At 44.5% G+C, this 129,672-nt stretch overlaps 4 protein-coding genes across 5 annotated transcripts; 3 read left to right on the forward strand and 1 right to left on the reverse strand.

Annotated features, from left to right (window-relative positions):
* Positions 1-20,035: 20,035 nt before the first annotated feature.
* Positions 20,036-50,249, reverse strand: TTC9 (tetratricopeptide repeat domain 9). Its single transcript, XM_074148532.1, has 3 exons — positions 49,814-50,249; positions 26,909-27,091; positions 20,036-21,190 (listed from the first exon to the last, which is right to left on the reverse strand). Exons 1-3 carry the CDS (start codon positions 50,175-50,177, stop codon positions 21,111-21,113), a joined length of 627 nt encoding a protein of 208 aa, XP_074004633.1. The 5' UTR covers positions 50,178-50,249; the 3' UTR covers positions 20,036-21,110.
* Positions 50,250-69,396: 19,147 nt separating this feature from the next.
* Positions 69,397-82,128, forward strand: MED6 (mediator complex subunit 6). 2 transcript variants are annotated; one of them, XM_074148535.1, is made up of 8 exons: positions 69,397-69,443; positions 73,834-73,993; positions 75,021-75,112; positions 77,704-77,786; positions 78,492-78,600; positions 79,046-79,161; positions 79,916-79,943; positions 80,539-82,128. In XM_074148535.1, exons 1-8 carry the CDS (start codon positions 69,422-69,424, stop codon positions 80,667-80,669), a joined length of 741 nt encoding a protein of 246 aa, XP_074004636.1. In that variant the 5' UTR covers positions 69,397-69,421; the 3' UTR covers positions 80,670-82,128. The 2 variants fall into 2 exon arrangements, with proteins under 2 accessions (XP_074004636.1, XP_074004634.1); XM_074148533.1 differs by having other exon boundaries at positions 69,405-69,443; positions 77,704-77,790; positions 78,475-78,600; positions 80,539-81,472.
* Positions 82,129-85,921: 3,793 nt separating this feature from the next.
* On the forward strand, positions 85,922-88,114 carry LOC141465454 (disintegrin and metalloproteinase domain-containing protein 20-like). The gene has a single exon (XM_074148863.1). The coding sequence runs from the start codon at positions 85,922-85,924 to the stop codon at positions 88,112-88,114; it is 2,193 nt and encodes a 730-aa protein (XP_074004964.1).
* A 4,310-nt stretch (positions 88,115-92,424) lies between these two features.
* SYNJ2BP (synaptojanin 2 binding protein) lies at positions 92,425-101,050 on the forward strand. The gene is made up of 4 exons (XM_074148662.1): positions 92,425-92,816; positions 96,836-96,972; positions 98,467-98,562; positions 99,588-101,050. The coding sequence occupies exons 1-4, from the start codon at positions 92,585-92,587 to the stop codon at positions 99,726-99,728; spliced, it is 606 nt and encodes a 201-aa protein (XP_074004763.1). The 5' UTR covers positions 92,425-92,584; the 3' UTR covers positions 99,729-101,050.
* The last annotated feature ends 28,622 nt before the right edge of the window (positions 101,051-129,672 follow it).

Here is a 129,672-nt window from a genome sequence, read left to right on the forward strand (position 1 = left end):
ATAACACATCTCAGAACCAAGAACTTGCTTTCCCCAGGTTCAAGGCGAGCGCCAGGTAAGAGCAGATGGCAGAAGGGAGTTGCGTTCCTCCGTGGAAGGGAACTGCACACACACACACACAGAGACACATCTAGGTGAGGACGGTGTCTCTGACTCGGGCCGTGCAGCACGTTGCCCTTCCTGGCCTTGGGTGCGGGATCTGGGGGAGGCAAAGCCACGCCACGTGCTGAAGGATGAGAGAGAACTGGCCTGTGCTGCAGGCAGGGAGGCTGAGAGACAGCAGCCAAGCGACTCTGACAAGCAAGGAGAGGAAACCATGGCAGCGTGCTGCCGCGACCTCCTTTCCAGCCGTGTGGCCCGAGGATCAGGGACACTTGGCAGCTCCACGGAGTAACTGTGGGGCAGGCATTCCTACCTGCTTATTTCCTTTCCTTATAGTATGTGATGGGGAAAATGATCATCACTTTTCTATCTTTCCTGTGAGAATTGCTTTCTTAACATCCACTACAGATGTCTCTGGCTGCAATTTAAATGAGTGCACATTCTGTAATGACTGAAAAGGAGGAAAAACTTCTACAAAGAAAAATTTGAAGATGGAGGGTGGGAGAAGGCAATGGGTAGAATCACCATTTTGGGGATGAAAGTGGTGTGATTAGGGGGCATAGGAAGTACAGACTGACTTTTTTGTGTGTGCACTTAGCACCTTAAATCCAGGGTCTTTGCAAACACTGTTTAATATTCCAAACAAGCTTCTTCCATGGGTCATTCTACAGTTCAGAAACTGAGGCAAAAAGAGGTTAAAAAATCTTTCCCAGGATGTAAGCTCTAAGCAGGACTGAAAGTAGAACCTGGGAGTCCTGCTTCTTAATTCCCTTTTCTGGCCACAGCTCTCTCCTTTGATTTTCTACAAGTGTTTTTTGCTTGAGGTATACATTAGCTTCCTCTCTTGCACAACAGCATTTGGTTGTTAGCACGGATAATGATATTAAAACAAAATCACTGGATATCTCTAGAGGTCCACAGGGAAGCACAGGGTCCTCCAGTAAGAGCAGCACTACCAGGAAAGTGATGAATGCTATAGCTAGGTACTGACTAATGCAGCATGAGAACCAGCCTTTTAATGGCCCATTAAGAAGAAAAATGACATACAGAAGTTGAGGCTATTTTTGATTTTCGATAATTGTTTCCTAAGAAAATGTTGCGTTCTACCCAGAGGATCAGTCAAATGTTTTGTTGTGAGTTTCCTGGGCTTTGGCTAATAAAAGGGAAGTTGCTGACTGGTGCGCGAGTACAGAATGATAAAGCATTTCTCTGGGTCAAAGCTTAAAATATCCAGGGAGTTTCAGCATCCCTCAGTGGTGCTGTACGTTACACGTAGTGTCTCTAAACCGGAGTGCTGAGCCCACATAACCCGAGCCGTGGGTTCCTTGTGCACACCACCAGAGATGATCTCTATGCTGTGTTGGGGGTGGCAGGGTCTCCTTGCCCTTTGGAGAAGTGCATTGGGCTTCCTGAGCCCACCAGACCCCAGAGATCCAGCCAGGTGCTGCTAATCTGTGGCAGCTGGGGTTTATCTGCCACACAATCTGGTGGGCAGGGTGAGCAACCCATCCTTAGCACCGGTGAGTCCTGAGGGGACCCACATTGTTTTGGGATCAGAGTACATGGCATCTTTCCTTCTTCTAGTTTCCACTGCACGTGCTAGTACTTTTTAGTCCTTGTTCTCACACACTCTGGTCAGGTAAAAATAACTGAAACTTAATGCCAGATGCCCTTCTTCCCATTTTGCCCTTTATTTTCCTCGCATTTCAGGGGAACGATCCTCAGCACACAGGAGGTGCCTCTGGAAAAGTCGGTATCGGTACCTCTGCGTGAGCAGAGACAGGAAGGAGAGGCTGGGAGGTTGCCATAAAGTGTATCGGGAAAGGATATAAATGGGTCTGAAGCTTTGCTGGGGAAGAACCATCATTTTTCCTTTTAGTGCCCTTCAGGAGCCTTTCATCCTCTTCCTACTACAGTCTGGCCATTTGCCTGATGTTAGTGACTTGGGAAGACTAGACAAGTCTGGGCTTAAAGTGTCTTTTTTGAGGCAGGTACCAGTCCTTCCGTTCATGTACTGGTACTTCCTACAGTAGCATGTTCCACACTTCGGTGCCGATATCCCGGGGTCAGTGCTCAGAACCTCTTCTGAATAAGCAATACTTTAGATAAATTAGGTAGAACTAATGACATTGGATATACTGGGAGGTAGAGAGCTATCTGCTGGGCATCTCAAATGCCCATTGCAAATATAGGCTGGGCACATATTTTAATTAAGAGCATCTTCCTTCCTCAGGTTTTCATGCAGCTGCAATCAGACCTGCATAAAAGACAAAGCTGGGTAACACCAGTGTTTGAGGGGAGAGGAAAAGTATGCAGATATGACATCTAAGAGCTGCAGAAAAGATAAGAAATCAATAACATGAGGTTTAGTGAAACAAACATAGCATGGCTGAATGTTTTCACTCCATACGATATTTACTGCTTGTAGTGATTTGTCCCAGGTACAGGCCATGATCTGGAGTTATTCGCAGACATTTGAGGACGCAGTTTCTATGAAAGATGCCATCCTAAATAAAGCTGTATTGATTCAAAGGAAAGGCACAAGCTTTATAGACGTGAAAGGAGCAGGGAAACGCTGGTTGAGAGGCAGAACCCCAGAAAAGGATCTGAGGCTGGAAATAGAGTTGCCTCTGGATTGACATCGGATGCTAATACAAAAGCAAAACTGGCAAAATACCATTTGGTGGAGAAAGAAGCAGGGCTCTCCTCACAACCTGGGGAAGAAAAGTCCTGCTGGGTTCTACAGCTCAATGCCACTTAGGGCCCAGCATAGCAGCTGAAGGAGGTGAATGATACAGGGCAGAGGGACTTAAGTGGCAAGCTGTAATTGTAAGTTAACATGTCCTCTACTGAAGGGCAAATGAGTGAGGGGACAGGAGCCCAGAGAACAAAAGGCTTTTGCCTTTGTGCATGGTACATCCTGGAACTGCCTTTACCCTGCGAGCTGGTCTTTGATGCTCTTCTACCCATTGGAGATGGGCTTCACTTTGTGAAGTACCAGGTGTTCCTAATAGCTACTCTGTGCTGATTTCTAGGTCTTGATCATGTTTAATACCCCTCTGATTGGAGTTATGGGGTGAATAAATCCTTCTTCCCAGTCTTTTTGCCATTCTAGCTCCAGCTGGGGACAAGGAGAGGAAAACAATTTCTGACCTCCCCTAACAGGTAGATGGTTGGCGTGCTAGATAACATCCTCTCCTATAGATAAGAAAGGGAGAGGCAAGTCAAAGTGCTGGCAGAACTTTACAGTAAAAGAAAGGAGAGAATTACCTCACCTTGAATGGCAAGGGGAGGAAGAGATCCCCTATTTCCTGGGCATGTCTTTCTCTCCCTGTGCCCTTGCCCTCTCTTACCTATGTGCCTTCCACAAAGACAGATGATATTCTGTGCATCGCTCCGATAAACAACCTTGGGCCCTACCAAACAACAACAAAATGCAAAAGGTTTGGCACTCCAGCCTAGGGGTAGACCTGAGGGCAGAGTGAGAATAGCTGAGCTGGTGAAAAGCGGCTGAGGAGAGACATGCGTCTCTGAGATGAAGAGCAGGGGCCAGGAGAGAGATGAGCGACCTGCTGGTGTTTTTGGGTTCTCTAGGACAAAACAAAAATTGATGAACTTAATCTACACAAGGGGAAGTCTGATGTAGAACTAAAATCAGCTTAAGTGAGGGAGGAAATAGCCAAGGGAAGTCTGGAAGAGCTGTGCACTATACTTCAGGGGCCAGGATTCAACAATCTCCTTTTGCAGATGAGATAAGGTTGAGGGAAATATAAAACACCTCTAAAGTGCGTATGTGCCTGTGCCTTCACGTCCTTTCCCACATGTGCACCCGAGCATGTGTGTGTTGGGTGGGCATCGGCACTCAGCTCAGAACAGCACCTCTGTGATTTATAGTTTCCAAGAGGGAGGTATAGCTGGTGTCACAGCAGCTGCTAGAGAACAACCTAGAACAACTGTGGCACGCTTCTTAGCATCATGAAATTGTGAATTAAAACCAAACCAAAATTCTCTCCTCGCTCCTAATGATACTAGCACTCCTAGTAACACTTGCTTATTATAGAATACAATTCTAAAAAAGGCAGTTTTACTTTTGCTGATTTTTCTACACTTCCAGAGAACATCTGTTTACAGGCTGCAAGACTTGATTAAATGTGAAGACCAATGAAAAAATAGAAATAAAGCATTTAGCAGTTTTCTGGATCATGCTGCAGCAGTTTGCTTTCATACAATGGCGAGTCCTCCTACAGCTAAAAAGGTGCAGTGCAGAGATGATAGAAGCTAAGATGAACTCACCACGTCTCCCCCACTCCTGCTAAGTCAGCAGGGTTCAGACTGAACTCTGGAAGTCAAAAATGCCATCTGTTTCTGTGATTGATTGTGGATATAATACAGAGCATGAAATCTGGGGAGGGAGTTACAAACCCAATAGAAAACCCAAGGTACCCCTGTAAGAAATATTCTGACAGTGGCAGCAGAGCTTGGAGACTTTTGCCTTGGGAAGGGAAGGGCACTGGCACTGTAGGCAAAACGTGCAAGGGGACCAAAACATTTCTGCATGGACGAGGGGTGCTCTGAGAAGGGAGTTGTCAGGCTTTCTGCCCTCGAGGCTGTGGGCTGCAGCATTTCGGTAAGCACAGCCAAACTACGATCAAACATATTCTTTTTATTGCAACAGATGATGACAAGACGGTTTTTCAGCAGACATTCAATTATTGTATGAAATAGATGGTTGAGCATAAGGCGAAAGTTCTCTTTTTAGATAAAGCTGCTCTTCACTTGAGACTCCTGTAATTAGAAAATGTATTTGTAGCTGCTGGATACTCCTGCCTCTGCAAGCTTTTTGGATCTACATCAGAATTTCAAAGGTACAGGCTTCTTAAAATATCTCTGAGATCACTGGACTCGAGTGTCAGACTGAAGTATGTAGCATACCGCAGTGTAGGTAAATAATAAATAGCACCTTTCCAACGCTGTCACTTTCTTAATAGGAACAGTAAAAAAAAAATGGTGTTCCTTTTCTGCTAAATTTGTCATCCGTCAGTGGCTGCTGGGTGAAATCCAGTAGTTATACAAGGAGTGAGAATTTACACTGCCCCCATCCCTTCCTCCTTGCACTCTGCCTCCCCAGCGGCCATAGGCAGCCTGCCTGCTTGCCCTGGGAGCAGCCACCAGCCTGGGGGGACGTCTCTCAAAGGCCAGAGCTCTACACCCACTGCTGCTCTCTGCCACTTTGGCACAGGCTGCGGGCTTGACAGCTGCTTTCAGGCTTCTTTTAAAATTTGGCAGTAGCTCTTCCTGCCACGCTGAAGTTATCTTTGATTTGGAGAGTGATGTTCCTGTGCTTTGAAGGCCATGTTGAGATTGCCTGTCTGCACTGATCCCAGCAGATACCCTGCTCAGCTGCTAACCCACCTCTGCCCCAGAAGAAGGCTCCTTACTGTTAGAAAATGAAAGGATTAATCCCTTCTTGGCCACTTGGTTTTGTGCACATGAAGGACGTGGACCCGTAGGAGCAGGTCCAGAGGAGGGTCATGAAGATGATCAGAGGGCTGGAGCACCCCTCCCATGAAGACAGGCTGAGAGAATTGGGGTTGTTCAGCCTGGAGAAGAGAAGGCTCCAGGGAGACCTTGTAGCAGCCTTCCAGTATCTGAAGGGGGCCTACGGGAAATCTGGAGAGGGGCTTTTTACAAGGATATGTAGTAATAGGACAAGGGGTAATGGCTTCAAACTGGAAGAGGGTAGATTTAGATTAGATATCAGGAAGAACATTTTCACTATGAAGCTGGTGAGGCACTGGAACAGGTTGCCCAGGGAAGTTGTGGATGCCCCATCCCTGAAAGTGTTCAAGGCCAGGCTTTGAGCAACCTGGTCTAGTGGGAGGTGTCCCTGCCCATGGCAGGGTGTTGAAACTAGATGATCTTCAAGGTCCTTTCCAACCCAAACCATTCTATAATTCCTTTCCTTACATGTGTGTTTGGGAGACAGGGGATGTCCAAAACCTCCAGGACCCAAATAACGTTCCATTTTCTTCTCTGCAAACCTGCCAAGGCAATGGCAAACCCACAACTAAGTGCAAGCGGGGATCAGGATGAAGCAGTACAATGGCAGTGCCGATCAAGGTACATCAATATTGATCCAAAAAAGCAAACCATCTGCAAGCTTCCTGTATTAAATAGTGAGGTGTTTTAAGTAAAAGTCTCCAAAAAGAAGTACCTGAAAGAAAACTAATGAGAAATCTTTCCAGTGATGGGAAATGCAGAGGTTCTTGAATTCCCTCTATTTTTTGTGGGATTCAGTGGTAGAAATTGGTGTAGAGTTTGTATGAAATTGGATTAGCTGTTTAATGTATCTCCCGCAAGCCAAATCAGTAGTTATCCTGCAAGTATATGTGTGTGTGTGTGTACCTACCCCGGAATATACGGAGAATTTCTGAGACGTTAACAAAAAAATTCTCACTCCAAAGTTACTGTTTATGTTCAACCTGAAGTATTTTGCTCACTGCTGGTAGAGCCAACTCATGTTGAGCAGCCAGCTCTCCAGCCTCTGTACCGTGTCAGCACGGCTTCAGTACTGCCATGGTACAAAACCATCCGTCTCGTCTGCAGCCACCCTGAAAGAGAGATCGGGGAGTTATGGCATCAAGTGTCAAGGGAATGAAACTATCTCAGTGTTTCCTGAGGGGGCATTACAGGCAGCGGTGTGATAAACCAGGTCTCTCTTGTCTCAAAGGTGACTGTAAAAACGGCATCAGAGGGTTTCTGGTTTACTCCTTCCCAGTGTCACCTCCCAGTCAGGCGTGTTCAGCCTGCACGCAAGCAATGCTTCATATCTCACTCGCAGGAAAGCACCTCAGAAGGTGAAAACTTGTTCAATCTGTCTCTGACTGTTACCAGCAATCCAATTTCTACTGTTAATGCTTAGGTGGCCAGACTACGGAGCTAAATCAGGGTGTTGAAAAGCTAAGAGCCGGTTTGCTGCGTTGTTGAGTCTACCTCTGTTTATTGCTGCTGTGTTGATTCCTCCAGGCAGAATCTCATGGAGAGTTGTTTGGATCCTTTCCTGTTTAAATACATATAAGGGTAAGAACAAATGAATGGTTTTTCATCCTGCAGAGCAAACCTGTGCCTGCTGAAGGGCCTTTTCTTTCTCTGCGATCTAATCCTTTCCTCTGGCAAAGTAAATAATGAGACACTTCTACAGATCTGATTAAGCTCAGCGTCCCTTTTTTAAATGACAGAAGATCAATACTATTACTGAATCCATTAAACAGTTCTTCACACTTCAGTTGCACTCTCTCTATGAGAAAGAACAGAAGGGTATTTTGGCTGTTAGAAAGAAAATGCATGATAAAGCCTCTTCTCATGTTCCACTTTCTCTTCCTGGCTCCAAGCCACTCCTATCTTCCAGGCTCCCCATCCCTTGAATCTGGCTCACGGGCCAGAATTAGCCAGAGACCTGGGATGCGGGAGGGACTCTTGTCTTTCAGCCTCTTAAGCTGGGCTTGAATCCGTCAGTAGTATCTGGAAGTTCTGGTTTTTCTTTAACTCTGATGACAAGTGAGCTGAAGTAGGTCTAAGTTTCTGGTTTAATTTTTGGTTTATTACCTGTTTTCTTGCTGGTACAACTGAAAACTTCCACAGTTCCTGGACGAGAATCAGGGCACCGCAGCTCTGTGCACGGAGACGAGAACAGAGTTTTGCAGCAGTTTTTGAGGTCTCATATCCATTTTCAAGCCAGTGATTGACCATGTGTGAGAAAAGGATATAACCTCAGGGACAGGAACATGTTTTCTTCCCAAGCCAGAGCAGAAGGAGGTTTTCTGTGTGATTTGAGGAAGAACAGAGACTTGGCTCTAGAGCTCCCACTCTGCAGGCTGGGCTTTGCGCATGCTGGTATCTTTTTTCAAACAGCTCTCTGAGGTAGGGAGTCTCCTTGGTGTGTTAAAAAATGGCCACAGAAAGCTTTGGTGTCCACAACATGGCACCTTTGCTGGGAATGAGCAGCTCTCCCCATTCCTCCTGTCAAGAAAAACAGTGTTGCTGTGACAGGTCAGCACCAGTTCCTGCTTCTTTGCTCTTAGCAGAAAGGTCAAGTACCAAAAACGCTGGGGACATTGAACTCCCTTTCTACGCCAGAGGTGGTCCCTCCAAACCAGGTAGTCCTTCGATATCCAAAAGGTTGAAGGCAAAGTGCTAGAATAATTCAGAAAAAAGAAGCAGGCAACCCGACACGCTCATCTGTGGCCTGAGGTCACCGCTGGTCACCCTGCGTGCTCCATCTGCATCCCGCTCCCCGTAACCACGCTGCAATTATGTCTCGTTGTACAGCATTTTGGTTCAACAACTCGCTGGCTGTTTTTCGCATCGAATGAATTATTCAGCAGCAGACTGCGTTCTTGTTTCTAACAACAGCAGAAACAATACTTTGCGCTCATAAAATCCCTTCAAAAGCATGCTGGAAATATCGTTTGCCGAATTCTTCCCTACCCAGCAATGGAAGATGGGGCGAGTTCAACGCAGTGAGAAATGAGGCTCAGCACAGCTCTCTGACATGGGCCGAGTAAAAAGAGAGCTGCAGAACTCAGAGAGAAGTCCAGCTTCTACTGCTCTACGCAACTTTTCTTCCCCTTTGAGCTACTTTTCAGCAATGTAGCCATGTGCCAGATCCTCAGCTTCTTTAATCAGCATTATTTCCTTCAGTGCCTGGGGCAGATGCCAACATTTGTCTGGATCCAGCCCACATTTTCAGGCTAAATTCCCATGGATTTCCCATGGATACTTAGCATTTTTTTATATGTCTTTAGCTCACTGCTGCCATCAAGAGTGGTGAGTGTTTGGTTTATTTCCTCTCTGGGCAGAAGCAGAACCCCACCAAGTTGGGTTACAGGGACAGGCTGAGTTTGTACGTGCAACACACCATTCGATGAATGTTGGTGCTGCATGTTTGTGCCTGGCCACTTCACCTGCAGTTCAAAGGTACACTTGGAACCCATGCTTGCCTGAAGATCTTACATAGCAGCATACATAACAGGCTTTATACCATCACTGATAGTCTTGAAGAGTGAGGTACCTACCTACTCTGCAAGCAATGATCTGGTCTCAGCAATTAACAGCTTTTAACATAAAACCTAGGCATGGAGTTTGCAATGGGTAGGGAGTTCTAGCAGCATCCTACAGCCTGGTTTGATTTAACAAGCAGCTACAGATTTGTCTCTACTCTTGCCACAAGTCTCCCATAGAGTATCAGATCCAATTCAAAGCTGGCTTTGCCCTGGAATTAGATGTTCAGTGATGTTAGATCACTTACAACACTTCAGTGCCTTCAGAAATTTTATACTACTTATGACTTGTGTGGGACACATTTCTTCAGTGTTCATTAAAGAAAGAAACACCGGAATGCATGCATTCAAATCCCATGACCTACCAAACCAAGTCCTCTGTTGCACATGCTTTCTCCTGTTGGGAAAGAGCAAACAGCAAGCAAACGTCTTTCTGGATGACACTGAGATACTCACTGCCTGTGAGTACAGGATAAAATGCTATGAAGAAGAGTATCCCAAGAATAATCTTCACTGGAATCTGGACATAGAGTAACAATTTCCTTTTTGTTTTGTTTTGTTTTGTTTTTTTTTCATTTCAGTTGACCATCTTCTGTTTTTCTGTTCATGGTCAGGTGCATGAGCTGCGAAAAAACCAAGACACACAGGAGAGCTGGGGATTCAAACCTATGGGTTGCATTGCCCATGTCCTCTGCTTAGCAAGTTTTGAAGGAAACATCTTATCTTCTGTCTGACTGGGGGATGCTGGGGAAAAAAACTCCGGGGTGTGGTGAACAACACACTAGCTATTGATATTTGTGCCATTGTTCTTGAATGCTTCCATTTTGCTCAGGCATTCTTAATCCTACTTGTTTTGGATGACCTGAATGTGCCTGACTGCAATCTGAAAGAGCAGAAGGAATTGCTTTGCCAGGTGAAAGAAAAGTGTGACTGATGCTCCCAACAGACTGTGACTCTCAACTGTCAGGTAGTGTTTTTCTTAGCTGCTAAAGCACTGCAGAGCTTGTGCAGCTGTAGAACTTGTTAGCAATACTACGAAAGTGGAACAGGTATATCGATTTCCCCCCACCCAAAAGCTGGTACTTTATGCCGACTCTGACTTTTGCTCTGTCTTAAAATTTGACCACATGTATCCTTTAAAAGGAAGAGTGATGCAGATCTGTTCTTTCTGTGGAAAAAAAATGGTGATTTCTGATTTCCTGGAATCTAATAGTTTCTCAATCAAATAGGATGTAGCTCAGTAAGGAGTGTTGGCTGCACAGATACAAAAGGATCTGATGGCAGCATGGCAGAAGAAAAACTGGATGAGTCAAAGCAGTCTGGGGCGAGACTTGAACGTGAGTCAACAATGTCTTGCTAGTGCAAAGAATATGTCAGTATGCCTATCATATATAGGACTTCTCAAATAATGCTTCTACTCTAGCTTGTGGTGCAAGGCCACACCTGGAAAACTGTCCTGCTTTCAGCACTGCATTCCAATAAGGATGTAAAACCACCTGGAATAAATCCAGAGCAGGGTGAGCAGAACAAGCAAGGAGCCAGAAAACTTGCTGAGTTGCAGAAATGTTGGTGGAAGCTGAAAGATTAAAGTCCTAGAGAAGAGCCTTTCACAAAGATCAGGAATTGCTGCAAAGCAAGAGAATAATTTTTTGGTCATATTTACTGTAGATGAAACAAGGAGTAACTGATTTAAATCACTGCAAAGGAGACTGAATTTAAGCATTAGTAAGAAATCTCTTAGTTTTCCATCTATGAAGGCAGTGGTATTTTGTCATAGGAGACTTTTAAGAACAGGTTAGATAAACTTCTCTCTCGAGCAGTTTAACTCAATCTGACCTAATTGCCTTAAGGCAACGGGGTGATGTAGATGCTCTCTTGAGGATCTTTTCCAGTCCTATTTTCAGAGTTGGTACTTCCTCGGATTCATGGTGGGAGATGACATGACATGACTTGGTTTGCTCATCGTGAACAGAGCAGTAAAGTTCCTTCAGGGAATCTGTGTCATTATACTGGTGATGAGTGAAAAGGAGAGATCCCATCTTTTATTAGGCAGCCATCTTTCACCGGTTACCTGAGTCCATCTGACATTGAATCACAGAGATATAAACATTTGGGATCCCTAGAGCTCCATATCAGTCTCTAGACTAATAACAGGCGGAGTGGAAAATGGCTAAACTAGAACACTGAAAATACGGGAGATGTCTCTCAACAACAGCATGTGTCCTAGAAGAAGATGCATTGCTTGAGAAGCAAAGTGGAGCCCTTTTTATAATGGGTACCTGTACCAATGATGCTGTACCCGTACCAATTTTTCTGTTTATTTGAATTCTGACTGTGTGTGCTACAAATTACAGGATTTTCCTAACTGACAGTTTTGTATTCCCAGCCACTGATCTGAGACTCAAGCTGAGCTGTTACCTGTAATCTGCAGGTTCAGACCCTATTCCTGTGTACAGCTTTTCATCTTTTTCTCTCACATGGAAATAAGTTTCCAGAAGTCAGTCAAGTCTCCCAGACTGACAGCCTTAAGTCTGCTGAACAGCAAGTTGAGCTTGCCAGGTTGAGGTGAAAACTTAAGTTTGTGACAGGTCAGTTTGGTGATGTTCAAGGCATGCTTTTCTCTTGCTCAGCCCTTCCATTTTGGTGGGTCACTGACTAGATAACTGTTTCTGTGTGCTTATATGAAGGCCTAGGCTTGTGTGAGACATCAGCAGGCAGCATTGCCTGCCGCAAACATTAAGAAGTGATGACCCCCTCTGAATCACAAGAGCTTAAAAAAACTCCTGGATTTTTATAGTTTGTCCGTTTCTAGTCCTTACTACTCAGGTTTTAAAAAGCTTTTAGAAACAGAGACCTACCTCTACCTCAGGATGACAGTGCAGTCCCAGCACCGAAGACTGGGAGAGTCAAAAACCGTGTGAGTTGTTAGCAATGGGGATATGCCACTTGGAGGTCAGCCCTGGCTTTGTGAGCCACCCTGCAGCTTGCAGAGCTGATGTGAGAGCCTGGCCTCTGGACCACAAATGGGTCACACGTCTGTTCTGTCTGTCTGATGCCGAGACCTGGCTTTTTGTGAGCATCCTGTCTCAGCCCCCGTATCTCGCTCAGCCAGAGGCCATCTGAAGGACCCCATGAAAGGGCTTACATCTTGGCCTGCTAAGCTTATTTCAGGGAATGGGCTTATGTGCTCTTCCTGAGACAATGCTCAGAGCTTGCCAACAGGCAGCAAAGCCTCAGAGATAACCTACTGAATTCAGCAAGCTGTTGGTTGGATCAAATTCAGCCCCAGCAAGATGCAGGAGACCAGCTCTGAGTGAAGGAATATGCCATTTGCATGTGGCCGTTTTTCTGACCAGAAGTTTGTAGGAGGTAATATGAAACAGCTGGGTTTTATCTGATGCCAAAAGATTTGCTGTAACCCAGTTATTGCTGCTGTGTGAAGCGGAGAAAGTTTGCAGAGTCTGTAGCTCTATCGCCAGCTCTTTCCAGGGAGCTGATACCACAGTCCATCCAGCCTGCTTTCCCCTGAGGCTCTTCCAGGCCATACTAAGCTGCTTCCTTTGGGCTGCCATCACAAAATGAGAATAACACTGGCAGCCAGACTGGCTGCAAACCATCCGTTGTTGGTTAAGAAAGTGAAAATCCTTGTGTTCCCAACTGTAAATCCCCCAGCTGTCTTTGCTAAGCAAAATCAGAGAAACGCTTAGTCCATCTGTTTCATTCTGTGTAATCTGAATATGTATGGTTTTTTTTCCTAGTGGCCATTAAAATACATTTTAATTGTAGTATCACATGCACAGCAACAGTTTCTGTCTAGAACAAGACTTAAAGATGCTGTTGCAGAAGAGGAACAAGGTGGGACTGCATCTGACTTTGAATCACTGCTGAAGCATTGATTGACATGATGACATGATTGATAAAGCTCTACATTGACAGCAAAAATCCTCCCCCTCCCCCCAGACTGGAACAGTAGCCTGCTTTATGGACAACTTTAGCAGAAGGGCTGGAATCTGAAGTGATCAAGAAAATCAAACTCCCTTATCAGCTTGGGAAAAAAGCTCTCATTTGCTTTGTTTCAGGTCTCAAAAAACCTCTGTCCTCAAAACACATAATGAAGGTGGGTTACCACTTCTAGATAATGCAGGTCTCAAAATGATGACCCGATGTGTGTTGTCCCTGTCCCCCTCACCCTGATGCTGCTGTCATGTGTAGAAAAATACATTAAGACAAGGCAGTTGATCTGTCTCTTGGCTCACCATATGGAAAGCAATACAAAGGCAAAAGAAAGGGATCGGCAGTTAAAGGTCCAGCAGACAGCCACTGTCTGAGGTTTCCTCCTTGTGTCCTCAAGGAATATATCAGTCTAACTCTTCCTCTCTCCACCTCCAGGGTCTGAGCTATGGTTGGGTCTGGTTGCCCAGATGCCCAAGTCCTACTTGTGTCACAGATGGGAATACTTGCTACCAGCTCCATCTTTTAATTTTTCTACCATATCCCATTTCTCTATTTCCTCTTTCTCTTGTGTTTCACTCCTTTTTGTGCCTCCCATTCCAAAAACCACTTCTCTGCCCTGGAGTCAGAGCTCCTGCCAGGCCCTTCAGACTTTCAGCTATGAATATCTGCGTCTCTTTCTCTTCTGTGCCTTTTCCCACCAAAACTCTCCTTTGAGATACTCCCATTCTCCTTTCTCACCCAAACACGATCCCAGGCTGTGAACTGGATCTGCTTTGATTGATTTGTCATGAGACTTTTCACTCAGGCTGGTTTTCACAGTCAACGACGGTCTCATTTCCCTTTGGATATCTTCTCGCTCCTCTCCCTCTACATGGAGTGTGTGTAACTCATAAAAACAGTAATCGGGAATCAAACGTTTGCCCTCCTCTCATTTCAAATGAGTCGAATAGTCAGTAAAAAGGTGTCAGGACTGGTTGAGCTAGAGCTGTGGGATGGACTGGACAGCAGGACAAGGTCTGATCTAGCTCTGCCTTGTACGTTTCTACCCTCAGGGCTGCACCCCACATGCACCCACACGCACGCTCACACATGCATAGACCAAGGAATGCCTCTGTAAATGCTGGAAGCCAAGTCACTGATTGAGATAATTTAATATTAAATCTAACTTCTATTACTAGTAACCATGTCTTTTTCCTTTCAAAGTGTTTTTTTTTCTTTTTTTTTTTTTTTTTCTTGGCAGAGTTCTTTACATAAAGCTTTTCTGTCATCTTCAGTGCTCATATTTTGCATTTTGGATGTCAGTATTTCACAGTAGTTAACACCAAACCTTTACAGTACTGAGGTAAGTTGAGGTCTAATACAGAAAATGTACAGTTTCATATGAATCACAGTTTTGATTTGTAGCTCTGACAATAGACAAGAGAACATATGCTCATATGGTTCTGTTAGCTCAGCTCTGGGGAGAAAATAGTATAACGAAGAGAGTACACTGGTGATTCACCCTTTCTCTGGGCTCATCTCCCATCGCCTCTGTAGGCTGTGGTGGGCAACAGGGAGTTCTCGTGAGTGCTGCATATAACAGGAGTCTGGGCACGTGTAATCATAGAATCACAGAACCGCCTAGGTTGGAAGGGACCTTTCACATCATCTAGTCCAATCATCAACCTAACATAATCACTGCAGATCTGGTGACACCACTTGTGTAGTGAGGATCCGTGTTGGCCCCAAAGCCCGAGCCAAATTCCTCTTCTTATTCCTTAATGCCTTTGCCAGTTCCACCTGGCTACATTACAGGCTATTTCCTCACCAGCGATGGGGAGTTGCCAGAGGCAGCTACGAGCTGGCACTGGTTCACGCTCCCCGGCAGGCAAATCGGAGTGAGGGAGAGCCCTCTGGAAGGAAACAAAAGTTGTGGAAGTTAGTTGTTGCAGAGTCGCTGCTATTTATAAAACTTGGCTGGCGATAAAGGAAGGAGAAAGGCTATGGGTAGGGCCTGCGAAGTCAGCCTCGCTTGTAGAGCAGCTTCATTCACCACTGCCGGGGTTGAATAGTGCCGTACACGGGGCTCAGCTACAGCTAGAGCATTTCTCCCCACCAAACACAAATAGTAATTTTGCTACTTAAATAAAAAAAATCCATCTGCTTGTTTGGCCTGCCTGCCTGCACTACAGGCCAGCCGCAGCAGGCAAGGAGCAGACCTGGAGCTTGTCCGAAGCAGGGAGCGGGGAAGGCAGGAGGTGCCGGGGTGGGGAGATGCTGGGTGCTGGCTGCTGAGCCCGGCAGAGGCATCCCCGGCACTCGCAGCTCATTGCAAAGTGGGGGAGGGAAGTTCAGGAACCACAGCCTCCTGCTCCCAGTTTGTGGTGGATGCGCCGGATTGCCAAATGGGTCCTCATATTAGCAAGTGAAAAAGATTTGGAGGCTGTTCAGTGAATTTGCTCCTGTACTGTTGTGCTAGGAAGATGGGGGGGGAAGGTGTATTTTGTGTTTCTTTCCATCCTGCATCATTTCCTCTCCTCCCCCTCACCCTCTTATCTGTCCATGTAACACAGCAGATGCTTTCCATAGGATAAGGAGTGAGCATGAAACTAGGGTAACAAGGTGATTTCCTGGGCACTAACACAGTCTATTTATTTCGTGACTCCCTACTACTGGAAGCAGTTGCTGCAGGCACAGCTCTCCCAGCTGAACAGAGTTTGAGCCATCCCCTTGCTGTGACAGAGGGACCATCTGTCTCTGGGAAGCAGAAAAGATGTTTTTTTCCCTCCCTACATCTGTGGGACCACTTACACCCCCTTCCACCTCATGGGGTGCTAAAGTTGTGTATTGCCACAGGTTTCCTCTAATCTTCACTATCAAGTATTTATGAATTTACCGTCCTTAAATTGTAGCTGTGAGAGGAGCTGGGAGAGTGTCTTGGCTTTTCATCACCCTGACAGAGGCAGCATCAAGGCTGTTGTTGGTGTGGTAGTTTAGCCTGCAGCATTTAGTAACCAAGGAACTCCTAAGAAGATCAACTCAGAACAATCTCTGGAAACCATCTCATGCCAGCTGCAGTGATACAAAGTCCTACTAATTGCTTATGCTAACCCACGGCTAGTATTAAGGAACCTGATAATTTACTGCACGGTCCCAAGCGTCCCATCTGGGTGGCACATTGGCCCACCACTGTTCCTCCTTATTTAAGTAACCCCTGCTCAAGCCTCTAAACTACTGTGCAGAGCAAGGAGTTTCACAGTAGAAACCTGGGAGGAGCATCAGTGTGCTTCAGGGTGAAAAAGGAATAGGTGAATAAACAAGGAGAGGAAGGAAGGGAAGGGAAGGGAAGGGAAGGGAAGGGAAGGGAAGGGAAGGGAAGGGAAGGGAAGGGAAGGGAAAGAGGAAGGGAGGGAGGGAGTTAGGGGAGTAGTTGTCAGCAGGTCCTGTGTGAATTTGGTTTGATTTCCCCTTTGCCCAGTGCATACCCTCCCCCTTCCCCTCTCCCCTTGGAAAAAGAGAAAGGATATCATCAAGGGATTGATCATAAAGCAAACAATGCAGACAAAGCCACTAGAGACCTCACGTGAAGCATCACAAGGACATAGCTGCTCCTGGGCCTGTCGGGCTGTAGTTTGGGGAGAACATTTACACAGGTGAAACTTGCAGAGAAATTCTGGGAAAGCAAAACGGAGATGCACGGCTGAAGGAGTTGCTCTGCACTCAAGATACCCCTCTTCATCTACGGGCTCCTGGTTTAACTAGCAAGCAAGAATAGTCAGACCTTTGCTTTCCTGTCAGTTCTGGAAACTAGTCACAGCCTCTTCTTAATTTAAACAAAGACTTCTCCACCCTGACCAGGCCACTTTTACCAACTGCAATGGTTAACACATATTTGGAAAAATTCTGCAGCCAGCATGTGTTTGTCTCCTCACACTTTCAAAAATGATTGTGCTGGAGGAAAGAAGCCTCCCCCTCTTTTTCTCCCTCCAGCTGGAAAATCACCTCTAATCTTACTGCCCTTTTTCCTGCTGTGTATCCTGCCAATTAAAACTGGGTCTTGTTATGAACTGCAAATAATGTGGCTAAGCCTTTGGCAAGGTTTTTTTCTAGTTCAATTCTCATTCTGCCCGCGAACCTGGGGATGGCTTGTATTTTGTATCCTATGATCAGATCATCCCTTTCTCATTTCAGCCTCAGTTCTTGCTTGCTGTCAGCGTTCCTACTGCTCTGCCTGGCGTCTGCCGTGCCATTTCTTTCCTGCTGTTTTCACATGTGATGGGCAAATGGGCTCACTTCCCATTGCACTGGAGACATTTTGGCCCTGCTGAGTACCTGGAGGGGCCTGTGTTTATTCCCCGATGTACCGCATGTTGAGGACATACGCATATACCACCTGGCTGAGCCAAAGCCTTGTTTGCTTGTTTTGGCTTCCAGGATGTGTATTCTCACGTTGCAATTTGACTGCTCCACAGAAAAATACCATCAATTTGTAGCAGACATGATCACCTCCAACTGTGTCCTCCTCTGTCTCTCCAACTCCCTACAGCAATGGCTGGGTAACTTGGGTGGGATTTGGTGGCTTCTGCCCACACCTCTGGCTGTTAAGGACCACTCACCGGAAAAGGTGTGTAACTCTAACTAACTTCTGGAGGATTTTGTTGTATATATGGACCTCTTTCTTGGGGGCTTGATAATAGGTTCTCCCCTTTACAGCCAATCCTTATTTCATCTTCTGTTTCCTGTTAAGGCAGTTCTTGGACAAAACCACAAGTTTCTCACTTAGGTATTCTTAAATTCAGCAGTGGCCAGGAGATAAACTCGCCCATGGTCTCTTAGGGCCTTGCTCCTCTAGAGCTGAAGAGCCCCTTGACGTGTTGGAAGTCAAATATGCCTTCTCTTTCTTTCTGCAGAAGACAAAGGCCTTTAGGAAATTTGAAGGGCTCTTCCCTTTTCCCTTGAGACATGCGGTAGAAGTGGTGATGTGCCTCCATATCTTTCTAATTAGACTGCAAGCTCTACTGAGATGTTTGATACTGCAAGGCAGAGCTGGATGCTATGGGGAGAGTGCAGTCCACAGGAGCTCTGCTGATGTTGGTGGCACTGCTGCTCTCTCTCCTTGACATGTGGAGGGCCCCCATCTGGAGTTTTGTCCATGTTTCATTCAATCTCTGTGTCACTGTGGAAACATACAGTTGCTACGTAGCTGGCAAATCAGCTCGTAACTCTGTTTTCTCTTTGGTGACTTCCTTCTTCCAGCTCCTGGTGTGCTTGCACTGCTTGTAGGTACCCTGAGTGTCAAGCTATGTAAGGACAACCATTTTTGGCAGAAAGCAGTTTTTCGTGTAGCACCTGGAGGCTCTCTGAGATCTTTTTCATATGCATATTCACAAACTTCCCATTTCTCCCCCCTCCATACACTTTGCAGTGTTCCTGGAGGGAAAGAGGCTGAGAACTGTATTTTGGAGTCTACTGTGCCCTTTTTATACTAATGTATACATGGGACTGATGCAGTGACAGGATGTCAGTGAAGCCAATGAGAAGGGCTAAAATTGTTTCCAGACAAAGTGACAGTCCATGGATCTACATCTCCAGTGACTGGAAAATGCCCTTTCTCTTTCATTAAGGTCATGAGTAACAAGCCTGCCTCTGCTTGCCTGAGTTTTCCTGGGGCAGAGGCTATTTGTGTAGGTGATGTCTTCTCCTGCATGGCCTGCAGGATGAATCCTCATTTCACTCCTAGTGAAGCGACACGCGCAGCTGTGGGATGAACTGTCATGAGCAATCTGAAGTAGTGGGGAGTCACCTCTATTTGAACTTGCTGCATGCTGTGATGTATTTTAGGATATGGAGGACTGCATACGCTTGACAACTGGAATCTTACTAGCTCTGTGTTTTATACAGTAGCAGGTACACCTTACATGCACCCAAGCACACCTCTGCCTAACCTTTTTTTTCTGGTCTAGTTAACAATTACCTACAGAATTCCCCTCATTTGTCCTCTTTGTCTTTCACTCAATTGTTGTCCCAGCAGCAGCTGTAGCCTCATTTATTGCTTAGACACGCGTAGGGGTGGGCAGAGGTGCTCGCTATTTCTGGCACAGATGTATGAACCATGGGCCAACTGAAGAAGGTGACTCTGCTGCCTCCAGGATGCAGCCCTTTCCTTCACAGTAGATGCACATGGCTTTTGGGAATTCTGGGAAGCAGCTGCTTTCTACCACTCACCTGAGGAACATTAACTTCTGGTGCCATCACCGGTAATACAAGTTTCACACAACTGATGTAGGTCTATCTTATCTCAAAGACTTATATGCCACTTTGAGATGGTCTCCTCACCACCCGCCAATGTGGGCTGGATGTGTCCCTGAACTGAAGAATATTACTTCATTTCTTTCAGAAACAATGATAGAGGTTTGTCTTTCCTCTTGATATTTCTCTATCAACTCTTTCAGATTTTGGCTAGACAAAAATGTGGTGAGATACCACAGCTGGAATGTGGAATGCCACAGCCAACTGTCTGCAGACACCACACCCGCTGGGACCAAAGCACGCAGCACTCGGCTGAACTTTGTCTGTTCAGCTCTCCGTGTTTCAGCTGAGGGCCGAGTGAAGTATCTCAGAGGACGCTCACTTCACACTGACCACCATGGGACGAGACCACTCATGTACATCCTGCAACCAGGAGCAGGTCCCTGTGGGCCACTGATGGGGCAGTAACACTGGAAACGTGTTTGAGGCACTCACTGATCCTATTACTGGCAGTTTCAGAAAAGGACAGTTGAGCTAAGGAGCCTGAGCTCTTAGAAGCGATCAGACTGCAGGAGGAGGTCTGAACAGGCCCTATGGGCTGTTGAAAGAGGCTCCAAAGCTGTTAGTCCTGCCCTGTTTGTCAGCACCATGTTCTCCTAAAAAAGAAAAAACAGGACACAGGAAGCACCAACACAAGGTGGGAGAATCAAGACCTCAATCCAATGTACTAATAATACTCAGCACTGTACATCACTGTACTGTTACTTACAAACATTAACTAACACATCCTCACAACACCCCTGCGAGGTAGGGAAGTATTATTGTCCCCAGTGTACAGGTGGGGAAACCGAGGCACAGAGGGGCTAAGTGACTTGCCCAAGATCGCACAGCAAGACATTGGCAGAGCCAAGATAAGAATGGAGATATCCCTTGTTCCCCACCCCATGCTGCCCCCCACTAGACAATGTTGCCTGTCTGAACACGGGGAACCCAAGAGCTCCCTTTGAAAAGCAATGCCTGGACTTGTTGCCTATTAATAATCTTTATTTGCCTTTAATGAATTATTTCACAGTTTTTCCCTCACACTGTACACCATGCTTTCACAGTCCATTCAGCGCTCTGTGGTAGACCACAGCCTTCTCCTCCGGCACCAGGACAGCTCTGTGGGGGTTTGTAGGGTGCTCTGTGCTTTCATTAAGAGGATGTTTAGAAACAGTTTTCACTGGCATTAGACCGGGAGCATGTGAGCTCTCACTGGAGACTGATAACACACTGGAGAAGCAGGCAGAGGGAACTGATGGTAAAAGGCATTTGCTGTCCCCTGTGAAATGACCAGTGGCTCTCTTGGTTTCTTGGCTTTTCCAAGCTCCAGTGATCACTCATAGCAGAAACTGTTTGTCTCCAACTTGCCTGGTCAGCAATTCGTTGTTCTGGGGGTTGCTTCCCGAAAGGTAATAGGCAGTCAGCTCAGGACCAGAAAGGTCCCCCAGCATTGCCTACTCCAGGTGTGTGACTCTGTCTTGGAACAAGGCTGGCTGTAGCCATTGTGCTCTCCTGCCACGGGGAAGGGGTATGACCATGGTTGGCAAGCAGCCATATCCAGCGTCTAAGTCTCTTTTTTTTTTTCAAAACTGGGGTTCAATGAAGAGCAAGGGAGAGTGGATGGATGAGATGAGGATGAGGCAGAGCAAACAGGAAAATCCACCAAATGAGCTTCTAGGAAGGAAATGTTCCCCCTTGGGCACTTCAGCTGAGGCGGCTTCATTTTCACAAGGCTTCTTTCTCTCTCTGGGAACATCTGCTGAGCTTCATCTCTGTCAGCTGGATATATCGTATGACATTGGTATCTGCAGGAAAAGCACACACATACACGTATGGTGGTTACAACGCCCTGTAGAAGACACACTGCACCTTCATCCTTGGTGCATCACCTGGGGAGCAACATGGCTCCAGCGCTGCCTGCAGGAACACCATCAGCTGGAAGGGGCTCTGAGCCCAAACCCTGCAGCTTTGATTTTGGCGAACCTAGTCTGGTTTGTGCTTGCCATCCCTGTTGCTCACAATCTTGCCTCAGCTAGTTTTTACCTTCTCTCTGATTACTCTTGGTCAGCACAGTTGAATCCACACAGCTGAAACTATCCAGGTCATCCTTGCCCACTCCTGTGGAATGTCACCTCCACTGGCTTCCCTTCTCTCATTGCTTGCATGCAAGCCCCTAAAGGCATTGTGCCGTTGTGCATACAGTTATACTCTGCCTTTTCGCCCTCCTATTCCTTTTACAGTCTATTTCACTCTTCTCACATTTTTCCATGATGAGTTTAATAGGGAACAGCATCCTTCACATTCCCTTTGTACCCTTGCTTTCCTTAAATTTCATATTTGGAAGCCCTTCCACCATAACACTCTATCTGTATTTTGTCGTATGCCGTATGCTGCATACTGCCTTGTCTATCCCGTCTAACAAAGCTCCTAGGGGCAGAGAACCACTGATTCATCCCTGTAGAGAGCTCTGAGATCCCAGCACTGTGCCCTTTCTTTTTTCCTTCCAGTATTTTTAGTGCATCAGCAGAGCACACAACATGAGTTTTGTTTTACCTCCTGGCCTCAGCAGTGAGGTAACCTGTTCACCCTGAAGCACAGGTTGATCTAAACAAGTATGTGTCTCCAGACAGACCCCATGGTTCTGCAGTCATGGTCAATCCATTCTCAAATCATGTTGCTTTACTATCACGAGGGTGACTTCCCATGCACATGGCACCCACATATTGGCAAAGCCATCTGGTATCAGAAGCAAGTGAGCAAAAGAAATAGCCACTTTCACTTACGTATTGATTGAAAAATGGTTCTTTGCTCACAGCCTTACTCAGACAGCCAACCAGGGCCAGCTTAGTCCATTTATGATATTAGATCCTCAGAAACCAATCCGAAGTGCACTGCAGTCCACAGTCAGAGGGCAATCTCATCTCCTTATCCAAACAGCAATGTGCCCCACATCAGCTAGGGAAATGAGAAGTGATGAACAAATTACTGGTAACACATCCAGCACTAACAAGTGCAGGTATTGCAGCCACCAAAGCAGTTATTGGTGCAAAGTTTCCTTTAAACATGAGAAGGGCACATCTCTGTTGTGCCCTCAGCCAGAGCTGAAACAGTGGGAGATGGGTCAGTTTCCCTTCACACAGAGCTCTCCACAAACGTGCCATGGGGTTGCAGCGGGCTGTGGCAATGCTGTTGTGACTTCTCAAGCTGTCTCGGGTGAGGCGGGTCTCCCTACTCAGTCTTCTGCAGGTTCAACTGCATCATCCTAGTCAGTCCACAGGGTGGGATTCAGTGATTAATTTACTTGCCCCATTTGTGACATCCTTAATGAGCCAAGAAGTTTTGCTGTTGCTTGTGTTAGACAAGGTGCACCAGCACCCTGGGCTGTTCATGCATTAGCACTTCATACCAGCCCAGCGAATTTTAGCGCAGCTTTTTTAAAAACAGAATTGGTTGTAGTTGCGCAGCCTCTTGGAGCGAAGAAATTCAGTTGAGGAGGCAGGCTTCAATTTTAGGCCTAAAATAAAATCAGTGCACGTAGCAGGCAGATGGCTAACTCACTCCTAGCAGTGCAAAGGCAGGGCTCATAGCCCGGCCAGAGCCCTGCTGTGCCGCTTGTGCCCCACTGCCATCTCTCTGCTCTGTGCCCTTCTTGGCTCTGATGGGCTACCGTCGGGGCACACGTCCCCGCTGCGGAGGTTCACACCTTGAACGCCACGATAAGTGATAAGCGATAACTGCGTAGGTATGTTGGGAAATCACACCTGCCTGGGCCTGCAGGGACTCGACGCCTGGTCGGGGGGGTGGAGGTGGGTTCAGTGCATAATTGGGGAATGAAAGGTTGCCAACTCCCTCTGGCTCACGGGTAAGGCAGCTCACGGCACAGCTTCACTCACCTGGGAGATTTCCACATGCCTGGGAAGCCGAGGGCAAAATAAGGTGTAGCCTGATAGAGGGCGGGAGATACTCCCATTGCGACCTAGTTATAAATCTCCTGGGCAGGTTTTGGCATGTTCTGCTTCCTTTTTGAGGGCCACTATTTTGCCAAAGAGAAATAATGAGAGCAGCACTCTGTTTATAGAAGAAGTAGAGCCTTGTCTTTGTCAGGTCTTTTCCATCAAATGGTATTGCACCATACTAGCCCTGCCTGCAGAAGTATTTCAAAGCTAAATGTAAATGTTAACGAAGAGTCTCATCTGTCAGTGAGGAAGAAGTGATCCCCTTCTGCTGATGTGGGAATAACAGGTGAGGACAACTCAGGTGAGGGGTCAGACCCATACAAAGAGACGCTGGCAAAGCTGCAATGGGAACAGGTCTCCTGGCTCTTAGGACCATGCCTGTGTCCTTGTGCAGAGTGACCTCCTGCCATTGTAAAGGTCATTTCTGCTTCTCCCTGTAGCTTCAGAGACCAGTTGCTTATCTGCTGTGTAGAAATCGGGACCTGGGTTTTGGTCCCAGGACTTCTGAATTGCAGGTGTTCAGGAAGGCAGCTCCTGAGTTCAGCTGTGAGCCTGCTCCACACCACATGAGGAAATCTGGCTTGTTTGTGCAGTCTGCGTGATGTCCAAGTGTGAGCTTTCAGCGCGGGGCCAGCAGAGACTAACTGCAGGTGTTTGATATCACCAGGTCAGCTGATGGTCTGATGATCTCAGTCCCAGTCAGTAGGTACCTCCACCATGCGGCAAAGAGCTGAACAAGGCTTGAAGGTAAGGTCTATGGGTGGCTGCCCAAGCTGCACCAGCCCTGGACACAGAATTCATGGAGGGCAGCTTTGCACAACAGCGGCTTCCCTCTCCCTTAGTAAGGAGGGTTATACAATTATCTTGTGTTATTTCCATCTGCTTTTGTGAGTTTTGTTTGGAGGTAGCATAAGAAATTAGGCCAAACCCAACCTTCACCCTTGACAGGCAGTAAATAGCCATAAGGGATTTGCTGTTCTGACAGCCTTTTAGAACAGTAAACCCCTTTGCTAGCTAATTCCTCTTTACCATTTAAAATCTCCCCCACCAAAGAGAATAACTGCTAGTGATTTGTGCCAAAACCATTCCTAATTAGAAAAAAAAAAGAACACACAGAACATGACTGTAATAATAACCAAGTGCTTTTACCAGTGAGCCTGGTGAAACCTCAGATAAAGGAAAACAATCACATTTTGTAGATGAAGACACTGAAAGTGGAGACACTAACTTATTCCAGGACACATAATAATTCCTGATAGTGTTACCTGATTCCTACTGCTGTGTTTTAACCACCATATGCTTTGTTACTGTATGTATTCACTTCTTTCCCCCTGAATACCCTTCAAGTTTTCCATACTCATAAATAAAACAGTGGAACAACAGCCTTGAATGGTCTAACAATAACCGGGAAGAGTCTCTGATGCAGAGCTGAAGGCCAGAACTGGGTTTTGTATACATTAATGGCCTTTGGGGACAGCTTCTGGTATGTTTTTGCAGCAAGCTGTGGTATTTGAAGCTGTTGCTGTTGAATAAATTATTATTTATTTCAAGAAGCAATGAGGAATACCAAATAGTATCAAGGGGGGGTGGGGCACACAGAAATACATATTTTAAAAATGGAAGCAAAGAGGTTCAGCTACAAGGACTCTTTTGCATTTGAGCCTAGTCAGAACCTCAAGGTTAGGATAACTCCTTATTTTCCACTGACTATTTTTGCTCTTGCATAGGCTTCTCCATTTCCTGGTTCTGGCAAGGGCTGAAAGCAGAAGGGCACACTGTAAACTAAAATAGGCTAAACTGAGTTTTTAAGCACATTTTCTCAGGGAGTGTGGGGTGCACAGCTGTGCTGTCAGACTGCCCGGAGCCCACGGCCAAGAGCGGCAGATGGGAGCAGGCACCATTATGGGAGGCGGAAGAGGAAGGAGAAGCCAGCACACTCCTAAGCACACCCTCCCTGGTGTTCCTCCAGGGCACAGCCACCGCAGGAGCCCCCCAGGGCCAGCGCCTGTAGGACACCAAGTAGAGCCACCTCAGCTTCCTTTGCCTTGTCTAGGTCAATGAACTAGAGCTCCACCGTGCTCTGCCAGGGCCCAGGCTCCTCTTTTACACCCACTTCTCTCTCTTCCTTCTCAGGTTCAGGTGGAAGAGCTGTTCTGTGAGGTTTTCTTTGCGCAATTGCTTCTGTTCTGCTTTTTCGTGACCCTTTAGTCTTTCTTTGAGTATTACAAAATTCCTTTCTTTTAACAGAAACGGTTTTTGTCCCGGTTTGGGGTGTCGCAGAGCCCACCCTCTGCCCAGGGAGAGGCTCCTGCTCACACTTGTTGCCATGGTAACCGGGGTCAGCTGACTGTTGTTTACCCCGTGGAGGGGTCAGGTGACCCAAACTGACCAATGGGGTGTCGCATCCCATCTGCCATGCTCAGGATAACAGCTGAGGGAGCAAAGGGGGCAGGTTGGCTCCGCTTCAATGGCGGCTTCTTCAAGGGCTCTCTCTCTTTGACGACTGATGCCCAAGGAGGACTCTCTCAGTGCTGGAATGTACGTTCCTGAAGGTAAATCTGGAATCCAGTTCCCGTCTGTTGTTGAGGCCAGTCTGGAACTCTCCCAGTGCCTGCTAGTGACATCTCCCTGGGAGCTTGATACACTTTTGTATAGATTTTTATATATATAACACCTATTTAATTATTTCATTTTTTATTGTATTATTAATGTTTCATTAAATGTAGTTTAGTTTTTTTCTAAACTCATGGATCTCTTTATTTCTCTTCTTCTTCTCCTTATAGCAAGAGGTGGGGGAGAGCATCTGTCATCTTCTCAGTGGCCAACCTGGCCCAAACCATGACAGACTTAAACAATAGTGTGGTTTTATCTCTTGATTAGGTGGTTCTTTGAAAAATAAAAGCACCATCTCTGCATTGTGGCCTTCTACCTGCCTTCTGAGGTTGGGTAGGTCGGCATAAAGGTGGTTGCTCTGGTGAGGCTAAGTTGTTTGAATATGTAACTTCTTTGCTGTCCCAAAATGAATTGTTGGGTTTTGACACGTGCGTGACAGATACTTGGCTGATTTCATGGCAAAAGTTGAAGCATATTTTGTGAGTAAATGTCTGTTGCTTTGGTCAAACTTAAATACTAACCCTTTACTGGGATGGTGGAAAGCATAGCTATTGGGGATCACATATAGTGCCCTGACTTTGCTAAGGAGGAAAAAACTTGTTCTCAGAGTCAGAAAATGTAATGGTTGGGATACACTCTTCCCATTCCTGCTTTCTTCTTCAAAAATAAACTATGGAGGGAAAGAGAGGTGGGATCCCCTCCACACAGATGGCATTCTAGCAATACCGTCATCTTCCAGGTTGTGCTGGAGCCTTGGCAGTGGTTAATCTTTGGGCACTGCAACCTTGCTGCACTAGAAGAGTGTGCTTGAAGAGGAATACAGCTAAGGATAGAGTGAGTCATGCTCATCCCTGTGGAAAATAAGGCAATCAAGTCAGGGACAGACTAAGCCTCCTGAAAAGAAATGCAGTAGTGCTTGATGCAAAGTCATGTCCCTACTTCCCCCCCCCATACCTGTTGGCTGGCGGGATCTTGCCTCTTTCAGGTAGTAGAGGGCCTTGTTGAAGTCACCCAGGTGGTAAAACGCAACTCCTGATCGATAGAGTGCCTTGAAGTTCTCGCCCTCTTTCTGAAGCACTTTGAGGCAGTACTCCTTGACTCGCTCATAATTCACCAGCTCGGCCTGGAGCAGGCAGGCTGCAGGGGATGGGGATGGGATGGAGAGAGACAGATACAGGAGAACATTAGTGTCGTATTTCTCCCTGCTCCTGCAATCTGCATGGGGGAAGAGAGCAGCTTAGGTGAGGGAAATGACTCAGACCCATGATTCAGAGAGGGTGCAGTCACACAGATTGTTTGCCAACCCCGATTGTTCGCAATTTAAATACCAACGCTTCTATTTTTGGCATTGCAAAGTGAAGGGATTGTGTTTGCTCCAGGGGGCTGGGGGGAAATAGCGAGAATGTAAACATCCCCCCGCAGAGTGGGAACGCCGTACAGTCTCATGGCAGCAACTGGCTTCATTTGTAGTAAAATACAAAAAAACTGCTCAGACTGAGGGCTGGAGCTCAGGAAAATACGAAAAGGCAGTCAAACAAATAGTCATCTAACAAGGTAAAAAGGGACTACATTGGATCAAATTTTGTATTTGGCTTAATCCAAGGCTGTTAAATTTACAAATAATATGTAGTTGCCTTTTATCCAGGAGGTCTTGTATGGAATTTTGCTATAGGAGGCAACAAGGGGATGTGGTGCTAGCAAACCAGAGACACCTGGAGCTGCGGTACAGGGAACAAATGGGCTAAGCTGTGTGCTGTCTGCAAAGTGTTGTAACACAAGGTCATCCCAAGAGGTCGGTTCTGCTGACTTCCTAAAGGAAAATGGTAAATACAGTGAAGAAACAGCATGCTGAGGACCCTGTGTGCTGAGATACAATTGTTGCACAAATGTCAAGGAGCTGAAGAAAAATCCCATTGTGAGTTTCTCACAACTAGGAGTGAAATAAAGAGGAAAGAGGGAGATCCTTGAGCCACGCTTTACAGCCCTCTTTGTGGCTTACTGTAGTGCTTACTCTGATGGGCTAAACTTCATTAGGTGTGCTAGGCATTAAGAAAGGTTTGAGGAATGCTGGCAAGTGCAGTACATGGTGCAGTCGCAGTCTTTGGGGAAATGAAGGAGGTTATGCTGTCCACAAGGCCATCTGGTGCTGCAACCCAAGGCAACTTTGGGAATGACATGATTTATGGAAGGGGGAAGGAGGGCAGGATGCTGCTGCAAGGATCAGTTCAGAAGCTGGCAATGTCAAATGCCAGGGCATGGAGAGAAATTTCCCATGGCAGGTGGTGTTACGCAGTGTGTCTCTGGCAAGGAGGAGGCTCACTGCTCCTGGAAATCCAAGTTGTCACAGTTCAGGTGTCACCAATGAGCAGCCAGACTTCATTTTTTGCATGGTAACTGCAGCCTGCAGCTGAGAGGATATGGTGCTGTGTCAGGAGTACGATACAGTTTTTGATACCTTTCCCCTGCACCCCTAAAGTAAGCCCTGTGCCCTCTCTGTAGCTCACTTGACATTTCATGAGCAGGAGGTTGGCTAAATGACCACCAGAGATTCCTTCCAACCTAAATTAGTCTGAGTCTATGATCAGTTAACATGGACAGAACACAATCGTAACCCAAGTGCATGTTTCAAGCTCCAATAGCTAACTGGAAACAATCATAAACAGGCTTTTACTGCTAGAGCATTGCTGGTACAGATGTGTTGAGCAAGGACTGCAGAACTAGCCCCACTGTTGGTATGTTTGGTTGAGTGATGCAGAAATTACTAATGAGAGCTTTGTCCCATTTGCTTTAACGATGAACTCTCAATATATTTTAACAGCTCCAGTCGTTTAAGTGCGCAGGTATTTCAAAGGTATCTGGTCGCTCGCTATTTGATTGCCGGTTTCCAAAAGCTTAGCAGTATTTTCTTATCTAGAATTTGTCCGTTCCTATTTGTCAAACATAGATTTTTCTCACTCGGTTTCAAATGGAGCTTGAAATGACTGCGCTTTGTTTTCCTTTATTTTTCAAAGCTATTAAAAAGATGGCTGTATAAATTTACTGTTGGCTTCACAGCCCTGGAAACAGGATTGCTTTGTTTATCTGCTGACCAGTAGCTTGTACAGCAGTGGCAGTAGCTTTCTGCATGCTCCCAATCTGATCCAGCCTTTCATGTTCTGTGAAACTGCCTTTCGGAGCCACTAGCGGGGGGGTTCAGTCTCTCTGTTCATTTACTACTTGGTATTTCCAGTTAGGGTTATAGAAAGGACTTCTGTGAAAAAATGACAGGCAGTCTATTCATGTATATTAACTCAGTAATTCCATATTGGATGTGCTTCGTGGATTGGTTTGAAAGAAAAGAAAAAGTATCCCATATCCTGCTAATTCATAAACCCAAGTGGGCTTCCAGATATCCAGCTGGGTTCTTTCTGTGACTCACTCTCAGTAAAGCTTCTGCAGGGCATCCCCACTAGCCGTGCGCACGGCAGAGAGAAGCCAGTACCACATGGCTAGCAGAAGAGATGCCTGTTTATCTGAACAAAGTGAGCAGATGGATGTGCAGGAAACAGTTCTGCTGGAAGAGCTGGCCATTTGGAGAGCCTGCGTTGGAAGCGGCTGATGGAGATGAACCTGGAGGGAGTATCTCCCTTATAAATATTTAGAGGTGCGTGCTTTCTGTTCTTGGTGGACTGAAATGATCTTAATGGACTGTGATTCAATGCAAATATTGAGGCTGTTAGTAATTCAGCTTTCAGAAATGGAAGGGACGTGGAATCCTTGTACTTCCTACCTAATTCAGTCAGGGGAGAATTGTTCTGAAAACGTGTTGCTTTCCTAAACAGACATATGCATCTCTGGCTGGGAGTGTTTGTTTACCACATCTAACACCTCATCACCTTCCCTCTCAGTTCATAATAGGCCCCCAGTGAATCCTTCTGAGGAACAAAGCTCAAAGAGCCCAAATCAAGAGGTTCATCCAGCTCCTCCTCGTGCTTTCTTGAAACTGAGTGAACTTCATCCTGCACAGCACCATCTCTAGTAGCTCTTTGGCAATTAGAAGCCCTTTACTTGCAGATGCAAGCCTAGAGTCACCCATTCCCTGCAGATCTCACTGTCATTGCAATACAGCATCCAGTGGCTACATCTCTCCAGCTCAGAAGGTAGGGGAGCCCCACTTCCCCGTAGCCTGTGACAGTTATCCATCATACTTGGTTATCATTCTCAATTTGATTTATTGTGTCAGCTTAAGCAATAAGTAACTCCTAATTTTTAAAACCTTATACGTCACATGGTGATGAAGAGTTCCCATATGCTATAAAATAAGCCTGGGTGGAACTACTGGGTGAAGTGTGCTATGGGGAGGGGGAAAAGCTTAGTGCTATTAGCTCCAACAAAGGGACCCTTCCCATCATGCTTCCCAACTGACTGTTGATGTTCAACCAAGGAAATAAGTTTGGCTGTTTTTCCTCCTAAGAGGAGTGTTAAGCCTAGCTTTCTAAGTTTTAATTTGTGGACTCAATCTATGCCATCCAGCTCCATGAGTTACACCAATCTGAGAGGTGCAGTACAGATCTGGTACCAGTAGATAACTGTACTGTTAGAGCTAATTTGCGTGGCCCTGTTCAGCACAGGGTGAGGCAAAAAAAAAAAAAAAGATTAAAGCACCTGTAGAGCCAAAATACATCTATACCTTTAACCTTTACCAGCAGCTGTGGTTAGCAATGGTGGGAAGTTGTAACTAAAATCCTGGCAGTTGAGGGTTTTGGGTTCTACGTTTTTGCACCCTGAATTAATTTTGAATTCCGGAGTATCTTTCAGGAAGATATCTAGGCTTGACAGGTGCCAGTGAGAAAGGATTCATGAGAGCCCTTTTCTCCCACAGGTTAATTACTTTCATTGTTTAAGAAACATTCCTACATTTCTATACTGATATTTGTTTAACTGCAATTACTAGCCACTGGTGCAATTACTAGCCACACCTTTTCCACCCTGAAAAGCTTGTGTTTGTTGCATTGGTACTCTGAGACTCTGATCAAGTCACTCCATCCTCTCTGCATAAAGTGCCTGGAGTCTCTTACTTAAAAAAAAAACAACCGATATTTTCCAGCTTTCATCACTGTATATAGCTGTTCTGAGCCCTCAAAATGAAGTTCAACTGGAACTGCTGTCAGCGTGTTAACAGAGAAACCTCTTCTGTGTGCGTAACTCTGCAGGTTATGCAAATAGCTCGATTTGGCCCACACTTTTGGCTTCTAATTTTGGCTGAGCTGAGAATTAAGTCTGGAAGTTGGATGTACAGGTTTTAACATGGAGAGTTTGAACAACAATATTGAGAGCCTTGCGTACCTGGCAATTTTCACCAGAGGGTAAATCTGCATGCCAGAACAGTGCTCCAGACACAGTTTATACCAGTGGCTAAATTCCCGCTGTAGGCAAGGCTCAAGGCCTATCCGTGTTACAGAACACTTAAGAGAGTGAGCCAAATTACTGTGCAAACAACGTTAGCATAACCCTGCCCTGTGGCATGTTCCTTGAGCTCGGCACGTTCTGTTAGTCGTAACAGGAATTCCATTTGCTGTTGTTCTGGGAGATGAAAATGCCCTCACCCTACAGGAATACCTTGGGTTGCAAGTTCATATTTCACAAATGCCTGTCTTGTTTGCAGTTTGCTGTCATTCAGGTAACCTGGTAGCACTGCCTATTTTTAAGGTTGCCTTGTGCCTTCCACTGTAGGAGAGTGATCTGCTTATACCTTTGAGTTGAGTCTTTTAAGTTTTTGGACTAAAATATTCCATGACAAAGTCTGCCTTTGATATATGGTTTTGGAAAGTGTCAGCCAAGACTGTTCAGGTACTTCGGGAAAACAGGCTAGGGAAATGTATCTTATTTTTCTCTTTTTAAAGATCCCAGGTGACTGTCTCTTTGGATTTGTCTCATGCCCTCTCATCGTTTCGTCTCATTGTGGCTTTGCAAACTGAAATCTGGCAGATATAATTTGTGTCAAGCAGGTGCCTTCTGTTATCCCCAGGGTAATCTATAGCTGGCCAACTGATAACCTTCTGAAAAATAAAACCACTATAGTACTGCATATAATAATCAGTAGAGATGCCTTAAAATTTGGTACCCAAATCTGTTGAACATTTGGTCCACCCTGGGCACCATCCAATCTTGGAAAAAGCAGGGATTTGTAAACTTAGCAAGAAAATTCTCTTACTGGCTCACTGGTCACAGGAAGAAAGAAGAGCAGAAAGTGGAAACCAAGTTGTCTTGGTTATGACAGGAAGACAGATGTTTGCAGGGGAGGAGACCGGGACTGAAACACACATGGGGACAGATGTTGGTGTGGTGGAAGGGGTGTATGAGTAAGGAGTTGTGGTCTACTGAGGAAGCGAAGTCTGGGGGAAGAAGTGGAATTAAGTTTGGGACAAGGTGCTAAGGTTGTAGAGACACAGTGCAGCTAGTCTGAGGACCAGGAGGAGCACTTGCAGCACTGAAATCCAAGCAGAGGAAACTAGTCTTCCTAGGTATGTACTAGAGCAGCTCCTCAAGCAGATCACTTAACCGCAACCACATTCCTGCTCTGAATCATCTTTTCCTCTGCTGAGTATACTCACCAAGGGATACTAACCTGCTGTGGTTAAAGCTAGCCCTTGCAATAGTCCCTGGAGACTGGAGCAGGTGGCCTCTTCAAGAGCTAGTAGTAAGTCATGTGGTTGAACCATTCTCGTACACCCAAGCTAAAGGGTCTGAAACCAAATGACCTTTGCTTTCCACCCCTTAGACTGAAAATCTAGGGGATATTAGATTTGCCTTCCAAAAATGTACTAGTGCATTTAGCTCACTTTCACTGAGGAATTTACTGCAAGGTGGGCAAGGCTAATGAGACTGTTCTGGACAACCAGTGGTTTAAAGAAACCACCAGCCTGTATTGATTTGTTTGGTTTTAGAGCAGAGAGAAGTAACTTAAACCGTTACTGGTTAAACCTGAAGTGGATATTCCCTCTTTACTGTATTTATTCTTGATTCTACCACTAGAGTTTAACAGCCTATGCAGATTATTACTCCTTATTAGTAACTGCTAGGTACTCCAACCACTACAAACTTCATGCGTATTTCACAAACTGATGGTGTCATTCCCAGAAATAACCACAATTAAACTCTGCAAAATACTTTGCTTTCTGATATGATCTTGCCTTAAGTATACTGGGGTGCATTGAAAAAAGGGTGGCCAGCAGGTTAAGGGAGGTCATCCTCCCCCTCTGCTCTGCCCTGGGGAGGCCACATCTGGGGTACTGTGTCCAGTTCTGGACTTCCCAGTTCAGGAAGGACAGGGAACTGCTGGAGAGGGTACAGCAGAGGGCTACAAAGATGATCAAGGGAAAGGAGTACCCCTCTTATGAGGAAAGGCTGGCAGACCTGGGTCTGTTTAGGCTGGAGGAGAGAAGGCTGAGAGGGGATCTCACCAATGCTCATAAATTTCTAAAGAGCGAGTGTCAAAAGGATGGGGCCAAGACTCTTTTCAGTGGTGCCTGGTGGCAGGATATGGGGCAATGGGCACAAACTGGACACAAGAAGTTATATCTGAACAGGAGGAAAAACTTCTTTAAAGGTGCCAGAGCACTGGAACAGGCTGCCCAGAGAGGTTGTGGAGTCTCCTTCTCTGGAGATACTCAAAACCCGCTTGGACATGATCCTGTGCTCTGGGGGGAGGATTAGATTAGATGATATCTAGAGGTCCCTTCCAACTCCTACTGTTCTGTGATAGCAGCCAGCAGCTCACTTAAAATCTGCTTAAATCACAGGAAGATGGTGCATATTCTTGCTCTGGTTATATTTTGGAAAACACATCAGTGATGTTTTGATATATATAAAGGTCTTGATCAAATATCTAAATAGTTATATCATTGTACGGGATTTGTTCTCACATATTGTTAAGACTCGAAATAATAGGGCAGACTAGGAGAGTCATACTTCTGTTATTTCAGAAGGCTTGGCATCCTTCATGGTGATGTTTTTCCTCAAACAAGAGAAAACATGATAGTGATCAGTTCTGGTTTAAGTGTTTGGGAAGAAAATATATTGGGATATAACAAAACAAAAAAAAAAAAGGAAAAAGTGTTTGTCTTGGAATAGACAGTGATCTTCTAACCACGCCACTAATGGATGTATTGCTAATCTCTGCGTGCTACAGTCTGTGTAAATGGTGTTTACAGCAAGCACATGGAACTTATGTTGTCCTCTGCAGGAATTAAAGGGGATACTGTTACTACATGACATGGAAAATTTCAGCCTTATGTTAGTTATTTAAATTGTAATTAACATCAAAAATGAATCAGGTAAAATCTTTCATAAGATGATGCTGAAAATGTAAAGGGTTGTCTTAAAAGTCACCTTGAACCACTGTAATTTTAACATACTGCATAAAAACCTCTGGACTACTGGAATGCTTTTACCCAAATTTCTCTGAAGTTGAAGTTATCCTGAGTGTGCAGACTGCACAGGTTTCATGTGGATGGCACAGCCCAGTTTTTAACCTATGTTAAACCTCAGATTAAATTTTCAATCTGGATTCGTACTAAAAGGAGCCATATAACATGCAGGAATGTAAGAAGCCTACACCAAGGGAACAGAGCAGAGGTGGTAAAGCATCCATATCTGCACTGAGCTCCATGCGTGCTGTGCCCTTCAAGAATGCAACCTGCATTCCTCAAAAGAAGAGTGTAAAGCATTTTTTTTTTTCCCAGAGAAATGCCGCATGCAGTTTCACTACAAAGCTGAGACACTAATTAGGATCTGCAGTTTCCAAACAATCTCTTCCATGAAATATTTTCTCTTTCTCTATAGTCCAAGCTTGCAAACAAAGAGGATTTTCTGGCTTCTCACCAATAAAAAGCTAATTATAGGCAGCTTGATAATGTCTGGCAATAATCTGATCAGCTGACTCCTAGTTCCCGGACAACCTTAATGGGATGAAAAGGGAATATCAGAATGACAGTGTAACTTTCCAGCCAGTGGCTCTCATTTATTCCCCTCCAGGTACCAAAAAGGCCTAAATATGCCCGTATGTTTCTGCTTGCAGGGAAATGTGTGGAAAATTAAAATCCAAACTGTATGACAGGTTGTCTCTCTCTGTAGGGAGGGATTAATGCTAAATGAGGTGTGGATCCACAAATGTTTGGAGAGCCCAAAGACAGCCACCTCTTCCAAGCTGCCTTCCCCTTCTTCCCACCCTGCCTTCTTGGCCATGCCTTCCTCCCAGTACATACAGCATGGTCTCCCTCAGTTCTCTGCTACTCGTGCATCCTTCATACTTCTTCCAGAAGAAAGACCCTGACTTCACAGTTCCAATTAGCTTTTCTAGGAGAGAGAGACAGTAGTAGTGACTGAAGTATGCTGATGCTTCCACCATCATGCATGTTGAGGCATCTAGCCATTCTCAAAGGAGCTGCTGAGCCTGTGTGTCGGTCTTTGGATGGCTGGCAGCCTACCCTAGGACTCTGCTGTTGCCATCCCTTGGAGAGCACATGGCTGATAACAAGGAGATAAGTAATGGCTAATGTGAGTTGTCAGACCAAATCAGTTTAACTTCAGTCTTGATAGGGTGATCAATCTTGAAAACAGGAGAAACAGTGGATGTTACATATCTTGGCTTGTACACTAGTCAAATGACATTCTAAGGACATTTTCTTAAGCAATTTGAAGGAGAACAGTCTAAATGAATAGACTTAACTCTGGTTAACAAAGAGAAAGACAACACTAAGTAGGGTTCTGCACTGATCTGTCCTAGGCCCCATTGTATTTGGTATTGTTAATAAAGACCTAAATGGCAGACTGCCCCATCAATTTGCAGATAACACCAAGATATGAGGACTGGCATATGTTGGAAAACAGGGGTAGAATTCCAAAGGATCCCCACAAACAGGTGGTGTCTTGGTAAAAACAGGATGCAATTCGACAGGGGCAAGCCAAAGGTCTTACAATTAAGGAGGAAAAACACCCCACTGTGTAAGTATAGCAGGGGAACATTTGGTTGCAGAGCAATTCTGATGAAAAAGATGCGGGGAGTGAAGTGGATCACCAGCTAAAGTCAACAAGGCTATACTGTTAATTAAGAAAAATGCCCACTAGCACGTATGAAAAGAAGCAGTTTGCAAGACAAGAGAGTACTGTGTCTTATTTTGGATGCCAATCTTGAAAGAAAATGTGGATGTAATCCACAGGAGGACCCTGACAATAACAAGTGATCTAGAAAAGACAGAATATAAGCCCTCACAAAGACCATGAGAGAAGACAGGCTAACAGTGTTCATATCTGTACAAAGAAAAAAAGCCACCCCACTTATAATGCAAAGAAGGGTATAATCAGGATACAATCTGCTCTTCTTGTACTCGGGAAGTAAGAAGAGGGCTTACATTTCAGCTAGGAAGAGCTTTGTAGCACTGAAGAGAGTCAAGCGTTGAAAGAGACTGCTTGGGGAAATGGTGAAGGATCCTAGCTTTGGAAGAGTTTAAGAACAGCTTAAGCACGTGTTACCCGGAATATGTCTTATCCTTGTACCATGCATGGGTATGGATAGAAGACTCTTGAATTGCTGTTCAGCTGTGCAGTCCCATTATTGATTGTCCTGTTAACAGAGTACAAATGGTCCTCAGTTCTCCTTGATGGCTGCCATTTAGTGCTAATTCCTATCAGAAGGTCCTGTTGGAGGATGCCAGAGCAACATCCTAGCCAGACACATGAGTATGGAAACATTTAAGAGCAGGCATGAATGATTTCTGCCTTTGTTTATGTTCCCGTATTTCAGAGTTCTCTAATTTTCAAGAGCATAGTTCTTTAGAAGTGTTCATTATTTCTAAATGATTCTTAAGCTACTTTAAGGCAAGTTTGTGGATATTTATGCTTCTTTTTTGTCACAAATCCAGTGAAATAATACTGCAGTTTTCTTTCAAAGGGCCAAAGCTTTGAAAAGCAAGGAATTTCAGCAAACTTTCGTCTGTTCCTTATAGTTTCTGTTTTGAAAGAATATTTTTACTTACCGGTTCCTGTAGTTACTGGTCCTTCAAATCAAAACCAGAGGCTTATTGAAAATTCTTAGCTTTGGTAATATTAAAGAAGTAATTAAAACCTAGGTGCCAAGCAAACAAGAATTGTTTTCTGAAGCCAAAATCTGCCCCCAGCTGTGTACCAACAAGTCTTTATTCTACCAAAATAAAGAGCTTAAGGTGGAGATGATACTTATATTCCATCTTCTAATCTCCATGCCTTTGATTTTCCCAGCCAGGAGAGGTAGGAGCAAAGTCCTAGCAAAGCACTGGTACAGCAAGAGCTTCAGTCAGCTTTTAACTACTAGAACATTTGATTCTATAATATTCATAAATTGGATACCATTTATGGCTCTTCCAGTAGCCACGTTAGATAAGATGGAAGTCCCTTCTGTTTGTTTTTTCCAAGGCAACATTGTAGTTGATCTGCCAGGTTAAATTCCTGGGAGGTCTCCTCCTCTCTGGCTTTGTATTTATCTAGAAATCTTTGACCTGTCTTTATCTTTTAAAATCAGTACTTACCTAGTATAGTCAATATGACTTTAGATATGTTTGGCCTTCAGATCTACTGTTCCAGTTGCTATTTATTCCACCACTCTTTCTTTGCTGTTTGCTTTTGTTCACCTTGTGTTGCTTTACTCTCTCACTGTGGCACCTTCTTCACATTGCACCCTTTCCTCCTCTGACCTCCTGTTGCTATTGACACCCACTGGAGGAATCGGATCTCTTGAGTTGTTTCCACAAGGGAAAAGTACATAGAATTTTATCAGAGATCAGCAACATCAGATGCTGACAACCATCTGGTTGGTAAGTGCTGGGAGTTTGACAGCAGCCCAACTCTAACAAGTGCTATCAAATATTTTATTATTCCTACCAGAGTATACCATACAGTGGAATGAAGGCCTTAATGGAATGATGGTGTTTTTTTAAACATCTGAGACAAGGAAGGGATTCCTGTAAGTAGGGAGATGCTTTGGAGGAAGTGACGGATTTCAAGCTGCCGCCTTTACTGAAGGGTAAAGCATCCTTTACTCACATAACTGACAGCAGTACTGTGAAATGCAGCTGGAACAGCTTGAAGGCTTTCAAAGGAAGTCACTGACAGTTGTGTACACCACGATTGCCTCAAGCCAGGCTTACTTGGCTTACTTGCAGTGTGTTCAATTTGGGATGAAAGCTAGCGCTTTACCCTGTACCCCAAACAGGGCAGGATGATGTGGCTGTGTAACATCTGTGTGTTGTGCACTGTGGTGGCTTGCAGTTCACCTCCCATGACATGTGAAAGAGCTGACAATTGCAGAGTCCACTAAGGAGTGGAGAGCATGCTGTCTCTGCGGCCACCTCCTTGTGTTTTCATGCCATGTATAATTGATAGGGACTGAAATGCTTTTGTTTTTTCCTTGAACTCTTCCTAGCTGAAAAGACTCATCTGGCAAGATGGAGAGGTCAAATGGGGAGGAACATTTCCTTCATTAAAATAATAACCCATGCACGTGTTTTATCCAGGTCCAGTGTAGCCCAAAGCCTTTCCATTTTAATGATGTTTTGAAACAGAGAAACCTTTATGGCCTCTGTGGGAGGGATGGAGAGGAGAACAACTACCAGAGTCAAAGAGGCAGAGGGTGCCCGAGTCAACTGTTTTCTAACTAATTGCAGAGAGACAGGTATAAAAGAAAGCTCTTGAAACCTTATTTACCTTAAAATGCACTAAAACTTACATGGAAGAGTGGTTTCTCAGCAACAGAGCCAACTAACCCTGGCTGCGGCAGGCTGTGTCACCTGGCTGTGCTTTGATAGATGATGTAAAGTAAGCTTAAGTGTTACCCTTTTCTGTAGTTTGGCCTCTAATGTACTTGCCTCTTCCCTGCTCTCCATTTATACCATATAAATTTAGTACCATTGAGACATCTGTCCCTCCATCAGATCTAGCTGGCCAACAGGTTTGAAAGTTGAGAGGACTGACAGCCAGACCACAGAAAACATACTTGATTATGACTCATTTCCTTTGGAAATCAGGCTGAAAATGAATAAACTAAAGACCAGGGGATGTTATTTGCTTAAGAAAGTTGGTGTTTGAACTATGTAAGAACATATAAACCAGCCCTCTAATAAGATGTCTTCTCTTGAATATAAACTGTGGCAAAGTGCTTCAGGTTAAGATCTCGGATCATTCCCAAACCCTTCATAAACCACATTTGTGCAATGCATTGCTGGCAGTGGAGGAACAAGGCAGGAGAGCATGTCTGATTCAGATATCTTCTACTCCAAGTACAGAGCTTGTTTTCAGGCACCAGGAACACCCAAATCATTGTTCTGAATCAGGCCAGTAATACAGTTCTCTGTCTTGACTGTGCCTTTTCAGTTAAGCTAGGGAAGATGCAGATACAGTATAAGAATTATGTGGTAGCTAAAGAAGCTGAAATGGGTTCTGCTGATAAGCTTATTGGTCTGTAAATAGAGATCACTAGTAAAATATGTAAGGAATTAATTTTAGAATAAAGCAGCTTGTTTAGTGTTTTTGTTAATGCCCTGGTGTAAGTGTGCTGTACTGACAGTGTGAGGCTGGAAGGTGCTGTTAAAAGGGATGAGGATGACAATGTCACATAGAACTACGTGACCTGGTGGACAGCAGTAAATTTGTTTGGGATGGAAGTCAATAATACCAAATTAAGATAATGCTCTTTGGGACTAATAGGAATTTCTGGTAGAATTTGTGAGCTCATGAGATGGAAACAACCAAAGAGGAAAAGGATGTGAATATGCTAGCTGATCACAGGATAACTGAGTCATTTATGTGACATGGCTGTGGACAAGGAAATGAAAATCTCAGTGAAGTTTATTCATAAATCCAAACCAGTTAGCAGTGGTTCTCAAGCATGAAAATGTAATATTTGCTTCACAGTTTTTATCCTATCTAATACAGCACTGAATGTTCTGATTAGTTATGTGTCTGAGCCTTCTTTTCTAACCTTATTAGGTTCTTTAACTCCATGATACCTTCTGGCACTGTACTCCAGGCTAATCAGCCCTGGGTTTTAAATACTATTTTGTATTAATCTATTAATTTAATTTACCCCCCCATCCCATGAGCAAAGCTCCTGAGCTGCCACGGTTTGAGCTCCATCACAGTAGTTAGAGAATGTATAAAGGAAAATGAATACATTTTCTTTGTACTTCCATATAGGTGAGGATCTTATGCTGCTCTGGTTTCCTTGCAACTTGAATGCACTACTGTGTCTTCAGCAATTAATCGCTGCAAAGCATTTAAGAGGATAGTAATCTAGGATTTGAATTATGCTATAAAAAAAAATATGGTGACTGGAGGAGTTGAGGCTTAACTTTGTACCACACTGTCTGATGAGAGAATCACTGATACAGGCATGGGGCAGAGATTCTGATTTGATTCTCTTTGAAGGACTAGGCAAGAAAAAAGGTGTCTTTGCAGAGCAATGGCTAGGGCTGAGTTATGATGGTTTTCTGGAGCATCATAACAGTATCCTTCCTTCATCGTTCTGCTTCTGCAGGATGAGCTGGGTGGGGGGATGACCTCCCTGGGCAGCTCCTGTTCGGGAGAGGCTACAGCCATTCCATGGAGCCCATTTATTCTCTGGAAAAGTGGATGAAACAAACCTTTCTGCCCTCTTCCTCTCTGGGAGCAGGAGTGGAGCAGAGGAATGTGAATTCTCACAGCTTCTTTCCTGCATTTAGTTGAAAGAGCATTCTTTGTATTATAACAGGGTGAATTTGTGGATTAGATGATGACTGTAGGGGTAGGACAGCACACCAGAGGTAGATGTTTGTTAGTCACATCAGCCCAGGAATAGCCAAAGGAAGCACTAAATTTGCAAGTCCCAGACACTTCCTTTTCTTTTAATTTGCTTCCAGGAGTAAATTTCCTCTCCCACACGCTACACTGGGGAATGTGCAGGACAAAGATACCCCACTGCTTGTTTTGTATTCTCCCCTCCATCTGCTTCAGATAGCAGTAAACAGCTCTGCTGCCTGGAGTCAAGAGCTAAGTCTTTCAAGTTGGAAAAGACCTAAGATAAGCAGCGTCCAACTTGGCTGATCTGAAATCAATCTTTGCACGTTAGGCTAAGCTTTACGGACACATCAGATGGGTAGCAAATTTCCACCACTGCCTGATTAGGCTCTACCAAGAGGGCCCTGAAACCACTTGCTTCACGGAATAAGGTGACTTATAGAAAGGCAGATACCTCACTTGAGTTTTCTCAGGTAGGAAGGGAGCTGTTTAGATGTCCCTGATGTGGCCAGGCCAGAGTAACACCAGAGGCGGGAAAACTGACAGTTGTAATCAGAGTATCGCAGGAGCTTTGCAATGAAAATTTGAGGAACACTAGTTTGGTGGCTCTTTGCTGGCTGACCCAGCTGCTCCTTTCCAGCAGCTCCCAGGCAACGAGATCGACGGCTAGATTAGCAGAGTTTTGCTGCCTGCCACTCTGATATGAAAGGAGTTGCTGCTGCCACTGATGCAGAACAATCTACATGACAGCCCCCTAAACCGGAACCAAGTAAATGCAATGGGCAATGCTCCTACTAAAGAAAGAAGGGAATACTGAGCAGCAGCTAGAGAAGTATTTGCTGTAGCAGGGCCGGGATTTGACTTGTCATATGTGGATGTATTGGAGAAGGAAAAAATGCTGTAGCCTTGCATCCAATGATCGATGTCCTGCATCTTGAAAGGCTTGTGCAGCATCCTAAGGGTGGTTGTTCTCTCCACCAAGGGACAGAGTTACAGTTCCTGTCTTGTTGATGTGTATGAGTGAACAGGACTGAGATAAAGTCAGGAGCCTGGAACACAGAACTTGTCAGGAAATTCTGGGTTCTTTGGCAAACAGACCCACAACTGCTAGAGTTGCAAACAGCACAAGACTGCTTTTTACCCCGACTCCTGTTGGGAGGCTGTTGCAGAACCATTCTGGGGTGGTGATTCACACAGCTTAGAGCTTTAAAGATGCAGGCATACTGCTGTAACAGGCAAAGTTGGTATCATGGCTACACAGGGCAAGCATGTGTTTCAATTTATGACCCTGATCAGAAGAGTTGGTAATCTGTAAAGGTGAATGACAAAGGGTGTGAAGATATGGCATATAGTCACAAACTTGCATAATACACAGTGTGGAGAGGTGCTCCTCCTTGTTATACATAAATAGGTAACCAGCACCAAATGACTGGCTTCCACTGGTGCCACAGCAGAGATGGGCCTTGAGGAGAGCCAGGAAGGGGGAGAAGGTCCAGCCTGAACTAATACACCGCAAGCAAAATCAGCTCAAAGGAATCAGGTGCACCAAGGTGCTGTGGGGCACAGTATGAAAACAAAAGGGGATGAGAGGACCTCACCAGCAGAACAGAGATGGGGGAAGCCTAGAAAGGGACGCAGCTTTGTCTGGGAGGTCAAAAAGCCTGTCGTGGTTGCACTGCAACTGGGAGAGTGAGTAGAGGAATTCAAAGTGGGAAAGGCATGGACTGCGTAAGCAGTCCCAAGTCCTGAGCTGAGAAACATGATGGGAGAACTGGGTACACAGGACAAAGCCAAGGAGAAGCAGATGGTGCTATCCAGCCTATGAGCCTCAGGGGGATGGCGTGTCAAGAATTTTGGAGACTGGGGAGAATGGAGTGGATTTTGAAGTAAAGATCATGACATTAGCTATTGCCTATGGATAGTAACAGATGAGCTCTGGCACATTAAGCTATGACAGCTAAAGATCATCGCTCCCAGCTGTCCCTTCTGTCATGGGTTATCACAGACAGAAAATGTGACTGTGCCTAATTCATTTCCATGAATTGTCTTAGTATTGTTTCTAGCAGTGTCCTAATCTCCAAATAGCTATACTGAGACAGTCTGCCCCAGCCCCACCTTCAATGGCTGCCAATGCCTAGGCAAGCGTATAGGAACAGGGTAAGCTACAGTGTCCTGCCACCACCTCGCAGCCTCACGCAAGTCAAGTGAGTGTGCCCCAGTGGAAGCTACCTTCAGCAATTCCCAATTCCAACAAAGCTTCCAGAAACCGCACTGACTCTACAAGCTTTCTTAAAGAGAACAGAATAGTAAAGCTTCATGCCACCACAAGATTTACCTGCATTCATTGATCAGTGTCCGAAGCTTACTGTTTCCTATCCAAGATGCAGTGCAGGAACAAATAAAGATTTCTGAGCAGCCATTAGTAACAACTTTCTAGTTAATGATATTTAATATGGACTCTTTCTCGAAGCATTTTTAACCCTCAGTATTAGTCACTGGTATGGTTGCCTGAGTAAGCTGAAAACAAGATTAATAAGCAGTTGTCTTCCTTCTATATCAGTTCATCGTTCATGAAGTGAGAGAACAAAGAAGAAAATAAATAGCCAGTAAATGTTCTCAAAAGTTCTTTCATACTTTCTCCCTTTCTTCATTTTGTTTCCTCAATTTCATAGTCCTTTATATGTTATTTTCTGTGAGATGGCACAATGTCAAGAAGAAACTGGGACCTGGCAACATTTAGACCTCCCCTTTTATTTGTACTGTTAACTTTTACTATTCATTTCCTCACAGCAACCTGCTTTGTCAGGTGTGCATTAGGTCTTATCCTAAAATCCTAATGTGAAAATTTCTGATGACCCTCCATTCTTGAAGCATCAGTTACATTGCTCAGAGGACATCAGTGAGGAACTGGGGATGTGCTACTGAAATGATAAGCACTTCTAGGAGAAAGGCTGGAGAAACAGTTCTGGAGTTGGGTTAGAAATTTCTGGGTCTGAGCTGAAGTGAACAGGAGGAAGAAAGGGATGCTCCACCTGCTGAACCATGCGGAGGTGGCCCAGCTCCCAGAAAAGGAGGTAACCATGGAGCTCATTGGGTGTATTTAGCAGTAGACTGGGAACCAGCTTTGATTTTGACACTAGATTTTATTGAACCAGCTGAACCATCTTCAGCACAGCACTGATGGAAACCTGTGGAGGTGTAAGAGGCTGACTCACTGCAGGACTTTTGCTGGAGTAAACTCCAGGACAGCATTTCAGAAGAAGATAAAGCTGGCAGGACATGCTACTACAGAACTCTCAGAAAATACATCAGTGTTCTCAAGGTGGAGAAGAACCAGTACTCTTTAGAGAAACAAATTAACCACCACTCTGTTCTTGAGGAAGCTTTTCGATTTTTGACATCTCCTGCTCCATCTCCCATGGTGAGCTGTAGCTAGACTTGGATGGATCCCAGCTCACCAAGACTGCAGCTCCTCAGGGCAGTCTGGCAAGGGGCTCTATACCTTCCCAGTAACCTCTCTTTCAGGCAAATGGTGATAAGGTCATCTGGACAGGCTTCTCCTTGTGCAAAGGGAAATAAACATGTGGTAGAAGTCTTTAAAAAAAACAAACCCCACCAGAGCCTGAAGTTTTGAAAAGGCTTGGGAAGAATAGTGACACATATAGAGGAAAATGCATCTCCTGCCTCAGGGAGAGATGCTGTCAGACATGTATCACTTAAACCAAGTTTGGAGGCAGCTTGCCATCCTTTCTCTTCCTCCCTCTTGCCTTCCCCAGCATCTGGATGTATTTCCATCCCATCCTCTCAATGCACAAGGAACTCCTGCCTGAAGAGGTAGAATTTTGTCCCTGAAAATTAAAAGGAAATAGGTAAATACAGAGTCTTTCTAAAGAGTAATTCATGACAATGGCTTCAAATCCCACTTCTTTCTTAAATACATGTCAGGGTTTGGGCCCATCACTGAAAAAATCCCCCACTGTCGATTTCTCATGTCCAGTTTCTCACATCATAGCCATCTGTGTTTGGTCTCTGTTGCAATTGCAACTACCTGTAAAACAAGATACTCCCATGTGCTCTGGCTGGGTAGATGTATCTAGACCAAGAGTGTGGGGAAAATCCCACCTCAGTCAGTGAAAGTGCAGACCGCATCCTGCTCTGTTTGCTGCTGTCTCTCTTTCCCATTGCATGGTATCCTTACAGAGGGTGGTTTTTGTTGATGCAGCACATAAAAAAAGCTTTGCATCAAGCAACAATCCAAGACTGCTTTAACACCCACAGCACCATGTGTCCTGGTAGAGTCTGTACTTGTTAACAACTATATACTGAGATGGGATTTTAGCAGAGGCTCCTTGTGAGGAGTCCTAGTGGGTGGTCAGTGGAGACAAGTTTTACCAGCTTTTCTCATGTTCAGTTATATTTTTACTTGGATTAAGTATTATAAGTATTTTTATTTGAATTTCTCAGTGGGGCTACTCACTGATGTCTGTGCAACTGGTGACGGTTGGGAGTAGCACCCACAGCCCGGTCTGGAGCCAGAGGGTCCTAAGAGGTTCCTACGCTGCTGGAAGTCCCATGTTTTGTGGGACTGTCACTATGACCTTCACATAGTCATGAATGGTAGTATTGCACGTTTCTGCCAGTGTAGGCGGCCAAACCTCAACATCCAGGCTGAGATGTACCTTGGATGGCTACGTTTTGTAATACTCTGTGCAGGTATGTGTGTCGTCCTGGTGAGACTCCTATACTAAACTAAACATACTTGAACAAGTATATAAATGCATTACACTTTATTTACATTCATGTAATTAACAAAGGCTTCCTGTGCTCCCAAGAGGTCATAAATGTAGATAGATAAACTTGAGGTTTAAGAATGAGAAGAATTTGCTGAAGATAGTCCAATTGGTTAGCGCAGAGAGAGAAGACTAGAAATCCAGATCCCCCAGTGCCGTTCCTCATCCCCAGTTCTCTCTCTGGTTCTGTTTTTCCTGCCAGGATTAGCTCTAGCATTTCTGCGTGCTTAGGAAACCAGCAAAGGTTTGCTTATCAGACTGCAACATTCCCTCACCAGAACAGCTTAAAACTATGCTTACCCTTAGCACTTTGCTGCTTTGGAGCAACTAGGGCTTGTTTCTCTCTGCAGAGCAGACACAGCCCTTTTGATCCTGTAAACTTTTAGGCAGTAATGCTGGGATACACTGACCATTGCATTTAATGAGAGTAATGGTTGCGTTTCTAGTAGATAAATGATCCCTACCTGCATGCAGTACATGAAGCACTTAAGCTGCTTCTACGTCAAAGATGCTGCAGGAGTGGAAGGGAGACCGAGACCTGAGGGATATTTGGCCAGTTTGCTTTTCCACAGGCATTTTTCATAAGTTCACCTTTTTTTAAAAGAACACAAACCACTGACTTGGGGGGAACTCAGTTGAATGCATCATCAAGATGAGATTGTGGTCCCTGTTCTTTATTTTTCAATAGGGCTGAGAGAGGCAAAAAGAGGTCAAGTGACTTCCTCAAGGTCAGAGACCGTCAGTGAGTCATAAAGGAAGGACTGTTTGCCTTACAGCCCTGCATTCATTCAGCGAGGCTCTCTGCTGTTGGTAGGCTTTTTCTTTGCCTACCCCAGCAATTTCTGGGAGCCTTGACCATGCTGCTGCTCTTGCATCTGGTGACATTTATCAAGGAGACTTGTGGTAAAAGGAAAGGGGGTATTGGCAGGTCTGTGTGAGAACTGGATTTGGCAGATGTGAGCGGGAGTCCCTTTAAGGCAAAACTTTTGGAGCTAGAACTGAAGCCCAGCTAGTAGCATAATGAAAGAAATGCCAGCAGCACTGCCAATGGCAAGCAGTGAAAATCCTAGGCCGATTTAAAATACACAAAAACACCCACAAGAATTTAAAACCCAACAGATTTTGGACCTTTTGAAAGAGGCTAAATAGTTTAGGTTGTGGGAGTGCCACACAGTTCCACAACAGCGAACTTTAGAAAACACACTGAGTATTGGGTGGCTCTGATCAAACACAATAGTTGGCCACCACACCTTGCAGTATGAGAATTGCCTGTTGAAGGTGCTCTACAGAACAAGCAGAGCTAAACAAGCATCTGTGTGCAGGTTTGTGCCTAAATTTATATTCTGCAAGGCAATACAGGCACTGACAACAGTTTAGTGTTTGCCCACATATTCTTACTCATGTAATCAGTCAGATTTAAAAAAAACCCGACCAACCCCAGCCTTCACCCATGAGATATACACCCAAAGGGGATTTGGGGCAATTTCTCACCTGCTTATTTGGCTAAGTGTGTATTTATCTATGGTTGATGCTCTCTTCTGACTGGTATGCTGCATCTAAACAAGTAATTGTGTGTGCCTGCATCTATATTTGTGATGCAAAACATCTCTGACAGGTGGATGTCTGGTGGCCACATGAAAAATGACAGTGCAAAAGCAAGGTGGGCTTCTTAAATGCTAAGCTTAGAGAGTAAGCGGAGGTGCTAAAAGAACTTGGTAATAAGGACACTCAGATGACAGCTGCTAATGCTACCGGGTATACATCAGAGCTAAGTGAAAAACTGCCTTCTCTAGAACTAAGATTTACTGCTGTTATGCTTTCTGCAGTATGCAGATTTATTTATCTTAAAAACAGCCCTAGGCACCCATTCAGTGCTCGGAAGCAAAACTCCCTGCATCTCCTCTCCTCCCCATGTTGAATAACACTGACTTCAACTCCAACAGCCTGCACTGGTGCCTCTGCTAGAGCCAACTATGTAAAGAAACCGGTGGCTTCTGCTGCACCACACTTGGAAAATAAAGTCCCACTGCTGCACCTCTTGAAGTTGCTATTAGAAAGGTATACTAATTATTATGACAGTTCTGGGGAAAGTCCCTCCCCCGTTTTCCCTTCAGACACGAATTCACAGATCCTCGTGATAGAATGGGAGCTCTGGGACTGGGCTAGGAGTAGTAACACGGCAATTCCAGTTTAACTGCACACTCCCTTCTCCAACATGCAGGGCATTTCTTTAAAATTGCCTGCAGACAGCCCAGCAGAGACGTGCATTTCTGAGACAAATGCTGCTCTGTGCGTGCCATCTACCGAAAACATGTGACAACGGGCTGTGCAAAATGACACCTTGACCTGCTGTGAGGTTATCCCAGGAAAAGCACTGCTTGCAACTCCAGGGTTAATTATACTCATCTCCTCCTGTGTTCACACTGGTTAAATTTAGGAAAAAATCTGTTCAAATCTAGGTTAAAGATGGAGCACATTTCTCACGCTGATTGCTCCTGCTGACAAGATCAAGTACAACCAACAGTGAAAAAAATCCCCTGCAAAACCCCAAAAAAGTAAATAAATGAGCTGGACAATGACCATTAGGCAGGACACCTCTGTCAGCAGGAGCGGACACATTTCTAGCAAGTGGAACTTGTGCACTCAGCAGAAAGTGCCGCAGAAGCAAATCCCATTCCTCCCTCCCACTTCATATACCTTCTACCTACCATGTCCAATTTGTATCTAGCAGAGATATTTCCTGTAAGTACTTTTTCAAGCCCAGGGACTCACCAAGCTATATTGTTCAGAGTATTACGGGCTCGTTGTATAACCCTGCCAATCTCAATGATCATTGCCAAATACAATGGATTTTAATAAACCTGTGAACAGAAATTTGGAGAGAGGCAAAATTACAGCTGTGCAATTACGGTATCACTCTGGAATCTTACCTGCCTCTCCCTTTATGTGATTTCAACAGGCTTTTGAAGGAAGAGTATTTGAAAACATGATTAAAGGGAGCTAAATTGTGACCCCCATTACGTCCCAAAAGGCATATCGAGTATAACAGATTGGCATGGGTTTGAGACGAGAAGATTCTGGCTTAGTGTTTCAAACCATTTGCTTTACTCTGCATCTGTTTTAGCACTAGACAACAGGAAACAAAGCTAACCAACTCTGGAAAGCCAAAAGCCAAGCGACGGTGACAGCTGACACGCTAAGGTCCTGATTTTTGCTGTTTTTCTCCCAAGAATATAAAGGGTAACAAGTGACTCTATATCCTTCTGGAAAACACCAGAGCTTTATTAATCTTGTAATTTTGTGCACCTTGTTCATGTTACGAACACTCACTTCCGTGTATGTACCTAGGCAATAGTTTTTTTTTTTAGAGATGCTTTCAGGCTTGGAAAGAAAAAATCCATGCGCTGCTAGGGACCAAAAATAACCTCTGATCCTGCAGTTCTCGCTTGGGTAAAGCTCCTTGAAGTCAACAGGAGTTCTGTCTCTGTAAGGACTTCAGAATCGACTACAAAGTAGTTAAACCCACCCACCCCTCCCCTCCGTATTCCTGCAGCACTTCCAAACAGATGGCAGGGAGCAAAGGGAGTGATGATCAAATGTCGACTGGCCAGAGTGGTGACGGGCGGCTAGCGAAAAGCCAGTACTGTATTTGTTTTCAACTTTCATTGCTAAGAGGCCAAAAAACTCCTTTTATATCTAGTACTATTCAGAGCTATTGCAGCAGCGCCCAAACCCTTCCTCTTCCTTCCATCAAATGTGGTAGAAGGAGTCTCTCTCTCTCTCTCTCTCTCTGTAGTGCTGTTAATTACAAGGCACCGGAACGGGAGCTGTGGTGAAGGGACTGAAGGACACCTCGGGCTGAGGCAAAAACGCAGCACGCAGCCTTGGCCGGCTCGCCAGCCACAATTCCTGTAAGTCTGAGCATCCCCCGTACGCGCCGCTGCCTTGTCACCTGTCTCCCGGTGGAAGAGGACACCGGGATTAACCGGCGGCGGCTGGAGTAGCCCCGGGGAAGGGCCGGGGGCTGCGGCCGAGCCACAGCGCAAGCAGCGCCCGGGCCCTGCGCCCCCTCCCCAGCGCTACCCAAGGCAGGCGGGCACGGAGCCGCGCACCGGCAGCGCTTCTGTGCCGAACGTGGGAAGAGGCATAAAAAATGGATGACAACGGAAGGAAAGGGGATGAAACGGGCAAGAGCAGCGCGGCAGCGCTGTTCTGCGGAGGGGAAGGGAGGTGTCCGCGGCGAAGGTGGTGGTGGGGGACCCCGCCGCCCCGCGGCCCCGCTGACCTGCCAGGCTGTTGTAGCAGTCAACCTCGATGGCCTCCACCGCCTGCCGCTGCTCCTCGCTGAGCCCGGCGGCGGCGGCGGCGGGAGGGCGCTGCCCGGCCGGCTCCTGGCTCAGCAGCAGCAGCAGCGCCTTCAGCTCCAGCAAGGCGCGGTGGTACTTGCCGATGGCCTCCCGGAATTTCTTGTCCTTGTAGCACTGCGCCCCTTCGCTCTTGAAATCCAGCGCCCGCCCGATGAGCTCCCCCGGCTCCGCGCTGCCCACCGCCGCCGCCCGCGGCTGGGCTCCCCCCGCCGGGCCGTGCCCATCGCCCGCCCCGCGGCCGCCGGCGTTCAGCTTCCCCGCCGCCGGGCTCGCCCTCTCCATGTCCGCGGCGCCGCCCGGCTCCCGCGCCGCCCTACGCGGGCGATGCCGCGGCCGCCGCGCTGCCGGCCTTGCCCCCGCGCCGCTCCCCGGCTCCGCCGCTCGCTCCCATCCTCCGGCGGCCGCCGCTCCTCCTCCCGCAGCCCGCGGGGCGCCCGCCTCCGCCCGCCCCCGCCGCCAGCCGCGGGCACCGCCGCCCCCCGCACCGCCCAGCGCCCCGGGCTCCGCTCGTTGCTCTCCGCGCCGGCCCGGCGAGGGGCGAGTGCCTGCTCAGCCCCTCTGCTCCCCAAACCGGCCATCCCCACACACCCCCTCCCCACCTACCCTCCTGCTCTCCCTCCGACCGGGCTCCCTCCTGCCCCTGGTAGCTCAGTCCCTTCCCCACTTGCACCTTTGGGTCTCACATCCCTGGGATCCCATCTCCTTCTCCTCCTTACCCCGATTTCCCTTCTCCATCGCCTCTCCCAGATCCCACCAGTGGCCACCCACCCCCTACACCTGCTCGTGGGCCCCTCAACGGTGTTTTGGTGTCTGTATTCCATATCGCTGGGCAAACAAGTGCCAGGGAAACAAGCCTGCTGTGTCCTCTGCATCAGGACGGCCAAAGCGAAGGCCTGGCAACTGCCCTGGCACCAGCCACTCGGGGACTTTGATTTTCCCAAATCAGGTTTTCCCATGTGTTGCTGAAAAATGGGTTGAAGCTCACTGATGCCTGGAACATTGCCTGGTTTGGGGGGTATCAGTGGGGAGTGGCTCTCCTCTTGCAGACAAACAGCAAAAGAGTTGCTGTCAGCACCAGACTTTGGTTTGTTAGGCCAAACACCATGTCTGCATTGTGTATTAGAGCAGTTTGATGTATTTTGGGGTGCATTGTTGTGCCACGATACTTTGTAGGTTGTACCTCATGCTTAAAAATTGGATGAAATATATAGTGATGGATGAAAATATAGTGAGATTTTTTTTCTCAGTAATATTTTGGGAGGCATCTTCTCATTACCTGTGTAACTTTTACATAGTAAAACTGCTGCTGTGGTACAATATGTTCAAGCTTCCCGCTGCAACCAGAGGACATTTTAAAATGGAGACTTGAGTTTCTCTTTGAGGTACATCCAGCCTAGTGTGATGGCATGTGGTGGTGCAGTGCTGGGCAAACTGGGATAGCTGTGCAGCGCGCCTCCATGTAAAGGTACTAATGCAGGTCTGGAATCGGTGCCTGGATAATTCCGTGTTAGGAGGACTGAGAAGTTGGGCTTTATGCATTGGTAATGCGAGTCTGCAGCTGCTAGGTTTCTGGACCTTGCCGAGGTTGTGGTCATAGTATGGCATAGACATATATCTAATCACTTGAATCCAAGAGCCAGAGCCTCAAGGAGAAGCAAATAGCATCATACTTGTGACAAAAGTATAATTTTGAAAATATTTGCATTGGAGAAATTAGAGCTAAGACATTCAGCAATGATTACATGATTTCAAGTGCTTTGATTTCCAGGTGCCCTACTAGACACATCTTCATAAAATCTTACTTTATGAAAAGGGATGCTCAGCGTTTTCAGGTACTTCAAGCCAAGAATAAGATAGATTAATTACAAATCTTGCTCAAAGTATGTGTGATCTAGAATCCAGGAAATCCTGGGGGGGCGGGTGTGATGGTGGTGGGTATTAGTCACAGTAGCTAGAGTGGAATTGATGTGTGGAATCTAAAAATTAAGGAAGAAAAATTCCTGCTGGGTCATTTTTTAATCTGTCTGCTAGTCATATTGCACAAAGTAAGTTTAAGTAACTTCAGAGGTTTCGTTGTACCGTTATTGATTGCTGTTGAGGAGAATTCACAAGGACAATGTATGTCTCCTGTGCTGGAACGCTGACTTTGCCAGAGGAAAGGAGATTGCCACAGAGGTTTAATTTCTTAGATGTGAGCAGCTGCAGAAGCAATTGAAGAAGGAACTGGTTTCTTGGTGGGTGGTGCAGCAAAGTGACATTGGGGGTTGACGTTGCTTCCCTCTTTCAGAGTTTGCCTGAGCCCATGGACATACACAGTATAGGGGGCACCAAGACATGGATAACGTTTCCTTCTCTCCCCCGCAATGCATTAGCCTTAGGGAGATCTTTGAGATTTCTTCCTTTGGTTACTGGTCAACAGTGGATGCCTGAAACAAGCTATGCAATGCTGAAGTTTTCTTACAGAAGAGTCTGGCAGTGGTCGCTGCCAATCTGGGTGCAGATGTGGTCAGAAAAGGTCACAAAATATTGACAAGCCTGGGTGCTCCTTGCATGATGAACTATACTGAATATACCAAACTCTGACTTAGTCCTCAATGCTGCCTAAGCACCCAAATGAGTTTTCCATCTTGAAGTTCTTCCAGAAATGTCCAAGCTCTCTTCCTGACAGATTGCTGGTGAATATGAAGAAGAATGTCACAACTGTGTAAATCCTGAAATAGACCATAACAGAAGTGTCTGAATGATTGCTGTTTGTTGGCCAACTTAGACTCTGTGTTGATACCAAACAGTATCCCTCAGCTGAGAGCTGGATCTCTCAGCCAGCCAATTTAAAGCTGCCATAAGATTTGTGCAGAATGACTGGTAAAGGTCAGTTTAGCCCATCAGCTCCTTCCTCCTAGAGAGGAGCTAAGTAACGTGTTGCCGTCGCTGAAATATTTAGGAAACATCACAGTGTCAGTCATAGGGTTACCACATTGACCGTTCTTGCAAGGGACTGCTTTTGTTTGTCTCTGTCAAGGGGAACGTGGTGCTTGAGGGAAAACAGGAGAAACTATCACCTTTCCAAGTCAGACAAGATTTGTACTTGAGAGATGCCTCACATTTCATTTAATGTATGATCTGATGTCCAGATCTAGATTTCAGCAGCCCAGGGCCCACTAGACTCCCCCTACAGCCTTGCAGATGGTCAACACCTCTAATGATATCCAGCTTGAAAACCTGACAGGAACCTGAAAGCGTCACAAAGAGTAGGTTTATATATTATAAAGATACATTGGATTGTGAAATAAGGCATACGTTCAGATAAAATGAAGGCAGTTTGCAGTCATTATGTGTATGCCATGAAATGAGGTCATGGTATTGGTCAGTGTTAGCTGTCGTGCCTGTCTTTTGTCAAACCGGTGAGGTTTTTTTGTCCGTAGAAGCAGAACGTGCTTATCTGCCTCATTCTGTAATGGATGGGGCGTTCCTGTCTGTCTGGATGCCCCTAGGTGCCGTGAGTGTCTAAAACTGCCTGGGTGTGCCTGTCTCTCCTCCTCCACACTGAGATTTCCTGAGCACGTTCCAAAAGCGTACACTTGCATTGCTCAATTATTACTATTATTATTATGCAGCGGTCACATGCTTCATAGCGATATTTTAGGATCTGTGACTCACTAAACCATGATTTCCTGCTCACAGCTTACCTGAAGAAAATTGTCTTTGTGGAGCCCTGTTCACAGTGGGGAGATGTGTTCTAGGGTGAAACTGTAAATATCGAGAAAGATACGGGACACATATCTGTGAGACCTTCAGACCTTCCTCTAGCTGTGATTGTTTGCATCTGCCCAATGGGATGATTAATTTACAGACAGATGTGGGACAGATTCCTCACATTTCAGGACAGTGCTATAAGGAAACTGGAAAGGCTTCTGAGGAGAGCTAAGGAGGCTGGGCACCTGGGCTCTGGTGATGCATTTTTCTAGCTGAATGTGAATTTACTGTAGCATTTATGCTGTTGGGTGGGATTTTTTACAAATTGAAACTTTAATGGCAGCCATGAGGACTCAAGTCCATATACATTCAAAACCAGGTATCAGTTTGGAAAGCGGTATAGGCTGTAAGGCCCCAGGCCAGCTCTTCTTGTCCTTTCATTGGTGTTGATGGGACTGTTGGCCACGTGAGAATTGTTTCATCAAGTCCTTTACGAACAGTTATAGGGGCAAACCAGAAGCCTCACCCCTTTCCAAATGGGCCAAAACCAGATGGTGATAAAAATGGTGTCAAGCCCTTGTGAACGGGAGAAGACATCCCTCACTGCCTCTGTTCTCCTGGAAAGAGAATTCCCAAGCTGCAGAGAGCTTCCAGCATACACAGCTGCTGCTGCTACAGTCTGTCACCAGCTTAGTCAATCATCCATTATTTATTTCCAAATCGTGTGTACAGCTCTGCACCATAGCCTTTAGTCCATGAACAAGGAAAACAAGGGATAGAGCTTTTGAAAGACCTGAGAAAACAAAAGCAGAGAAACCTCTGAAATGCTTTGCTTGGGAGATTTTCTTAATGTAATTATATCCAAGGAAAAGAGGAAAGAGAAGTAAAATCATATGCAACAAAAGGTTGCCTCCTTAGCACAAATTCCTTTGATCTCTTCCATATAATTTGTTGCAGTCAACAATTTCTTTTAGCACAAGAGGTGCTTTGTTTACAAGTGTTTGTCAAATACAGCACACTTCACTTGGACAGTACTGTGCATGTGTTTTCTGCCGCAGCCTGCGCTGTGTGATCGGTCAGTTGATCCTGCTGGGCTGTTTGATGCCTGCTGATTGCCAGGTCGAGAATGGTTAATCAGGACTACAATGAATTTCCAGGGATAGTATGCAATCAAGGAAGAAATGTTTGCAGGCAAATAAGAGTGTCTCTGTGACAAGCCATTCCTTGGGCATGTATATGAGCAGCGTCTTTGTCACGGAAATGTTTGCTGATAAAGACTATTAAGAGGTAGATGGCTAAACAGAACAGCTGTTCAGAATTAAAATGACTGTTCCAAATTCTGTTTTTAACATACTGGATTCTTTCTTTCTTTTTCATAAAGACGATGGCAAATTGCTAACTAAGAGGCTTAGCCATGGACGCTAAAGGAGCCAGGATGGGCCAAATCAAAACCATTTATCATCATACCCAGTGTTTCTTTTCCACTTTAATTAAAAATGAGTACTCCGATTTTCAGAACTGGAAGGGAACGTTGCCAACAAAGTTTTAGAAACACTTTTAATCTCTTAAAATCAGTTGTTGATAGCCCATCTTCGGGCTGCAGCTATCATCTTTCAAGCAAACTCCAGTGTTCTGGGAAAGCTCTTGTTTTACTCAGGCTGGACTGAAGAGTGGCAAGGTTGATTCCTCTGTTGTGTGTGAAAAGAGTAGATTTGGGAAAAAAAACACCCACATCTCTCTTATCAGGCAGGTACTGAGAATTGCAAAGTTGACACTCTTACATCTTTCAGCCCTCATTTTTCCTCTATCTTATCTACCAGCATCCATGGCTGTCCTAATTCTGAAGGCACATCTACACCAGGCGAAAGAGCATGGTGTGTGGTTTTTGAGTTAGCAGTGACCTAGATCTGACTTAAGAACAATGCTTTTACTGAGACCCTAAGGAAGCAGACCCTCGCTTCAATCGTCCCATTTTCTGCTGCCCCAGGGAGACCTGCAGAACCACGTAATGCTGTGCCACAGCAGTATGGGCTTGAGTTACTCTGCATCAGCTGCTCAGCCACAACTGGCAGGGTGCCTGCTCTGACCTTTCATGAAGGTGAAGACACTTATTCCTGTAACGCTGAAAGACCACATATTGTGCAGCATTGGTGGGGAATAAGAGGTTGTGCAGAAGTAGTTACTGCAGGGCTGCTCATATCTGGCATCCTCTTACTGCCCAGGTACGTGGCAGGCAGTTCAAGGTTAGGAAAGATTACTGAACTCCAAGAGATGGACCAGGTGACACTTGGTGTTCAGACCTGTACGTGAGCGCGGAGGAGGTCACTTGAGTTTGAGTCTAATCAGACAGTATGAGAGCATAACTGGAAATTGAATTACTGAACATCATAAATAGAATCCTACAATGTACCTACTCCCCATAAATCTTGAACTGCTGGCACTCAGAAGACAAACGCCATCCAGTGACCACCAGCAGTAAAAGCCAGCTCAGTTTACGCATCCACATTAGGACTGTTACCTAGTCTTTATGTGATGCTTACACCTTCAGGATCAAGCTGTGATAGCAAATGCACTCCAGGATAAGTACATATTTATCGTTACCTGCCCATTACCTACGTAACTAACAGCAGCACCACTGGGTTGAACTCACAAGTATTGCTGTGACTCTTGTTCAGCTGCATTCTTGCATGGTAGCATACAGACACACATCAACTGTGCATCAAACTACCCCTAAGCTTGAAAAAACCGTCTCCCTCTCCCAGTTTTGTGGCTCAATCTCTGTTTATGAGATTAAAAATGAAGCGTGGGAGCAAATGGGGACGCTTGTGCTTCTAATTGCTTGCTTTGTGCGACAGCCAGATAGTGCGAGGCACAGCTATTCCCAACCCCTCTTACAGCTGAACTGCAAGAGAAAAACTGTGAGTGCTAATTTTACAGAGGAAGCAGACCTGCTAGAGAAGCGGCTGCCTTTTTGATATCTGCTCCAGTGATGTGCGAAGGAGTTAAGATCTCACAACGGGCAGAGCTGTCTGGAGAGTTCCTGGGTTTGGCGACGTCTTTGAAAACCAGGGCTTACATGAATTGTTTCACACGTGGCATCCGTTTTTCTTCTCTTATGTCATGGGGCAATCATTGCTAGGGTGACAATTCAGTGCCTGCCTACTTGGTTGTGCCTGATGGGTACCAAACCCTGGTGGCCTCTGGGAGGGCTCTTGCGGTGCTGGATGTACCTGACCAGGCTGATGTCAAAAGGAAAGTTTCTATTCTTTTCCTGCCTGGTCTCAAAAGCCCCTACAGGTTGTAGATGGTGATCAGATGAGTGGCCTCCGAGGAGAAACAGGCTATTTCAGGAAGTGTGGCTGATGATGCAGTAAATGGTACTCTCCCCTAAGAGAGTACTTAACCACTCTGTCGGCACACTGGCAGGCCCTGCAGCTCAGTTAGCTTTGCTATCTTCCGAAGAGAGGTGAGATGAAGGTGTTTTATGCTCCTGACCTTTAACACGCCCGTGCTGTTATTGAGTTTGAAGTGTAAGCTGCAGGGCCTGGGTCAAATTTCAGTGTAAATGCATTCCCACTTGCTTTTCCAGTTGGATGTAGTTATTCTGCTTGCTTTTCTCTCTCTCCTAACGCGCTGAGGGTGCTGCAGTGCACAGCTAAGCAGATGGCTCAGCTTCATCCTAGAGACGGATCCATTTCTGAGCATGGGGATTCTTGTATCTAAAGCAGTGCTTGAGTGAAACTGCTTGAGTGAAAGCTGCACTTTAAGGTCATTTGCCACGTGCATGGGGGTGATCTGCTCACAAGGAAGCAGAAAAGGGGAGAAAAGCTCTGCAAGAGGAACGCTTCTTGCTGCATCCCCAACATTCGTCATCCTGCAGCATGTGGGGTTTTCCCGAGGACATGCAATCCCAGATTTGCTAGAAACAAATTTGTGAGGTCTGGTGAGCGCAAAGCCCCAGGCAGCATGGTCAGAGGGTTACCATCTGTGTGTGATCCTAGTAGCATCAGGCCTGCAGTTCATGTGAGTTCTTGACTTTCTTCTTTTGCTGCCAGAATGGTTCTGTTCCCCATCCAGGCAACTTTCCAGGCCAGACCTCATCTCCCAGGATGCTGCAGTGATGGAAGGTGGCCAGTACACTGTGGTATCAGTATAACTCTGTGTATACCAGGTGCTTAAGTGAACCATAAGTGAGGAAACATCATTGCTTCATCTTGCAAAGAGAAGAGATGTTCTAATGGACCTTGGTCTATGAAAGCCTTTAAAACTCATTTAGAGAGGCCATGTGATATTGCAAAGGTAAGGTCCCAAGTGTGGGCATGTAGAGATTAGCCCTATCACTATTTAATCAAAACTCACTGAGGATTTCACTGCAGAAACTTAGTATTTATTTAGTGGTGCCTACAACATACTGTTGCTGCATTGTTACAGTGTTTTAAAAGGTTTTACTTTCCCCATAAGCTGTTGGGCACAGCCTGTAGTAGCAGGATCGCCCCGAGGAGAGTCCAAAGAGCAGCCTTTATGGCCCTACTTGTCTGTGCACAGCTGTCACAATAATTTTTTAGCCCTGAGCAGGAAGGGAAAGTGCTAGCAGCTCAGGAAGGGAAGGCTTCCTGGTGTTGAGGAGATTCTGGTTGCTGTCTTGGCATTTGAGATTTCTCTAGTGTTTTGAGATTTTGCCTTGTTGCTGCCTGCCTTGGGCATTTTCTGTGCCTTTTCTGTGATTCACTTCTGCATTTTGTGAGACAGTGAAATGATCCTTGGCCTGGTGGCTTGGCTCCCAAGTATCATTGACAGGCAATATGTGAAGATTTTTGATGAAATGTCCTTTTTGAATGCAAAAATGTAAGTCCTGCATACGTATATATGTACTTGTACATACACACAAAGGAATTAGAGTCCTTAGCTAAATTGGCAGCAATGGGAATAGAATCCAAAGGCCTTGGTTCTTAAAATAATCAGTTGCCATTATAAAGTATCATTTTCAGCATTACTTTCTATTTATTTGTGCTATTTCTAAATTAGGTGGCATTGCAAAGGCTGTCTAAAATGCGGGCAATTTTGCTCTGGAGTTGTACAAGTTTGTAGAAGTTGTGTAGTTTCAGTGCAGTGCTTACAAATTTCTCAAAACAGAGGGCCACTGTAAGCTATATTCATCATCCTTTTTCCCTACCTTGCACTTTTCTTAGAGGATCAGAGCATGAAATTCATTAAAAAATATAGCACATGTTGTCAGAGAACTATGGGAACTTGCTGCTTTGAGCTTCTGAAGCAGGGAATTCCGTAGTCGTGGACTGCATCTATGAGCTTCCTGTCTTGATACATCAATAATGTGTTTCCTCCTTCTTAACATCTTATTTAAAAACTTCAGTATATACTATATATAGTATTTACTAAAAGGAGAGATATAGTTCTAATTAATGTTGGATATGGAGGCTGGAAGTAATTTTTTATTCCAATCCAATGTTTCTTTAAAATACTGTGTGGTTTCAAGGCAGATAGCAGTTAAATACCAGATAGGGAAAAGAGATAATGTGTTTCTGGCAGGGATTTGAAAAACGGAGACTCAGTGGTCTAGAGAGCATCAGCTTCATGCTCCAGAGAAGGAGCAGAACAGGAGCTTTGAAATCAGAAGTAGTGAGAATATGAAAGAACAAAGATGGAGAGGACAAAGGAAAAGATCAAATAACAGGATGTCATGGATGAGGAAGAAAATGGAAAATCCTACAATAAAATCAGTGCCTTTGCACTTCAGTGAGGAAGCATTGACCATTTGAAGATGGAGCTGGGGGCTGGAAAACCTGTACGAATCAGGATTTCTAGAGCAAGGACAAAGAGAGGCCACAGCAGCACAGGAGTGAGGAAGCAAAGCTCAATGTCAGTGGCAGTGAAAAATCCATCTTGAGACATGAACAGGCAAAATATGCAAAACCCTTTTATCTGTCACCACCCTACAGGTAGCTTTTGCTATCCAGATTCTCTCGAGAAGCCAATTTAATCCTAAATTAATTTAAAAAGTGGCCGGCCTTTTTTTAGTAATCCCTGTGACAGGAATGGTAAGCAGAATTTGGCTGAGCCCTGACTCACTGTTTCCTTCAGACAGATCTGTGAAATGCCACACATTGATTGTTTTCCAGATTGTACCAGAGGTGGATTGTAGTCAAAACTACAAAGGCGTGGATATCTACCAATAAAAAAAGTAGGCACTATTCCCAAATAAGTAATCAAACTTACCGAGATGGGCAAAGTAGAGGAAGGTGGTTAAGGAGAAAACTGATTTTCTAAACGGGGACAAAAAGTCATAGGCTTGATCTGGTCCAGCTAAAGTCAGTGAGACACCCCTTCTACAAAAGACGGATTTGCAAAATCCCTGTTGCATTAATTCAGAGGTCTGTGCATATACCAGTGAAGTGCGTGAGCCTATGGGACAGACTTTCTGAGAGCCTGTTGGCAAACCTGCCAAATCTACAGTAGATAACAGACTTTGCAGCTCTCTAGGATTTTCTCATGCCAGGTCAGGTGCAGTGTATGAGGAGTAATCTGAAACCAGGCTTTTCTTGCTCTCATTATTCTCATAATTTATATTGACCAAATTACACTGGCAGAACAGAAGGAAAATGGGCACTTTTCCTCTAAACTGAAAATATCTGTATTAATACAAATTTATGAAATTACTCATTGACCAGGCCTCTGTTTGCTTCACTGATTGCATCTCCTGTCAATTACTGACTGACTTCACTATCCAGATTTCATTTAAATCTTAGTCCACTGGTTTTCAATTAAGGATGGTTCGCTCATGAGGATCAGTCTAGAAAAACCTCTCACTGGGCTGTTGCTTTCCTTTATGGAGCTGCACAATTATTTGACTGTTCTCGTCACAGCGCTAGGCTTAGAAATACCAGTACTGGAAAATGCAGAGCAGTCAGAGGAATAAGCTATGCTTGACCTTATTAGCAAGATCGCTCATTCTGTATTGGGAGGCTTTGGGGTTAGTGGGAATGGGGCCAGTCTGCTGGGAGTAATGGGATATGTCGCAATTGTCCTCCTGTTGTTTACTTACTAACCCATTTAGTATTTGGTTTAGTTTATTGATGGTTCTTTTTTCTTTGTGTTTAAGGGTTCTTCCTACAGTAACTCACATGTATCTCTTACATTTCTAAATATGAAGGCCTCCGCGCAAACCACATGGTTTACTCAGACTATTCTTAGGCGAAGCCCTCTGTAGGTAGGTACCCATGAGAAGAGGAGACACTACCACAGACCCGCCAGCTGATGACACAAAATGGGTGACCACATGCTCCTGAGCAGCACAGAGCTCTGGAAGCTGCTGCTTTCAGAGACTGACACCTGCATCACAACAGGGCATTAACTTTTGGAAGTGTGATCCAGGGCAGGTGACAGGGGCCCGAGGTTACAGTCCAACACCTTTGTGCGTCGCAGACGAATTACCTTCCCACTTCTCTCTCCCCTGGGTCTCTCCCACTTCTCCCAGCAGACCCAGCCCCTCTGACACGTCCCGCAGCACCACCTGCTGGGATGGGGATTCTCAGCTGCATCTCTTACAGGGGGTTGGTGATTAGGGCCAGTATCAGTGTAGGTATGAAGCCACCTTATCAACGTATCATGTGGTTTTAGCATTTTCCTAGTGAGTGAGGGAATGAAGAGATGACAGGCATGGACAAAGTACTTAGAAACTTGCTTCTAAATATTTACCATATGCATTAAGAGTACTTTAAAATTAGGACGGATGCAGAAATATTTGAGCTGTATTGAGGATACAGGAGTTGATATAGCATCACTTAGTTTCATGCTCATACCACAAATCAGATCATTGTGTAGCACACAGTCTTCCATAGATTGAAGGCAAGCAGGTCACTTTTATGCCACAGCAAATATTTTATGAAAAGGTTGATTTGTGTGGACAGACTGGATAAGCAGCAACAACTTTGTAGCATCATAGATGATTTTCTTCTTCTGTTTGAGAGGTGATATTCTGGCATACCCTTGCACTCATAAATCCAGTATTTATCTGCTCAGCTGACTGAGGTCTCAGGGTTACAGAAATAAGAAAAACAGCACCTAGAAAGGACTAGATTCTGGATGTCATTGAGGCAAGCTGTTGCACTGAAAATTGGTAGGGGAGATGACACAGTTAATATCTGGAAAACAAATGCTGTATATAGTCACTTCCGCTCCATCAGCAGTGAAAGGTAGTCAGGCTTCAGAAACAGTATTCACAAATGGAAAAGTCAATGTCTCCTGACCTGAAGGGTCTGAGATCTTTGGGATGAAACTCAAGGATTTACAGTATTTAACGTATTCTATATTTTTCCCATAGGCAGACTGAAAGAGATTTTTAAATGTGATAAATAATGACTATAAGATATAGGTAGGCATACAAATTTTAACAAATGACAGTCATACAGAGAGAGAAATGTGTGATGAATACAGCTTTCCATGTCCACTTTTGTAAATGTTCAAAGACAGAGGAGATGTTTGATCTGCCATAAAAGCCTCTGGGTTAGAAAGTACAAAACCCATGAGCAATACAAAAATTCAGGCTACAGCTTCTGTATCCTTGATACTTACCTGAGATAGTTTGAAATGACCAGTTATTCTGCCCAGGCTGGAGTCCAGGGATTTGTCTGAAGGGCTAGTAAGTCAGAAGCCATAAAATGTTCCTCTCCTCTCACCTTTCCCTTTTAGGAAGGAACAACCATCCTGGGTTGCATAGATGGATACTGTGGATGGAAAAGATACTCCAGTCAGTGTGGAGCTTAAGTTGGAAGCTTATTGCTTTCGCCACAGCTCTGACAGTGCATTTACAAAGGCAAGGAAACTCATTTTCCTCAAACTTCCTTAAATCCAAATCTTGTTATAACTTGGAATAAAAAAAAAAAAAAATTAACTTGATTGAGAGATTTAGTAAAGCAGCAAAGACTAAGTAAAGGTTAATGATACATTTTGGGGCTGGTTGAACAAGACCGTATAGCTTGGTAAGGCTCATGATGTCCTTTGTCACTATGAAGCCCAGGCTGATTATGTGAAGGTGTTTTCTGCTGGGCAGAAATGCAGTTTCTTACAGATGCAATTTTTTTTTTGCAGATGCAGTGCTCAGTATGTGAGTTAATCACGTTGCTGCTGATTTGCCCCATACTGGGGAAGGTCTGTCCTGGAGAAACAGCCCTATTGATGGAGGGTGCTCATTGCCCTGCCTTACCTTCTCTTCCGTCAGACAACAGTCTACACTTCATGGCACTGAATCAAGCTATGAAGGTCAGTCATGTGGTGTATTGCTGATGGTAAATGTTAATTTTTGACAGATTTGTAGGACATCCAGCTTGTCTGTATTCATTTCCTGATGTTCCTATTATCATTATTTATCACTGGATCATGATAGCTTCTGCGTCCCCATGGAGCCTCACTGTGCTAAGTACTATAGAAACACAGGCCTAGCTTTGCTGTTTTGGCTTCGCTCCAGTAGATCAGCTATATTTGTGTATCTGGTGCCTTGCTATCCTGAATTTTTCCTGTTCAACAAAGGGGATATTTAAAACACTGGGAACAGGGGAGTGGGTCACAACTACAGCCTCTTTAGGTTTCTGTGAACTGCCATAGCAAGGCTAATCTCAGTCTCTGATGATGGAGAGTGCAGATCCAGCATGATGGTCTGATATTTTTCTGATACCCAAAGGATCAACTTTGCTTCTTTGGGACCACACTGAAGCCAAAGATGAGATACTCAAAAGAATTTTGCTGCTCCTGCAGGAGAAAGGATGGATGCTCCTGAGAATGGGATTCCTCTGCAAATTGTGATCTGGAACTATTTGAGCAGACTTATGCACTTGTATTAGTTCCCAGAGCCCATGCTGAGTGCTGATTCACTAGTAGTTTCCTACCTTGTAGAGGACCTTATCGCTTAGAGGCTGCAGGGCAACAAGGTGAATCCTATAGCGGTGCTCTCCACAGCAGCTTCTGAATAAAAAGGAATGTCTTTTCAGCCACACTTGCAGTGACCGAGGAAACCCTCTGTCTGAAAATACCTTGTGCAGACTAAGCCAGCAAAAACCCTGTGTGGCTGTTGAGCTGAAAGGCCCCCATAAACTCATGCCACCTGTACCAAACTGGAACTTTCCTCTGCCCAAAAGAGTGTCCAATTACCTTGCAAATAACCTTCAATAATGCAGTATTACCCAGCAGAGAAGGAACACTTGGCTATAGCTCATTTTTCACAGGCCCAGAAAATGCACCGAACTCCCAACCTTAGGTTAGCTCAGTCGTTAGCATTAATTCCCTGTCTCTGGGCCTGGGGATGAGCAGCCCTGGCTGTGCAGAGATGGCTAGCCTGGGGTCAGTGCTTGGGTGACTTGTCAGCTTTCAACACTGCATCGTGCGGAGGCATAGGTGAAGAAGGGACATAGCAGTCAGGATGGAAAGAATACTTTTTTATCACTACCTGTTGGAGGGAAGCATGTAAAATTCCTGGGAAGGAAGCAGAGGTGTTAGGGTTACCAGGCAACCACCACTAGGAAAAAATAATGTGAAAGGAGAGCGGGGAAGAAGGGATCCAATCAAGGACCTGCCTGGTCAAATAGGCTCCTGAGACAGTGATGGAGTGGGCACACTAAGATTTCATAGTAGGTGAGGAGATCTGTTTTAAGTAGACAGAAAGTGCAGGAAAAAAAAAAGGTATGTGCCTAAATGGACAGAGCAGAGGTGAAAATTCTTCACTGAAATGAAATAAACCCCTTTATTTTAAGCATTACAAGGCCTGGGGTTGTTCAAGCAGAAAGATTACTGGAGGTTTCATTCACGTTCTGCCACTGATGCTGCTTCTGGGATTTTGCAGGTCTCTCCAATCTTGAAACACAGAAATTAAGTGTTTCCTTTCACTTCCTGATCTGGTCAGCCCCTCCATGTTTTGCATCCTCCCACTGTGGAGCAGAGGGCTCACTGCCAAACCAAACCCCTGCTTTTTAATAGAAAATGCAGTAAACTAGGAAAGCAAATCCTGATTTCATTCATCAAACTAGAAAGACTCTTACTTTATTAAAACCTTCTTGCAGATCAGCCAAGTTGCCTGACTAAGGGCATAAAAATCAAGGACTTTGCAATTTGGCCATATTAGGGTTTATAATATACAATAAAATGATGGCCTTCAAGGCTTACTGAGAGGTATTCTACAAATGCTAAGTCTGTGGTACAGTCTGGAGGCTGGAACCATTAGATTCTCAGGCATTTGTAATACAGAGGATGCATGGGGAAGAGATTGCTTTGCTTTTCTTCCCTTCCCTCTCCCAGGCAAGCCTTAGCTGTCAGCGGGCACTCACTGCCTGCTTTGGGCAGCAAACGGGGCCGGGGCTCTGCTCCAGGGCCCTGGTCTGCCCTTTGGAAATTGGGTGGAAATAAAACACCAGTTGACTCCCAGTCCAGCAAACAAATGCAGACAAGTAGAGCTCAGTGGGTTGGAGGCCATGCTCCGGGGTTACATGACAGCTCGATCTGACTCTTCCTGGACACTGATCTTCTTCTGACCCCTCTCAGGACGTGGGGCAGCTTCTGCTTCTCCCACCAGTCCCCTCTGGGTGATCCAACACCTGCAGATTGGACTTGTTGCATCCTCCTCTGTCGTGAGCTTTTGCATTGGTAATGCCAATGCAGCAGCAGAGATGCTCGGATCAGAGATGTCTGCAGAAACACAAAAGCCAGCAGCCCCAGCTTCTGTGTGGTGGCTTTAATGCATGATCACGCACGAGATGACATAGCTGCTGCTTCTTTGCTTGGGAGCTCATGGCACCTCCTGCCTGCAGTTGTTAGCAGCCATGTGGCATCCTGACATTTCGTCTTTATTAACTACTTGACAGATAGCCTTTGGGGGTTTATTGGGAGATTAATTGTTTTCAGGAAGCTTTTAGACTGTTAGCAAGGTTTTGCTTTTTTTTTTTTCCCTATCCCTTTGAACAGGTGACTGTAATAAAGCACCATGAAGTGTGTTAAAATGCTTTGAGGATCCCAGGAGCTTCACTCTTCTCACTGTCCCCCTGCTTCTCTGCTTTTTGCAGCCCAGAGCTGAGAGCAACAAGGGGGGACCCAGTTTTGAAGAAGGCACCAGCTGCAGCCATCATCGCAGCCACTTTAGTTAGATCTTCCCTGTGGCATTTTTCCAGGAGAAAAAAAAGAACACACGAGCCTGGCTATTTTCTTCTATAGTCAATGCGTGTGATTAGCAGTATTTATAAAAGCTGTGCAGAAAACAGCATCTCAGGAAAAGGAAAAGTACAGGCAGATGCACTGAACGAAAGGAGAAATTAACAGACTTTGAAGTCAGCAAAAGTGCCTGATTAAGGATTTAAAAACCAGAATTTTGCAATTTGGCTGTACTATGGGTTTCTAAAGCACAATTCAATGATGGCTTTTGAGGCCTACTGGAAGCTATTCTGTAAATGATTGCATGTGTAGTGCCATTTGAAGACCTTCCCTTTGCCCCCTTTAAATTTTGTGATTTCAGCATTTTCCTTGCATTTCCCATTGATTTTCTGTCACTGGTTTGTTCATTTTTTGATGTCTTTCCCCCAAACCAGAAGATAAGCATTTAAATGAACATTTTCCCATTCCTGTTTACTATAAAACCAGTAGCAAATTGCCCATTTCGTAAGTAATTCAAGCCCAGAAATTTTGCATTAGCATAGGAATTTGGATGTCCCTTGCAGTTCACTGCAGAACTAGATTTGCCCAGAACACTGAATGGGACTTGGAGCTTGCTGTTATTAAACTGTGAGTTCAAAGGCAGGTTGGCAGAATCCAAGGCTCTGTGATGATCTCCTTGTTCAGCAACCTCTAATATGTCTTTGAAACTGCTCAGGGTATAATGACAAGGATATATGTGCAATGCTTTTCACCTGATGGTGTATAGCTAGCGTATTTGTTCCATCTCTGTGGACTGCTAGAGATGTGCACAAAGATGATTTTCCTCCCGTTTGTAGACATAGTCCTCTCAATTTAGCTGTGTTTATTTGAGACTATAAAGAGAATCCTTGCTAATGTCCCCACTGTACCCATAACGTGACTGGAGTGCTCAGCTCTACCATTCCTGCATCCACTGGAGATAACGAACGTTGTAAATTAGGGGCAGTCTCTTTTGGGTTACGCGTGTGTAGTGCCCATCAGAGGGTGGCACAGTAAGATGAGATTCCTCATTAACTCTGATCAGAGCAATACATAAAAATAATTCCACTGGGCGGAGGGTGACGCTAAATGACATCCAAACACCGGGGCATGAAAAGGTGCCAGTTTTTGTCCAAGTATTTTATGCATTTTTAAAACACACAAATGGTATGAATGTATCTAAATATCCATCGCTTAAGGTGACATTAAAAGCAGAGTGCACGAATTCCTCTTTTTACATTATAGCTTCTGTTAGCTCTTCATCTGTAATCCACACCTCCTGCTAACGAGGACAGAACCGCAATACTCATTAGGTCTCTGCCTTTAGAGGAAGCCGAGTGAAAAAAGCCCTCGACTTTTATGCTGCAGTAGAAGGTGAATATGTTACCAGATGAACAATTCTTTCCAGCAGTGCTTCGGGTAGTCTCACCGTATAATCGAAGATTTATTGTGAGCCATCAAACCCCATTATTTCCCATCCAGGAGTCTTTGCTTTTCAGCCCCTCACTCATCTGAAGACATACTTGCTGAGGAGAGGTGCAGAGTCAGCAGGAAAGATGGGCAACATGAATAATTTAAATGGAGGTTGAGTTCCCATTTGCTACTGAAGAAAAATGGTTTGCACAGATATAGAACATGACGGGCCATCGGAGATGCTCCAAAAGGGCGGCTGTTATGTCTCATGGCATTTCTGCTCCCCAGGAGTGCATGATGGGGATATTTAAATATTTGGTTTCAAATGGCAACCTATCATAGTATTATTTGGAAACGCTGTGCTGCGGGTACGGCTGGAGAGGTGTGTTTGGCAAAGGCAGAAACTGCTAACAAGTAGCAGTTAACTAACGAAAGGGGATCTGCAGTGTGTGCACATGTGAATTATCTGGTGGAAAGGTATGTTATACAGAGTATTATCGAGTAGCAAAGATAAGCACTCAGAAATAAGAAAATTGAAAAATTAAGGTTAGCTTTGATTTTTAATGTAGTTGTGCCATGAAAGACTATCAAGTGCCGTTTTTCATGGCTTCCTTCAGTACTCAGCATGAAGAATGGATGGTGCTCACCTGTTCAATACTTTGTTTTCTTCTGCTGTTCAATCTTGCTTACTTGTTTTTTGCACACTAGGCAAATCCTGTTTTGAAGCAGGGGTTGTTATTTTCCTTATGACACTACCCGCCATCATTATATTTTTGCAGATATTACCAAAGGCAATACCTTGCAACGAACGAGGGACTGAAATTACTGCACAATTGTGAAACCGTGTTAGGTTGAAAAATCTTCATTAATATAATGTATATCTATATCACTATCAAGGATACAGTCCAATTCTCCAAAGCAGCATTCTTCTGCCTTAACTATTTCATCTTGTTACTTTCTGTAACCTTCGCTTGATACCTTGACATCTTTTAACATCTGAAACAGGTAAAGCAAGTGTTCTGCAGGCAGCTCTCCTTCACAGAAAACAAACCCGGTGTATCTGCAAGCCGTACACTGACTCTAACGCATTGAACGGGACAGGATTCCTGGATGGAAAAAAAAAAGAAGAGTATGTGGTTATGTGATTAAAGTCTGTTTCCTAATGCATCAGTACAAGAGAACGGAATGAAGAGCAAATAAGCAGTGTCAGCTCTGGTTTGTCCTAACTTTATGATTGCTTTCATACAATAATTATATCCCTTTCCACTACTTGATATGCACTGTGCACGTCTCTCTAACAGAAGAGGAAGAAATTCCATCACCAGTTACCACTCTGACACGCCATCAGCGAGGTGACAACCTCCAGGCTCTCTCCACAGCCCCTGCTGCTCCCAGCGAGGGTACGGCTGACCTCGGCAGCCCCCAACAAAGGCTCAGGCGAGATGGATGTATGGATCTGCACTAGCGGGACATAGAGGTATTGGGAACTCCGTACAGCAGATTGGGGGATTGTGGTTGTCAGTCTAGATAAAAAGGTTGTAAATCTTAGGTGTTTATATTTTCTTACACCCACAGAATGTTGTTCTTCACCCTGTAAATGACCGGTGATACCACTTAGTCGAAATACCAAGAACCAGACCTCAGGACAGTGTTCTGATGGTGTGATCTCAAACATCCCGTATTATTCCCACACGCCATCTAAGTCAGGGCAGCCCCAGCCGGCTCCACCGAGATGGGTGTGATGCTCAGCAGGAACCTGCAGCCCGTGTCTCTTTCACTTTGAAAGTGACTGGCAACTACCAGAGGGCCAAGACAAGATGAAAACAATTGTAAAACGTCCGTATCTCTGTTTTTGAACCAACAGCTCAGAATTAGCGTTAAAAAATGCATTTAGCTTTCATCATTAGTGCCACCGTTCTGGTTATGAAACACTCGTGGGTGACAAGCACAGGTCACCTGGCGGTTGTGGTGGGAGGCTGGGGCAGCACAACCCTTTGCTTCACGCTCGGTTCCCTGGCCAGCAGCTGCGTGCTGGGACAAGGGACATTCTCCTCTCCCATCCCATCCCATGGCAGGGCTGGCCGAGGACCGCCTTCGCCCTGGCTGGCCCCGCCCCTCCCCTGGAGGCCCCGCCCCACCCGCCGGGAGTGGCGGCGCTCTGGTCTCCCGTCTCGCTTGCCGGCGCCGCTCTATCCCGCTTTCGCTCCTCGCCGCTTCTCCCGTCGGGCCGCCGGGCGGAAGTGCGCGACGCGGCCATGGCGGCTGTGGATATCCGAGGTAGGGCCGCGCCGGCCGTGGGCGCTCGGGATTTCCCGCTGGTGGCCCGGGCGGGCGGGGCGGCTCCAGGCTTTTGGGGGGGAGGCCGCCTCCGTGTCCAGCTGGGCGGGCGCGAAGGGGTGAGCTCCATCCATGAGGGGGTGCGGCGGGCTTGGCTGGAGGAGGTGGTGGTTGGTCTAATGGCCATCGTCTTGGCTGGAGGTGGCTGTGCCAATAGCCGTCGCTTCGGGGAGCGTCCCAAGTAACTGGACGGTGAGGTGTGGCCAAAGGTGTGAGGACTATAGAGATGCTTCTTTTGTTATTGCTCTGTAGGGGGAATGGTTCTACTTGGAGTACTGTGTCCAGTTCTGGGCTCCCCAGTTCAAGAAGGACAGGCAACTGCTGGAGAGGGTACAGCAGAGGGCTACAAAGATGATTAGGGGCCTGGAGCATCCCTCTTATGGGGAAAGACTGAGGGACTTGGGTCTTTTTAGTCTGGAGAAGAGAAGACTGAGGGGGGATCTGATCAATGCTTATAAATACTTAAAGGGAGGGTGTCAAGAGGAAGGGGATGGTCTTTTTTCGGTGGTGCCCAGTGACAGGACAAGAGGAAATGGGCACAAACTTGAACATAAGAAGTTCCACCTAAACATGAGGAGGAGCTTCTTTACTTTGAGGGTGGCAGAGCACTGGAATAGGCTGCCCAGGGAGGTGGTGGAGTCTCCTTCTCTGGAGACATTCAAAACCCGCCTGGACATGTTCCTGTGCAACCTGCTTTAGGTGGACCTGCTTTGGCAGGGGTGTTGGACTAGATGATCTCCAGAGGTCCCTTCCAACCCCATATCATTATGATTATAAGTTTGTTTGTATGTCTTCGAAAACTCTGTACAAGAGAGTTCCGTAGCGTTGCTAATGCAGCTATGTCATGAGAAGGAACTGGGAATAAAAACTGTCCAAAAATCAATATTCTTGGACATGAGAGAGGCTGGTAGTGTGTGTTCAGGGCCACCTGTGAAAAGCAAAGCTCCCTTTTGGTACGTCACTGCCTTTTCACATGGAATGTGGAGGTTCTTGGGTGAGATGGTAACATAAGAGAACAGTTTATGTTAAAAGAGTCGGCTTAAAGAGAATTTTAGCTCTGAACTGTGGAGGAAAGTGGGAGATACTGGCACGTGTAGGATTTGCATGAGACCAAACCAGTGAGTTGGGCTGGTAGTCTTAACAGTGCTTTGGGTGGATGTGGTGAGGCAGGCCAGGTTTTAGAGAAGCCGCAAAGAAACATGTACTAACTGAGAACAAGAAAGGTTTGAGTGAGAATTCAGGGATATGAATAGAAAGAGTGTTTTGAAGAAGAAGGGATGATATTTGAATGAAGTATTAAAGAAGATTTACATTGTAAACAAAATATAGGTCAAATTACTGTGAAGAGTTTGAACTTTGAGAGAGGAAGAGGGGGTTGACATGGCATGAGAAAGGAAACTATTTTTCTCTGTAAGAGTATCTGAGTGGAATCACATTGAAAGCCTGTGTGATGAAGTCCCAGAGAATGACCAAGAGCAGGTATTTAGGAAAAGCTCATGAGGGGTTAATTTTGATAGTGCCACAGAAATTTTCTCCTTTTTTTCCCTTCGAATTCTTACTTTATAATGTCTGCAGTCCTGTTTGGTTTTCTGACTGCCTTGTTTCAGATCACAGCAAGGAGCTGTGTGGACAATTAATGGCACGGGTGCTGTATTAAGTTGGTGTGAGAACCTTCTGACTTAATCCAGATCATTTAAGGTCCCTCAAAATCTTGTATCTAATATGGCTCAATATATTCAGTTGAGTTTGAAGCAAGCTTCTGTTTTTAAGCTATCAAACTGTTTTACTCTTCCTCTTGGTTTGTCAAAGCCTGGTGTTGGGCTATACAGCCGGCAAGGCCAGGTACAGCATACTGTGTGAATTGCTGTCCTCTTGTTTTTTGCCATGGTTTTCTGGCTTGTCTCCCAAATGGTCTTGACATTCATGGCAGACTGGCAGTATTGTCACAAGCACTTTACTTTTGCACATGTGATGCAAATTCTGCTAAATATGCTTTGAACGAGATGTCCTGTTTTTGAAAGGAACAGGGAAGCAGGAACGCCATCCTTTCTTTCTCATACCCCAAATAAACAGAAGTACTTCCTTCTTAGTGGGAATAAGTGGCATGTCAGGTTCATGGTTGGTTTTGTTCGTCCTCCCCTTTTTTCCAAGAATAGCTTAAGAGAACAGTCTTGCTAGTTATAAAGGCAATTATAAATATTGGCACTAAGCAGCTATGGACAGTTGAGCCTTACAGCCCAACTTTATAGTCCATTTTACGATACATTTATCAGTCTATATAGAGCATTGTAGCTATGTGTATATATATATTAAGCTTGCCTGACATTCTTATTGAGAAATATGGTTATTGTTAATCATACAAGCAAGAAAAGTTTGTATTTGAAATTAATATGAGAATTTATGGCAAGAATGCACATTGGGCAGGAAAGCTTGTCTTCTGGTTTTGAAAGGCATTTAGGATAATCAGTGCTACCACAACTTAAGTGCTTAATAATGGATCTTAGTGCTGTGTTTCTGAGATTTCCATTTTTATAGTGAGGAGAGAGAATAGTGTATGTGAAATAATATTAATGTCTCTAGACGTTCCTGTCTCTCCGCTCCGCCCCCCACACTCCATCTCCCCTCCCACCAGTTCTGTGGAAGAGTTAGGCTGGCAGTTCTGAGATTAACAAGGCAAAATGATTTACACATGACTGTTTATGCTGCATTTTTCCTGGTTTGCTGGGCAGCTCGTGTTACTTTGTTAACTGTTCCTCAGAGAAGCTGCTCATAGTATATCAGGTGACATTTTTGGAACTGATCCAGTCATCCTTGAGCGTGCAGAGTTGTCACAGAAGTAAAATATTCACAGTGGAATGATGAGTGGGAGTTCTGAGTATGTATATAATGTGCAAATGTAAGGGAATGGTTCAGTTCTTCATTCATTCGTCAGTGACATCCCATCACTTACATTTTTTGATTCTAAACAATGCATGCGCATGCCTTTGTTTTCTGCTTTCTTGTGTCTTGAAAATTGTATTTGCTGTTGCTACCATTTAAAATGGATGAATTTCAGGTGGCTCTTCCAGGTGCCTCATGGATATTCAACGTTAGCAGATTTATTGACTGTGGAACCAATTCTTGACACTGGTTTCTATGGTCTGCTTGAGGAACATAATTTTGCTGCCGTTTGATAATAAAATCTAGGGATTTTAATTCAGATGTCCCCCAAATCTGTAGAAATTTAGCTGGCATATAACAATTTGCAGATTATAGAGTACATTTCATTTAAAAAACTTGACTTTTCATATAATTGTTAATACTCTGTAGTGAGATTTCTGTAATATCCACTGAATTATGGAGTAAGTAATTTGCTGCAGGCAATTTGGCAGATTAATTGTAGAGTCAGGAATAGAATCTCTTGTTCAAGAGTACTGGGAAACATCTGCCCAAAGACAGTATCTTTGTCTGCTGTTTTGTTTTGGTTTGGTTTTTTTATTATAGATTTCACCCACATCAAAAATAATACTCTTTGAAACATAACAGTATCAGCTGCTGCAATATCATAATGCTATGCATTTTAATAACAGAACATCTTAGAAATATTGCCAATGCCACTATTTTGTTTCACTCAGTAGTTTACTCATTGGCTTTACGAAAACTCTTAGTTTAATTAATAGATCTCTATAGTATTTTACCTATTTTTTCAGCATCATAGTTTACAGCTTGGAAACTACTTTTGTAAGAAATAAACTGTTTTAAGCATAATCAGGCTCAGATTTAGTGTGGGGTGTATCACTTCCCTTGCGCCCTCTCCCCCACACCCCCATACCCAGTAGCTAATTCTAACTTAGTTAAGTGAATTCAACTTACCAGAGACCTAGCTTTCAAAAGGAGCCATGCTTTAGCTTGCCTTTCTACTCAGCTAACACTGTGGTTCATAAAATAAACTCTATATAATACTACTGAGTAGATGTACTATGATAATATTATATACAGCATCAGAGCTAATTAACTCCTACCAACAGAGCGCACACACGTGTGCACACGGACCCTGTTCACATTCTTGAGACATACGGATATGCCAGCAGCTACTGGTCAAGGAGAGAAAAGTGCAATAATAAAAAAGGCTGTATTTCTGTTTTGTACCTACAACAGAACTGCAGAAGGTTAAAGGATGTCAATTATTATTTGAACTCTCTGAAACACATTTTTAATTAGAACTGGTTTGTGTGAGGCTGTGTTCCACCTCCTTCCCCTGCTGTAATCATTAACTGGTGGCAGTTTACTCCTGGAGGTATTTGTAGTGTTTCTGGCTTCTTTGGTACTCAGTGTAGATTTCTCTTCCCAGATAATCTCTTGGGAATTTCCTGGGTTGACAGCTCCTGGATTCCAATATTAAACAATGGGAGTGTGTTGGATTATTTCTCGGAGCGAAGTAACCCATTCTATGACCGAACATGTAACAATGAAGTTGTCAAAATGCAGCGGATGACCTTGGACCATTTGAAGTAAGTTGTAATTTGAAACTGTTTCCTATGCACTGCCCTTTGTCCCTCCATCCAGAGGCTTTGATGGTTGAATGGAAGCATGCTGGAAACCTCGTTCTCTGCTTTTTAGTCCCACTGCTTGCCAGGGAGCCTAGTTTTTGCTTTGGTGTTTGGATGTCTTCTACTTCCTCTTATGCCATTTCAAGGAGGTGTTAAGCATGAAGGATTCTATGTATGTTCTGAGATTCCAGTAAATCACGTTTTAGATACTTGTCTCAATTAGAAAAGCTGTCTTCTCTCATCCTCCCAGCTCAACAGAACCCGAGTGCTGGTAATGTAGTTAAATGTTTTTCTCTGGTGAATAGGGTTTATGTTAGGGGGTACTTTGAGTTCATAAATAGTTTGTGTTTCCATATTCTGCTGGCTATGTGCCATAATCGGTACGCAATTCCTCCAAAGAGCTAGCTTTTTAGTACAGATAATAAAAGTAGTGAGTGTTGTAAATAAACTGATCACAGATGGTTGTGTAATGAGATTGCAGCATGTGCAAGTTAACTTTCTTTGCAGTTCCCCATCTGCTACATGGAGCACAAGTGAGATGTTTGAGAACTATTTAAAGGCTCCACAGTATGACAGGGAGTGTGCAAGCTGAGCTTCAAGTTCACTGGTAAAGTCACTTGTGCTCAGATGTGGTTGCAGAGAGGCTTTCTCCTCAGACACCCTGATGATCACATCATACACTGGTCTTTTGTTTCTGCGTTTATATGATATCTCTGTGATGATAGATTGTTATCTTTCTTGCTATTTGTTTGTTTGCTAACATGTTCTACTTAGATGTTGTGTCAGGTTGTTGTAACTCCCTTTGAATACACTGCTAGGTTTTGTTAGCCACTTCAGGAAATTCTATGCCTTTATTTACTGCACGTTACATGGAAGAGCTTCTAAAGCATCAGAACTTCATCCCTTTACTTTGAGGCCCTTCGGTAGCTCTTTACATCCTACAGACTTCACTTGGAGGAAGATACTTATCCTGTTGCTTCATTTTCAGCCAGATGGTTGGTGTGGAGTACATCCTTCTTCATGCTCAGGAGCCCATTCTCTTCATTATCCGAAAGCAGCAACGGCAGTCTCCAACACAAGGTAAGGTCACTCAGTCCTTGTCACTGTTGAGACGGCCTATCAGTTACTTGCTTTTTTCTGTTCCTAATTTGTGTTTAAGCACTTCTGGTTCCCCTTCTCTGCCTTTACCTAACTAAAACGGTATGAGGCTTTGTGGTGGGGTGGAGATATTTTGTCTTGCAGAGTGACCTCTAATGTGCTAATAGCAGGGTTTGCCATCTTGTGGTGAAATGTGAAGAGTGCAATGAGAAACAGCTGCCCTGTGGTACGTTTTGTCATTGGAAACTGATAATAGCATTCATGCCATGTCGTATTTATTTGTTAGGCTATGCAAGAGTTTTCATTTTAATTATTTGAATATAAGGCTAATGATACCCTTGCTTGAGGCCGGTGAGCTTAGTTTAATTAGGGACAATCATCTGAAGTGGCTAGTATGTGATTTATTTATTAATTTTGGAGACCCATGTTTTCTATTAGTTAGGGAGAGGGATCATTCATATTTCTGTTTCTGTCACGTCACTCTCTTATTCTGCACTATTTCCACCTTCAACTGTGAATCGGTTGTACTGCTGAATAGGACCTCGTCAGTAGAAGAGTAGAAGATGATGACCCGTGTGAAAAATAACTATGAGATACCGCAGTTGCTTGTTGTTTTGGTTATTCCTCTGAGAACTGAGTATTTTGGAATGGTGGGGGAATCTTGTGGCAACAGCACCACTCCTTTTTACAGTGTCATGATGATCTTTCAAAGTTTTAAATGAAATACTTTAGCTTTTTTTTTTTCCATTTGCATGCAACTGGCTTCATTATTCCTTTTTAACCTTAAATTTGTTTGTTTGTATGTGATTAATTAAAAAAGTAACCACGTTTCAATAGTTATTGGACTGTCTTCTGTGTTTACTGCATGTATGTGTAAAATAATTTAGGTTATTTCAGAGTAAGCTTTACAGAAAAGAAAGGCAGGGTTGATGCTAGTTATTAATGTGTTGTTAGTTTTTTTTAGTGACTTAGGCTCTGTATATGCATTTTGGTCACGTACAGGACTTTGCCTTTTCTAGCAATACTTCTTATTTGCTTCTATCGGGTAATGGCCTCCATATATTGCAGTTCCATGCTGAAAAAGAACATACGTGATTCTTTCTTTAATAGATTTTTTGAGTTGTTTCTTTAATAAAGGTTTTGAATCTAGCTTTCAAAAGGTGAGTGTGAAAATATCATGCAGCCCTTAATTTCCTGGTTTGACACTTTTTAGATCAAGGGTAGTATTGAGGCTTCCACAATATGTGTGTTCCGACTCCTGCTGTAATGCAAATGTATGTTTGGCGGAACTGAACAGGGACTTGTTTGGTGACGTTTTTCCCATTTTGACTGTACAGTTTGTGCTTGGTACTTTGATTGAGTTGCATAGTTCCCTAGCTCAAATGTTACCCATGAGTTTCATTTTATCATGGTACCAATATTAGTGTATTTGAGACACGAGAATGGGGATAGAAAACTAAAATTTAATGAGTTCACAGGTAGTGTTGAGTACTCGGGTAGAACTGCTGCAGGCCTGTCGTATGACTTCTGTGTGATTTTAAAAAAAGTGTATTTATATTTTAAATTATTTAAGCCCAGTTTTTGTCTATTTGAAATGACATTGGGAAAATGTTTAGATCAATGATTAGGAAGATTTACCTGTCTAGAAAAGTAGGCCGCTCTGGTACAGAGCGGTGAGACAGTAAAGCTGCTGTTTTGTGTCCTGCTCCAATTCTAAGAAAATATTGAGAATCCTCTTTCTTTTGAGGAGAAGTGGGTACTGGCTGCAGTATGCATCCAGCTGTCTTGGTCTTTTAATTTAGGCAGGTGTCCAAGCTCCATAAATTGCAAGTACTGGATGAGTAGGGTCTGTTCAGTACAAAAGGTTCAGACAGAATGTGTTAACACAGATGGAGGAACTGGAACAAATGTGTGTGCAGGTAAGATCCTTAGGAATGTGAAGCTGGTAGCACTGCTAGAATGTTTGGCAGAGTATTATGGAGGCAATTGTGATGTTCATTAGCGCTGCAGTGCAGAGGAACAACAATTTGTGATCGGTCAGTAGAGGTTCCAAATGTGACTTAGCGAATGCCTTTGGAAGGTAGTCTTCTTTTTGGCAGAATGTTATTAATTTAGAAGGCATGCTCTGTGTATGCTTAGCTGCCATTGGGTCTGGGAATTCTAGCTAAGAGGACTGTCCAAGTTGGAGAAAGCTCAGCCAGAAGAATGAGACCTTATGTTGTTGTGGGTTTCTACTGGTAGCAAAGGCGAGTGGGACTATGTCCGTTGCAGTTCATTTGACTGCTGTTATGTAGCTCTGAAAACCCAATCTCCTGTAAGGTCAACTATTTGTTCGGACAGGACTTAAAGCTAATGCTTTTCTATCTGTAAAGCAGACCCAGTTCTTTTTTCCCCTTATCAGTCTGTGGCTAAGGTGCAAATAAAGTACCTTGAAGGAAAAAGTTAAAAAGAGAAAATCTGGTGATGAGATGAATATTGCAATTTCTGCTGTTCCTATAGAAATTCAGCAATAAATACACAGCCTTCAGCCAGAGTTTTAAATTGATTCTGCTTTTTCTTTTTTCTCCTCACAGTTATTCCGTTGGCTGACTACTATATTATTGCTGGAGTGATTTATCAGGCACCTGACTTAGGGTCTGTCATTAACTCCAGAGTTGTAAGTGTTCTGTGCATTTGATGTATACCAGTTTGCATCTGCTTTTACTTTTGGTTGTTCCCTAGGCTCTTTAAATGCCTCCTTCACTATTTTGAGGAAAGATCTTGTGTAGTATACAGTAACTTAAAACAAACCCCACTGGTTAGTATGGTGTGCATCCCACAAGGAAATGAAAGATCCTGGTGCAATATGGTCCAAAAAGTAGGATCCATTGTTTAAGGATGAATAATCAGAGTAACTGAAGCTACACAATTAGCGGAACAGCATGAGGTTCAAATAATCAAAAGAAAAATTACATGACAAATCCATGTGAAATAGTAATTAAATACGTATTCAGTGAAGCTTGCTTTGGAATGTTAATGTTAAGGTAATGTAATATTTCTGTTTAAACGAGGCTTATGTTTTTTAAGTTGATGTGTTACTTCTTTTAAAATAGTATGCTCAGGTTTGTTTTGATTTCTTCTGTTCCAGTAAACTACTGCTTTTGTAAATTTTTCCCTGTCGTTTTAGAAAAGCACTTCAGAAAAGGGCTTGTAAGAGCCTGTTAAAGAGATTACATTCTTGGTCCAAAAATAGATGTCCCAAGTTCCCTTCCGAGAAGAAAAATGAATATAGAATACTAATTTTAAAATCCCTGCTTTGAAAAATTTATACTGTACTTTCTCCTTAATTTCTGAATGCTGCCTTGTGTTCTTGTCCCGAAAGCTCACTGCAGTTCATGGAATTCAGTCTGCTTTTGAAGAAGCAATGTCCTACTGTCGGTATCACCCATCCAAGGGCTACTGGTGGCATTTCAAAGATCAAGAAGAACGAGGTATGATTCCTAGTTGCTCCTGCGTACTTTGGGAGAGGAAAGGTAATGTAGGCAAAAGCTTGAGGCAATGCACAGTGATGATGTAGAGGTGAGGTTAAGTGTCTGTCTGTCTCTCAAAGGGTAGGTTAGTGCTCCCTGTCGGTTGAAGGAATCTTGCTCTTCTGTGCTGGTGGGGATGAACATCGAGGCATAGGTGGGAGATGAAAATGGTGAGCTGTGTGTCAACAAAGTGGGCAACTCTTCAGCCCACTGGAGACCAAAGTATGTTGTCAGAAGGGAATAATTGTCCTTGATCTACTTTCCACAAAAAACCCAACTCTGATGTCAAAGGGAAATGTAGGTGAAGTTTAGAGGAGGGAGGAATGCCAACTTGTAATACAACAAAGAGCTGCTAAGAGAATACAACTTTTAATATGGCTTTCTCTTACATTTCTGTGACTTACAGAGAAAGCTAAACCAAAAGCCAAGAAGAAAGAAGAACCGAGTTCTATTTTCCAAAGGCAACGGGTAGATGCCTTGCTCTTAGACCTGAGACAAAAGTTTCCACCCAGATTTGTTCAGGTATGATGCACATAAGCTTATAAGTATTACTGTAACTTACTTAGAACTTAAGGCACTAATAAGTACTTGAACAGCTGAAACTGAATGGGAATTTTCTACAATGCTAACATGGATTAGATAATAAATTTGAAATGGAAGGCTCTGATTGGAGTGTAGGATTCCCCTTTGTAATTGCAGGAGTCATTAAGACCTTGGCAAAACTATGAGGGAGAGTTTATTATACAAATTCCTTATCTAATCACAGAGGGTCTGTTCTTGACAGCTATCGGATTTTGCTGCTGCTTCCAGTTTCCTGCTTTGTGAGCTCAATCAAGCCACCACAGCTGTTTTCTTTTAGTTACTCTATTGTTCTGGAAGCTCATTAATTCTCATGGAAATTCCTGGCATTCTGTAAAGTTGTTGTCATTACCTCTAATCATCTCTAGTAGACACTTGTTCCACCAGGTCTTCTGCTTGGGAGAAAAGGAAATGATGTTTACAGCGTCTCACAAAACTGTTTACTCAGATGTGGGAATCCTGCCTAACCCCATATTTTTTGCTGTAATGCTTTTCAGTTGTCAGAGGAAAAACTGGATGTTATAAAATGTTAGTTGTATTTTGTTTAAAGCGTGTTTAGTGATCTCTTTTACCCTCAACTGTTATGTATAAAGGTGCATTGCTTGTTTTGTATTCCTAAGTGAATAGCAGGAAGGGTTAAGAATTATGACTTCAGTTCCACTGATATGTTACTTTCATTTTTCTTCCTCCTCTACAGCAAAAGCCTGGAGAAAAGCCTGTCCCAGGTAAAACTCTAATATTCTCACAAAACTTGAAAAATAGATTCTACATAGCAGTGTCTTCCAGTTGCCATCTAAGCCCCTTGCTGCTGCTACTGAGGTGGTTAGGAATTCTGGCATTGCCTAATTGTGCAAAGTACTAGGTAAGAGCTCTCTGTGGCAGCCAGAGTGAAACTGAAAAAAACGTGTGTTTTAGTCTTGCCCTTTCTGTCTGTAGAACTGCATTGCCTGAAGGTTGCCAGAAGGTCCAAATTCAGGAAATGGTCTTTGAAAGCCGGAGGAGGGTGAAAGGGTTAATGAGGGAACAGTTTAGTCAGTCCAGCATCGTAGTGATTTTTACATGGTGCTACAAGCTCAAGAAAGCATGCAGAGCCTTTGGGTTGATCGTAAGCAACCTCAAAACAGGAAGGGCATGAACTGTATCTCTTCAATCTATGCCACTTTTTTGCCTGTGTAGGTTTTGAATTTAGTCCCTGGTTATTCTTTTACCTTTGAAATTAATTTTGCCCCTTTGACATCAACAATCTTTTTTAAGTACTCTGAACAGTATTTTAGGAATAAGAATTGGAGGTTTAACTTTCTTTTGCTGTTATTTCTTAAGTGGATCAAATCAAGAAGGAACCAGAACCAGTCCCTGAAGCTGTCAAGCCAGAAGAAAAAGAGACTGCAAAGAATGCTCAACAGAGCACTGGTACTAAAGGACCACCTGAAAAACGGACGAGACTCCAGTGAAGGGAGTTGTTGTTACACATCTGGATTAGTCAGTATGTGGAAAACAGGAGATTTTTGCTCCCTTTTTTCCTATATTTAAGTTCTTCAGCTGAGACTGACAATTCAGGGGATGAAGTCCCTGTAACAGCTTTTTCTGTAGAAACCTGTCATGCAAATGTTAATGTCAGGATATGAGCTGCCCCAAAAAAGGTGTTTTCAGTCTTCATCTTACTGTGAATGTTGGCTTCTGGGAATGGTTTTTACGTGAATATATTTTGCAGCCTCCTGAAATCTTTGCGAACTCTTGCACTCTTGTGTCTAGTTTCCTATGTAAAAAGAAACTTTTATATAAAAAAAACCCCTGAATTCTTGGCAAATAAAACTCCTGGCTGCTGGAATACCTTTCTTAAATGCTTACTTTGTTAGTAGCAAATACGCCATATGTGTTGGCAATGTTTTTTTGCTTGAATATCAGAATATATTGTGTGCTATTTTGAAGAAGAAAAGTTCATCTAAAGGATTTAGGCTGCCTGCTATAAATTCCTGTGCCTTTAGTATGCTTGGGGTACAGATAAAAAAATTAATAACTGGAGGCTCAAATCCATGCAATTAGATGTCACACTGCTTTTGGTCTTTAAATGTTCTCAGGCACTCATTTTACTTAATGGCTAAGCTGGTCTTTTATTGTAAAAGCTAATGTTTTGTGAGCGAGATTTATGATGGCATAAAACAGGCTAAAATGTCTTGCTGTTGCACGCTCAGTGTAGCTGTTCATATTTCTCCTTTTTTCTTTTGCTGTAACTCAAATACATCAATTGCATCTCTTCCTCTGTGCTTCTAGCACTTTCTTGCTGCATCTGATAACCTTGTTTAGTCATCTGCCTTTTACATCTGAGGAGGTACGGCGGTGGAAGAGAAATGTCATTGACCACTATACACTTTGCAATTTAAGCATGCTGCTTACATGTGGGAAAGTAATGGAAGATGGGTGAGGAGGCCTGTAAGCACGCTCAAGTGACTTGCATGTGGGGTGCTGGAAAACACATATATCACACTAATTGTTTAGTTTTTGTGTGCTCAACAAGTAGAACATCTGCACTTAGATAATATAGGCCTAGGATGGACTCGGGGGCACCTTATCGAACGTGCCTGAGATTCTTGCCCTGCTGTTGAAGAGATCAAAGCACAGCAGAAAACTCTGCCTGCTGGAATCCTTGAAATACAGGCCAGAACAGCAAGTGTGATCTGTCTTGCTCCCTTGCTAATAAGGACTCTCTCGCTCCGCGGTGCCTGCGTCCCCTGCTTGCATGCCTCTGCCCGGGTGCTGCTTCAGAGATTCCTCGATCCATGAGGTATTGAGGTTAAATTTGTTCTTTGCCTTTAATCTGTGGTTTTCTGGTTGTTCCTGTGTCCTGTCTGCATTGGCTTACACATTACAGAAACCATTTTTTTTGCAGTAAAATTAGAAGTCATCCATTGCAAAGAAATAAGTATTGGTTTGGTTTTGTTTTTTCGTTGAAGTAATGGAGCAGTGCTTGAAATACTACAGTTTACTACAAGAAGCGAACTAAGCAAGGAAGAGATCTGTACGTAGCAGAAAAAAGGTGGATAGGAAGGAAGACTAAGACATGCTTAGATAGCTATGTCAAACTTATTTTGAGGTTATAAGAGACTTTTCCTGTTTCAGTAACTAATAAACAGCTCTGACTGGGTAGCTATTGAATGATGGAAAGACCCATGTAATTTTTGTGCTGTAATCCAAAGCTGTAACGTTAAAGATGTAGATAAGCCAATAGCTGCTTGTTGTTGATGCAGATAAACACCTAAAATTGTATGTATGCACATGCGCATATATACACATACATGCAAAAATCTAGCCAAATTGTAGGAAGAGGGGCTACCTTAATTCACTATGTAAAGTTAAGATGCAGTAGAAATACTGGGGTTTTTTCTGCTCTTCACCAGGGAAGGTCTGACCAGGCTGTGTGTTACTCTCGCCCATTCTTCTTTGCTACTCTGCCCCAATACTTCATATTTTGGTAAGCTTTTCCTAGCAAAGAAAGCTGGATGCCATTTGGACACTCAGTACGTGGTGTTTGCCAAAGCAAGCTGTACTTGGAGCAAGGACAGAAGGGTATAGGCAATAGGAGGGACAAGGCAAAGGGGAGAGATTAACTTTATTTTTAGACATGGAGGTTCCCTGTGAGAAGAAATGGTGAAGATGTTATGCAAATAGATTGTGGCTTCACAGAACCAACAGATGGCTTCTGAACAAAAGCTGATGTGATACACCTTTTCAGGTTTTGTTTCTTTGATATTTTATCAATGGCAAAGCAAATTATGATAACTAGGCATTCAAGGTTCAAGACAGTTTTTCTTGGAGAGGAAGGTGAATTTTTGATAAAGTGTTGCTTTGGCCCTGTAATGATGCACAGAACAAACAAATGGTCACTTACGTGACAAGTGTTCTTCTGTAGCCTAACGTGCATCATAGATGGGTGGGTGGGGAGAATTTTTCCCAGGGGGATGAGTTATGGTGAATTACCGATCTCTCAACAATCAGAAGGCTTCATTTCTTTCTGCCAGGACAGTGGATTTCAACCTGTGGTCCACAAGGCTGCAGGGGTTTTGTGACCTGTTCCTAAAGACTCTACGGAAGGTAAGTGAGAAAAGTAAACCTCTTGCTGGTAGGATTCAATTCCATAGGAGCTTGTACCTTCACTGGAAATTTTAGGGGGTTACAAGATGGAAAAAAACAAACTGTAAAACACTGATGAATCCTGAGAAAGCCAGTTACACCTGCCAAACAAATGTTTCTGCAGTTGAAGTAGCTACGGATTGCTGCGATACTTTTTCCATTCTCTACTGTAATGTCAGTCGTTTTTTCTTCCAAACTGTTCATTGTCATATAATGGGGAATCTTCCCCTCCATCCCCTTTGATCTTTACCTGATGAGAGTACAGAAGTGCAAGGCTTTGGTAACCTGAACACAAAAGTGTCATCTCTTTTTATGTAATCTGGATGCTGAAGGGCTTGCTTGGGTGCTCAGCTCAGTGTCGCAAACTCACGCTGACACTTCCCCTCGAGGATAACCTGCCACGAGTTCAACAATGGAACCAGAGTACTTTCTAGTCCTAATGATGTAGATGTGTTTATAGTAAAAGGGAAAGAAAGTAGTAGGCAATTTTTGCAGGGGTAAGACATGTCTCTAGCAAGTTGGGAGAGTGCTTTAGGTGTGCCTTTTATGCAACTTCAGGAGTGGTCACACAGCTACAGACAGTGCGCACAAAGGTTATGCAACAGGATTTTTCTGTTATAGTTACTGTGGTCTGAGTTGTATTTATTTCAAAGACATAATCTGACATAGTTCACAGCCCTGGAATGCAAAACTGATACTTGAAAAGTAGTGGACAATTATTCAACAACTAACTGCACATAAAAGATTTCACAGAAAATAGTTTGTAGAATTCTAAATTTAAAACTAATATGAAAATAAATCTAAGGCTAACACATGTCACAAGTTTGTTCGCTTTTAGGTAAAGCAGTAGTACATTTAAAACAATATATAATTACGGATATCTAGAAGGATCTTTCTAGACAGATATCTAGGCTGATCCTAATAGAAGCAGGCGTCCTCCTATGTTCATTCCTTTAATCTGAGGTACTGTATTAAAAGATACATGCTACTAATGTTGGCCACACTTGCAATGAATGAGCAAGGTGCGAAATCACAGAATCTGAACAACTGTTGGTAACCTCCGCAGCTGTTGGTTAGGGCTGTCGTGTGCCCAGCTCAAGGTACCAGCCCACACGGGACCCTGGGGCTTGAAGCAGCTGAGGGAGGCTTGAAGCAGCTGAGGGAGGCTCTAAGCAGTTCTTCTCTTGCTGCTCAGCCTCCTGAGTGGCAGTGCCTGTCTTGGGCAGTTTGAAATGTGAAGTGTTGCTGCCCATGCCAGGGTGCAGGTCAGCACCCAGAAATCTGTGCCAAAAGACAGGATTCCTGAGATGGAGATGGGGTGGTGGGAGGGCACACCTCCAGCAGCTGAGAAAGGTAAGGGCTGTAGCAGGTTGGACTTTATCCCAGATATGCTTTCAGTGTTGAGAAGGAAGTTGTGAAGAGTTCCCAAAAGATAACAGCTGTGGCTACGTCAAATCCCAGCACTATATGCCAAAAAACCAGTGTGCTGCACAGGACATCCTGTCTTGCCACAATCCAGATCACTGTCTTACAGCCTGATAGAGCTGGAACGGGGATGGCAGCCAAGTGGTGGACGTACCTGTAGGCTCACTCTCTCTTCCCAGTGATCTGCAACCACAAACCTTTAGAAAGACCATGATGTGGGAAAACTGCTGTTGCATCAGTGATGTGTGTAATTAAGGCACGTTGCTGTAGGTACGCAGCAGCTGTGGCGTAGATAGGCTTTATGCTTTTATATTTGATGCTGTTAGTTTGCCTCTATATTGAATCTAGTGGAAGTGAATTCCTCTCTGGTTCTACCTTTTTTTCCGGGTGTATGTGTGTGTATTGCTGTAGTAGTTAAAGTAAGGCACATGCTAAGACAGGGCACCAAGGAATGCTGTGTCCTAGTAACCAGCTAGGAGATGAGTATCTCTGTACTACCTCATTTCAGACCCTAAGCTCTTCCAAATACTCTTTTGAGCTGAAATAGTCTGTTTCTGATCTCCACTTGAAAATTATCCTTTAATTTAAAAAGTGAACAAAGCAAAAGCCAGCCTTTGAGCTATTAAAACAGATTGTCCCCCCTGTGGTCTAACCAAATGATCCCTTTGCTCAACACAAATGTCCATGACGAGGGGTGTGAAGCTGAGCTGGGACCCCTCCTTGCTATGTGGTTGACAAAAGCTGATGTGATACACCTTTTCAGGTTTGGTTTTTTTTACATTTTATCAATGGCAATGAAGGAGAAACGCCTATTAATTTGAAAATGAAGATTATAAAAAGCCGGGAAAACGTAGCAGGCTAATTTACCGCCGCTCCTCCCCGGCTGGGTGGCAGTTGGAGCCCTCAGAGAGCTGCGGCCCTCCCCGGCTGGGTGGCAGTTGGAGCCCTCAGAGAGCTGCGGCCCTCCCCGGCTGGGTGGCAGTTGGAGCCCTCAGAGAGCTGCGGCCCTCCCCGGCTGGGTGGCAGTTGGAGCCCTCAGAGAGCTGCTGCCTCCCGGCTGAGGGGCAGTTGGAGGCCTGAGGGTGGTTCACCCCAGACAGGGCCCGTGCAGGCTCCATCGCTTCCCAGAGCGGGTCGTGGGGTGGTGGCCATGGGGGCACTACTATGGCTGCTGGTGCTGCTGGGCCTGGCGAGCTGTCCCGTCACCCTGGAGGACCTGTCTGGGGACCTGCGCGTCACCGCCAGCTGGGTGACGGTGCCACGGCAGTTGAGCCCCCGGGCCGGCACCACCTCCCCGACCGTCTCCTACTGGCTAGAGGTGGAGGGGCGGCCGCGGGTGCTGCTCCTGCGGCCCCGGCAGGGCCTGGTCTCCCGCCCCTTCACCTTGGTCACCTACGGCAAGGATGGAGCCCGCTGGGAGGAGCACCCCATCGTGCAGGACAACTGCTTCTACCAGGGCAAGGTGCAGGGCAGCTCCGGCTCCCTGGTGGCCCTCAGCACCTGCGGCAGGGGCCTCCACGGTGTGGTCTGGGTGGAGGATCGCACTTACGAGATTGAGCCCATCCCCAATGATCCAGCCTTCCGGCACATCCTCTACCGCATGGAGGAGGCCAGCAACCCTGTGGGCTCCACCTGTGGGTTGACCCCAGAGGAGCTGCAGCACCAAAAGGCTTTGCTGCCCTGGTTCAAGGCCCCCCAGGCAGCAGAGGAGGAGGAGATGGTAGAGGGCTGGTGGACACACATCAGGTATATGAAGATAGCAGTGGTTGTGGACAACGTGCGGTTTGTGAAGACGGGCAGTAACGAAACCGAAGTCTTGAGGCAAGTCATAGAAATCATCAACATTGCAGACTCTCTGTATGAACAGCTTTCCCTGCGGCTGTGTCTTGTGGGGTTGGAAATCTGGACCAAAAGCAACCATATAAACATTACTTATTCTATCAACAAGGCACTTGACGATTTCAACAGGTGGCGGAAGTCAAACCTATTTCCACGGATGCGCCATGATGTCGCACACTTATTTGCATTTCAGAGCTTTGGAAAAAGCCTGGGATTGGCGTTTCTAGGGTCCGTCTGTGATAGCCACTGGTCATCAGCAGTCACTTCCTTCACTAATAGGAAGTTGTCCTCCTTTGTTAACACGTTTGTCCATGAGTTGGGCCATAATCTTGGGATGCACCATGATAAGCCAGGCTGTAAGTGCAGACGAAAGAAATGCATTATGCATGAAAGCAGTGTTGACACCGATGCGTTCAGTGACTGCAGTTACCAATACTACTTTGATATGCTGGGGCAAGGCGCAAACTGCCTTCGCCAACCACCAAAACCTGGCACTTTCTACACCACGAGGCGTGAATACTGTGGGAATAAGATAGTAGAAGGTAGAGAGCAATGTGACTGTGGTTCAGCATCAAGCTGCAGAAAGGATCCTTGTTGTCACCCGAACTGTACATTAACTGCAGCTTCCGTCTGTGCTTCTGGAAAATGCTGCAAGAGATGTCGGGTCCTTCCAGCAGGAACGCTCTGCAGAGCGAGTTCTGGCAACTGTGACCTGCCAGAGTATTGCAGTGGGACTTCCCCTTTGTGCCCACCAGATGTCTACATGCAAGATGGAACCCCTTGCAAAGATGGTGCTTATTGCTATCGAGGAAAATGTTCTTCTCACAGTAAACAGTGCCAGTATCTCTTTGGCAAAAAAGCAAAGGATGCTCATTTAGATTGCTTCAAAGCAGTGAATACGCGAGGTGACCGGTTCGGGAATTGTGGTATTCGTAATAATACCCATTTTACGAAATGCAGTATTGAGAATGTCTTATGTGGTAGGATCCAGTGTGAAAACATAAATAAATTGCCTCTCTTGCAGAACCACGAAACTCTACTCCAAACCCCTGTTGGAGACAAAATGTGTTGGGGTCTCGACTATCACGTCGGGATGCCAGTAGCTGACAAGGGGGCTGTAGAAGATGGCACGCCATGCGGTAGTGACAAGCTTTGTATCAACAGGACATGTACCAGCATATCAGTGCTGAACTATGACTGTAACCTGACAATGTGCCATAACAGAGGACTGTGTAACAATCGTAAGAATTGTCACTGCAGGTATGGCTGGGCTCCTCCGTATTGTGAATGGAAAGGATTTGGAGGGAGCATCGACAGCGGACCCCCTCCACCCAGGGAGTTTTGGAGAGCAAAAGCAGGAGTAAAAGCAGTTAGGTTTTTTTGTATTTTTCTTCTCTGTATCGTTGGAGTAACCCTCATCATACGTTATAAACAGAAAATAGTGGGATGGCTTAGGAAGAGAAAGGCCCGAATTTCAAATACTGGAAACTCCAGCAGTTCCTAAAGAAGAACATCTGCTGGTGAGTCAAAATCCACCACAAAGCACTTGCCGAAGACCAACAAGTAATAGCTTTGGATGCTCCTGGGGAATCTCCTTAGAGCAGAGCCAGCTGATAACTCATCAGAATAATTCAACACAGTCTGAATAGTTCTAATCTCATGTGATACAATTAAATGCAGAGTAAATGTTAGCAGTGTTTATTTTAAGTTAATAAATGCAGGTAGAAAGGCATGCTGTTCTTTTTTTTTTTCCTTTGCACCTTGAGCTCTTAGGCAAACTGTAGGTATAGCTTTTATGCTTCATAGCAATAGTTTGCAAATGTAAACTTCTTAAAACAGGTAAACAAATTCTTTGCTTCAATTTACTCCTTCATCTGATGCTTTCTCCAGTTCAGGGGTGGAGGTGTTTGTGAACGTTTTGCTTCTGTCATTCATTAAAAATAATACAGAGAAAAAAAATTGCTCTTGCAGTCTTCATTTAATTCACATCTGTGACAGGCAGGCAGGCAAGAAACAGGTATTGCAGTGAGATGGCAGGTGTCTGTGGCGTAAGCTCTTCTGCCTGTTTCCAGGGAGGAGTCCTGCGGGACAGGAGTGGATCACAAGGAGCGGGGTCTTCATTTTGTGAGACAGTAGAGAAGTATTTTCCAGATCATGCCAGTAAGCATTACATTTCTGAACCATCAAATACACATCAAGATTGCAGTGACACCAAACCTGATGTTTCACAAGAACAAGTTGTCTTTCTTTTCTGGAAACTTTCCAGTGCCTTGGATGCTGAGTTCTTTTGAGAAGTGCTATGTGTTTTATTGTCACTAAGAGGAGCTGTGTGTGAGGTTGCACAAGTTAACTGAATCTCTGTAATATTTGTAATTATTCTGCCAGTCTCCCTCCCACAGAATTCCTGCGATATTTGATAGAGGTTTTATCAAGTTATCTCAGGGGCTTTCTCTTGGTGTTTGCTTCTTAAGCTATTACTGAATGTGTCCTTGCAGCTCTATGGAGTGCCATGCAGAAGCATTGTATTTTTCATTTTTTAACAGGAGATAAAATGTGACTAACTGAAGAAAAAGCACAAGGGATGTAGAAATACCATTAATTTATACGTGGTTGTGGGTTTTTTTTCTTTTAATTATTATTATAGCAGTGACTAGATCTTTCAAACAGATCGGTATAAAGAGGAGTCTGTAGTCCAGATTTATAGTGAAAACTTTATTTTAAAGGACTGATGTTTCTGGATGAAGGGCTCTAATGTTCTGGTCTGCTACCAAAAGAATTATTTGTGTTTGGAAAGCCAAGACCGTATTTTTAGCAAACATTCTGTGAAGGCAAGGTAAGTACCCCAATATTTGAAACATTTGAGAAGAAAGATGTTGGTGATTCTACAAATGATGATGGTAAACTCTTGTAGCCTCACAAGTATGACATTTATGGTTTCAGAACACATGTTTTCCTGTACCCTTTTTTAAAGAAATGATTGTGTTCTGCATCCAAAAAGGGCTGGTTACATTATGATTGGATGTGAAACACGAAGGATGTGATTCACAGTTCTTCATGGCTTTTTGTCTAAGGCAAATGGGTCCTTAAATTGTTATCTATATTTCTCTGGGGAAATGAGGTATCAGGTTGGTTGTTCAGCAGGCTACGCTTGTTATCTTGATGCAACATGAATGGTTTTGATTAGATGAAGAAAAATTAATCCTGTATTTATGTCAAAAGACAAGATAACTGCCCCTTGAATAACACCCCAAATTTATTTCTTACAACCAGAGACTTATTTTGGGGGGGGGGAGGGGGGGATGCGGGTGTTATTTTTTTCCTCAGAGAAATAACAGTCTTAATTCAGGTGTGAGAAGCAAGGGATATGTGACAAACAAGGGAGATGCTGATTAGGTGAAAGATGGGAGAGAAAAGTAACACAAGCGCTACACCCAGTACCTCCCAGCTCACTATGCCCAGCTTGTAAGTACTGGCAGACTTTTTTTTTTATTTTGCTTTTTAAATACATAAACATCAGTGGCAGGAGTCTCGGGGTGCCACCTTGATGGGCTGCTGTTGTTCATTGATAGTATACCATAAGTTGCTGGGTATAGATCTCCGCTGAGTCTGGAGAGACATTTAACAGTCACAGTGTTCTTATTTACAGACATGCATACAGAGGAGATAGAAAGCACAATTTAGGCTAGAAAGCTTACTTGCACATGCAGTTTTGGAAGAGACAAAGTGATAAACTGCTGTAGTTTCCATTTTTCTCTGTGCTTAAAGATTGATCTAAAACACTGTGACACTTAATTGGGAGGAGGCTTTCGGCAAGCTTTGGATAGGAGTATTTCTGTATGCTTTTCTTCTATTTCTGTTTAGGCTGTATGAACAAGACAAACGTGTCTCAACAAACCTAGTCCACATTTTATAAAATGTCTGACTTCCCTTGACAATATTGTTATTTCTGATTTCACTATAGCAACAAATAACTTGATGTTTCTGGTGGTTTGTAAGAAAAGTCCCACTACTCCTGTTGTGGTATGAAGGTGCAAGTCTTAAGTTCAGTCGTAATCTTTCCTTCCTCCCCCCCCCTTTTTTTTTCTCCTAGTTTTAGTTGCCTCTTTTAACATTTTAAGTGGATGCGAGAACTTGGCTGATATATAAGTCAGTTGAACATGGAGGAGACAGCCTGCAAACGCTGCCGTACCACCTCCCAAGAGATGTTGGTCAGTCTAGCATGTGAAATGGTGCTGGAGGGAAGTGTCTGACTGTGAAGACCCATGGAATCGTTTGTGCCAGAGCAGCAAGGTATGAAATCTTAGGTAGCTGTTAACATGTGGTGGGTGAAGCCTGGAGCTGCCTAGGAGTAAGTAAAAATGATTTACCCATGTTTCTTGTTTGAAATATCTTCCTGGCCGCACAAGACTTTAAAAAAAAAAACCTCTTAATATTGCAGTTATTTCAGATCAAGATAAAATTGTTTTTGTCCTAAGCCAAAACTGTCATCTCTAAAATACATTAAAACTGCTGCTAAGGAACAGTATGTATCTTCAAGGAGTGTGCTGCCAACTATGGTATTAGTAAAACTGGAATTTGGAGGAAAAAATAGTTGATGGCTATTGTACCAGTTTTGCTCTCTGGTGTTCTTAACCATTGGCAAAAATTAAATATAGATATCCAGTACATCGTAACTGAAAACTGGACTGAAACAGGTGTGAGTGCTGGGCTTAATGGTTTAAGAAATCCTCACCTGGTAGACAATTCATGGTTTTGCTTGTCACTGCAGGTGCAATTGGACCTTGAATACCTGCCTCCTGCCTGTGAGGCAGGTGTTCTAACAGTTGAGTGCGAGGCATTAATGTTGTAGCATTAAGGCATGTGGCGAACACTTCCTCTGATCCAGAGATACAGCACCCAGGCTGCCTCTTCCTGTTAAATTCAGGAATCCAAAGGTGCAGATAATCCTGGAATGAATGCAGTCAAAAAATATTTATGTGTACTGCGATACCGAACAAACAAATCGGTAGTGTAACACTAAGGACCAGAACACCTGATCCTCATTTTAATTAGAAAAGTTCCTGCAGCCTATTGACATGGGTGTCGCAGTAGTGGCAAGCAGTTAGGTGATTAAATTGCACCAGGCCCTGCTCTCTGTTGTCATTGTCCTTATACTACAGTGTTGCAATACAGACAAAGTTTAATAAGGAAATAAATAGGGATACATTTTCTTTTTCCCAGTAATCTATTGGTTCAAGAACTCCCTGAGGTACAGGAGTCCTGGGTTCAAGTGGATCCTCTGTTAGACAGAAAGTGGAACTGCTTTGCCTTTTATTGCTAGGTAATTATCTGTAGACTTCTGTAGGGTTTTGAGGACGTTTCCCAAATCCTCAAATTGAACTCCTTCTGCGGGACATAAGTATTTATTGTTTCCTGATGGTGGTGGTCAGGGCAGCAGTTCCGTGTGCTATTTGAATCTCAAGCTACCACTGTGTTGCGTTGGAGCATAACTAGGAGTCGGCATGGATGCTCTCTGCTACCCGTCTGCCTTGGGTTTCTGCCCATCCCGTTCACTTCCCTGTGTGGCCAGTGAAAAGGGCTGGCAGCGGGTCACACATCTCCACGTTGCTCTGCAGTGCCCACTCTACAATTCTAAACTATAGCCTGCTCCTTAACCCTCGTGAGGAACCCACCTCCAGGCTGGGGGAGCAAAGCGGGGCCAGGCAAGGATGCTGCGGAGGGGCAAGGAAGGTGCCCGTGGGCAGGAGGACGCTGTTGTGCATCCCCGGCAGGCCCTGTGGGTGGAAGCCCCATCGCAGGGGGGGGTTCGGGGACGGGAGGGAGCAGGCAGCCCCGTCCCGCGGGCCGCCGCAGCTCCCGGGCCCGCAGCTCGAAGGAGGTACCGCTCTCCGGACGCCTACCGGCACGACCGGCTGTGAGAGCCTGGGCCCGGCGGGCAGAGGCCGGTGCTGGGCCCCGGCGCTCCTCCCCGAGCATGGCCTCGCCCGCCGCCCCCGGGCCCGCTGGCAGCGGGGCCCCATCCCCGGCCGGCCGCGGACTACAACTCCCAGCGCTCCGCGGCGCGGCCCTCCGGCGGCGGCCGAGGAAACGAAAGCGGCTGCCCCGGGAGCCGACTTCACCTTCAGGCCGCAGCATGAACGGCAGCGTGGCGGGCGGCGGCGGCGGCTTCTCCGAGGAGGTCATCAGCCTCACCCGCAGACCCTCAGGTAAGGCGGGAGCGGCCTCCCCTCGCCGGGCCCTCGGCGCCTCCCGGGCCGGGGCTGCCGCCCCGAGGCCTGCGCGGCCGCCGCCGGGGCGGGGAGGGGAAGCCGGAGCGGTGGCGGGGGAGGGGGGGGCCTTAACCGGCACTGAGGCGGTGGCGGCGGGGGGGTCCCGGCGGTGAGGACGCTGCCCGCTCCCGGGTGTGGCCGCAGCGGCCTCTCCTGCCACGGCGGGCCGGCGGGAACGGCCCGTGGCGGGTACAGCGCTGCGGGGACAAATCCGTGACCTGGGCGGGGGAGAGGTGTCCGAGTCAGGCTCTGTCTGCTGCGGGGGCCGGTGTCTCGGGTGGAACCACTCACATCTGGTTTTCCCCAGGAGATGCCGTCTCCGCTGCAGCTCCTATTGCTCTCAAGTGAGGTGGCCGGTGCCCAGCACTCAGCCGGGCTGGACACCCCGAAATTAGGGGGCGTTTTGGAAAAACATGGCCGTGTACCGGTACCGTCAGCTTCCTGTTGATGGTGTGGGGTAGCGTTAGAGAGGGCTGCAGGGTGGGAAGGGAGAGGGAGCGGGGCAGTCAGTGGGGCATTTTTTTGGCTTTGCTTTTCCTGTCACAGAAGCAGCTTGCACGGTCGTGGAAGCCTGGGGATGCCCGGCCGCCCTCGTATTTTGACAGGATTTATGATGCCATTCCAGTCGTACTTTCAGGAGCGTGGGAAGTTAGCACCAAACCTACGGCTCTGGAGCAAAATCCTGGCTCCAAAGAACCACAGGCTCCAAAGAACCACAGGCTCCGGGGGGGGGTTTGGAACCAGAGCTGTACTTTGGTGCGCCAAGGCCTTCTCTTTAATTAAAACAAGCGTGAAAGAAAACGTGGCAGCCCTTCTGTCCGCCCAACTGCTGGCTGCGGCTGCTGGCCAGCCTTGGCTCCACAGGCCCCCCAGGGATCCGTAGCACCCGCGTCGTTGGTGTATGTGCCATTTTCCTTTCTCCAGGGTGAAAGTAGTTCCCCTGCGGGGCTGGGGTCGGTCCTGATGCCCCATGCCAGCGATCACACCCCAAAGGATGAGCCCAGCAGGCAGCCCTTTGCCTCCCCTGCTCGCCAGAGCGGCCACTGGTCTGAAAGCTGCATTAGCCCTGCATGCACAGCCACAAGCTCAAGCTAACAAAGCCACGCTTGTCAGGGAAAACTATTTGCTAAACGAAGCTGACTCTGATGGGAAAGCTGTTTCCATAGATTTGGGAACCTAAAATCTTGAGGGAGGTGGAAGGGGATGTCGAAGGGCAGAGTTGAGAGGTCTTGGATGTGGCCACGGCAATTCAGACGTGATTACCACAAGCAGCATTTGCCCCGCCATTAAAATGGGCTGTGTATTTTTAGAGTTAGGTTTTTAACTATGTTGCTTGATTTGGAGGTCCTACAGCCCCCTATGACCTTGATGCATTTACCACGTCAGTTATTATTAATTTCTGTGGAAGGAACAAAATGCTGTTATCTGTAAAGCATAGTGTAATCCCATAATCTCTCTAATCGGAGTTTTGACTGCAACTTTTTAGAATAGGTCTGATGCTGAACATCTCTGGCAAAAGTTTGCTGAGAAGGTGGACGTGTTTACAGTGGAAAAACTGTGTTCATGTCTCTTTTTCAAATTTCCTGATGATGTACTAGACTGAAATGAGGCAGAAAAATCTGGTTTTATGGAAAACGAAATAACTTAATCGGTTCAATTTGCAATATTATTCAATATCTCTTTTCCTAATCCTGCCAATCATGATGTTTTTTAATGTCTTTTTAAGGGACTTTTGTGTTTCAGGGGTGTAAATGAGGCATAGGGAGGTCTGCAGCCTCAGGGAGGGTCAGAAGTTTAGCCCAGAGCCCGCTTTTAAAGCTCTGCTGTTCCACTTCTGGTCCCTTGGAGACAAGGGATTTAGTGCCATGTGCTCTCTCTTCTTCCCCTTGCTTCTTTTCTCCCAGTTGTGCTGTGTCTCTTTCTGTGGCCTCACGAGCTGGAAGGGAAGAATAGCAGAGAGCTTAAGGAATGATAGGGAAGATATTTTTAGCCAGAGTGGAAGTTTAAGTGCTGGAAAGGAATGGCACAGTGAAAAAGCCCTGTGAATACTTAGCCTGGTCTAGCATGAACTGCTGCCTCTTTTTGTCACGAAGATCTGCTCCTATCTCATGTTGCCTCTGCTGCTGAAAGCTATGACTTTTGATTATTTTTCCAATTGTGGCTGAAAACTTGAAAAATGTGTACTTTTTTCATATATATATTTGGGGATTTTTATATATGTGAGAGAGAATCAATGTACTCTGAAACTCTGATTCCTTCTTTATGGCTTTTTAATAAATGTTGGTTAAACCTTATGCTTTCTGTAGCATTGATTCCCCCTGTTCCCAGGTTATTGGCTTCATGGCAAATAATTTTTAGATTTGTGGATTTTACTTTTTTTTTTTTTTAATTCCCATCGAAGACTGTGTTATTGTGTACAACTGTCCTTTCTTGGAATAGGTATTAGTCTATCTGAAATGTCAGTGTTTCTTTGGTCTGCTGCAGTTCCATTTTCTTCCTCATTTGTCTGAAGCTGCCAGGAAGAGGAGGATTAAAAAAAAAAAAAAAAAGGTGCAGCAAGATTGCTGTTAATATTTCTTTACTTCCCAGCTGTAAATGCACACCTGAAATAGCATGACTCATCTTGTATGTCCTTTGATCTCCTATGACTGATTTAAATTGCTGCTTCCCAGCAGGCATAAGGTGGTTTTACTTTCATTTGCAACTCTCCCTCTCAAAGTTTCTAGTCCCAACTTTGAGAGAAAGTAAGAAAGAAAGAGAAGATAAATAAATCAGCCTGGCTGAACATGGGGAGAATTTGCCTTCAGCTGTTCTTCACAATAGGTTTTGGATGACTGGTTTATGTCAGAAAAATAAGTGTGGTGTTGTTTTTTTTTTTTCTCCATTTACTTTGTTTGTGTATTTGTGGGTTTTTTTCCTTTTCCTTGACTTTTCCTTCTTTTTTCATTGCAAGCTTCTTGTTAGGGAATCTTTCCCATCCCTTGTTACATACTATTATTTGCAGAGAAACTTGGCTGCACGTGCAATGGGGAATTGGCTCTCATAACCTGTGGTTTTCCAGATTTTGAATTCAATTTGTTCTTGCGGATTTCAGTGAAACAAGAAGTCTTAATCTTTAATTGCTCTTTAATCCAGCAGCTGGTTCCAGTTAGAGATCTGTAATTGAGGCTTACTTTAAAGAACAATACAAAACATAACAAAAATGTCAAGTGGATGTCAGGTCTGTTTAACGTATGTTTAATATATGTATTCCTTTTTGTTTTACTTTAAATCCCAGAACTTTGTCTTTATTTCCTGTGATGTTTTGAATTCCTGAAACAGAAAAAAGTGATTACATACAATTTAAAGTAGCTGCATCTAAGCTAATCTTACTAGATGCCAGTTCCAGCTCCTTAGATGTGGAAGGGGAATGTCCTGAGCTCTAGGTGCCCTCGAGCTGGTAGCACAGCTCCTCTCATCTGTAGACAGTGTGTAAAGCTCCTTGCCTTTCCTACCTCCGTTTCCCAGCTCATGAAACGCTTGTCAAGCATGATTTCTTGTTGCTCAAAAGTAATGATTTAGTATAGCCTCCTGTGAAATGCAGAATGCTTTTCTTTTTCTTTCATCCTGTGCTGAAGGTGCGTATTCCTGCTGAGGACTGAATTGGCATCTCAGAACGATGGCATGTCCCTCAGTATTCCCCAACAGCCACCTGAAAATGGCTCATGGATGCTTTATGGAATGAAGCATCTGGACCCTCAGGCATTCAAGGTCTCTCCTCTGCTTTCAAGACCAGTTTAATGAGAATAACTTTTCTAGACAGTGATGATTGGAAAGAATGATGCAGATTTGTGTGCTGTGAATTTTAGTATGGTGGAGAAAACAGGACAATGCGGGAGGGTAAAATCCCCAGCAACAGCAAGAACATCTGAAGCTTTGAGCTTTTTCTCATCAGCTTTCTCTCTGGCTTACCTTAGGGCTGGGCTTCAACATTGTTGGTGGGACAGATCAGCAGTACATTTCCAATGACAGCAGCATCTATGTCAGCCGGATCAAAAAGGATGGGGCAGCTTACCTTGATGGCCGATTACAAGAAGGAGATAAAATTTTATCGGTAAGCCCTTTTTTCTGTCGCCCCGTGTGTTCTTGAAATGCTATGATCAGTGATGTGATGTGAGATGCAAGTTTGCCATCGCGGTGCACGGAGAGGAAGGATATGAATTAGGTGACACTGAGCCAAGTCCATGGAGGAGCTATCTTAGGGGTCTGGGAGAGCTTTGAGCAGTAGGGAGATGAGTGCCTCTACACATGGGCTCATCTCTTCTGCCTTCTTGATTTGTCTCAGAAGCAGTCCTTGATGCTGCGTTTGTATTTTCTGTTACTTGCCTCTCTAAGGTTTTTAGGACCTTCTCTTGCTCACAATGGATCATCATTTACACATGTGTAAACAAAGGTCTTCCACCTTTAAGTTTCCATTTTTTTGACTGGTAGTCCATGATTACTGATCCTTTTGCTCAGGGAGATTTTTAGGCTTTAAAACTTCCAGGCCATAAAACTCTTTGTTTCAGCTCATCAGGAATAATACAGGTGGCTTTTCCTTTTAGAAAAATGGTTTCAAGTGACTGAGCTTCAGTCCCGCTGGTTCTTCAGACAGTTGGCAATCATACAAGACAATACGCTTTACGAAGTGATGAGTGAAGTAGCCTCTCATAGCGTAAAACATGATCTTTTAATACTCCTTAATTTTATTTTATACTTATTATGTTCCACATGTAATCTTTTTAGCCTCTATAGAGTGCCTTGTACTAGTTGGAGCCTATTATTGATCCAGAAAATGATAATAAGTTAAATGGAGACTATTATCCTATCTTTTCTTGACAGTTTAATATTTATGTACTTGTGTTTGGGGAGTCTAAATACCAAGAGAAGGGAGGCAGTAGGTGTGATCTCAGGGGGTGAAATTAGGGGTAACAGGGATGAAAAACTAAATGTTGAGTATCATCACTTTGTGAATGAAATCAAGTAGGTTATAAATAATATCTCATGGCAGAAGGTTTTTAAATTAAGAAAAATCCTAACACATTCAAATGGATGCCAATATGCATGCAAGTCTTTTTTTGTTTTGTTACATCAATATGCTTTTAAATATATGTTTACAGCACTCTTTCAGAGGGTTTCAAAGGTAGACCAGTAGAGGGAACAATGTGGGAAAGAGACTCGTAATTTTGCTGCAGCTGCTTTTTTATTTTCATTAGCTGTCAGAATTACACCTTTGATTTGTTTCCAGTAAAGCAACAGCATAAGAAGCTGCTATTGACACAACTGTCTTCTTATATTCTGATTTTGCTCCTAGGTAGTTTTTTTTCAGTACCTTTGTGTTTTGGCTTGGAGGTTCTCACGTTACCTCTCAACATATAAAAATACATCTATAATACAAGTGGATGTATATGGATCTTGCTGATTATATTATCATGCCCCAAATGCAGAGTTTTGTGAAAGAGGAAGATTTTTGTCTCCTTTATCTCCTGTCCTTTCTATGTTAGCCTGCATCATTAAAGATTTGCCTTTTGCCCTTCAGCAACTGGTTCTCCTTTTCCTTTTTTGCTAGGTCAATGGCAGAGACTTGAAGGATTTGCGGCACAAGGATGCTGTGGAACTCTTCAGGAATGCAGGCTATGACGTGTCTCTGAAAATTCAGCGCAGGGTATGTTTTACCTGTTTCTTAGGGCTATTTCTTGCTCATGTTAGACTGGTTTCTGTGATGGATAGCTCTCTGTTTCATGAGGCAGAAAAATACCGTGTCCGGGTGCTCAGTGTGAATTATGCATATGAAGATTTTGTTTGAACCGTGGCCTTCTCTAGTTGACCACAGCTGTAATCATCCATGCATTACTAGTTTGTAACAGTATCAGTGCAGAGGTAAGTTTGGAGAAGTCTTTGTTTTGGTGGACTATGGTGTGTTTTCTCATGGATCTCCTTTCTCAGAGGCAAAGGTTTGTCTGTGAAGACAGAATCTCAAGTTCTCTAGTTTTGTTTCAGAGGCCAAAATCTTACTGGAGACAAAACTCCCCTGTTGTTTCAGAGGTCATCACTCATGTTAGTGTTGAGGCGTGGGTGCAGCTTACCCCACAGGAACAAATGTGGGCTGCTATACTTTAAATGTACCGGCACCATTTTGGATATAGAAAGAGCGGAATCCTTAATCCATTGTTGTAATTTGAACATCCCTGGCTAGCACTGAAGTTGACAAAGAAAATACTAATCAGCATGCTGGTGGGGAGAGGTGGGTTGAGGCCCCTTTTCTACTCCTTTAGTAAAGGAGTAAATCTTCTGGACCAGTGTACAGGGCAGATAAGAAAAACGGAGAGAATTAGTGATGCCCTTTTCCTGGTAAAGACACTAGGAAATGGTGTGGTGGGAAGTGCACCAAGGGATGACTCTGTGTGTGTGTGCGTCATTGCTTCTGCTGTATGTGACATACCTCGCTCCAGCTGGTAGAGCCCTCACTTACAATGTGGCAGAGAAACACGAGGGTGCCTGGTAGTAATTGGGTATCCTGCAGTCAAGCTCAGTCCGTTCAGAGCCATTCTAACCCTCCTATGCACAGAGTGTACAGGCACCTGGGGAAACCATCTTGCATATCCTTTACAGAATGACCTGGTCGTGACGTGGAACTGGGGGCTCTCCTGTGGTAGGCTCCGACACAAATGCTTTTTTTTTCCCTTGTAGTTGCAGCCACAGAATGGCCCTGTGGGTCATCGAGACGATGGAGAATCAGGTGGGCTTCCTCTAGCAGCCTTTCTTGTGCCAGGCCTGGCGCTCGCTGCGGCAGCGGTCTGGATCTTGCTGAGGTATCGACAGCGGATGTGAAGAGTTCACGTTTTGGATATCACTGCGTATTTTACACAGCTATGATGTGATTTAAAGAGAGAGAATCAACGATCTTATCACAGACTGATGTCAAAAAGGATCATGGCCTATCATAAAGCTGCTGCTGATGTTCTTTATATATTGATTTTGTTCCAGGGTGGATGGAAGCGGAGAGGAGGAGGGAGAGATGACTGTGTTCATGTATAGAGTGGGATAGCTGGTTTTTTTGACTAACCTGAGGAGGTTTTGCCATCCCCCTCTATTTTGCACCATGAACTTTCAAACACACTCATCTATTCCATGTTTTAAGATGTGACTTTTGGTTAAAGGGAGTGAGGGTTGGAGTGGTTTTAAATCAAAAACATTTACTAGAGGCTTTACCTTGTTTCCACTGAATTTGTCTTGAAAGTAATGATCCCTGTCTGAACCATGAATAAAGAGAAGCAATGCGGAGGGTATATTATTTTTTCCATTGAATTTTTGTTGGTTGTTGCTAAATAAATGCCTTAAGAAAAATGTATAAAATCTGATCTGTGGTTTCACAGGTAAAATCATCAGTGTAGCTGCTGATTTAATGGTAATATGCAGTATTGGTGAGGTATTCTACCAGTTCTGGAAAGACACAAGATAGCCTGCTGCCAGAAAAAGACTTTGATTGTCAGAATTCTTGGGTCAGAGTTGTAAGGGAAAGCTATCCACAAAATGATAGCGTACCAGAGAGAGAAAGGCAGACAATTGAATCACAAGGATAAGCAGTGGCAAGAGGTTTGGGCATGCTGAAGTTGCAGAAGAGTCTTTAAATTAGTAATGAAGCAATAGTCCCTCCATCTGTCAAGTGGGTTGAAGCCTGCATCTCTCGGGTTAAAGGTCTGTTTTGGGGGTTATCTTTTTGCATGGGGAGTATATAGATAAAGTTTTCTGTAGCAGAAAGTTTTCTGTTTTCTGTGCAGTCAGAAAATCTTATGAGGATTGAAAGGGAGAAGTGGAGAGCAGGCTGGGATCGTCCTGGCTGTTGCTGGTTTGTGATGTTCAGGAGATAGACTGGCAGGTATAAGCTATGGTGAGCCTTAGCCAGTAAAACCAAAGGAAGAAACCCTTGCTCTGGAAAGAGTGTTGCTGAATTTATCAGCAGGGTTTCATCACTGTGATTTGAATAGTTTTAAATGCCCCAGCTGACATGAGCTCTGGAGGGGTAGTACCCGTTTCTCTTGTCTCCAAGAAATCAATGTGTTTTGTTGTTTTTTGTAAAAGAAAAGCAAAAAGCATGGTCTGGTTTGTATGATGCCAAAAAAAAAAAAATCACATATGCAATACATGTTTTCAAACAAAGAAAAACTGGTGTCTTGGTGCTTTGCTTATCTATATTCTTTATTATTCTATCAGGACATTGCCGATATATTTGAAATTGTTGTGTGCTTGCTTAGGGCTATATTCCTGCCATCTGCTGGAGATAGAAACTGTCTGCTGTTATACATGACACTCCTAAATCACTGTGGAGTTTCAGAGCACTTAGACCACATGAAATCTTGCTTTGGCCTATAAACTGCTCTACGCGAAGGGAAAGAGGAAACAGGAGGAATATTGCTGAATGTTCTTAGGAGACTTCGGGAAAAGTCTTGAGGTTTGGTGAACGTATACTGGTGTTGGATGGCTTGGGCCCATGCGTGCAGTGACTTGCCTTGGCCTGCAAACCGGTTATGCTTGATAGCAGAAGGGCTGCTGTTGGGACGGCTCTTTGAGATGCAGCAGGAACCAGCTTGCTTGTCTGTGACCTGCTCTGAATACTTGGCTGTGGTGTCCACCTGGAGCACACGCGTGTATTAAGAGGGATGATTAGGAGTTAGTGCCGTATCACAGCCATCAGACTAAAGACATGGGCAGTAAAAAAAGGTCTGTCTGGGACAAACCTCTTGTTAGCCCTTCCCTGAGACAAGTTTCTGTGAGGGGGATTACGTGGGGGGATGAGGATTTGCAGGAGTGGTTAGTTTTACTCATTTCCCACTGAAGTAAGCAGAGAACACAAAGCCTTTGGGTTTTTTTGGTTGGTTGTTTTGTTTTTTTTTTCTTTACCTTTCAGGATTTTGATACTGTTCAGACATGATTGCCATCTGTTCAGGCAGTTCATTACAGGGGGAGTGGGTTATATCCAATGCCCAGATAATTGTTGTGGCTTACTGGGCAAGAGAAGGCCCTTCTGGTGCACAGTGTTCCTTTGGATTTCTTTTTACAATTACTAAATAATTTTAATACCACAGCATTAACTCAGTGGTTTTTCCAGAAGTCTCAATAGCAGTTTTTACTCAGAATTTAAACCATCCAGTCTAACCCTCAGGACCACCTTTCTGTGTCTGTGGCCTTCAAACCAGTGCCTGAGGAGTCCCAAACCATCCCTTTTCTAGTCCCCAGCCACCTGTTGTCCCATTTATTGACAAGATCCTTATGGAAAAATATACCTCAGCCCCAAACTCTTCTATGCGCTTCTATGAGCTTCTATTTGTGTGTTTCCCAAAGTCTTTTCCACCATGTGATTTCTGTAGCCTTCCTTGAGTTTGATCTTTACGCTGAATGCTGCATATACATTTTCTGTCGCTGTGGAAGAAGTGCATTAAAAGAACATCTAATGAGGACAGTTTGTAAATGCAAGTGATCAGAAAGGTTCTTAGCTTTTCTTACAACTTAAATCTCTGGGTTTTGAAAACAAAGCTGAAATACTGAAGACAAACATAAAAAGCATCGGAACTGTAATTTAGATGTTTGGCTTTTTTAAGAATCACAGAATGATATGGGGTTGGAAGGGACCTCTGAAGATCATCTAGTCCAACCCCGTGATTCAGCCCTATTGTGAACTTAGTGACCTGCTGAAGCCTGGATTTTCATATTCATAGTTTAAAGACAAATTTATCTAGTTTGACTTCCTGTATGTTCTTGGCATTTGTGTCTCGCAGAGTCTCCTGAATTGTATGTGCTAATAATATGTATTTGACTTAGGCATAACAGTGAGAAAGAGCTGCCAGACTTGATCTGAAGATAGGAAGATGCACTACTTCTAGCACTTTTTAATTAAAACAAACTAGAAAGGAGCGTGTGGGAGGGAAAGGTGCCTTGCTTTCAGTTTGCCTTTAGGTTTCAACAACTGGTTTGTTAGGTTGTTCTGTGCTAGATTAAAGACTGTTCTGTGATAGTCCCTCCCTGTGAAGGGATTTGTGTGTTGTAATTGCCTTATGGCTCACATTATTTTAAAGAAATGAAGCCAACTGAGCCCTTTAAGATTCTCAGTGTAAGATACTTTTTCTCTCTTGGAGTAGTTTCTGTGGCTTTCTTCACCTTTTCCAGTGTTTCTGTATTGCTTTGTAAAATGCAGACACCCCAACCATGTGCGGAATCTCAGTATTGAGCATGCCATTGCCATATACCAGGAGTTTTTTGTATCGTTTTTATCTGCAAACCTTAAAATTTTTTTTGGTGAACGTACAGACACATGCAAAGAAAATTTAAGCCAACTCCTAAGAGCTGGCCTTTCTTAAATAACTTTTACAAATCTCTTTAGAAGTGGTATACGGCTTTCCCCGTCTTCCTTTGCTAAACCACAGAATAAACACCATTGCTACGCGAGAGGTAAATTCTCTTAATTCCAGTTTGTAGATCAAAAGAGTAATCTCTTTGTGTCACGGTGTGACACTATGTGAAACGAGTGTTAAGTGCCTGCGTGTTCTGACTTCTAAATCCTCATCCATACCCAGATGTGACCTGCATGGTGTGGGTGAAGGTGTCTGACCTCATGTTTTGTTGAATAACCACATCTCCTATTTGAATTGGCTGCGCATGCTGACAGGCCCAGATTACTCTCTCTCTGCCTTGTCTGCTAGATGCTTGGGAAAATGCAGCAGAAGTGAAGTTTATGCTAAGGATGTCATTCTTCTGCTGGGACAGAGTATGTCCAGAGAAAGAAGAGAGAAAGTTTAGCAAAGGCAAGCAGAGTTTTGGAAAAAGAGCTGTACTTGTGCTTGGGAGCAGGGTTACCTATATATCCATGGCTAACAACATCTCTGGGAAAAATTTTTGGGAGAGAATTAGAGTGGGTGAGGAAAGAAGGGCTGAAGAAAACCTGTTTGTTCTTATAGTGACTGTGTGAGGGAAGTGTGCTCCTAAAGAAAGGGAAATGAGATTTAAAAGCAATGGCAGCTGAACCTGGTTCAGTAGGACGGCTTGGGCTGGGGGAAGTTGGGGAGCACAGCTGGGGCTGGCTGGTTTAACTGCAATGTTTCCTGGGAATGGAAAAGTAGCAGTGTGAGGTATATAAGCTGTGCTGCTTTTTCATCTTTGACACAGCCACCTGCTTCAGCTACTTTGGTCTAACTAGTAATAAACACTTCATGAACCATTAGAGCTACTCTGGATGCTAATAACATTCGTGCAAATAGACTACAAGCTCTGTTTCACCAAATCAATTAAAATTTAGAGTTCATAGACAGTTTTCAAGGTAGATTGCTGACATTAATTGAAGGACATCAAGCTGCTAGATGGGAAATAGTGTGAATTAGATGGTTCTGTGGTTATTTAACATTAGTGCAGGAAAATGCTTGTGTTCTTAAAGGTGTTTTTTAAGTCTAGACTGATTGAGATACTAGCAATCTGGTGGTAAAACTTGTTAGCATGTGGATTCCCAGATGGAACTGGAGGCTTTGTATGAAAGAAATTACTTGCTCAACTGGTGAAATATTTGCTGTCTCACTTAGGTGCATAAACTGTATGGGAGCTGAAATGCAACACATGAAATAATGGGTTCACAGTTATCCCAAATAGTCTTTTGCATTCGATGATTCTCAGTATGTTTTAGTAAACTTCTAAATCACTGAAACTATAAAACATGGAAGGAAAGGGGATATAAGAATCGTAATATTTGTAATATTGTATGTTAGGGCTTCTTTCACTTCCTTCTTTGGAAATATAGCCAGTATAGTCCAAAGTTTGGGAATATGATTCAGAAATTTATTTTTAAAAGGTGAGTAGTAATCCATGACTGTGTGGAATTTTTTTATACAAGGGAAGTATTCACGTATTCTTAGCTTTGCCATGTTGGGGTCGCATGGGAAGGGAGCAGAAGATAGGTAGGAAGTAAGGCCAGAAAAGGCGCTGAGCAGGGTGGGTTTCAGTGGGACATGTGCCCTCCTCTGCATGGGCAGCTTCCCTGCAGAAACCAACCTCCTCAGCCCCTTCATCTGAGCCCCTGCAGCAGTGTGGGGCTTCTGAGTCCCAGCCGAGCTGTCACATGCCACGTGGCTGAGTTGCAGCAAGAGAGCCGCAAAAAGCCAGTTTTTCTGCCAGCCGGGCACTTGAAGATCATAGTTCTGCAAAGAAATTTCAGTCTTCAGTCCTTTCTCTTAATTTGTTTGAATTTTTCCCTAGCAGTGGTACCAGCTTTGCCAGTTAACTATAAACGACTGAGAGAGCATTGCACAGACATTGTCAGGGAATCTGACCAAACTGTTACCTTTCTTCTAGTGGTAATTAAAAGGGAATGTTTGAATCTGTACCGAAATTATACAGCACAGTGGTTTATGGGCTCCACTGCATTTTGCTCAGAGGGTGAAACAGGACTTCAGATGTTCTTGTGTGAACATTCAGACATACTGGGATGACGAGGAAGAAGTCTTCCCATTTCACATTCAAGTTCTCCCTGTTTGGCAAGCTTTAATTAATTTCTCCTTCAACTGCTAGTACGTCCCGTTTTGGCTACTGAATCTGTTTGTAGTGTATAAATACAAAAATCCTAAACGGAGGATGTAAGAGCACTTATCAGCTGAATGAGAACACACGGTTCTGAAGCCGTGGTATGAAGCTGGAAAACAAAACTAAATACAATCCAGCACATGGACTTCTGTGGCTGTGGTTAAAAAAAAAAAGCATGGTTGAAATGCTGCTTCAGGGAAACCCCTGTACTCTGTTACTGCTGTCTCTAAGTGCTGTTTTAAATGTTGGCATCAGAATGCGTACAGTGGTGCTCAAGGTGAACACTGCAGTATGGAGATGTGGGCTGGATGTGGAAGGCACTGATTATAAAAGATCAGCTGAAGATGAAGAAGGGTTTGGGTAGCCTCGAGGACTTGTCAGTTGTAGCCAGAGGATGGGTCTGGGCCACCCTGTGGCTCTGAGTGTGGCTCAGCCAATGTCCTGTGAGCATTTGTGCTGAGTCTTTGAGAAGCAGGTCCTTCTTTCCAAACGTGCAGTCTTACTTTTTGCATGAAGCCAACATGCCCTTGGTTTTCACGTGGTTAAAGGGATTTGCTCTCAGCAGCTTCAACTGACTGAAATGGGTTCTGACAGTCGTGATATTTAACATTTTAGAGGTGAGATTGTAGGCTGCCCTTTAATAGGGGCAACCGCTTCTGATTCAGAGCTTAACAACGGGGGTTACAGAAGATAAACATCTTGCATTGCGAAGAGAAAAGTAATGTTAGGCCGTTGTTCCCACCACGCTTCTCCTGGCAGTGGGGGCAGGTGGGAGGAGGAGGATGGCAGAGATTTGTCTCTCTTGCTTGTCAAATGCTGATCTATTTTAAGAGCACCAAACGGGAAACTGTTGTCTAAAACTTTACTTTGCTATGGCCTTCCAGTGATTTTTTTCAGTGCCTGAAATATATTGGTTTTTTGCTGGCCTGTCAGCAAAAAATACATGACCTTTCTTCATGTGATTCTGAAAGTTTTCTGCCTGTCACCAGCTCCTTCATGCACTGGAGGGACACAAGAACTTTTTCAAGCCTGAAATGGAAACCACAATCTTAAGGCTAAATACAGGCTGATGCATTTTCTCTGAATTTAACTTTATTATGTTAATCAGATAGACAAACTGAGAGAGAAAAGTGTTTTTTCCCTGTGGGGGAGAGATCTCTGTTTGCCTTTCTTACTGAAAGGCAGAGAGGTAATTATCACCCGTGGGACAGGGATGGGTTAGCAGAAGGGAAGTCTGAGTGTGCCCTAAAGCTGTCCTCTTGAGATTCTGATTCAGAGATGAATTTATATTGCTTGACTTGACTTTTAAAGGTACTCTGTACGTCTCCTGTATGGATTAAATCTAAGGTGTTGAAAGTAGGGTGCTTGTTCTGTGAAACCACTGGTAATGATGCATTTCTGTCACATAACAGTTTCCCTGGTAGATTCTTTCTGATGCATAGTGTTTGTGAGGTTTAGCCCCCATACTTTTCATGAGGGCACCTGATATACTTTCTCTATCTGAAAATATTTTTACAGAATCACAGAATCACCTAGGTTGGAAGGGACCTTTTAAGATCATCTAGTCCAACCGATTAAACAAACAAAAAAACCAAAAAAAACCACACAAAAAAAAACCAAACAAAAAAACAAACAAACAAACAAAAAAAAAACCACCAACCACCAAACCCAACAAAAAAACCAAACAAAAAAACACACACAAAACACCACCCAACACTAATCCATATCCCTGAGCACCATGTCAACACCTCTCTTGAATACCTCCAGGGATGGTGCCTCAGCCACTTTCCTGGGCAGCCCATTCCAATGTCTGACAACCCTTTCAGTAAAGAAATATTTCCTAATATCTAACCTGAACCTCCCCTGGCGTAACTTGAAGCCATTGCCCCTTGTCCTATCATCTGTAACTTGGGAGAAGAGACCGACCCCCGGTCGGTTTAAGTGTGTAGAAGAGTAAGAATGAAAAAAAGGAAGTAATACTGTGTGCACACAGAAATGACCCATCTATAGAATCACTGCCTGTTGAAGATAGAAACACTGAGCATTAGTGATTCATTAGCAGTTCTCAATTTGTTGGTTTCCAAGATGGCAATATCAAATCAGTGCAGTGTTCTTCATTATGGTCACTGGCTCATCTAAATACATATGTTGACGGTTGTTGTTTTATGGGGAAGGGTCAGACAAATGTTCCTGCAAGTTGGGAAGCATGAATGCTAAGAAGAATGTGGTGCAAGGAAAATGAGGGATTAATGCAAATCACATGTTGTCGCAGATGGTGAAAGAGTTGAGTCAGACTCGCATGTGCTAATAGCTGTTATTGATGAAGGAACTCTTTCTCAAACAGTTGTTAGTGTGGTTTAAGCTTATCATTTGGGGGCCTGTGTGTTTATCCCTAGGCTTTAACAACACAGACTCTTCAAGAGCTGATGCTCATAGCTACTTGTTCACAGCTGCTTGCACACATGGCTGCGCGGAGAAGGTCTCCAGCAAGATGATCTATGCCAGAATCAGTGACTGGCTGTATTGTTTTTCCTTGGCTAAGGGGATGCATGTTGATTATTGAGATAACCTTAAAAGAGCATGAAGAGGGCAGAAGAATGGAGAGATCTAATATTTTACCTAGCACATCTTCAGCTTTGCAAACCAGAATAAGTGGCACATTAGAAGTGTCTGTTACACACATCAGGAGAAAAATCTGCCCATCAGTGGAGTTACCAGTGTCAAAGAGAGGGGGTGTTCTTCTTGCCTTTCACTTCTTTCACTAAACTGCAGTTCCCCCCCTTTAGGAGACGGTGCATTGATTGTGCTTCTTTCAGGGTGATAATAATGAACTTTTCCATAGGAGGGACAACTCCAAACTAGGGAACTGGGTCCAAATTCAAATAGACATAGCTGGACCAAGTGTTTGTTCAGAGTAGGAGACTTTGAAAAACTTACCTGAGTGGACAGCTCTCTAAGCAATGGTTCATAGACACCAGCTATATTCTGGGATTCTGGTCTTTATCCAAATCCCTGTTGTTTTTTGATTTGCAGGCTTCTGTTGAAGTCCTGTCCTGTCTCTAAATGGAAGGGACCTTCACGCAGATAACTTTGCTTTTGCAAAAATTGCAAGAAATTGCAATTGCAAAAATTTGCTCTCGCAAAAATTGCCCAGATGCTTCTAGGAGCTCGGGGAAAAGCACAGCAGCCCTGCAGCGGTGAAGATCTGCTCTCAAGTGCAATGAGAAATTTGCCTTTCTGTGTAATGGTATCACTTGGGATACTGTTATTGTAATACTTGTCTTTTCTTCCAGTGCACTAGCCTGTATTTTAAACGAAATACATCCAAGTGTTGAAAGTTGATGGATCCTGCTTGTTGACCTTTTGTCATTGAGTAAAATTGTTTGCCTATTCCCATTTTTCTGCCCTCAATTATAAATCAGGTCAAATTGTACTTCTTGCAGCTCAAACAATAATTATTCATTACTGCACCTGGAGGAGCGTTGCTAGATGCCTTCCCTAGTTCTCTCCTGCTAACTTGTTTTATTGATACAATCAAAGAATTACAATGGAGGATGCTTTTTCTTTGCACCGTAATCCTGCAGGGGTGTCTTTAGGATTCTGCTTTCTAGGAGCTATTCAGCTGAGTTATTAAGAAGATGAGCAAGGTCTAACTTGCCCAGATTACCATCTGAGCCTTTTAAAATTAGGTAAAACAAACTTGTTTTCCTGTTCTCTGGAAGAGATGCTGGTCTTAATAAGGCTGCATGTTTTTACTGTCTGTCTAGTCACTTGCAACAGTCCAAATCCCTTTGGATTGTTTATACTAAAGAAATTGATGGTAAAATTAGGAATCTTTGACATTAACTTCCAGTTTACAAAAATATTCAAGGTCCTTTTCTCATCTGCTACAGCAGGTAGTGTCCGTGCTCTCTCCTTGTCTCTTTCAAGGAGGTACCCAGATCTCACCCCAAAACTCCCTTGCTGAATTGTTCTCCAAGTCAGGTTCTGCTTGTTCTGTCACATTTATTTGCTTTCTTCTCCTACTCTGTGCTGGTTCCTGTGGTGTTTCTCCTGACTCCTCTCTCACTCTCGTGCAACTGTGTGCATGCAGCCCTTTAATAAAAGCAACGTACACATTAGCCGCTTTTCTAGAGTCCCTGGGCAGCCCCAGAAATGCCTTTGTTTGGGGTAGTGTCCTATGCTCATGTTTCGAGTGGAGACTGCTAAACTCTTTCGGATAGCATCTTAATAAGTTCTAGTTTTTCTACTAGTTTCAGTAAGTATTATGTTGATTATGATAGGTTCTTACCTTTATTATCAAGCTTCGAGTCAGCTAAACCTCCCCATATGGAGATATGCTTCGGGGTGCTGATGTGGCTGGCGATGCGTCATGGAATGCAAAGGTTGTTCCAGAGAGAGCTCCAGTTCCTCCTCCTGCAGGTGAGCTCTGGATATAGACTCTTAGTTCATGGAGGAGTGAAGCAACTTCAGTTTTTCCTTTTCTCTCGCCACTCAAATTTACCAGGAAGAAAAGTAAGACTCTTTCTGCTCAGTGTTCTCCAAATTCCTCCCTGTGCCTTTTTGGAAGTATTTTCTACGCTCCTGTCCTCTGGAATAGATGCTGATCTTAAGACATAGTATGATTTTTGGTTGAGATGCCAAAGGAAAGCTATACTAACTCACTGTTGGTTTTGCTTGTGTTTTGCAGGTCAGAAGAGAGCCAAGCCAAAAGGCTCCCTCTGTAAGGCACTGTGTTTCTTTTTACAGGACTCTTCTGGGCAGCTGTCAGTGCTCAGCTCATCAAAAAGTCACCAACTGGGTTTTTGTGACTCCCACAAACTCTGAAATTGTATAGCAGTCAAAGCCAACCCTTTACAGATGGCAGCACCTAGAAAGATTCAGGAAGGAGTGATCTAATAATGTTCCAGTGAAGTAAGTAGAATAGTTCCCAACAGGTAGTGCTTTGTCTTCTGGGACAATTTAATAAAGCTGTAGCGACACTGTAGTGTTGGGGGAGTAATGCATGCATTCCATAGAGGTAGTTATCTTATTTCTGTAGAGAACCAAGTAATTAGTGGTGTTCTAACAGCTCCTTTCCATTTCCACATTGTTCCACTCTTGTATCTTGTTCAGAATTGGAGATCACTTAAGAATATTGACAGATAAGGTTCTTTTACCCACAAAATGCTCTCTCCTTTCCTTGTCTTTATCTTTCCCTCTTTCAAACAGCAACAGTTATGGAAACAGAAAGGTTGGAAGCAAGCAAGCAGCTCAGCTGGCAGTCTTCCTAATGGCAGAAACACAGGCTGGAGTCTCTCCTGAATTCAACAGCACAGTGGTAGAATTGCAGTAGCATTGCTAACAGTGGCATGGAGTGCATTTTGAGCTCGCAGGGTAGCTGGATTTAATGAGGTGAGATATTGCTCATGCTAAACCTTCTACCAGAGCTGAACAGCGTGATGCATACGAATGCAGAAAACACGGTCTAAGGTTTTAAAATTACTTTCCTTATTTGTTTATTTATTTACTTATTTTCCAGAACAAAATGGTAAAAAATGGTCTGGGTTGCAAAACTAGGACTGAGAGAGCTGCTTAGTTGCTGATTCTGGATTACTTCAGGAAGAAAAAAAGAGGGACATTGTGGTTGCCTCTCTTATCTAGCTTTAATGCAATGCCCTTCTTTTAGCCTAGCAAGTTTCCAAAAAATGTGAGAAAGAGGAGAAAAAAAGTTGGTTCAACAGCTGTGGAGTTAGATACTTGTGCCCCACCATTTGATTTCCAATATACTTGTATCTAATGCCTCTTGCTGTTGGTGTCTTTTGTTGGAACCTTATTTTGCAGACTGTTTTTTCTGACATATAGATATTACGCTTCGTTCTTTTTTTGTCTGCTGAGAGTTTCCTTAGCTCTGTTTCCAGTTATAGGATAAAAAAAAGATATTTTACAGTCGGTATGCCAATAAGCTGAAAAAGGTGTGGTAACTGTTACCTTTATTTAGCCCCAGATTTAAATTGTGCAGATTTACCAGGTCTAATGGGACAAATACATTATTGATGTTATTGAAAGGCTGAATATGTCAGAGCGGTTCAAATATGAATTTCAAGGATGGGGAGGATCAGGAGGGAGGGAGAAGGGAGGCCAATGGGGTTCCATAATTACTGGTAATGTTTTAATTAACTGCAATAGAGCTACATGAGTTTGATAATCTGAGTTCTTCTTTAGAATATAGCTGTCTATTAGGAGATACCTGCACTGGAAGAGGTTCCTTCTCATAGCACCATAGTTGGGTGAGAGCCGTTTTATCCTGTCATTATTAATGGAAGTTAAACCAGGAGTGATAGTCTTTGAAGGCTGTCACTTCTGACTGACATCTACTTCGTCTCCATTTTCATGCACTCAGCTTTATGTTTATAAGCACCCCCTTCTGTGTGCCTTTACTATATATGGACTACCTACAAAATCCATTTGAGAACTATTCAAAAGTCAATGTTGGGATGTGCAAGGCATGAGAGTGTGTGTCCGTGTCTGCATTTGGTGACAAACTTTTGATTAAATCCTGAAATACTTCCCAGGGTGCAGCTATAAACATGATTGTTGTAAGTGGGTAAGGCCAGCTCAGCCTGTGTCAAGTTATATGGTGGCACGTGTCAACAAAGCAGCTCTTCTACAGTCACAACTATTTTTAGTGCCGGGGCATCCCAGAATACTACAGCTGCTGCTGCCTACCCTGAGATGCCAAGGGCTTTACTTTGGCCCCTGTTACCTTCTGCTTCTGCTCCTGGGATCTCTTATTCCTCCCCTGTGATGGAGTGGCCATTCAATGCCAATCCTGTGCGTGACACCTCGTGCCCCTGTGCTTTGGTACCCAGCCATCTAGAAGCAGAGCAAAAGGAATGGGACCCTTTACAGCACTCTGAGGTTGGAAGGGCAGAGGAAGCGGAGACTGGGCCGGTCTGGATCCGTGTGTCAGTGAAATTTTACTGAAGAGACTTTCTGTGGTGCTCAGAGCGAGCTGTCACTGTGCTCCAGGTTTTCAGGACATGGAAAGGAATTGCAGTCTTTACGAGCTCATCTAAAAAAGCGTAGTGGTGCTGCTCACTCACAGCCTGTGAGTCAAAGCCTCACGGGAAGCGTGTTTGCAGTCTGGGGATCAGTAGAGGCACTGACAGGGATCACCTCTCTGTAGCAGCGTGCACACGGTGATGCAGGCCGTGTTGCACGACAGAGGGGCTGCTGCCCAGGGCCTGCTCTATCCTGCCCCCGAGAATGATGGCCACATCCAGCCTTTGCTGCTGTCTGTAAACAGCGTGGTGAGTTCAACTAGGCTAAGTGGGCATCAGCCAGTGGACATATGCTGAAAACTGCAAGAAAGCCCAGTGGCAGGGAGAATAAAGGCATTCTTTCTTACTGTTTGGGGGGAAATAATCTGGAATTCCTTTTTAAGAGCATTATATTACAGGGGCATTTAGATTTCAGTGACCAGCGACTTCGCACCACGAGATGTTCTTATCACTGTCCGAGAGGCCCTCAGCCCTTTGCAGAATTGGACTGCACCTCATCACCCACGTCAGACTGGCACGTGGGCTCTTCCTTCTTTCCCTACACCTTGCGTTGCTCTCCTGGTGTGGTAGGATACTCCATCTTTCCCCCACGCCATGATTCCCAGACCCTTGAAATTGGTGCTGTTTCTTAGCACTAAAATCTGTTCTGCTCCCTGTGGCTTTTAGGTCTGCTTTTGCTTCTGAATTCAGTGGGGCTTCTGCTCATAGTTTCAATATATTAGGAGAGGGACATTGTTTTTAAAAAGCAAAGCAAACAACATGAATTCTGAGCAGTAAAGCACTTTTAAGGTGTAATTCACTTTATGGCACAGTGCTTCCAAGCTGTATATAAAATAAACAAAAATCCTAAAACAATCCTTCAACTATGCAAAGCAAAACAAACTTGGCACATTAAATAATGTGTTAATAAGCATGTATAAAATCGATGATAGTTTCAATCTGATTTATTTTTCAGTCCTGTGGAGACAGCTTATGAATCATACATGGTTATGGCACTTGTGAATTGTAAGTCTCCTCACGACTGAAGGTAAATGTCAAAGACACCATGTGTTAGAACAAGATATTTTGCTTGGCAGGTATGGCTTATTCAGGAAATAGGCTTCTGTTTTATACATACACACTCTACATTGCTCAATTGAGTGTATCAGTTCCTTGAGCACCCATCTTGTAGCTGTCTTGTGTGCTTGAATACCTCCTCCTCATTTAGGTAAATAGCATTTTCTTTGGTAGTGGAGATGGGAGAGGGTATGATCAGTGAATCCTTTCTCTTTGGGGCTCTTCTAGTAAGCAATAAGCAGAACACATCTGTCACCTGTGCGGTTGGGAGGCACAACGTGAGCTGTGTTAGAACTGAGCTGCCAGAAGGCAAAACGTTTGTGGCCCTATCCCCTGCTTTTGCTGACTTTGACTTCCTACCTGAGCGGGTGTCTCCTGTCAGTGCTCAGAGCTCTGGCCTGGCCTTTTTCCAGCAAATGGAAGATGCTTCAGACATTCAGGCTGAGCAAAGGACATCTGATGCAAAGCTTTTATCTCCTGACCTTCCAGGACTTCTCTGAGAGAGTCAAAAGCTTTCCTAGAGGACCTGGCTCTGAAATGGTTCCCTGGAGAGTTTTCACATCTCCTGGTCTCTTTTAGCTTCTCGCTGCTGTCGACACAGAGCTTATTCAGAGATTCAGAGGATAAATCCAAGAGCCTGATGCTGACTTTTGAGAGAAGAGCAGGGAGAAGTGCTGTCTGTCACCCCCCTCTCCCCGCCCTTTTCTCGGCAGTGACGGTTGCAATCTGCAAACTTTGCTCAAAAGTGAGCGCTGTTCTTGTTGGGCAGTGTCTGTGTGAATGTGAGCTGGTCAAAGGGGAAGTGGGAAGACGACAGAAAATGGCATCATGCTTGCACCACTACTAGCGGAGCAGCCTCCAGAGAATACGCTGCATCTGCTGGAAACGCAGCACAGAATGTTTCCTGCTGAGCCCCTGCATTTTTTCCCTTCACCTGAGAAACCTTATTGCTTGACCTCAACAAGTCAGACATTGAATAGGGTCTGACCCTTGTTGAGTACATCTAAAGATGAGATTACCAAAGTATTTTGACTGTAACCGTTCCAGGAGAACACACATCAAGGAGAAGTGGGGCTTCCAGATGTGGCAAGCATCTGTACAAAGATGTGTCCCTAGTAGTCCTGAGTGGATGCTGTTGTGCACATGTAAAACATGCCTCTGATGGCTGCACCTTGATTCCTGTAGCTTCGTATTCTCTCTCTCTCCTAGATCCTCGACCCTTGCCTATCTGCTCTACTTACAGCCATTGATTGCCATTGATTACTCTGCTGCTGTGTCCTCACCCACTGTCTGTAACCTCAGGCACTCTGCTGGATGGTGTTTTTGAACTCTCATACTTTCTTCTTTCTGGATGCTGCCTCTCTCACCGATTCCTACAGCTGTGATGAGGCAACACAGGGCAGTTTATAGGGAACTCTCCAGATTAGATTCTGTTGTGGATTCTTTAGTTCCTGTAGAAATGATTGATCCCTTCTTCCACTGTAGTCCCAGGGGAAGTAAGCTCATCTTAGGCCCGCGTTGAGTAGTGGAGTGGGTACAAGGGAGATGGGGATGTAGCCCTGATGAAAGCATTGTTGGAGTGGAAGGTGGGGTTATTCCTGTACTGTTACACACTCTATACATATCTAAAAAGGCCTTATATGTGAAAGTCTCTTTACTGCTAGCAGTGAGTTTCACAGATGGAAAATTCAGGTGCTCTGAGTTGTTACAGGTATATCTTGGCAGAAAGATAGATGAACTGGTGCAAAGGATATCGTTGACTGTCCCTCAGCTGTGGGGGTCAGGATACGTTTCCAGGTTGGATGAGTTTAACTGAGTTGCAGGGACAGGGGATGCCACTAAGCAAATTTTAGGAAATTTCCTTTAAACTAACATTTTTTGGAATCTGGCATCTGAATCTCTCTTCTCATATGATGTGCAAGAGATGCGATTAGCAGCGATTTCAAAACCAATGCAATTCAATATTATGGAAAACACCTGACCTGTATCTGATTCCATTTGGGATCTCAGTAACAGCTGCAAATGAGGCCAAGCTGAATTCTATCAGCATAGCGAGATCTCAAGAGCCCCTTTGGAGTATGCCCGGAATACAAAATACAGCTAAACCGCCTCGCATTTATTAGCATGACAGCTCCCTGCGTGCGAGAGAGGGGATGTGTATGTGTGTGACTTGGTGGCTAAAGGTGGAGTTGTGCTGCTTAAATTTCTAAGGATGAATTCGTTGAGGCCTTGATGAGGCTGGGATGCTTTTAAGCTGGGGAAGGAGAAAGGTTGAGTGCCTGCTGGGTTTCCATTTTGCAAGCAGTTCCTTTCTGTATAATGACAGGAGTTGTTCTGCTGCAATGTGTTTTCAGTAAAAACTGGCTTTTTCATCCAAAAGGCTAGGGTAGTTTTTTTCAGGAAACATTGATTTCCCAGTCAGTCTCAGTGGGATTTACTAAAAGAAGCAAATTCCCTTCTTCTCCATTGTCCGTGGAGGGACTCTGGGGGGTGGGTAAAGGGATTTTAGCAAAGTAAGAATAATAATGCACTGAACTCTTGTCAAAAGTTGAGGTTTTGTTAAATATGTATCTGAATCTGTGTGTACCTACGAATATACACTTATGTGCCTATATATTTAATAAAACCCTGAACACCTTTGTGGAAAAATGTCCATGCCAATATTTTCACTTTATCAGACTTTCCTTTTCAATTCTAATAATCCAAGTTCCTTTGGGGATGGTGAAAATCTGAACCTCTGACTTTACCCTTCAGTTGGCTGGCTTCAGTCTCTGTGTTGGATCAAACCCATTCATTGCCAAACACCCCTCCGCCCTCCTCAGCCTCGTTCTCTGACGATGTGTTGGGCCTATGGACTCTGCATCCTTGTGTGCTAAAACTGGTGCAGTCTTCTGCATCCCAGAGGGTCCTCCAGATGGTCATTCTGTGGCAGGATGGAGAGACCTGATGAATTCAAATCATGTGTTTCTCCTTCATTACCCTCCACCCACCCAGTTCAACACAGCAGATCTTCCCATTGTATCTTTAAAAATTATTTTCCTTTTATTTTCTTTTATTTTTTCTTTTCTCCTGCCTATTTAGGCTGTACCCTTGGCTGCATCACTCCGTAGTGCTTTCAGTGTCGGGAGCATGCCCTTGTTTGCATGGCTTAGCTCTGCTGCTTTGGCACTGGGAGAACTATCTCTGCTTTTTCACCGAATAGCAATGTTGCCTCTTGATATAAATACATTAATTGCGGTCTGTTGGTTCTCACGTAACGAGTAGTGTCCAGGCACTAGTGGGGTGATGTGTCTGCAAGCCAGAGCTCTCTGCTGGTAGTGCTAAGGTGGCACAGTTCTCATCTGCTACTTTGGCACGTCTTGGCCAACAAAGGATTTGCACTGGTTTGTTACTGCCTGCGAGCCATTTTCATCTGTCTTATATAGTGGTGAGCAGGAAATTATATAGGACACACCATTTGGGTCTATGTATCCCATAAGGCTTTGTTTTCACAAAGAATACAGGATGGGGTTTGGTGCAGTGCTATAACTGAGCTTTTTGGCTGTTAAAGAGTACCAGAAACAGTTGCCATTTCCATGGCTGCTTTCCCATGTTTTGCTTTCTAGATCAGGAAGGACTGCCCATTCAACTCAACTGATTTGCAACGCAATTGATTTACTTTCCCAATAGTTTTTTATCACATCTAAAAATAAAATTAAATTCCATCAGCAGCCAGATCAGTTCCTCGCCCTTCATCAAATAATAGATAACAAGAATTAACCAGAGTTCTTAGTGGGCATCAAGAGAGAGGTTGGGAGCAGACCAGAAGCTAAGCCTGTTGTCTCCTAATCTCTGAAAATGTGAGACAGATGTGTGCCAGGACTCTGATTAGGATGAGCATAAAAAAGGGTCAGTTCTCGGCTGCTGCCTGCCCCTTTTTCCCCTTCCCTCCCCTTCCCCTTTTCCCATCAGCCTCTCTGGAAATCATCTCCCTCTTCTGGCTATTCCAGGATTACAGAAGCAGAGGAGCTGCTGACATCTGTCCCAGGTCAGTGTGAGCTCCCTGCACAGCGTTTCCTCTTGGACTCAAAGATGACTTCTATGGCAAGAGGAACCTGGGAGGAAAATGGATAAGACTAGAAAACAGAAGAGTTGAAGGATATCGTCTTGTCGTGTTGGTGGGAAGGGAGAGTTGTGCTGGCTGGGGGGGAGGTGTGATATGTAGAGGCTGTTTCTTCCTGCACACTTCTTACCCAGGACCCTGTTACAGACCCTGTGGAAGCCACATCAGCCTGTCTCCTGCTCAGCAAATTCGGCCCAAGAAATGGGTTTTGCTCATCTCCTTTTCTCCTGCCACATGACTGTTGCATTTTTCTGCCATTCCCAACATCTGATGGGTGAGATCAGGAGTTAGAAAGGAAAAAAGGTGCTGGTCTGGGAATTCACAGCCCCCTGGTAGAAGAAAGGGAGAGGGCAGAGGTTGGGTTGAGACCCTTCTGCTCCAGTAAGTTCACAGCCATATGAAGTACACGAATACAGTCTGTGTGTAACGTGTATCTTTGGAGCCTTAGTGTAAGGATGACCGTTTTGTCTCTTAAGTGCAATGATGCTAACGTTTTGCTATATATTCTGGAGTGCTGGTGTCACTGCAACAAATGTGTGTGTGAAATCAAGGTAGCAGGTGTGACGTGCTTTAAGGATCACAGGGTTATCCTGTTTGAGCAGATGAAAGAGCTGATGACATAATTTAAGTCCCCAGGTTCTTTAGACAAGTTCTATTGGAGACTGAAAGGTTCAATCCTCATGTCATGGAAAGGCATGTCATAATCTTAGATTTAACACATGACAATCAAAATTTAAGTTATAAAGCATGGAAGAAAAATTACACTGTACAAGTAGGAGTGTCACATTTGAGAAGATGGAAGATTTTGCTATTTCAATCTATTGTTGTCTTCCCAAGTGCTGTGTCTTGTACTTACCCTGCCTCTGTTAGAATACTGCTAAGGGTGTATTTTGCTTTTCAATAAGGAATCGTTTTCTAAGTAATAATCATGCAGGAGCTTTTATTCTAGAAATGCCTGTCCTTCAAACTAACATCTTCACCCTAACTCAGAGCTAGAGATCCCTCCTTGCAGTTATTTTATACATGAGAATTATTGTTGTCATAGAAGGTGACTGTGATTACTGCTGTGCAAAGACATAAGTAAGGGCAAGGCAGGCACTATGTATTTTTTCAAGGCACGCAGAGAGATAAATGAAATTTCCTTGTAAAGTAACCAGAGACAGTGGGAATGGTCAACAGGCAGGAGACTCTAAGGTAGGGCCTGAGCAAGGCTAAAGCGTGTGGTCTGGGAGTGTTTGAAAATGCAGAGATCCAAAGATGCACACGCATGTGTGCACAGAGGGATATAAGACTGAGAGAAAAGGTGTCAGGAATGATACTGACGGAGCAAGGCACAGAGCTCACTGGAAGGAGCAAACCTGCAATGGGTTTTTGCTTTGTTGGCAGAAATACAACCTTGTGTATATTTTCGGGAGCCCACAGGACTGTACCTGCATAACACCTTTACTGATGTCATAATTTTTTCCTAATAGGAACATAGATAGGCCTCTGATACTGTCATACTGCTTAGGCAGAGTAAGACAACACAGGAAGAATGATGCTATTTTATTTTATTATTTTATTTTTAACTTTATCTCAGGGCTTCAACCATAAAGAAGCAGATATCACTGTCTCTGTTAGGCTAGGTTATGGCTGTAGGTGGGAATGTGCGTGCTTTAGTGTTCGTGATGTGTACAGTGAGGAACTGGCAGAACAGGCAAACTGATGTATGTCTGAAGCAATATTGACATTTTTATATACTTAATCCATTACTTCAAGCAAAGTTATGAGGATGAGCAGTACTTCAGGAAAAGTAGGCTCCTATTGGCTATTCATTCCAGGACTGACCCTGCCAAATCACATACTTAGGTCTGTTGACTTCAATTTTTCAGTGATTAAGGGTTGAAGAAATCTCCATTAGCCATGGAGCTTGTTGATAAGATCACCAAATTCACTTAATTAATTCCTATAATAATAAGCTAGTCCACTAGCCTGCAGTGCCACCTAGCCTCCTCATCCTTTGGAGAACAGGAAGTACAGCACGAATATTTAGAAAGATAAAAACTATTTGAAAAACATTCATGTAATGATTTTTTTCCCCTTTGTTTAAAGGTAAAATAATTCAATCTCATCAGAAGATTTTCATCAGCAGTCTGGAAATCTTTGCCCTGGTATTAGCCAGTGGGTGAAAAAACAGTGGAGAAATAGAGATTATTTTTTCTTCAAAATGTTGGTTCCATGTTCAATGCAAGTATTACTCATAATTTGTAAGGTCTGAGCCTGGTAAGGAAGCAGCCAAGCTGGTGCATGACTATTAAATATTTTAACAGCCTGATTCATCTCAAAGTGATTCAGAGACTATTGATAGTAGTCCTGTCAGGAGCTGCCATCTCTGTGGTGAAGTTGGAGCAGTTAGTGACATACCACCGGTGCTTTGTGGCGCTTCGTAGCGTTCACAAGTTAAAAGTATGTGGGGATAGGAAGGCAGCAAGTGGAGTTCTGCTGGAATGCTGATATTAGCATCTCTGCTACCTAAAGTCATGCAGAATTGGCTTCCATCCGTGGGTGGGTCCCAGGACAGATTGTTGAGGGTAAAAAGGGCCCTGGGCAAGGAGAACCGAGGCTCTGCTGCCTGCCCTGCCCACGTGTGCTTTGGGGAGCCAGGTCTGCTGCTCTCCTCTTCCTCCTTTTTCCCTGATTCTTTATTGGGTGAGAGGAAGTCAATGTACTTGGGTTTGGAGAGAAGCTACCACAGGATAGCCATTTGGCTGTGTTTTGTGGGGAGGCCATGGTCCTGGAATTGGAGGAAGAGACTGAGACATTAGCAAGGATGCAGGGTGGGAAGAGCATCCCAAAATCAGGTTGGATGCAGGAGGTTAGTGAAGGGTAAGAAACACATCCTCACATCCATGAACACCACTAACTTTGCAAGAGGCCTTTGTGCCTCTCCCAGCCTCTCTGCCCTACCTGCCAGTTGAACCTTCTCCATCGCTGTTGCAAGACAGATTTGGTTTTCCTCACCCTTTGGGTGGCTGGGTTCACATTTTTTGCTTGGTGTTCAGACCATGATCTGACTTCTGTATGACAGGATAGTTCATAAATGATGGGGAAAATAAATTCAAATAATCAATTTCTGACCAATACACTTCCAAGCCATCTGTGATAGCTTCTGCCTTTCTAAGTAACAAATGTGTTTAATCTGAAGCTTTGGGTTTCAGTAGCTCTGTAGAAGCAAAACCACAGCTTTTTGCTTTGGCACCGTTAAGCAGAATCTCCCTGCATTTAGACTTGAAAGAGATTAGCACATAGGTCCTTTGTGAAAGACTGCAAATGGTGACTAAACTTGGGGCGACTCTCATGGTGTCAACAAAAATAGGCAGAAAATGGAATACGTGCACTGTCACAGGCTGCCTTTGTGCAGTGGGCTCTTTCTATTAGTTTGCCATTGCCACGTAAGACCTCAAACTAAGCTCAACAAATGTGGGTGAGATGGGACACTGTTACTGGTTTTCTTTGGTATAGATTTAAGCTTACGTGTTAGCAGTATTTAAAAGCATTGGTAGCCAGATTATGCCATGTGTACCACAGCAGGCTTATGAGAATTTGGGGGTGGGAGGAGTGAGGGGGAAAAAAAAATCTATTAATAGAGTTCCATCTCTAAATCCTGCTAGATTTTCTTATCAGCAGACGTTCCTTCACTGTTTGATGATCTTTTATATATGAGAAATTTTGTTTGAGAAGGCACTGCAGTGGATTTTGGCTTGACTAAATAATTGTCTGAGTAGTGTACACGTCTAATGGTTAGCCACAGTCAGTTTGCTCATACAGATTACATGCAAGAGCCTGTTAGAGCCCTCTGGGTATGTCTTACAGAATAAATCGGGTTAAACAAAACCCATCACTAAGCCTTGTAAAGTTGTAAAATGCTATCCATGTTCAGAGATCCAATGAATCAACGAAGAGGGTCTAACACCCTCTTGTTGTTCTGAGGAAATGAGCTATCCACTTCCTGTATCCAACCAAAGAAGGGACGAGGTACTTGTGGGGAGTTAGAGAGCTACTATCTTTGCTTAGGCATAGATCGACATCTCACTCTTTAAAATTAGCAGAGGCTTTTGAGTGACAGGGATTAAAACTAGTAAAAAAATGAACCAACTAAAGCTGGCATGGTGGTACCTATAGGTGGTGCTGGTCAGTAGAGCAGATATACAACACAAATTACTGTGTACGATCCCTTTTGACTGCATACGTTGGCTCCTCTTGAACCATTATTGTTTGTGCTGTGAATTTGTAGTAATAACAACAACAACAACTACTTGCCTAATCCTTAGCATCAGAATGAAGATGAATTCAGCATTTTCATCCCAGTTTCCAGGTTGAAATTCTCTATGTACGTTGCTTGGCTATTGGTTGACAGTGCTGCTTTAGGTAAACTGAAGTGATAGAGTCCTGTACTCCCCTGGGGCCTGCTCATGGCCAGGAGCCCCATTTCAGCCCAGCCTGGACCATAAGTCCCTGCCCCAGCGATTCGTCCCCCAGTGTCATAGGTAGGATGCTGGTCTCCAGCTCTGCCCTGCTGGGCCTGACCCATAGGCTGACGTCCTGGCTTGACTTTGGACCTGCCTTATCCTTATGAACTTGCCTGGTGATCTGGAATCTTGGCTGAATGTGGTGGCCATCTCTAGGCCTGCCCTGCACACCTTGCTCATGGGCTGTGGGGCAGGGCCCTGGATAGTGAAGTCCCCGCCCCGCCAGCTATGTTACTGCACTCAGGACCCCCATCCCTTCAGGAGCCACCAGCCTTCATTGCTCCCTGACAAACAACCTAAAACTCAAAAGTTGGGAAGTGTAGCTGCAATGAGAAGGAAGAAAAAATGTAAAATCAAGAGTGAATCAATGAGAAATTCAATGCAAATGTTGACTTTGTTTCTCCCAGCTACTAACATGCACCTGACTTTCAGCTGCAGATCGCCACAGTCTTAGATAAAATATTTTAAATGGTTGAAATAATCTGATTTGACTGTTGTTCTTTCCTTTGTGGTGCAATCTGAAGTTAAATATTTCACATATTGCATTACATGGGGCAAAGCACAAGCCCTCTGCTATTGCTGGAATCCTGTGCTGATTTTTCTCTCCCCATTTCTTCCTGTATCTTGCACTCAAGTTAGACCAGAATCAGTCAGCTCCTTGGTATATGCAAGTGTCTCGAGTAGAAAGGAGTTACAACTTTTTCATTTAAAATGCCTCCTGTGACACTCCTGGAATAAGGCTACAAAGCACCAACACCTACCCAGGAGATGATTTATTGTTGTAGATGGAGAAGGAGCAATGCAAATCTCTTTATGCTCTCGAATACCCTCCACCATTCTCAGGGACTTGAAAAAAATACTTTCTCCAGTTTTTAAAAGGCCATTTTATACTTCCTTTAGAAAGGATAGTCTTGGCTAATGTACTCAGAATGACAGTTTGACATGGGCAAAAGCACTATATACAATCCAAAATGACAAGTTGTCAAAAAGTATAATGGACAGCCAGGGGTGGCATACCTAATGTGGAGACAAGCATGTTACATGTCTTGAAGTTTAAACTGGGCAGCCCTGCTGTGAAATGTGCTTGAAAGCCCCATTGTCTACTGGATTGCTAAGGAGCCTTTGAAAGTGCATGAGGGTAAATTAAGGAAAGGTGTTAATTTAAACTAGAATTCCTGAATAGGGACACAAGTAGATGACCATCGTCTCTAATACATCCATTAGTTCTCTCTTGCAGTGCTGTTCTTTTGTTCTTGTCCCCAGTGCATTGTCACAGAACTGTTTACTGTGCCCAGTGCTGCCACTTTTGTGACTGGGATCTGGAGGATCCCAGTGGCTGAAACTCTCAGCTACTGCCTTGGTTAATGTACCAGGTAATTACTGAAAGTTGTACCTGATTCTTGGGTTTCTAATCCATGTTGAATGGTGGCGCTATTTTCCTGTTAACCCCTTTCACCTCTTTTGTAATCTAAGAACTCACATAAGACCATATTTTCTGCTTTAGAGAATGATCCTTGAAGATGCACACGTACTTATGCCATGCCATGAATAATAAGTGTGGATGACGACAGTTAAATGCATGAATCCCTTTGAAGGGAGTACTGGGGATGTTGAAGAATCTGAGAGAATCAGGTCTTGCAACAGGCTGCCTAAATGTGAATGAAGGTGTTGTCTACCTTTAGATATGTGTATGGGAAAAATGTGCATTTCTGCTATGTTCTAAAAGTAGCATAACTGGTTAAAAGAAGAATTCAAAACAGATCCCAAAGCTCTAGTTCCAGCTGCTCTAACCAGTAGTAAGAAGAATCTCCCTTTTCCTCTATATTTGCAATTCATTTAAATTTTAATGCTTTTACAGAGCAAGACTTAGCCCTGCTGCCAACAGGCACCAGAGTCCATCTGCAGGATTGTATTCATGCACCTGAAATAGAGCAGTTTCTTGATTGGTACCAGCCCAAACTGTTGATGAAGCGCTTCAACATAGCCCAAAGCAAACCAAGCCTTGTAAAGAGTTTATGTGACTGTTAAACGGCTTATATTAATGTTAGGACATCTGTATTCAGACTGATCCCTTCTATCTGGAGTTAGAATATGTTGCCTAGAATAGAATAGGGTAGAAAAAGGAACTTTCAAAGGGTCACTGAAACACTGGTGAGGGTAAGTCACCATGTGGAACAACTTTCCGTGAAGGGGAAGAAAAGGGAGCCTAGAGCAATGACATTCGTAGTGTAGCTCTTGCGGTTACATTTCAAGTTAGGGGGAGTAAATCCAGGTCTTAATATGCAAGTGGCAAAAGTTGTTTAAATAACAAATGTACATTTAGACTGGCTTTGATCTCTTAAGGCAAGAAGATGAGTTTAAAGACAAATTTTTTGTTTTCATTTTTTTCCTTCTTCTATCTCTAAAATATAGAAGTGGAATTCTGGTTAATTTATAGCTTTTTTTTTTTTTTTTTATCCCCCCCTCCCCAGGTGATTATTTTAGAAATGTTTACAGGATAAAACATCTAAGCTTGTAGCTGTCTGTCACCTTTCCCAAATTCTAGGTATTTATAGATATCTGTCCCTGGAATGTGGATCTGGTTTAAGTCTCTTAATTTGTTTCAGTGAACTCCGGGCACAGCAGACATTGGAATTAATTTAGCAAGTAAGCATGTGGGCAAGTGTGGGAAGAGCTCGTGTGCTGCTTTTCTTTTCCAGTTACATCAGTTGGTCTAATATCAGCTATTTCCTCTCCTTTCAAGTCTCCTTAAAACATCACCATCACCAAAGCAGGACATATACCCAAAAGTGACAATCTCAGGGTGTCTTTGACAGTTTAGCAGGAGCCCTGTGGGATTCAGTAGGAGGTTTGTTTTACAAATTAGGGCATAAATGATGGTGCTTAGCCCCTTGCAGAGGGAGCTTTTCATTACTTCATAGTCTTTAAAATGATCATGAAAGGGCTCAGTCTGTCCTCTGGGCGGTATCTGGACTCTGAGATGGTGAGGGGGAGGAGGAGACACCTTTTCCCACCTGCACAAACCGCTTCTGTGGGCCCAGGCTGCTGAGCCAGATGGTTAATGGCGCCTAACAGGGAGGTTGGAGTCGGCAGTGTTGGAGGGCCGGGGCTGCGATTGGGGTGCTGGCCCAGCTCCTGGGCCGTAGGCATGGAATTGCCTAGCCCACCCACGGAATGACTAGCCCGTATTAAATTACTGTGCTGGAGTCCCTGCCACATTGCATGCTGTCATGCCCAGGCCTGAGCCGTGGCTTTGCTTTTTCAAAATGCGAATGCATACCGTTAGGACAAAGCAGTTCTGGGTCTCCTTTGGCACTGGCTGGAGGAAAAGTTTTATGTCAGACTCCTTTGGGCTGGCACTTAGCTATGCAGGACGTGGACTCACTTTCTTTTTGTGCTGCCTGCCTTCACCACAAATCCTCTTGCGTGCTGTGTAACAAGTCATTTACAAGGCTGCAGCTCTATGATCTTGTCCTTCCGCTCCTGACAAAGGGAGGTGAGCCCTTCTCCCAGATGGGATGGTTCCCATGCGGCCGAAGATGGTATTGGAAAGGGCTGGGGCATGCTGGGCTTTGCTGATGTAATGGGCTCCCTGCAATTTTCATTCAGATCTGGTTGGCTGTGAGCTGGCAGAGAGCCTCAGATACGCCTCCCAGCTCAGATGAGGTCATCCCTGCTTTTTTTTTTTTTTTTTTGGGCTGCTCCAGAAAGAGTCTGCCGTGTCTGAACGCTTAAGGTCAGCGTGCTAATTCTCACACCACTGCAAGTCTCTGTGTGTAGGAACCCCCTTTTCCCCCCATCAGCTGCACCCTTTCCCAGCACCATCACAGACCCTGCTCTCCCTTTAAAGAGAGAGGAGAGGAGGAGCAAAAGGAAGATGAACGTACCGCAGTGGATTTTACAATTGCCTCTCACATCCAGGTCAGAGGGGAGTGTTTGCAGAGCTGCCCGGGTCTAACACGAGTGTAAAGTAGCTCCAGGACAGAAGAAAACTCCATACCCTGCCGCTGCCAGAAGTGAAACTACTCGCCCTGCCCAGTCGCTTCGTCCCTTCCCCGCCCTCCCACCGTGCGCCGTGCAGAGATGCATCCAGCCAGTAGAGGACGGGGTAGGTCCCCCCGGCCGTCAGTCAGTAGGGGCTGCCTGGCTCGGGACGAGCTGATCCCGTAATAAGGACTGACCCTAGCGGAGAGCGGAGCGCGCATAGCTGGGGGTGCCCAGCCCCGGCCCCGCACCGTGCCTGGAAGCATCGCCCGCTCGACATCTTCCTCCCTCCAGCCCCGGCGCCGGATAATCCCGCGCTATCTCCCGCGGAGAACTGCCCGCTAACTTCGGCGCCGACGCCAGGTCCGCCTGCACGGCTGCGGGCAGGATGGGGGTTGCGGCATCCCCTTTCTGCCCTGAGGGCAGCCAGCCCCTTCCTCTTCCTCCTCCCGCAGCCGAGCCCCTCGCTGGAGCCCCTCTGGCACAGCCTCTTCCCGATGTCCTGCCAGGGGCGGAGAGCCCTCCCCGGAGCGCCTGAGCGCCGGCCGGGCTACAGCACCGCGGACAGCTCCCGGCGGGCCGGGCTACAGCACCGTGACAGCTCCCGGCCGCCGGCGGGCCGGGACCAGGCGGCGGGGTGTCGCCGGGCTCTGCCCGCGGAGGGGACATCGGTGCCCGGCTCCGGACCTGCTCCATGCCTCGGTGCCCCGGTTTATTGCGTACTGCCGGCAGCCCTCTGCTGTAGCAGCACGCCGCTCTGCCGAGAAGGACGCCGAGAGATACACGCACACACGCACGCTACCGCTCGCCTCTCTCACGGAGCCAGAAGAGGGCTTATCTTTGGGCTCAGAGCCTGTTTGTCTTCTGTGGATCGGGATTTACAAGCTTGGACGGTGCCTGGCTACAGTGGTGTATGAGTCTACAGACCCCGAGGTGCGCTACAGGGTTAGAAAGAAACCTCGGATCTGTCACGCTGTGGAGGGATAAAATAAACCCTAGACAACCAGCAAAGCCAGCCCAAGCCTTCCTTCCTCACTGCAACCAACTTTACCCCCTCAGCCGCGAGAATTCCCTCCTTTCCTCCTCCCTCCACGCTCCTTCCTTCAGAGATTGTAGGATGAGGCATTTCCTTCTATCCGGCTCAGGGTAAAGCATACCCTGGGGACAGCAACACACATCTGGCAGGGACTGAAAGGTTTTAATCCAGCCTCTACTGCAATCAACAATGGCAAATGAACCAGTGATTCTGAATGTTTATGACATGGTGAGTATGAAACAGTACTGATTTGGGGGGGGCTGGCAGGGGGGGCAGTGGGGCCAGGTGGGAGTTTGTGGTTGGAGGCAGGCATTATATGAAGAGGAGCCAAGCACAGATCCCCAGAGAGGCTGATCCCCAGCCCCACAAGCTCCTCATCCAAGCATATTATGTTCTGGCTGTCAGAGATGATGCTGACCTTGTCTTTTTTAATTTGCAACATTTAGCATATGGGGCCAGATTACAGGTAAAACTGTGTCCAATTTTCTGCAGGATCTTTCAGGAGCAGCGCTGAGTGAGGGGAGGACTTTTTAATTTCTGTTGTCCCAGTTAAGGAAGGAGATGTGATCACCTCTCTCTTTGTTGGAGATAATTGTCCTTTAATTTTGGGTGAGCAAGCACTGCCAGGCCATGGGGAAGGGGTCAGGATTTCATTCAGGAAGGAGAAACAACTGTGGAATTGCAGTAGGGACATAGTTTCTAGGCTAATAATCTGGATCGGTCCCTCATATGCGTAAGATTGTAGTTTTCTCTGAAGGTTAATTGCAACAAAAGGAGTAAGAAATTGTCTGAACTGGTGAAGTTTCAGCACAGGGAGGAGCACAGGGACGTGCTGCTTGACAATGTTTCCTGAAAGTTCATAGTGTAGCAAGTGGCTTTCCTCGCTCTTCTCTTGCAAGGGGGAACCTGAGTGGGAATTATCTGTGCTAACAAATCAGAAAATCCAAATCCTAGCCTTCACACGAGCCCTCAAAGAGAAGAAGGCTTGGCACAACCTGTTTGCTTTCTGGTCTGAAAGAAGCTCAGGAGAGGTATGACAGAAGAACATTTTGATGATGATGTACTTCTCCTCTGTTTTTTTGTTTATGAACTAATGATTAAAAAAAAAAAAAAAAAGTAGTTTTCCATATTCAAAAAATTTGGTGAACTTTTCTGGGGAAAATACAACATTATGAGGCCCAGGTGCTTACTGAGCTCTAAACATCTAGCTCCAGACCTTTAAGATTATGGCATACATTTGCTTTTTGTCATCAGGCAGTGACAACTTTCAACAGGAATCCCACAGAATAGTGTGCGTTTCCCTGTTGGGGGAATCCAGAGAGTAGACACCAAAGAGATTAGCAATGGGTTGATGTAAATGTCAAACCTCTTCTTATTACAATGATTAAATGATCTTTTGTTGACTAAAAAAGCTGGGTTGTTTTCTGAGCGAAGGAGGAGTGGTAAGGGCTATTTAGGTAGGACTGTATCCGTATTGAAGGGCAGTCTGAAAAACACAACTACAGTGGCCTGAAGCTGCCTCTTCCAGAGCTGCTATTGGTAAAATTGAGCAAGTTGGGGTAAAATCCTTCCCTAGACTTTGGTCTTGAGTGTTTAATGGTCAGTTGCTTGGCAGCCTGAACTGTGAATTCCTCCAGGCTGTTCTTCAACCAACAAGTCTGGTAACCCGAACAGGTGGTAGCTAGTGCTTGGTAAGAAGGGACTGGCATTGCAAATGCACACACAAGAGGCTCTCATTAATACTTCGAGGAAGATAAAGGGGCTGTGTTGCCCTTTTACTATACCCACTGTCTTCCTTGCAATTTTTTTCAGTTTGTTCTGCTGCAGGTTGGGGTCTGAACTGTCCTCTCTCAGCCACTGTTGAGTTGTCCCAAATCAGCAGATATTTTGCTACTGAGCTGAGGAGATCTGAATACTGGATGGACATGGTCTTTGCCTTTTTTTGTGTGATTGACGCCAAAGATGAAGCCCAAAGGAATTATGGGAGAAGGAATTTGCTGTTCACGGTCACTGTGTTCTGAGACGGACACCCAGACACAGTGAGCTGAATTGAGGTCATCAGTTTAATTCAGACTGAGTAATTTTTGCTGCTTAGCAAGCCATGAAAACCTTCACATGAGTACTAACTCCATGGGTTAACCACTCTGTACATAGAAACTGTTCTATTTTCATATGGCATCTGCTTGACTACCACTGAGTCACCTCTAGTTCAAGTCCTACATTATGATTATTGAGGCTACATGCTTTTCCTTTGCTGCTATGATTTTAACACCACGGAGTTTGGAATGTAGCCATGTGAAATCTGCATTTTGTTACACTGTGGTGGGGAATTGCGGGGGAACTGGGAAATGAGCACATTTGCTTGAATGACTCTTGGAAAACTAGCCTCAATGGAAAAAAAAAAAAAGACAGCTGGGGATAACAATTAACTGGATGTAAAGCTGTGCTTTCCTGACAAGGAACATGACCCCTGTACGGCATCTGG

The sequence above is a fragment of the Numenius arquata genome, chromosome 6 (assembly GCF_964106895.1).
Source record: "Numenius arquata chromosome 6, bNumArq3.hap1.1, whole genome shotgun sequence".
In the NCBI taxonomy this organism is placed as follows: Eukaryota; Metazoa; Chordata; class Aves; order Charadriiformes; family Scolopacidae; genus Numenius; species Numenius arquata.

Bases quoted from the DNA above. Each gene is read 5' to 3' on its own strand.
- MED6 (XM_074148533.1), top strand. From the start codon at position 69,422: ATGGCGGCTGTGGATATCCGAG. The intron at 77,791-78,474 runs GTGTTCTGTGCA...AATGCTGCCTTG, and splicing joins CATTAACTCCAGAGTTGTAA to TGTTCTTGTCCCGAAAGCTC. The intron at 79,162-79,915 runs GTATGATGCACA...CCTCCTCTACAG, and splicing joins TTCCACCCAGATTTGTTCAG to CAAAAGCCTGGAGAAAAGCC.
- TTC9 (XM_074148532.1), bottom strand. From the start codon at position 50,177: ATGGAGAGGGCGAGCCCGGCGGCGGGGAAGCTGAACGCCGGCGGCCGC. The intron at 27,092-49,813 runs GTCAGCGGGGCC...CATCCCCTGCAG, and splicing joins CTGCTACAACAGCCTGGCAG to CCTGCCTGCTCCAGGCCGAG. The intron at 21,191-26,908 runs GTATGGGGGGGG...CTTTTCCTGCAG, and splicing joins AAGATCCCGCCAGCCAACAG to ATACCAATGTCATACGATAT.
- LOC141465454 (XM_074148863.1), top strand. From the start codon at position 85,922: ATGGGGGCACTACTATGGCTGCTGGTGCTGCTGGGCCTGGCGAGCTGT.
- SYNJ2BP (XM_074148662.1), top strand. From the start codon at position 92,585: ATGGCCTCGCCCGCCGCCCCCGGGCCCGCTGGCAGCGGGGCCCCATCC. The intron at 92,817-96,835 runs GTAAGGCGGGAG...GGCTTACCTTAG, and splicing joins CCTCACCCGCAGACCCTCAG to GGCTGGGCTTCAACATTGTT. The intron at 98,563-99,587 runs GTATGTTTTACC...TTTCCCTTGTAG, and splicing joins CTCTGAAAATTCAGCGCAGG to TTGCAGCCACAGAATGGCCC.